At 41.4% G+C, this 119,968-nt stretch overlaps 1 protein-coding gene across 1 annotated transcript; it reads right to left on the bottom strand.

Annotated features, from left to right (window-relative positions):
• Positions 1–12,440: 12,440 nt before the first annotated feature.
• EXT2 (exostosin glycosyltransferase 2) lies at positions 12,441–106,507 on the bottom strand. Its single transcript, XM_038405950.2, is given in 18 exon segments — positions 12,441–16,326; positions 23,456–23,538; positions 24,651–24,725; positions 24,727–24,781; positions 25,166–25,170; positions 26,103–26,188; positions 26,191–26,245; positions 37,310–37,476; positions 52,978–52,995; positions 52,998–53,163; positions 64,464–64,595; positions 84,495–84,588; positions 85,398–85,537; positions 89,214–89,409; positions 93,907–94,023; positions 101,249–101,338; positions 101,518–102,083; positions 106,352–106,507. Coding segments are annotated over 17 exon segments (2,154 nt in total). The 5' UTR covers positions 102,054–102,083; positions 106,352–106,507; the 3' UTR covers positions 12,441–16,187.
• Positions 106,508–119,968: the final 13,461 nt, after the last annotated feature.

The raw sequence follows: 119,968 nt of genomic DNA, 5'->3' as shown, positions 1-119,968 counted from the left end.
TACAGTTCTTCTCCTCTCCCGTTAGCCCAACATGTGCCCTTCCCTTCACCCCCCTCCTCTGAAATGGACTCACATCTGTCACTGAAAGCAAGGTGGTCCTGGGCTAAGTAGGGACAGTTCCCAGGACGTGTCTGCCTTTGCCGATGATTTACTGCTGAAGGCTGCAGAGTGCAACAAGCATGCTCCCTCACTTATACATCAGGCAGAAGCCACCTCTCATAGGGGAAATACAAACAGCCCCAGCTGGAGGCAGCACCTGTGCACTACACAGAGAGTGAGGACCCATGAGGAGAGCTGCTCTTAGCTACATTTCTAGAAAAACAAATATTTTAAAATTTAGTGCTTCCTTTAGCCCAGCTGCAGATTACTCTGCTTTCCTAATTATTGTAATGGCACTGCTGAGTCTTCACACCTCCTCTGTATTGAGGTGCCAGGATGGCACCTTTAGATGCATGTTTATTCTCTTTATGACCCCATCAATACGTCCTTTATTTTGGGCTTTTCTCCGCACTATAATTTGCCATTGTGATGATTTTGCTCTGGCCATGCCTTTAGAAAGGCAAACATACCTGCCATAGTTCACAAGACACAAGGCACCAGCCCACAAGTGAGCTCTTTGGGGAAGGGACTGGCTTTTTGATCTGTGTTTCTCCTCATATTCTAGATCCCGGCCCATGACTGAAATGGCTAGGTGCTACAGTAACAGCACTAACAACAAGAATAGCTGGTGAGGGAATTTTCAAAACAGCTCAACAGCTGTGTATAGTGAGCAGTAGAAGCATCTCCCTCTTGGGGCCTCAGACCAACGCCTGCAATGGGGTTTTGCTGTCCCCTGTGCCTGCTGCTAGTATCTAGAGGCAGTCGATTTACAAAACTTTCCCCTGAACAGCAGCGACTGCGGCCATATGGCTATGCCACCAAGAGCGATGTAAACAGCAGCCACCACCTTGCTCCACCATCATTAGAAACACAAGAGGGGGAAGGACATTGGGGTTTGGAAATGGGAATGGGCAAAACTGAGAGCAACAGCAGCATGGTTTTCAGAGCTGGTTTTACAAGCAGCAGAGTGTAGATCGTGACCCAGGTGCCTGGCAGCACAGCTTTGCTGGGAGTAGAAACACTTCTGTAACAACTTGCAAACATTTACTCATTACCCTTCGTCCCCAGTCCCGTCCCCCCCTGCTTGGCTTTCACACTGCTGTCCTCTGCCAGTCATCAGGAAGGGCTCCCCCTGAGCCACAGACCACACTTCAAGAACCACTGCTCTTTATCCTAATCCCACTCTAGAGGGCATGGAGATGCATTTGCTCCAGCTCTGTCACATGGAATTTGCAGGTCTCTGAAAGGGTATGAAACTCCACTCTGCTGTTGCAGAACAAGCATCTTAAGAGACCACTGGGCTGTGTGCACAGGTGACTGTTGAGGCAAGAGGACTTGCTTCCCTCCATCCAGCAGGTTCCAAAACTCCTCTTGGCCAAGCTCCTCATAGGCCCGTAAGCCAGCTGCTGTGCTTGTGTTGTTTCCTTTAAAAATGTGCTATGAATTCAGAGACTCATCTCTCAGGCACTTGTATTGCTAGTTCCCTGGAACAGCGGGCAGAAATGTCAAGTCAAAGGAGAATTTGCTTGACCTGTTGTCCTAGAGCTAGAGTCTGGCCGGTCGTGTCTAGATAATAAAACACGAGAGAAAAATGTGTGTGTGTGTGTGTGTGTGTGTGCGCGCGCATGTGTGTCCATGTGTAAATATGTCCATATGTTCCAAGACATGTGTGGGAGGGGTGCGTATTGTATACATACTGTATATGTACAGTATAAAATATGAATGCCCTGCACTTATGCATATGCAATGTGTGTTGTGTGTACATGCCACGGTATCTGTATGTGGTCAGTATGTATCTGGATAGTGTGCATTGTACAGATGTGTACATACAGTGCAGAGCGTGTCTGTCTACCGGGTGGGGTTTTTTTTCCCATGTGTTCCTTTTTGACAGCGTACACCTACACATTGCAGTATGTTGTAAAACACTCTAAAAACAAACAAAGGCAAAAAGGTAGTTTCCTGGAAAGGGCTGCAAAAATAATCAAACGGCCGTGCAGGACTGTGTTTATTTTGCTGTTCTGACTGACATAGTGAAAAGCAAACAGATTGAATCAAGGATTAAACCCAAACGGGAACTGGGGCAGAATCAGCCTGAAACTCATTCAGCCAGTTTCAACTCTGCTGATGGTACTGCAGGGCGGTGAAAGACCGACCTTGTACCCTAGTAACCCTTTGCTGGTAACATGATTACCCACCCAATCCCACATAGCTAGATACATAGATAGAGCTAGGACTTTTATACTACTGATTTTGAAGGACAGTTTTCAATGTATAATAATATATCAGTTTAGGTGTGCAGTGTTTGAAAGAGAATGGGAGAGAAGGAGAAAGAAAGAAAACAAACCTCAATCAATATTATTGGTCTTGCTGTAAAATATTGTAACCTTGTATAAACGCAACTTTTTTCTTTAGCTTAACAGCCTGGGGTAGAATATATTAAAAAAATAGAATAAAAAAAATTTCAGGAAAAAAATGACTAAAAAAATCATGAAAAGATATTGCAATGTGAGGTTTGTGCCATAAGTTTTACTGCCTATACAGACATGTATTACGAGTTTGTTACAGTGTAATATTAAAAAAAGAACAAACCGCTTTGCATCTTGGTTCTTTTTGAATTGTTTTGGGAGTAAGTTATTGCACTTAGAACTTTTTTTTTTTTTTTTTGGTGAGGTGGGAGGGATTGAAATATCTAGGTGCCAATTTTTTTTTTAAAGGAGTCAAAATGAACTGAATTACTCACAGCACTGTCTGAGGAGACCCAACTGTTGTTGTTGTTGTTGTTGTTGTTTGCAATAAACTCCTTCTCTTCTCTCCTCCCAACTGGAATCTGTCTATTTTGTTCCTGACTCATGACAGATGAAATGTGATCAGAGGGGGCCTCTGAAATCTCACATTAATTGAAGTTGGCAAAAAATTCTAACAGTGCCCTTTTGAACTGCTGACACAGTGCAGAATGGATTAGCCGGGGCTAGATTAACAACAGGTGGCAGCTCACAGGACTGCTGCCTCTACCCCCCCACAAAGAGATTGTTAGCAGCCAAAACCCAGCCCTGGCAATACCGCACAGGCAAACAAAGCTAGTGAGTGCTTTTCGCACCTACAAAGAGTACACTTTAAAGTGGCTGTTAGTAGGTGAACTGGAGAGTATGATCAGAGGTAAGTGGGTGGTACTATTCCACTACATAGTATCAGGAACTATTTCTGCTGGGAGAGATCAAACCCTCTAATAATAATAATACCTGGTAATAAATAAAATTAATAAATAATAATACCTTGCATTTCTCCAGCTCCTTCACTTTACAGTCTCAGAACACTTCCCAAATAGTAATGAATGAAGCCATCTGATAATACACCCCATTTCACAGATGGGGAAACAGAGGCATGGAAAATCGAAGTGATTGATTTGTCGAAGGTCCCACAAGTCAGCAGCAGCAGTGGGAATAAAATCCAAGAATAAAACTCCTCAGTCCTATACTAACCAGTAGACCACACTGCATTTCAATAGGACGTTGGCTATAATAGCTCAGATATAGTGACTCCGAGTTCCTGAGGGACAAAGGGTGTTGGGTATATTGGGAATTAGCCTCCGAGACACTTTGTCCCATGTGTCAGGTATTCAAAACTCACCAGCCACATCCCCTTTCCCCATGTCACAGTTGGCTAAGAGTCCAGTGGGAGCCTGCTGGGCCTTACCACTCAGGGTCCCTTGCACTCTCAGCCACTGCCAAGTTTCAAAGATGGGCTTGATGATGATCAGACAAGGTTCAGTCTCTCCCTTAGCAATGCCCTTCAACAGCATTAGCTCTTCCCACACCAGAGGGGCTGCTAGTATCAGCTTGAGTGGATCCCCAGTTTGCAGCTTCTCAAGGGCAGGCCGAGGCCGAGACTAGAGGCCATGGTGTAGGTTTTGTTTCCTATTGGTTCCTTTGCTCTGCTTTTTCACACCTTCTCTGCTTCAGCTCCGAGTGAAGGAAATTAGTGCTCTGTGGGGAAATCTTCTGTTGCTTCCCTTTGGGGAAATCACCTCCAGCTGCAGCCATTTTTTTACGCTGAGAATCTACAGACTAATCTTGCAAACTCATCAGGTTCGCTACCAGCAGCCAGTAACTGGGATTAGCCCAAACCTCTGCATTCCCAACTAGCTCCAAACTCTGATAACGCTTGGATCGGGATCTGAACATTGCCCTTTGGGCCCATGCAGAGCTGAGATGCACTCAAACTGTTGTGCCTGCACAGGTGTCTCTTGTTTTGCCTTCAGTGAGCTGCCAAGTTGCACATTAGCTCAGACATAGCATAACTGTCTTCCCTCTCACAAGGCACCGTGTAACTAACAATAAGATTCTGTGTAACCCTTGTCTATTCCTCTCCATGGATTGGATCACTTGTAAGAGAAAAATTCCTCTGGCCCTCAAGCACTAGATGTCAGATTCTCCACATGCTGGCAAAGCCTTGTTTGTTGATGGCTTAACCCCAGTTTCAGTATTTCCTGTTTTCAGGGGTTTACACAACCAACATAAAACTTTGCTCTTCGTTTGAAGGTTGACATGGAAGGCTGGGCCCTTTGCTGAGCCGTCTGAGTAGGGCTAATGTTACCATTTTTAAAATTAAACACACCTACAATAATAGAGCTTATATGTAGCAATATTTAGCCTGGGCTTTCACATATTCAGAGCACTGTACAAACAGATAACAGCACCACATCCATAAGAACTAGGAAGTATTGTTTTACAGCTGGGGATGTTAGATGGCCTGCTCAGCACCTGTCTGAGGCAGTGGTGGAGACGGATTAGACCACAGCACCTCCCCACAACCAACCTTTGTGGCAGAGGCTAGTTTCCAAGTGAAACTCCAAGAGGAATTTAGGGAAGCAGAATGTAATTTCCCGCATGTGAATTTGGGAATTTGGCCAGGACACCACGGGTAACATCCCCTCCCTTTTGGCAAGTGCGATCTCTCTCTCTCTCTCTCTCTCTCTCTCTCTGTGTGTGTTAGTGTACTAAACATCCAAATGAAAAGCAATTTTTTCAAAAATGCTACTAGTCTAAACAGCTTTGGGTTCTTTTCCTCTTTCTTTTTTAAAAGCAGGTGACTAATCTTTAATAATATGGACCAATCACAACCTGCACCTTTGAGGAAAAAGGCAAAATACATGAAAGCTGCATCTGTTTATGGCCATATGGCGCCCATGTGTTAAGGTGTTGCATTTAATCTGAGACAAATATGAGTTTATTACTTGTAAAAGATCTTCCACTTCCCTGTCTCAACTGCATAAACGTTCAGACTATTTGTAACAATGACAAGACAAAGACAGACGCTCACACCTAGTAGTTTACTCTTTTTGCTGCTTTCTTCCTGGACTTCACTTTTCAATTCTTTTACATTTAGATCTTTTTTCTAATCTGTATAAAGTGGCCTGGATACACTCAGCAAGGGTAAAATTATAGGACCAGGTCCTCAGTTGGTGTGAATCAGCACCAACTTCAATGGAGCTACACTGAGGATCTGGCCTATAATTCCAGTAATATATTGTTACAAAACAACTCTCAATAGTTTAAAAAATTACCTAGAAAATAGAGTAAACCAGCTGTGAAATATAAGTATATTCATGAGTAAAACAGCTCAGAGCTATATGAAAGGTGGGTCAAAAATAAACACACACACACGAGGGAACAAAGGGGCCTTTGATCTGAGCAGTTCAGGTTCATTGCCAAGTGGCCACAGGTGTGTACCACATGAGCAGGTAAGAGTGAGATGCTAAGTGATGACAGTTGTGCGGGCATCCATCATGCATGGGTCAAAAGGGGCACCTGCACACTGGTTCCATACTTTGACATTTTATTGATCACATTGAAGCCTGTGACCAAGGGTCTGAACCTCAACAAAAATAAAGTGCAAGTGTGGGTGTGGCAGGAAGCAGATTTTTACCACCCAGCTGAATGCTCCTGGAACCCTTTGCTTCTCATGAAAATGCTTATGCCCCACGCTCCTTGTGTCTCCATTAGAACCAACAGAAAATTCCAATTCCCTCCTCAGTCCAATCCCTCATGAAGCATAACTTCAGTCAAAAATCCATCAAGAAGTGAACTAGCCATTAAGCCAAAAAAATACTTTTGCGCACCAACACAAGTCTTCAGTCACCATCTGATCATGTTTATAGAAGCCTGGCTTTCCCTTCTCCATCCTCCTGTTGTCCTCTCCCTCACTTGTATCTCGTCCAAGTTTCAGGCTCAGCTCCTACCATTAGATCTACTTGGGTGGAGCCTTACATTCATGCTGGAGGCCCATTGACTTCAAGGGGGCTCAGTGGATCAAGGATCCCCCCACATTGATCTGATTTCAGGATAGGGTTTCTGATTGTATGTTTTTTGGGCCACATTCTTGTCTAGCTGTTTTGAGAGTCCCCCTGTCACACCTCTGGGTGCATTACAGTCATCAACAACAACAGAAGTTTGCAGATTTACATCCTCAAAAGCATCATTCTTCACTGAAAATAAAATACAACAAAATGACAAAGTAACCAAACATGCAAAAATTAAAGAGATGCTGTAAGGTTCAAATCTATGTTTTCTGTCTTTAAAAGAAGGATTATTTATTTATTTAATGTATTTACAAGTGTTAAATCATTAAAAATGGGAAGAATTCTAAAGATTGACAGTTTTGCTTACTTTTTGCACTACACTCCGCTTGTGCAATTAAAACCATCTAGTCACGTTCACATTTGTGTACAGTTCTATGCATACTTTAGCAGACTGCTGGACCATTTTGGATGCCACAAACATGCAAGAGAAAATTATTCCTGCAAATGAAAATGTTTCTGTAGTTATACAAGCAGCACTCTGGAAACATTTCCAGTGATGTTTGGTTTTGGAAAAGCTTATTTTTAAACCAAACCTACATTTGGGACTTGAACTGAGCTTTGTCCATATAAAAGCTGAACTATATTAGCCCAGAGGAGAAGAGGTACAAAAGGAGTGGGCAGGACATGCATCACTGCTCTATATTCCAACTAATGCACCAGCCCAGCAAATGACAAAGTGGATTAGAAGATTCCAATTCAAGAAACAGCATTACTGGTCCTTCTGTACCAGTTCATAACAGAATACCTGCCCATAAGTGGCAGTCTGCATACGAGCTGATTCATTCCTTTATGATTGAACTCATTTCAGAGCCATGAGTGCCAGGTTATCATTTCATATATGTACACAGAGAATGACTGGGGAACTGTGTGGCTCAGAAGACTGGGGATGATGTATGAAGCCTTTCATGTTTATGCCTTGTATCACACAGTGACTGATGATGATTGAAAATTATTACCATCCTATAGCTGTTCATTGTGTTATGTGAAATGAGTTGCTGGAGTCTCAGATCAGCTTTTCATGGACAAATGGCCTCCAAAAAACAAACCCACAACGCTTTTTGTCACCAGTTTCAGCAAAGAGGCTAAGTGAATGGGCCACAGGGGCCGAGCTTCCTTGGAGTGACAGGGGACAGTGAAAAAGGAAGCCTGCATCACTGGTGCCTGTTGTGTGGGCAAAACTTTAATCTCCAGTGCTTGACCTTGCACAGATACTGTAGAAGTATAGTAATCCCACGTCGTGGCCATCTCCCAAAGTGGGATAGAAAGGATTGCAGAGCTGTCACTCCAGTCTGGAGAGGAAGGAGTTAACAAAGCATTCTGTCTTTCTCCAAGTTAACAGACAATCAAGGCATTCAGGGATAAAGTCAACATTTGGAGAATTGCTGCAACCATCTCCAAAAAACAAGACAGCGAGCAGGCAGCCTTGCAGTATTGCCAGGATTTCTGCTGGGAATATCCATCAGGGCTTTGCTGTGTTTCCTCAGGTGTGTAATGCCCTGGCCACCATCCCCACCACACCATTTCAGCTAATTGCCTCAATTGTTGCTGTCACCCCTTAACGAAAAACACAAGTTGCCATGGAAGCAGCTACGAGAGCTTGGCAGACACTGGTATCCTGAAGATCAGCAGACACAGGACTGCTCAACAGCAGTTTACCTCAAACTACAATTACACTGAGCGCACTGGGAACGATTTTAAACGGCTTCAAACACGGGCAGGCCAAGTGATGCTCACACTGATAAGAGAGTCCCGCGGCTTTCCAGTGCTCCAGGATGGCCATGTTCCTAAGACACAGGGCTGGGATGCCTGGGTTCTATTCCCAGCTTTGCCTATGAAGACTGTGCAACAACTTGGGTAACTCACAGCTTCCGCTGAAGTGAGTTGTAGCTCACGAAAGCTTGTGCTAAAATAAATTTGTTAATCTCTAAGGTGCCACAAGTCCTCCTGTTCTTTTTCACAGCTTCTCTGCGCCTCAGTTTAGTCAACTGTAACAACAGGAACAATAAATACTGACTGACCTCCCGGAGGGGGTTAAGTGAGCAACTCACAGAGAGGGGAGTAGGATTTCTCTGAATACCTGAAGCATCTTCACTTTATTGTTTGTGAGGTACGTAGACTCGCACACAAGTGTGATGCAAGGCTAAAAGCCCCACTAATATCAAATGTGAATCTGCACTGTCCTAGCTAACCTTGCTCTCAGACAGATATCAATGAAGGGAGGACAGAGTGGGAAGGTGGAATGCACATAAAGATCCTCCTCCTCCCTACCCAGGTATGTTTGCAAATTGGTTTCTGGGAGCTGGATTTTTTTAGTGGTTTAAATGCTCATGTGAAGGGAACTGCAGCTGTTTAGCTCAAGACCATGCATCTTCCAGCGGAGAGATGCAGTTATTGCTGGGCTTGGGGGAAGGTTTTTTGTTTTTTTGCCACAACAACTTTCTTGGGCTCCCATTGTCTGTCAGTACAGTTTGAACTTCTCGATGGTCTTTGCTCTGCTATTCGCAGCTCCTCAGCAAGCAAGACAGAGGAGCCAACTTAGTTTTTCCCAGGTTCCACCTCACATATCATCTGCTATAGGCACTGGACAGTGCAGTTTTCTTTGTTTCTCCCCCCTACCGCTGCTTTTACTGCAAGAAAGAGTCTACATGACAGCAGGAAAATGAAACATCCGTCCTGTAGAAGTGGAAGCTACTGTTTGATTTTGAAAAAAAGTAAGCCCTGCAGCTGTTCCAGTAAATTGAAAATCCGTGAGCTTTTAAAACTAATTCCAAGAAAACTGGAATACTTACATTTGTCCTGCCTCAATTCCAGCTCAGATAATTACAATCTGCCTCCCTGAATCAGCCCACCACTTTTCACCTCTTGACCTACACTGTTGTAGTTTTGCTGTTACAACAGCGGTGATTCTTCACTGCAGACGAGGCTATATTTCATTGGTGGATGAGTAGATTTCTGTGCGGTTGATAAACCACTGTGGCATGCTTCCAAGTAAACGGCATTCTTATAGAGGACTATTACAGCATAACAGACTCTGCTTCCATAGTGCATCCGCACAAGCATCTACAGAGTGACCTCATTTGACAGAATAATCTGTCGTCATAAAGCTCAGGTCAATATTTTCAAACCCAAATGCCTAAAAGTAAGCCTCCTAAATCCATACTTAGGCACCTTAATACAAGTGGCCTGCTTTAACACTCACCCATGTACTGAAAGAAATGGGAGTTGCAGGTCCTGAGAACTTTTGAAAATAAGGCCACTTTTATTTTCATATGGATTTAGGAGACTAATTTAGGCATCCAGTGTTCGAAGAGCTGACTGTTGAGCTTAATATTAAATGCAGTTAGAAAGATAGTTGCTGCAGTAAAGCAAGTTAAAGTAATACTAGTGAAGATGCAACAGGGGGCTCAGTGTAAGTGCTGGAGACATCAGGAAAGCAGTAGTTCAGAACGTTGGGGACTTAATCAGCATGCCTTGTAATCAGATAGCAGAGCTCTGAAGTGGGCAAGAGACTGAGCAGACAAATCATTTACAGGGTTAGTGAGGCTAAAAATGTATCCCTGAGACTTGCACAATTGGCTGGGTAACCACCTCACTTTGTCCTCCTATACAAACAACAAGGTGCCCCCACTATCATTTCGATAATTTTGAAGCATGCAATGTATTTTAAAAAAAAAGAAAAGGAGTACCGGTGGCACCTTAGAGACTAACAAATTTATTAGAGCATAAGCTTTCGTGAGCTACAGCTCACTTCATCAGATGCATTTGGTGGAAAAAACAGAGGAGAGATTTATATACACACACACAGAGAACATGAAACAATGGGTTTATCATACACACTGTAAGGAGAGTGATCACTTAAGATAAGCCATCACCAGCAGCAGGGGGGGGAAAGGAGGAAAACCTTTCATGGTGACAAGCAAGGTAGGCTAATTCCAGCAATTAACAAGAATATCAGAGGAACAGTGGGGGGTGGGGTGGGAGGGAGAAATACCATGGGGAAATAGTTTTACTTTGTGTAATGACTCATCCATTCCCAGTCTCTATTCAAGCCTAAGCTAATTGTATCCAGTTTGCAAATTAATTCCAATTCAGCAGTCTCTCGTTGGAGTCTGTTTTTGAAGCTTTTTTGTTGAAGTATAGCCACTCTAAGATCTGTGATCGAGTGACCAGAGAGATTGAAGTGTTCTCCAACTGGTTTTTGAATGTTATAATTCTTGACGTCTGATTTATGTCCATTCATTCTTTTACGTAGAGACTGTCCAGTTTGGCCAATGTACATGACAGAGGGGCATTGCTGGCACATGATGGCATATATCACATTGGTAGATGCGCCGGTGAACGAGCCTCTGATAGTGTGGCTGATGTGATTAGGCCCTATGATGGTATTCCCTGAATAGATATGTGGACAGAGTTGGCAACGGGCTTTGTTGCAAGGATAGGTTCCTGGGTTAGTGGTTCTGTTGTGTGGTGTGTGGTTGCTGGTGAGTATTTGCTTCAGATTGGGGGGCTGTCTGTAAGCAAGGACTGGTCTGTCTCCCAAGATCTGCGAGAGTGATGGCGCGTCCTTCAGGATAGGTTGTAGATCCTTGATGATGCGTTGGAGAGGTTTTAGTTGGGGGCTGAAGGTGATGGCTAGTGGCGTTCTGTTGTTTTCTTTGTTGGGCCTGTCCTGTAGTAGGTGACTTCTGGGTACTCTTCTGGCTCTGTCAATCTGTTTCTTCACTTCAGCAGGTGGGTATTGTAGTTGTAGGAATGCATGATAGAGATCTTGTAGGTGTTTGTCTCTGTCTGAGGGGTTGGAGCAGATCTTAGAGTGGCTATCCTTCAACAAAAAAGCTTCAAAAACAGACTCCAAGGAGAGACTGCTGAATTGGAATTAATTTGCAAACTGGATACAATTAACTTAGGCTTGAATAGAGACTGGGAATGGATGAGTCATTACACAAAGTAAAACTATTTCCCCATGGTATTTCTCCCTCCCACCCCACCCCCCACTGTTCCTCTGATATTCTTGTTAACTGCTGGAATTAGCCTACCTTGCTTGTCACCATGAAAGGTTTTCCTCCTCCTCCCCCCCCCCCCCCCCCGCTGCTGGTGATGGCTTATCTTAAGTGATCACTCTCCTTACAGTGTGTATGATAAACCCATTGTTTCATGTTCTCTGTGTGTGTGTATATAAATCTCTCCTCTGTTTTTTCCACCAAATGCATCCGATGAAGTGAGCTGTAGCTCACGAAAGCTTATGCTCTAATAAATTTGTTAGTCTCTAAGGTGCCACCGGTACTCCTTTTCTTTTTGCGAATACAGACTAACACGGCTGCTACTCTGAAACAAATGTATTTTAATAAACACATTGCAGTGTCTCTGAACAGAGAGGAAATAAGAAGCTGCCATTGCAAAGAATGCCACTGCCAAGATAGCTTATCCACCTGCTCTTCTCCCAAGATCCAGACCCTTCATGTTTGCAGCCTCCTTGTTTGTAAGGAAGTCCCCTTCTTTTATTCAGGTGGGTCATTTCAAAGGTCTCCCAAATTATCTCCTGAGCACATAACCCTTAATGCTGCAAAGAGTGACCACTCCCAGCAAAGTGGGAAGCAATGAATTCTGACACATCCATAGCATTACAATTAAACCATTGAGTAAAAAGGAAGTTATCCTTCCTCCCCGCCCCCCCAAAACCCCCTCTCCCCAAACCCTCAATAGTACTGTCAAATAATGGCAAATCTACCCTCTCTGGAGGGGTCTATGGAAAGAGTTTGTCCAGAGTAAAACTCCCACTGAAAGACACAAGCACCATTAACAGTTGTGAAGATGTTAAAATAATAATGATTATTTCTGGAGAGCGTTGTGGATATTCATGTTTTAATACAGATTTATTTACCAAAAAGAACCAGTCCCTGCAGTTTTCCTTTCAGAATACTTCCACAGTTCCTTATGGAATGTATACAATCACCTCTTCAGAAGTAAAACAGAACACAATCAATACTTTTGAGCTAATTTTTTTTTTTAATAAAACATACAAGCTGAACAGTTAACAATTCTCTTAATTTAATGACCGACAATAGAATCATCCCAATTCTCTCTCACACACACTTTGCTATTTTACAGTTTTTGAATCATTTTCAGAAACAAACACAACAATTATAAATGGGTTGAGGAAGTGGCCCAGCTTATAGCCTTAGACAGCTGCCCAACTTTATATTCTGGTCACTTTCCATACCACAGAATGGAGACATACCATCATTAAATAGAGCTTGGAATATAAAAAACACCTGTGAAATGATCCAGGACAAAATGTGACTGGCTAATTAACGTAATGGCTCTTGGTCTTATCAAGGAAGATACACGTGCTCAAGCCCAAAAGATCTTGGCCATGAGGGGTTGTTGCCCACTTAGTGTCAAACTTAGAGGTGGATGGGTTTCAGAGAGACAAGGTGGGTGAGGTAAAATCTTTTATTGGACCAATTTCTGCTGGTGAGAGAGACAAGCTTTCGAGCTAAACAGAGCTCTTCTTTGTCAGGCTGCCACCGACCGCTTCTATTTCTAGGCCATAATATTTCCCCCAATCTGAAATCTGCCTTGTGCTATAAGTGTTTGTGCAAAAATTACATGTAACCTTTGCCTATGAACTTGAGAAGGAACTACTAGGTTGCAGCAGTTTCAAGACTGCGTGCAGGGGAGAAGTTCTCTCTCTGGAACACTCCCAAACCTCTGCCATCCTGAGACCCCCACCTCTGGGATCAATTCAGTAGCATATTATGCTGTCATAATTTCCCTTTTAAAAACAAGCTGCTTAATGGAAAGTGAGCTGCCGTCTGTGGGACAAGGACATAATTCAGACATAAACTAACAGACTCAGGAAGTAAATGCATGTGTGGAGGCTGCAGGGAAGAACTGCTTAGCAGCAGAGAAATAGTGTTCCTCACGCAACGGTACCCCCTGTATGCAAAAAGTCATTAGCATTACTATCACCGGGACAGCTATCCCCGCCATTGCCTACTACCATCCCCCACAGCACAGTCAGAATGTAGCAAAGACTGCAAGGTCCTAGAAACAAGTCTTAGAATTTATCGGTAATTAAAACATTCCCAAGAATGAGAGAATTTAATTTACACCAGGGGTGGGCAAACTTTTTGGCCTGAGGGCCACATCGGGTTTCCAAACTTGTATGGAGGGCCAGTTAGGGGAGGCTGTGTCTCCCCAAACAGCCAGGAGTGGCCTGGCCCTCGCCTCCTATCCAACTCGCCCACTTCTCGCCCCGACAGCTCCCCCGGGATTCCTGCCCCCTCTAACCCCCCATTCCCTTTCCCCTGACCACCCCTGGACCTTCCACCCCTGACTGCCCCATGCTGCCCCATCCAACCCCCCCCATTCCTAGCTGTCCCCCCGGGACCCCTGCCCCCCACCCTCTGACCGCCCTGACCCCTATCCACACCCCCAAACTCCCCTGCCCTCTATCCAACCCGTGCTGCCTGGAGCACCAGTGGCTGGTGGTGCTACAGCCACACCACCCAGAGTACCGGGTCAGGCCACGGCTCTGCAACTGCGCTGCCTGGCCGCTCAGAGTGTTGCGCCAGCAGCGCGGGGTGCTGAGGCTGCAGGGGAGGGAGGCAGCAGGGGCTAGCCTCCCAGGCCAGGAGCTCAGGGGCCGGGCAGGAGGGTCCCATGGGTTGGATGTGGCCAGCAGGCCATAGGTTTGCCCACCTCTGGTTTAGAGACACGTCCCTTGGGAGTTCTAAATTGAAGTATCCCCTCACAGCTACTGTTCTAACAGGCTTCTCATTCCCAACACCTCCACAGTGTTGGGCAATGAAGGAAGTTTTACTGGGGTGACAGAAACAGGGAGCAGATGTTTCCTGTTTCTGGCCTGACTTCCATTTGATTTTTGCCATTGCTGCCTGTCACTCTCAAGGCAGAAGGATGAACTAAGAGTGCTAACACTTGCCCTGCTGTTTGGGGTCTGACAGAACTATAAGAATGGTCATACTGTAACAGAAAGATTGTCCATCAAATATGATGCCTCCAACAGTTTGCTAGTAAGGAAAGTGCAAACTGCCCATAATGCATCAAATAGACAAGACACTATACCATTTGGGCAAAGAGGAGACTTCCTCTCTGGTTCCAGCTTGGGATCAGTTTATATGCTGGAGCACAAGGACTGATCATCCTTGAAAATTTTATTGTCTCTAGTGTAGACAGATAATATTCAGATCAACTTTAACCATGGAGAAATAGCTTGACCCTCCATAACAAATGTCTAACCTTTAAAAATTATACTAAGCCATTTGTTCAAGATAGATCCTATGGCAGTGCGTTCTCTAGGTTAATCACAGGCTAACACTTGGCAATTTTTCAAATGAGGGTAGCTTGTATGGGTTTGCTTGCTAAGTACGTGTTAATATATTCCACATACACACACCAGCTGTAAAGTGGAAGTCCTGCAGATGGAGGTGTATGACAACCTATCCTACAGCACATTTTTTTCTGAAGAGGGTTCACATATACAAACATCCATTTTAGCTGTTACCCCAGTACATGGATATGCCAAATGAACAAACTGTTCCATCTTGATAAGGAAGAGCTTTGGGGATAGCAAAAACATAGTAAGGCCAGAAGATACATTTTCCTCTCCATAAAATGTCTTTTATATTGAATGGACTTCGTTTCTATGAGTATAGTAGAATACCTGAGATTTATACACACATATGAGAGGTGTAGTGATGGTAAGGATAGTCTAAGGCCCGGTCTACACTGGGGGAAGGGGGCGGGGGAAAGGGGAATTGACCTAAGATACGCAACTTCAGCTACGAGAATAGCGTAGCTGAAGTTGACGCATCTTAAGACGACTTACCTCGCGTCCTCACTGTGCGGGGTCAACTGCTGCCGCTCTTCCGTCGACTCCACTTCCGCTTCTTGCTGCGGTGGAGTACAGGAGTCGATGGCAGAGCGATCAATTTATCACGTCTACACTAGACGCGATAAATCGATACCTGATAGATCGATCACTACCTGCCAATCTGGCGGGTAGTGTAGACATACCCTAAGTCTTTAAATTAAGGAGACCATCCCATTGGCTGTGATCTGTGTCAATTCCCATTGAAATATTTTTCATTTAATGCAAAAATGTTTAGCTCCCTAAACCCTATGACAAAAGATTGTATTATATATTTTTTATTTTTTTTTAAGAAAAACATTTATCTTGCTAAGCGAAAAAGCCAGGCAGGGATCTTTGTTGCTCAATTACTTAAAGCCAACAACTAACCTCAATGGAGGTAGGCATGCCAGCCTCACAGGGGGAAAAACAGGCTGGATACATATTGTAGCCAGTATTGAAAGCAGTTTGCATTTATACTGGTGATTGAATCAAACTAAAAGAGAGTGTATTTAACAGAACAGGTGAGTCAGGTAAGGCACCCTTACACAGCAAGATTCTGCTCTATTCTTCTGTTAAGCAACCTCCATTTGAAAAAAGCATTTGGCATTTTCAGTAGATTCAAGCATAGAGCCTGTCCTGTATTTGTCTGTAATATAGAAATAGCTGCTGTGCTCCGCATTACTGTTGTGTATTGTGAAGGACGGACTAATATATCAGAACCTAGCATTAATCCCCTTCCCCTCAGTTATAACCCACACGCTGGCATTTTCCTTCAAGGCCTCAGGTTCATCTTAGCACTGGTCATCTTTTTTCTCTCACTGTTTTTTATACTCAAGTTTGCCTCCAAGCTGCCTTTTACAAACTGCCGATGTTGGGGAAGCTCTTCAGTTTCTCAGGGAAGTCATCTTTGTACAGGACAGGATCAGCACGATGCTCCACCACTTTCAGAGGCATGGTCCCAAAGACAGAGGCAAACTTATTGATGCATTCAGACCTGTGTGAAAAAGACAGCAATGTAACTAAGTGACCATGTCAGCTACTTACTCCCACCCCAAAATAACTAGTTTAAAAAGCGGCAGAGAGTCCTGTGCATTTTATAGATTAACAGACGTATTGGAGCATAAGCTTTCAAGCTTTCATGAATACCCACTTTGTCAGATGCAAGTTTAAAAAGACCTCAATAACTTTCTCTCATGTTCCTGGAAAGAATTCTCCACACTGGCTACTAGGAAATAGGAGAGGGAGTCTCACTACACAGAGGGTTTGGAAGAGGGCTAGTGCTCTTTGATTTATCCATTTAATCACAGTGAAGAGCAAGGGGATGCTGCCAGCAACACATGTGCACATGGAGGTCAGAGCTTCCCTTCTCCCTCCCCCTAGAATTCCAGTCATTCTTAAAGCAACACATGCTGTAAAGCAGAACAGATTAGCTGCCAACACATCTCCAAGTGCCACTGGTGGGTCAAATTTAACTCATAATGAAGGTTTTGCAAAAACCAAGCACTTATGAAACTGAAGACCTATGGAAATGTTATTTCTGTTTTTTAGACTCCATCAGAAATGGTTTTTCTTTACTAAATAAACAAACATTCCTCTATGAAATCAGCAGCATTGATTGTGCTTGGGATCCTAAAAGTGAAGCAGAATAAAAAACTACGAAGTGAAACTGACTAGTTTATCTGTCCATATGAAGCAAAATTGAACAGTAAAGCATCAAAATTAGTGAAAAATTAATTAGATTTCTGATCATTCTTTCACTTGTAATAATCTCAGGTGTCAGTAGCAGAGTAACAGGGAGGGTTATTTGTTTTTTTAAAGTGCATGATTTTTAACCTTACAGTCCCCCTTTAATCTCTTCATTGCAAGGCAAGGAATGGTGGAGGCAGAGTAAGGAAAACCTAGCTAATCTTATCTCAGCCAGTGTTTAACTAATTTTAGGTCTGTGTTTAACACAATAGTTTTAAAAAACTTCTGACACAAAGTCACAGCAAGTGAGCCTCCAAGATGCTCAAACGATGGAGAGCCATTCACAAAATAAAGGGTCACTGCTTCTTTTGCTGGTCACAAATTAAAAGAACAGACAAAAGAGCAGCAAGAATATTGGCTAGAGAAAGCAAGCTAGGACTGCTCCAGACAGTGGTGTGGTGCAAACAATCTCAGGGCAAGTCTCTCCTGCTCTCCACCCCCATGCTCATTTTCAACCCTTCTAAGGGTGAAGGGGTCATTCAGTCTCCAGGATAGCTTTCCTGAGCAGACTTGGCCAATCACACCAAGTGTGACAGTTTTGCAATGGGGACTGCTTCAGCACTACCCATCAAACTCTCAAGACTGGATTTCAAAAGTTAATTCCTCATCTTTTAAGCCATCCTCTAGCTCCCTGTTTAACTACAGTAAGAAAAAACAATTGAAAACAGAGTCAGAGTTTTTGAAAGTGCTACATTTCTGCACAGTTGTTTTCAACCTGTAATAGGCACTCTCGTACTAGCTTAAAAATGTGGAAAGGGTTTGAAGCTAAGCAGTGCAGACGATTCATGCTCTGCCCTCACCATCTTTTCCCCCCCAAAGGTGTTCAAATCCTTACAGCAGGAAACAAACAAGAAGGAGTTTGGAGGGTAAGATGGGAGCAACAGGGTGCATCACAGAACACCTGATAAATTGGCACAAATATTCTCTGCTCAGGAAAGGCCCAGGCTTGGAATAGTAACGGAACTGTAGGTCAGAACTGAGGGAGAAAGATAGAACCAGCTGTCCAAAATTTGGACTACTCAGGGCTGTGTAGGGCCTACTTAGGGTCCACTGGCAGAGAGAGGAATGTGGGGACTAGAGGAGTAGGACTAGAACAACATAGAGTGCAGCAGATTAGGATTTAGGGTCAAGATTTTCAAAGTGATTTTTAGTGCCTCAATTTTTGGGTGTCCACTCTGAGTCACCATCAAGGGCCCTGATTTTCAGAAAGTGCCGAACATCCACCCTCTCGCTAGTTACTTTTGAAAATCTTGGCTGGGGTGCGTAATCCAAGTTGTGTGTTGAAGTCCTGCAGATGGAATAGCACAGAGTTCCAGGAGCTAGATGGACTAAAAGAACCATGCGTGAGAAGTTTGCGTGAGAAGTTTGTACAACGGCTGTCCCTCAATGGCTTATGGAATACAGAGCCTTTCACTTCTAGGTTATGGTTTCAACTCCTGCCCAGACTAATAATGACTGAAAGTCATTGTAACAGCAACTGTTTGGTGGCCTGTGTGAAGTCAGTTAGTTGTCTCAGTCTAGTTCCCAATGAGCAGGTATCCACATCATAAAAGCCACTGTCACAACTGGCACTAAATGGCAGCCCAATAGCAAAAACCCAAACTGAATGGATCCTCTTCCCTCCAGAGGTCATCCACCTAGGTCAAAGATTAGGCAGAATGGCAGAAAACAGTGTAGGGAAATCTTATATTGCTGTGGCTCATGCTGTACTTATTCTGGGGATAGACTATTCAGGCTGCCAACATGTCACATGGAACCATCCTGAAAGCGGCTTCATTTTAAAAAGAAATTATAAAAGGAAAAATCCAAATTAAAATCCTTAATGAACTTTTACCTTCACTCACAAAAGTTACTTCTCAGCAAACATCAGAACAAGGCTGAAGAACAGCATTTAAAAAAAAAACGTAAACTAAAAAATGTGTCAGACACAAGCCATACAATGTGTCTATGGGGAGAAGTACCTCCCTAGCAGGGGAGCTTTCATCCCCTGCATGGAGCTGAACAGGTCCAGCTTGCATTCTGCAGGATCTGCCAATTCTGGATAACACAAAACAACACAGACACTAAAGCATTAAATATTTTATGCTAGGAAGCCAAGAAAATATAGTAGGTTATCTCATACAGAGGGGCAGGTGTTTTGGCTGGCAGCTTTCATAGCTCTGCACATTTAAATTAACACATGCATCTTTGCTTCCAAGAATTATTTCATTTTTTCCTTATTTTGCCAACAACACGGAATTGTGCTCAACATGAAATTAAGTTAGTGTGAATTGAAAAACAAGACTTCAGCTGGCTTTGGCAGATTGGATCAGCTTTCTGGCCAATCAAGCCTTTGAATCAGTTCTCTCCCCTGTAACCAGACCTAATTTTAGCATAACCTCTCAGATAAGAGAAAAAGAGTTCAGTTTTCATCATCTAGTCACTCCTTTCTCCCTGCTGAGACTGCCAACAATGGGCCCACAGATGGTTTTGCCGGGTGATCATCTGTCCTCAAGGAATAGGATGAAGATCACCAACTCTTTTCACATATCACTAAACAGCCACCTCCTGGTATCTGTGGGTCACTGTGCTGGTTTTGAAAAAGAAACCCCAAAGCAAAAACTCTGTACTTCCATTAGTAGCCCTGTACACCATCCATTTCACAACAATAGATTGATCCCCGGTCATTTGGCCCTGGTACTAACTCAAATGCTAAGACCAACGTGTGCATTCCAGGGACTCAGTAATCTGGTATGCAAATGGACCTGTTATGGAACACGGTCATATATCCCAGGGCATCATTCTGGGCCCTGGATATTACATAGTTAACTATAAGAATTGTTCTTCAAAGTTTCTTGTTGACATGGGCACCTCTCTCATTTAGATTCTCTCTTAACCTAACAGAAGACAGTTTACATATCTGACCAGTGTCTGCATGAATTATAGGTATGGATGCTAAGCCCTGAAACCAAAGCAGAGTTCTATCCATTGCTAAATTAATGGGCACTTGCACTGAGAATCCTGTAGTTTATCATCACATTAAAACAAATAGGTAGCTTATGGGATTCCATAAAAAACACCTGCAAGTTTTTCAGCTAGCGCCCACTAATTTCAAATTGACAGTAGTAACATGGGACTACATGGACTCTGACAGTTGGTCAGTCGCTCACACCTCTTACAACAAGTAATGGTTTATACTGCTGGAGTCAGGTCAACCTAAACAGTAAGGGCAATCTTTAAAATATAAAAATCAAGTATGACTATATCCCAGTTTCAGAGTAGCAGCCGTGTTAGTCTGTATTCGCAAAAAGAAAAGGAGTACTTGTGGCACCTTAGAGACTAACAAATTTATTAGAGCATAAGCTTTCGTGAGCTACAGCTCACTTCATCGGATCCGATGAAGTGAGCTGTAGCTCACGAAAGCTTATGCTCTAATAAATTTGTTAGTCTCTAAGGTGCCACAAGTACTCCTTTTCTTATATCCCAGTTGTGTATCACTGCAGTTCTTCTCCAAGGCGCAGTTGCTAAATTCCTCTAGATGGATAATCAAGTAGTTTTATAAACAAGTTTGATTTGTTATTACTTTCTGACACTTTCTCCAGCTTAGTTATCTCCACCGGTAGAAACTTAAATGTGGGGAAGAACACAGTTTGAGAGTATACTCACTAAACTGTCAGTAACATTTTACTTTGTGGACACCAATATTGTTACATGATAGACAACATATCCTTTTGATAAAATTATAATGTTATTTGGGACAGAGACTGCATTTTTGCTATGTGGTTTTTAAAGGAACTAGCATAAAACCACAGATATACAAGCCTGGAAGAGACCTGAGAGGACATCTAATCCAGCCACTTGATCTGAGGAAGGACCAAGTGTATCTACATCATCCACAACAGATGTTTGTCCAATCTGTTCTTAAAAACCTCCAATGATGGAGATTCCACTACCTCTTTTGGAAGCCTAGTCCAGTGCTTACCTATCTTTATACTTATAACATTTTTCCTAATATCCAATCTACATCTTCCTTGCTCCAGATTAAACTAGTTATTTGTTGTCATACATTCAGTGGATACAGACAACAATTGATCACGGTCCTCTTCATAACAGCCCTTAATATATTTGAAAAAAAAAACAAAACAAAAAAAACTTAGGTTCCCTCTCAGTCTTCTTTTCTCAAGACTAAACATGCCCAGTTTTTTTTAACCTTTCCTCATTTGTGTTGCTCTCTTCTGGACTCTCCCCAGTTTGTCTACATCTTTCTTAAAGTGTGATGTCCCAAACTGGACACAGTACCCAGCAGAGGCCTCACCAGTGCCAAGTAGAACGAGATAAATACCTACCACATCTTACATATTACATTCCTATTAATACACCCCAGAATGGTATTTGCCTTTTTCACAACTGCATCACATTACTGGATCACAGATTGAATACGAGTCAACATAACCCCTAGATCCTTTTCTGCAGTAGTACTGTCTACCCAGTTATTCCCTATTTTGGAATGGTGCATATGATTTTTCCTTCTTAAGTGTAATAGGGTCCTGGCCCATAACAAACTCCTAGGTGTTACTGCAATACAAACAACTACTAAATCCATGTAGTCCATTCCTCAGACAATACAGGATTGTTCCCTATATTTTCTAGTGCTTCATCTAGTTTACGATTAAATTGCCCAAGGCTTCCATATTCCTTCCTTGAGAAATTATTCTATACAACAACAGATCTCACTGTTAGGAAGTACTTCCTGATTTTCATCTGACTTTTTCCTTTTCTTAATTTAATCCCTTCTAGAGTAATATATCCTTGTAGCACTGTGAATAACTCATCTCTATACTCGGTATTTACACTCTTCAGTACCTGAAGACTGTTATATCTCCATTTAGTCACTATTTAGCAAAGCTGTATATACTTCGCTCTTTTAATCTCGTGTCACAAAATCAATCCTTCCAGCCTACTAACCACTTTTGCAGCTATTCACTGAACTCACTTCAATATGTCAATATATTTCTAGTAATGAAGAGCACACAAATGAATGCAGTGTTCCAGGTGCAGTCTCATCAGAGCAATGTGGAGAGGGTCTGTAGATGTTGTAGTTATAAGTGCACTCAAAATATCTACAGCTAGACAATTTCCTTCCTGTTTCTTGACTTGATGCCCCTGCAGCTAAGACTTCCATTGGCCTATTTTACTGCCCTATCAGCCACAAACACGTCTAATTTGTTGTTTACTATCATCACTAGTATAGGTCTCCAGCAGCATTATTGCTTCCATTGTTTCTTCCTCCCATGAAGGGGAGGCATGTGTGCATTTCAGATTATTTTTCTCCAGATGTGTTTGTGACCAAATGCATTATTCTGTGCACTTGACAAAGTGAGAATGACTGATAAAAAGTAAGCCTGAACATAAAATATGCAGCAGTATAATTGATCTTGGAAGGAAGGAACATATATACTAACCACCCAGCAGACTATAGCCATGAGGCCTGCAGAGGAGACACAACAGACTAAAGAGCTCATAGGACATGCCTGGGAGTCTGGCTAAACTCCAAACAAATAATTAAGAAGTATTATTTTATTCTCAGAGAGCCCTTTATATACAAGCATCTCAAAGCACTTTACAAAAGGTAAGTAAATATTTTCCCTGTTGAGAAGTTGAGGCACAGAGAGCTTTAGTGTCTTTCCCAAAGTTACAAAACTAGTCAACTGCAAAGTGCAGAACAGAACTCAGATGTCTTCTGATTCCCAATATTTTGCTCTAAAACCTTTACAAAACTGTCTCTCCAAATACATATCACCTTTCAGAAATAATTCTCCCCATCATATAATGTTGCAACCACTGTTAAATAGCTGCCATGTTCAACCACACAGGTGACTGCACTTCAGCAGGAGAAGTGGACTTTGGGATCTTTGGAGGAAAGAGACTGTATAAACATCAGTTATTACAGCATCAATAACACTTCCCCTTTATCAGTCATTTTTATCCTTGTTAGCCAATTGCTCTCTGACAGTTTATCGACTTCCTGTGTTTTTAAAAATGTATGAACACTCATTACATTTAAATTTCCATCATAAAATGAAAAATTTGTATAAAAACGATTGTTGGCAACCTAAATTTCGTACAATCTATGTGTTTTACAACTGAGCTGTTGAACTGGGTGCCCTTTCAAAGCTCTTCCTTTAAACAGATTACTTGTCACTACAGATCATGTGCAGTGTGCCCTATTACCCATTGTAGGAATCATCCCATATGTGGGTTGACCAGATTTAGATAGCAATTTCAGAGTTCAGGAATATGGGCAGTGGACACTTTTAGTCCTAATTTCAGGCAGACCTAGAAACTGGCCCTGGGAATCACAGTGAGGCACCCTCAGCAATGAAAGGAGGCCCACTCACCTTTCCACCATGTGTGTCTGGTCCAATGACAATCCATCTATGGCTGTGCACTCTGGACATTTAAACTTCTTTCGTGGGGTCACCTGCACAAAGACACGACAGACATCATTGACAGAAGGGATATTAATCCCCTTGGTTGGAAAGTAGAGCAATGCCTCTGAACATGCCTGCAGTGTAAGTCGAGCCCTCTCAAAAAGTTTAAAAAAGCCATGCCATTCCCTCATTCAGCTCCATCTGGCCCGGCTAACTGCAAAATTCACAGGGGCCCAATAAAAATGGTTTGGAGGGGTTTTGCCTTCTGTAACTGAAAAGTGGTGGCGATGACAAGCTCCTTAATTCCTGTTTAATGACTGTTTTCTCACTGCCAAGGTCCCTGTATAAACACCATTTGTTCTTGCAGCCATAACAGTGATGAAATATAGCTTCCCATACTTCACCGTAACCTTAATCCAACAGACGCTCTTTTGCTCACTTGAGTTAATAGCTGACTGGCAATCTCTGCAAGACTCTCCCAATTGCATTGAGGTGCCAAATTACTCTACAGTGCCCTTGTACAGCTCAAAAACTTTTTCAGAAAAAACACACACTTTATCTTCTAAAGACTTTTCTAGGAAACACAGCCACCAGTCCCGGTAAATGATGATAGACAGGCGAGAAAGCGGACCTTGCTAATTGAAGTAATGCCTGGCAGCCTCTAAATCTCATTCCAAGTTGACACACTTTGAAATGATGATACAGAGTGAATGTCCAGACCCTGAAAACATGTCGAAATATGTCAGGAAATTAATTCAGGGATAAAAAGTTCATTTAAAACTGATCTTGCAATTAACATTCTTGCAATTAACATTCCTATAAATCAGCTGTTGCCAGTCAAGATACACAGGGTGAGGATAGTTGGAGATTTTTTCCTCCCAGCAAACTCAACAAATATTTTTTTATAATTTAAACTTATCCTCTCTGTGTAGGCAGCCACAGTGATCAATAGTCAATCCTGTGTTCCCAATTGGCATGCTAGTCTCAATGAACTGGGCTATTCCTATTGTGGAAGGGAAACACGAATCATTCCAGAGGTAAATGAGAGGAAGAAAAGCAGATAAAGGAGGATATTCAAAACCGACTAAACTGAATTCACATATCAGTTGTGACATTTTTGTATTAGAGAGATACATCACATAGAAGTTGCTGAAAATCAGACCTTAATAACTGCTTTGCCAGTAACATTTGCCACTAGAAAATTCATGGCGATATCTTCACAATTCATGTGGGCGTCCCACCCAGTTCTTGATGTCTCCAGGCATTTTGTAGGTGTAAAGGTAGTTAAAAATACTGCAGGATAGAAAGGTGAGGGAGAAGGGAGAAATGCAACTTTAAATACATTTACAGTGACTGCCTGCAAAATATTCCAGTTATTGGGAACAGTAGACAACTAAGGAATGGAATGTGAGCAAAACCCGATCCTCACAGTCTAGCGGTTGGAGCTGCATTTGTGACATTTCATCTTAAAAGTGAAAGAGTTGTTGCTTCCTTTTAGCCAGTCCCAGCTTTAGCCTGCTAGGCATACAAAGATGGCTCTCTATTTGTGCACAACAACTATGCCTTCTTTGCCACACCCCATGTGTAGAAAAAGGAAATATTTCTGCATTTGTTTTTCTTCTTTTAAAACTTTAATTGCAATCCTATATTCACTGTGCAGTAACACGCCCCACAAACTTATACTATTTAATTGTGTTTTTTCTACAAGTTCCCCAAAACAGTTCTAGACAGAATAGTTGTTTCTATAGCAAGAGCAGGAGAATATAGCTTTAGGAAGGTCTGCAACTGGTTTTTAAATTGCTCTAGAAACTGTAACCATAGCCTCACAAAATGAACTCCAAACAGAGCTACAGATGTGGACAAAAACACACCCCATCCTTTTAAATATTTAATATGGTGTATTGTTGGAGTCTCTTCTGCACCTCCAGGCACCTTACTTGCTCTTAGGGTGCCTGCACCTTCTCACTTTCTAAGACTGCATCAGGTAATATTTTGTGCCTCCACAAAAAGGTGCATAGAGGCCATCACTGACAACAGACAACAAAGAGGGAAAGGGGTCAAACATTAGAGCCAGATTTTCAAATGGGCCCAGTTTATTCTCAGTGGAAGCTGCTGAGCCCTTCTGAAAATCTGGCCACTTTATTTAGATGCCTAAGGAGAGGAGCATCTCTTCTGAAAATATGGTCCTTTATTTACAAACATAATTGCATTGCCATAATTAGGATAAGATTGCAAGGGTGGAGTGGGGGTTGAGAAAGACATTTGAAAGTTCAAGTATAAGTCAGGAGTTTCCCAAAAGTTGTATATTAAATTGCAAGCTCTTCAGGGCAGGGACCACATCTTCCTATACATTAGTACAGTACCTAGCTCAACGTGGGCTCTATCTGATATAAAAAAAAATAATAGGTAAAAAAAAAGAAATATCATGTAACTCCCACACACACAATACCTTTCTGTGCCATCAATAGTATACCCGCTTTAAAAGTTTTGCAATGCCATCTGTAGTAAATGACCAAAAAAAGCAGCACAATAAACAAGACTTGAATTCTCAAATGAAAAATTATCAGAAATGTTAGTCCACAAACTTCCTATTTATCTTGGAAATAAGTGCTACCTTGTGATAAAAAGCTGCTCCAGTAAGCACCATGGAGACTTCATTGGTCCACTCTGATTCATACTTCCATTTGTTCATCTCATGTCCCACAGATGCAGGCGACCTGGATACCCAACCAGCCTGTCAGGAAATTCCCGCCAAACCTGCAGAGAGTACAGAGATGTTAAAACCAGCACTGGCACAAACAATGAGCTAACTAAATTGAAACGATTCAGGGACGCCACTTAGAGAAGTTACAATTATACTGTTCCCTGGACCACTCCAACTCCCACAGGGAAAAAATACTCAAGCAGGTGAGGCAGCCTAGCATTAGATCTTGGCAGAATGCACTGTACGATTAGGGAAATTTGCATTGTGTAAATAGCTGTTCAGACCCCACACTTTGTACAGTTCATTCTTGCTTAGTAAAACAAAAATCTTTTGATGAGTTTTTATAGCTCTCGAACAAGAGTACAGCTATTTAACTTACATTTTCTATACATGTTCCCATCACTGTGCCAATTCTCTGAGTTAGTGTTAAATTCAGAAGCTAAGGATGGGAAAAGCATATTGGGTTCCAATCTATTAGGGTTCTTTTCTCTGGGCCACTGAAGATTGTTTCTTTATTTTCTATTGCTTTCTCCAGTCTAGTTTTAAATGACCTCAAGAGGCTTCTATCAGTTTCCCTTAGAAAATTATAACACAAACAAACAATTTCTCCATTACGAAGCTTTGCTGACTCAACCTATTCTGCCCCTTCATTTCCCCAAGCTCCCACGTCTTCCTTAAATGATCCTAAACAGCTTCATCTTTCAAACTGCTGCTACTCAGTTTCATTCTGTGACACTAAGTGAGCATTTGTGACATTAAAATTCACAGTGCTAGAAGAAGCTTCTATTGAGAAACAAGGGAATTTTGAAATAATGAATGTCTGGGAAGGAAATACATGTAGTACCTGTTTATTTTGATTTTGTTTAAAAAAAACCCAACATTTCCAAGTGTGGATACGGCTCCTTAATTAATTGCAAAGACGACAGAAACAGCAACCAATTTTCTGTTAAAGGGAACACACTGTTCTGCTCAAAAAGAGTTAACATTTGTTTAAGAGCCAAGCATGGAACTTTACACATGGTGGTTAAGGCTACAACCTAATCTGCTTTCAGGAGTGACTTTGGGTCCTAATACGTCCCTTTCCTTTAACAGGGGACATGTCAAAGCTACATGTTATATTTCTTATATTCTTTAATGGGTGCTTTAGTGAAGCTATTGCTACATGACAGGCGTCTTTGCCTTGACTTGTTCCAGGCAGCTGGATACAATCAAGATACCATCCTTGTCACTTCATACATTACTCTGCAGCTGACTACAGGATCAAACACAAGTGGGGCAAGAAACGGGACAGGAGGGGCATCATTAATGCAGCCCCCGTTCTACACGATGCTGGCCACATTAAACACGGACAATTTCCCAGGAGGGGAAACGGATACAGTGTTCAAATTAGTTACTAGGAGCAAATACTAGTGAAATATATGGGATTTTCTATTTGCCATTAACGAAGGTAACATTTATTTTGTGCCACTAATTTAACCTTACAGCATTTTTTATCCCGTGAGCGTCAGACCCACTTGGATATGGTGCCTGACTGTTAAACCTTAAAATATAGCGTAAGGCCACAATATTTCTGATTCAGATTGGTGGGGTGCAAATGCAAACTAAACCATTTGTGTCCCCAGGTTTCACGTCTTGCTACATGTCACAGAATTCCCTTTAACTGCCTCATCTTCATCCATAAGCATTCCATCTTCATTCACCCATAAAGCTGGATTCGCAGCAAAAGGGGTTATCAAGAGTTTCTGTTTTCTGAAAGACACATTGTGCGGTTTATCTGCATTCCTTAGTCAGGCACCTCGTACATTGCCAATGCCTTTTAACTACATGACTATGGACTGTAAAAACTCTACTAAAGTAGGTTTGGAAATGTAAGTAAGATAAAACAGTCAGTACTAAGTCTTGAACGGTCTCTTAGTGGCTTCTACTGTAGGTACATTACTACTATTTTACATTTCTATATCCCTTTCCAGTCAAAGATATCCACACTTTTGCAAATGTCATGATTAGTAGTTTTGGAATTCCCCATAGGAGGAAAATTATCATCCTATTTTACAGATAATAAGACATGCCAAAAATCACATCGAAACCCAGGACGAAAATCAGATCTTCTGACTCTGACCAGTACACCATTAATCATAAGACCACCCTTTCTAGTAAGTTATAGGCATGATCTCAGTAGTATCGTAGGTATTATGTGCAAGAGCTCCTCTATTAGAAAGGCTACTGCAGGCAAAAATGTCATGTGGAAGCTGTATCAGCTCTCCAGAACGAAGAGGCACTCAAGTTTTTGTCATAACTGGTGTCATAGCGATAAGGGAACTATGTGACTGCCAAAGAACCCACAAGGCTAAATTAGTATTTGCGCTTGCTTGCTTTATAACATAGTCTTCAAAATATCAATGCATAGCAGAACAAGTATATAGCTCACACCCCTCCCCCCCCAAATTCTATTGCAACTTTCCTAGGACTTGTATTTTTAATTATTACATTTTAAATTTAAAAAACCCTACTATTAAAATACCAGTTCCCCAACTGTTGAACTGCACCACAACATAAGCTATTGAGGCTCAGCAAAGGATTTGAGAGAACACAGCAGATTTGTAACACACACACACAGAGCTAAGAACTCCTGTACAACAGAATGACAATGCATATTGAAGGCAGCTGAAGGAAGATTAACGCAACTACCTGCTTCCCAAGGGACTACAGTGCCCTTGTAGCACAGGAAAAGGCTGCTTCATATTCCTTTTAGCTTTGCTGCTCCTTCAGTGAGAGATTGCTAAAGTCCCACTTGACAAAGTAAAAACTAGGTTTTATGGATGGTGTCTTACAGTCTTCTAAAAGCACCAATGCAGAACGCACCCACTAGCTTCTGGCCTCTGGAAAACTGGACAGCCTGCAGCAGCTAAAATATATAACCCAGTTGTTTCAAAACAAAGATTGCTTTTAAAACTACTGGCTAGTGAACATCAATGGAAAATGTTGTTTTTTTTCCTAATGTTCATCAGTAGTTCATTCGATGGCTGTTCTTGGAAGGACTCCAGATAGCTACCTTCATTCATAGCCCAAATCAATACAAGTACTTCCACAGTCAAGTTAATACTCCGCTTCTGTTTCTATGGGAGATTTCACAATAGCTTATACTTAACCTTACCTTAATATTCATTTCGTATTACCGTCCTTTTTGGATTTGAGGGTTAGCTGCCATGTATGAATGGGTGCCTAGGATCTTGACACTTTGGCTTGTGATCTTGACTTTCTCTAAAGATAAAGGAAGTTGGGCTGGATGGAGATATTTAAGAAAATCCTTAAATGCTGACAATTCAGTAGGGAGTACTCATCTACACTTGTCAGCACAGTTCCAATGCTCCAGCATGAGTAGAGTATGAATGCTTTTAGACATGCCATCTTTCGTAAAATCATAGAAATGTAGGGCGGTTGGTGTCCTTGAGAGGTCATCAAGCCGACTGAGCTATGGTAGGACCAAGCAATATCTAGACCAATCGTTTTCAAATCTGTGGGTCGGACCCCTAATGGGGTTGCCAAGGGCTGGTGTTAGACTTGCCGGCACCCGGGGCCTGAAGCTGAAGCCCGAGTGCCACCACCTGGGGCTTTAGCCCTTGGGCTTTGGCCCCCCGAGCTTGGGTGGTGGGGCCTGGCTTCAGCTTTGTCCCCCCAGCCCAGCATGGTAGGCTCAGGTGGGCTTAGGCTTCCATCCCCCTCCTGTGGTCATGTAGTTTTTTTTTTGTTGTCAGAAGGAAGTTGCAGCACAATAAAGTTTGAGAACTGCTGACCTAGACCATCCCTGACAGGGATTTATCCAAACTGTTCTTAAAAACCTTCAATGAAGGGATTTCACAACCTCCTTTGGAAGGCTAGTCCACTGCTTAACTAGCCTTATAATTAGAAAGATATTCCTAGTAAACCTAAACCTTCCTTGCTGCAGATTAAGCCAGTTACTTTTTGTCTTACCTTCAGTGGACATGGAGAACAACTGATCACTGTCCTCTTCATAACAGCCCTTAATACATTTGAAAACTTAGGTTCCCTCTCAGTCTCCTTTTCTCAAGACTAAACATGCCCAGGTTTTTTTTTTGGTTTTTTTTTTGGTTTTTTTTTTAAACCATTCCTCGTAGGTCAAGTTTTTGAAACCTTTTATCATTTTTGTTGCTCTCCTCTGGACTCTCTCCAATTTGTCTACATTTTTCCTTAAGAGCGGCATCTGGAACTGGACAAAATATTCCAGCTGAGACCTTGCCAGTACTGAGTAGAGTGGGAAAATTATGTCCCACATCTTACATACAAAATTCCTGTTAAAATACCCCAGAATATTAGCTTTTTTCACAACTGTGTCGCATTACTAACTCATACTTGTGATCCACTGTTACCCCCAGCTCCTTTCCAGCAGTACTACTGCCTACAAGTTATTTCCCACTCTGCGGTGTGCATTTGATTTTTTTTCTTCCTAAGTCTAGTACTTTTCACTTGTCTTTTCTGACTTTTATCTTGTTGACTTAAGACCAAATCTCCAATTTGTCAAGGTCTTTTTGAATTCAGCTCTTGTTCTCCAAAATGTTTGTAACCACTCCCAGCTTGCTGTCATTCACAAATGTGATAAGAATACTCTCTGTACCATTATCCAAGTCATTAAATGAGAATAGTGAATAGCATTGGACCCAAGACTGACCCCAATGAGACACAATAGATACATCCCCCAGTTTGACTTCGAACCATTAATAACTACTCTGAGTATGGTCCTTCAACCAATTGTGCTCCCAGCTGAATTAATTCATCTAGACCACATTTCCATGGTTTGCTTATGAGAATGTTAAGTAGGACTGTATTAAAAGCCTTACAAAATCAAGATACATCACACCTACAGTCTCCCACTCTGCACTAGGCCAGTAACCCTGTCAGAGAAGGAAGCTGGTGTGGCATAATTTGTTCTTGACAAATCCATGTTGGCTATTTCTCATACTCTATTATTCTTTAGGTGCTTACAAAATGATTGTTTAATAATTTGTTCCAGTATTTTGTCCCACGTATTGAAGTTTGTCTGACTGGTCTATAATTCCCTGTGTCCTCTTGGCTCCCCCTTTTTCAAGACAGCTACTAAATTTGCTCTTCTTCAGGCTTCTGGGACCTGAGTTCTCAAAGATCATTGCTAATAGTGCAGAGATTGCTTCAGCTAGTTCCTTAAGTACCGTTTGATGAATTTCATCAGGCCTGGGTAACCCAAATACATTACTTTATCTAAATATTCTTTAATCTGTTCCTTCCCCCTTGTTGTTAATATTAACTGTGTTAAGTCTCTGGTCACCATTAACCTTTTTAGTGATGACTGAAACAAAACAGGCATTAAACACCCCAGCCTTCCAGACATTATGCATTATTAGCTCTTCTTCCCTGCTAAGTAGAAGACTTGCAATATCCATCTTTCTCTTGCTTCTAATGTATTTAGAGAACCTCTTCTTATTGTCTTTTATGTCCCTTGCTAGTTGTAAATCATATTGTGCTTTAGTCTTTCTGATTTTGTCCCCTAGATGCTTGTGCTATTCTTTGGTACTCCTCCTTAGCAATCTGTCCATGTTTCCACTTTTGTAGGATTCCTGTTTGATTTTCAGGTGATTAAAGAGCCCTGATGGAGCCATACAGGCCTCTTACTATTCTTCCCATCTTTCTTTGGCATCAGGATAGTTTGCAGATGAGATTTCAAAACAGAAGTTCTGACAATCTGGGCTTAAAGATCTTAGGGTGTTTTACACAAGAACAGGATATTAATCCAAGTGTCCAAGCCTAATTCCAAAATGAGTGTTTATATTATATCTCGCTAAAGTGCCATCTGTAGTTTCACTTAGATACAGTGTGCTTTACCTCTTGGCCCAAACTATTGTGTAGTGTTGCTGTGCAATACAAAAACAGTTGCCACAGTCCATTCCAGAGGTGGCTTGAGTGATTTCTTCTTGTAGAGCACAATGGATGAAAGCTGCTATAGTAAGAAAGATATGAGTAATGGATGCACCAAATTAAGAGTTTTCTGATCTATTTTAGAACCAGTAGCAGAAAGAATAAAGTAGTTCCAAAAGAAGGAAAGAAAGTGTAGTCCTATAAAAGTGAAATGCTGTGGCTCTCCTATGTGGATTAAGGAAAATGCAATAAATCAGGGCTCTGTATCTTTCTCTCTCACACATGGGCAGTTTTCTCGCTAGTGTTGTTGTTAAACAACATAAATAAGAATCCCAGACCAAGACAATGGATGCTTTCCATGATTCCAATTTGAAGAAAAAAAAATTTACCGCAACAAAATCTCTGTGAATGGTATGGATCCAGCAGAGTTAGTTTAGAGACGTCTCAAGGGTGGCATGTAGGTTCCAAACATAACATAACATACAGATCCTCTTTTAGAAAGCAAATGGTTACATTATTCCTGCTTTGAAGGGGAGAAAGTTTGTGCTAAGAACCAGCCTTTTACTGGGGCTATCCAAAACTTTAATTAAGATCACTTTTTGATTAATACGGATGTAATGGGTGTAATAAATTCATCAATGAGCAGGCCATGATTTTTACTTTTGAAGTATGGCAGAAAAATTGTGACCTTCAAAGTGAACCTTGGGGTAAGGCAAGACAGCCATCTACAGAAGCAGGCAATATGTTTACAATTCCAACCAACTGTGGCCAACTCTTTTCTAGGGTACATACAGAGAACACGCAATCTGAAAGTCTTCAGAGTAAAAATAGCTTGGAAGGAATAAAGTAATTCCATCTTACGTTATTTTTTTCTTATTACTTTAATATTAAATGGTTATACAGTACTTTGAAGTTGGAAAGTACTAAATATGTATTAACAAGTCCTCCCAAAAATCCATGTTTGGAAACTATTATCCCTGTTTTACAGATGGACAAACCAAGGCACAGAAAGATTAAGCAATTTGCCTTGAGACCACACAACAACCCAATTGTATCCTAAAGAGCAGGCTCCAAGTCCCTTGCTCAAAAGTAAAAACCAATGGATTTCCCTCAATTTTTTTTTTTATGATAATCTGAATTATTTAGTTTCTTGACTTTTTAGTAATCTGCCTTGAAATGAAAATAGCAGAGGCTAATGAATGGTTAGAAAAGTTGTCTCGTTCTGTTTAGTACTTTAGTTTGTTAGTACCTCTACTTTGGTGAAGTTTTGTCACAGGTTTCTACAGAGATCCTATTTCAATTTGCAATATTTTAGGTATTCCTATACCTCCTTATAACAGCAGCAGACAGGAACAGCTTGCTCCTATAGTTTTTACATTATGTAATAAATCATTGAACTGTAAAAGTTCACTTTTAACAAGTAAAAAATGTCTGACACTGAGTGTTACTACAATTTTTTATGGCAGAAATTGTATGGAGATCAAAGTTGTAGGGCTTTTGTTTTGAGTTTTATTTATTAATTTATTTTTTAAGATCCTACTCTATACATCCACATAAGTCTGTGTGACAGAGGGGTTTTGCCACATGTTTAAAAACAGAATTTCAAGGATGAGGGGAGAAGCGAAGAAAATAACTAAATGTCACGTTTCCAAATGCTTCTTGTGACTGAAGCAGAAGCAGACGTACTTTTAAAAGAAAACTTTCTTGTAACATTATATGCTGCTACTATTCCCTCTGGATTCCCCTGCAAATGAGTCAAGAACTCAAGAGATACTTTCCTGGTAAAATACATAAACAGATAAATAAATTATCACAGGCTGAGGACAATTTAAACATCTGGTAGCCAGTTCAGGCCTGTCAAGCAAGTCAAAGACACTCAGGGCCAGAGAAGATCAATCTGCAGTCCCTGATTTCTGGGCTGAAGAGCAGGAACTGTATCACCCCGCTACCTTAAGAAGAAAAATTGTATAAGTAAAATAAGTTGCCATACTTTTGTATGATTCAGCATTTTTATAAAAACTAGTAATCTAAAAATATATTGATTCAAACTAGCCTTGGGTTTGCTTCAGTTACATGTTTGATGAGGTATTTTACTATTCTATCTGTATGGCAGCGTATTAAATACTACAATGGTTTTACAGTTAAACTGGGGGACTGCAAAATATGTCTCCCAGACAAAGTAATGCTGTATCGAAACAGCTAAATTCACCCATGCAAGCTGTTACTCAGGCAGTCCTGAAATCCAAGCATCTGGCCCACAGCAGGCAAATAAGGGTTTCTCCACATGGAGAATCACTGTGCAGCAAGCCAAGGTGTAAATCTACAGTACACTAGCCTGCTGAACACTAAGTCACCTATTGTATGCTAGAAGTTCCCTTGTATGCTTTGACATACTGCTGTTTCAAACATGGCAACTCAGCACACAACAGCCTAGTGTGCTATACAGTCACACACTGGCTTGCCATTCACTAAGTCTCCATGCAGACAAGCCCTGGACTGGATAACGTGGTCTAATGGTTAGAGCTGATGGGGCATCATGAGTACTGGATTTAAATTCCTGATACTGAGTAACTGTAAACTTGAAAAAGTCACGTACACTATTTTTTGCCACACTTTTCCCCATGAGGATAATAATCTCCTAACATGGTAACATAAGAGACTTAACACCTGTGGCGTGCTTTGTTATATAAGTATTACTTCTTTGGATGTGCACGCTCCTTATTTTTGATTATTATGATTTCCTGCTGAAATACAATCTAAGATCACCTGCAGTAGTGTCTTTAAACAGAAGCCCTCAGAGCTTTGCACCACCAGTAGTGAAGGCTCATTTTGGAACTTAGGATACATTTTAGGTTTTCTTGAATTTATTTTTGTTTCAGTTTGAGCCAGACTTATGGTGACATAAGAATTAAACTGGTAACGGAGACAGTGTTTACATTGCACACCAGTCAGAAGCTCTGTTAACATTACATTTTTCTCCTCTAATACTTTCCACCATTACTATCACCAGTTCAGCCCCACAGCTGGTAGCAAGAGTAGAAGCACTAATATAGATAGGGCTCTGATGGCTGCCAGTGATGTCACCATTTTGCTATCTAACCCTTTTCAGAACAGTTCTATGCAGTACAGAATTTAAAATGCTCAGGGCAGCAGACTTTCTTATGGTGGAGAGGAACTGTCATTAGCAATGGGGGGGGGGGGACCATCAAGGGGAAAATGTAGTATAGAAAAGACCAACATGGCCATAAAGAATCCTTCCCATAATTGTCTTCTTTTAGTTCTCCTTTCATGTCTCACATACTAACGTGTAACTGTTACACTCCCAAGGGATATATTTCCCTGTGACGATATGTGGTACTCTGTCTCCACTACTTAAAAAAAAATGTTATGTTTAAGTTAATATCTAAGTTTCCACAAATAACTTCTTGAATCCAAAACCTGGTAATTGGCTAAAAGTCTCTCACGTGGGGAGGATTCGCATTTAAGGGATACTAAAGTTATACATCTTGAAAACCCTATGTTAGCAGGTTAGATTAGTAACAGCAAACAGATTGCAACATTTATTTTACTTTCTAGTCTTTTATGCTGTTTGATTTTTGTTATTTCACTCTGGGCAATGAAATTAACTCAGTTTCACAGTCCAGCTCTCACGCATTAAGCCCAGTGTCATTTTATTTGGACTCCTCATTCTCCAGCAAAGTGTAAATAATACATACATACATACATACATACATTTAAAAAAAAACAAAACCCTTTCCTGACCTGGTTTTAAAAGAAAATTTTAATTTACTCAATATTTCTATTAATACTAGATTTTGGAAAAAAGTCTTCTATTTCCACAACACAGAGCATTGTGGTTTGTACACAAGTGTTATAGTAATGTCAGATTCTATATACTGAGTCATATACCAAATATAAAAAAGGAAGGAGAAAATAAATGCCATAAGAGAAATTTCAACCCCCTTCTTTAAAATCTAAATTTCAGAAGCAAGTGAAACTCACTACTTCTGTTTAAATGTGTGGTCATTTTGACAGATGTTTCAGGTACAGATTTGAAAATTTCACCTTCCTTCTAATGCCATGGCTAATTGATTTGGACTCTATTTTTTTATTTGTTGATACTATCACTGTAACAGCAGCCACTGAGTCCTCACTGCTCCACCATGTGTGTTGTGTATCTCCCATTTGACAGACGATATCAATCCCCCTTTTTGTTGTGCCACACCTAGTGCTAAAGCACTTGCCCCTCAGGAGGCCTTTCCTGTTCTTAATACTTAACCTCTAGACCTTGCTTTGTCCACTACTTCATACAGAAAGGAGGTGTAGATAAGGTACTATCCAGTGGAGCAACTGCTGTCTACTGATCTAAGAGACCAGTAAACAGAAAACTTTCAGTCACATTTGATTCCCATTTGTTAGCATAGCTCAGGTGTTATGCTTACTGAGAATCATTTATTTGAAGGTACTTAGCTGCTAAAAATATTCTAGATCAATGTGACAATATTTATTTCTATTGTTCACAGAACAAATTGTCACAGCTGGACCCACCAAATCCAAGATGGGCAGACACATGTGAACTTTATTTACTGTGAAGCTCTCCCATAGACACAGACCTGAGGTATTAACTTTGGCAAAACCTCTGTGACTTGGCATGCCAATAGAAGTTACTGAAATTGAAGAGCCATAAAGAAAAGGAGTACTTGTGGCACCTTAGAGACTAACAAATTTATTAGAGCATAAGCTTTCGTGAGCTACAGATGAAGTGAGCTGTAGCTCACGAAAGCTTATGCTCTAATAAATTTGTTAGTCTCTAAGGTGCCACAAGTACTCCTTTTCTTTTTGCGAATACAGACTAACACGGCTGCTACTTCGAAGAGCCATAGACTCCATTCCCACCTAGCAGGGATTTCATTTGTTTAAAGTATACAGAATTTTCTGGAGACTCATGGCACTGACAGGCCATTTACAAGGTATTTACTGTTGGCTAAGAATTTTACCATAGTTAAAAGGCTTTTCAAAAATTCATGAGCCCCCAACCTTTTTTAGGCCAGATCCTCAGTGGGCGTAAATTGGCACTGATTTACTGACGTCAATGGAGCTATGACGACTTATACCAGCTCATCTGGCCCTTTTCCCCATGTGATTCTCATATATACACACAGTGTTAGGCAGATAGCATAACACGGCGAGGAAAAAAGTAATCCTCTTACCTCATAACCAAACTGCAGTTCATCTGACGTCAACATGATGATATCATCATCAATGGCCAAGACTGCCTCTGTTTCAATCTCATCATAGGGGAAGAAGCGGTTACTAAGCTTGTTTTCTGCAGTCTTCACAACCTTCAGTGGAACCCGAACCTTTGGCCATAGAGAGTCTGAGGAGGAACATTAAGAGAGAAAGAATTCACCATTACATTTTGATTCTTATTAAGACTGTGTCCCATCCTCAACTTCACTTTTCCCTCAGTATTCTAACCCCTCACAAAACGTTGTGGGTGTTTGATTTATATCTTATTTTCAACTAGGCAAAAACAACAACAAGAGAGATAACCTGTTATAGTTCCACAGTGCAATTAAGATGTTTACAAACATATATACACAGGGGTTACTAAGCCTATCACTGAAATGCAGCCATCACTGGCATGGTACGTGGGAACTGCTTAACAGGACATAGCAATACTATGTGACAATTTAAGACATGAAGCAAATAAGAATATTTTATCCAATTGAAACTGTAGGGAGAATTGAGGGAGGCAGAAAGTAATCACCTACATCAGAATCTGTTCAGGCCATAAAAAGTTTGAAAGGGAAGTTTACTCTTTACAGCTCCAAACAAAGCTAAATTCTAAATGCAACAGAGATAGCTAAAAAGTTCATTGCCATTAATGGTTACAAATTGAATTATCACATAGGAGAAAATTAGATTTTTCAGAAGAAAAACCCCCATAAATTAAAGTATCAGGATTAAACCAAGCTAAAAAAGAATTCTAAAAGTACATTTTGAGATTTCCACCACTGAAAGTGGGGTGAAAAGTAAGGCACCCTGTTACACTAACTGACAAATATACACAATGGTTTAACTAGTAATAAAGTATACATGTGCAAATGGAGCATGTCAACTTTATATGAGAATATTACAGTTTGGGTTTCTGTGCTTAAATTTGGTATTTGAAACAACTGTATTAACACTTATTTGCAATTACAATATATTACAACATACAACACTTGCATCTATTGTTGCATAACGTATTCTATTCTATCAGAGACAGCTTGAGTAATTAAAAATATTGTAACAAGCACGAAGTAATAGAACTAAGATTTCAATATTGAGCATCAACTCTTCATTTTCTAAATTTGCATGTTCAGAAACAATCTTTCTAATGCAAAAGGTTAACAATGGTTACTATTGCACAAGTGATGGTTCGCAACAGTATCAAATTATCTAAAGCTTTTTAAAATAAAATAAATATATAGCTAACCTTGCCTACTCCACAACCCAGCAAAGGTTGGCGGGCTAGTCGTTTGCAGTCATAGGCTTTTTTTTAGGACAATTGGAATGAGGAGACAGAGGATAGTGACCGCATGAAGGAGGATGCATAAGAGAGTGTAGAAGATGATACAGACATTTGTGGGAGAACAGACAATTGGACACTGAAGATTGGTATTAATGGTGCAGTGGAGTAGGCAAGGGAGTAACAAGATACAAGACCATGAAAAGTAGGAAGGCACATGTTAAATGGATTAAGAACTGGCTAACTGACAGACCTCATAAGGTCCATGGGGAATCATAATTGAATGCGGATGCATTTAACAGGGTACTGCAGGGACTGGTAGTAGACCTGACATTATTCAACATTTTCAATGACCTCAAAGCAAATATAAAATCTGCAGAGGGCACAAAGATTGGCAGAACGGGGGACTCTGTCTGGGAAAGCAATGACTCTGAAAAGGATTTAGGGATCACAGTTGACAAGCAACTCAACATGAGCTCCCAGTGCAATGCTGTGGCAAAAAAAGCCTAATGTGATCTTTGGATATCTAAAGAGAAGAGAAGTGAGTAAAAGCAGGGAGGTGACTTTACCTTTGTATAGGGCATTCATAGATTCCAAGGACAGAAGGGACCAGTGTGATCATAGTCTGACCTCCTGTATGGCACAGGCCACAGGACTTCCCCAAAATAACTCCTAGAGCAGAGCGTTTAGAAAAAAAATATCCAGTTGATTTCAAAATCGTCAGGGATGGAGAATCCACTACAACCTTTAGTAAATTGTTTCAATGGTTAATTACCCTCACTGTTAAAAATTTATGACTCACTTCCCACCTGAATTTATATAGCTTCAATTTCCAGCAATTGGATTGTGTTATACTTTTGGGGTGAGACTGACTGGAAGTTATAGTGTCCACATTTTAAAAAGGATGTGGAAAATCTGAAGCAGCTGTAGAAAATAGCCACAAAAGTGATTAGAAGGCTGGCAAAAATGCCTTAAATAGTGGCATACTTAAAGAACGCAATCTGTTTAGTTTATCAAAAAGAGAGATGAATTGATCACAGTGTACAAGTGCCTTCAGGCAGAAAAGACTGGGTACTAAAGAGCTCTTCAACTGAGTGAAGAAAACACAAAAAGAACCGATTTTTGGAAGCTGATGCCCGACAAATTTTAAAAAATGCACCTTATTTCTAACAGTGAGAGTGATTAACCACTGGAACAAACTATCAGGAGAAGTGGTGGATTCTCCTTTTGAAGTCTTCAAATCAAGACTGGATGTCGCCAGCAGTGACAATGAACGCAGTGGGGAGGGATGTACAAACTATACATGTACACATTCCCAACTCCATAGTAGTCCAGAATCAGCCCCCAGAGTTGAGTTCCAGCTCTGCTTCTTTTTACTATTTGCAAGTAAACATTTACCCTTTTCCCACAGTTAGGCCATTAAAATGAGTTCAGAACCTAATTAAAAAGAGCAGACACACTGTAAAACTGCTAGTACCACTGGGGAACACATAGCCACTTCATTCCAACACTCACACGAGTGGAGCATGCTACTGTGGGTGAATGTGCATGCTCTCACTATCAGCTAGAGCTCTCAGACTTTATGGCTGATACAATACTCAAAAAACTCCTAGAGCTTTGCACAGTTCATAAGCACTGGCATCCAAACACAAGACTACTTTACTGGGAAAACAAAAAACCCCTTCCAAACCACACTGAAGAATCTTCAGGAGCAGGTTTTTCTTGGTAAGATATTTTGGAAGGAGGGGTTGGCACGTGTGAGTGGCCAAAAGAAAGAAGAAGCAATGCATGATATATACTGGAAATATGATTTCAGATTCCTACCCTGAGACTTGAAACCGTAAAAACAAAAAAAAAAAAAAAAAAAACCCGCACAAACATTTTGGAAAATTCATTTTTTTCTGGGTGGTCTTGTGGGACCCATGCTCTGCCTTTGGCAGACAAGTGGTTTACCTCTGATTCCATTCTCTCTCCCTCCTTGTATTGGAAGGCAGTGAGATTAACACTTGTGGGTGCTCAAATGACTTGCAACATTCAGCTTGTCAGCACCACAACTCAATCTGCAGTCTCCAAAGTAAGTCACAATCAGTCATCAGCTGAAAGGGGGCAGCAAGTGACTTGGGGTCTCAAAGCTATGGAGGATAAAGTAATATGGGGGAAATGAAAAAATCCATGGGGCTCTGAGAATAGGTGAAGAATTCATCCGTATGAACTTTTTATCCCTGAATAGCAATCAAACTGTGTGTTCACACTCATCCAGCACCTACATACTACAGTGCTAAACAAAAGCAACTGGCTCTCAGCCATTCACGTCATCAGTAGTTAAGCAGGTGAAAGCTGCATTGTTCTAACCAAAAACAGTTTTAGGAAATCCTTTGCTATAGTTAGATTCCAGTCAAAGTCCTTGCAGCAAGCAAATTCTAAATTTCACTTTCCATTTGTAAAAACAAAAGAAACAGAGTTGCTATTATTTTATGAATAGAAGACTAATAATTTTTCATGGCAATTATTTGTATTTTAATACAAATTCTCAGAGCAACAGATGATTTCTGCACAGCTTAGAGCAATGTTGTGTCTAAACAAATATGGAATAAAGTTGTATTGATTACTTTCTCTATTTAAGTTAGTTAGAAAGATGGATGTTCTAAAATAACTAGTCTTCCTTGCTCTCCATGATAGTTGATGATCCAACTGATTTGAGTAGAGTGCTGGGTCTCTAATCCTAACCATTACCACCATGACTTAAAACATAGTGCAAGAGAGCTCCCTCCATTCAGTGGTTGCTAATCACAGATTCTTTTATAAGGAAAAAGTCATTGAAACTCAATGTCTGATTCAGCATTGAGAACATTTTTTCCCTAGTACTGTTCAAAAAAACTCCAATACATTTTTCATTTTACTAGTCATCTAACATCAGGAGATACCAAGCTTTAATAGTTAGAACCATTTATTAGGAGCAAGGACTCTAATGTTCTATTCACAGCTCTGCTACTGTTACTCTATAATGTGCAAGTCACTTACACCTCTCTGTTTCCTTTTATCTATAATCATATGCATCTACTTCACAAAGGTGGTGTAAGGTTTAATGTTTGTAAGACACTTTGAGATCTTTTAGAGGAAAACACTTGTGTATATGAATGGGGTAATACCAATTTAAATAGTTTGTGAGCCCTCTAAAGGCCCCTGTCTTCTATGTTTCGAAAGCCACCAGAACCCTGCTAGAACAGCAGTGTGTATTTGTAACTAGGCCTTCCACATTCCATACACTTAGGAAACGTGGTTATTTGTATCTCCCTGTGTGGTTCCTTCATATTACATATGTTGTGTAAAAACTAAAAGACACAACACTGTAGAAGGGCAAGTATTAACAACTTTGTCCTGTCTACCCCATCCACGCTTTTAGTCCAAGGTATCCACCAAACAAACAATAGTGGAGGTGATATTAATGTCTAAATAAGCCAATCTCAACACTTAATTAAAAAAATATAGTTTAGAGCAGCACTTTGGGTTGATGGCACTATGTAATACCATGAATATATGAAATTGCAGCACAAGAAATGGCCACAGCAATCCAAAGTAAACACCTCCAAAGTCATAGGCTTGAGAACAAACATGGGGGATGCTGGAGGGGAGAGGCTCTTCTTCTGCCTAAAACTAACATGATGAAAACTTGTTGGAAACTTCTATCACATGCTGTATGTATTTTCTTAAACTTCAAAACCAATAATTTAGACTTGTATGCGAGCAAAAAGGGAGGAGGGAAGTATTTGATAGGATGGAGAGACTTTAAAGAAAACATTTCTGCCTACACAAATATTCCAGCAGCAGACACTTAGACCACAATATTTATTTTAGTAAATGCAGAGTGAGTGAAAAACATTACTTTCTCCTATAATATTTCAAAGCTTTAAACCATTTTTTATTAATACCGTACATGTAAAGTCATGTTTGTCTGCTGGCACTACAGCTGGGCTGACAACCCATTTACATATGGGTTCATATCGCATGCAGTCAAGAGTGACAGCAGGACCAGAGAGATGTATTTAAAGGGGCACTGAAAAGGGGGTTACATTCAAAATTAGACATGTTTTTAAATGGTTATCAGCCAGGGAATTTCTTCTCAATTTTGTTTCAAAACAAAAATCCACCACTCTTACCAAGAAATTAAATACAAATGCCACAAAATTTCATGGGGTCTTCAAAAGTTGTTTTTTTTTTTTTTTTTTTTTGCTGTTAGTGCATTCTTCTACAGCTGCAATTACATTCTATTCCTAGAACATTGCTCATGACATGGGTTCAAAGGCAAGGGACCGGGATCTTGTTTTCCCGAGTCATCTAAAGCATGTAATCTAATGCTACACTGGGGCACAGGCTTAGCAATGAAGAGGGGGAGGGATAGCTCAGTGGTTTGAGCATTGGCCTGGTAAACCCAGGGTTGTGAGATCAATCCTTGAAGGGGCCATTTAGGGATCTGGGGCAGATATTGGGGATGGTCCTGCTTTGAGCAGGGGGTTGGACTAGATGATCTCCTGAGGTCCCTTCCACCTGATATTCTATGATCACTGCCACTATTCGTAAGCACTTTGGTTTTCGGAGGGGAGGAAAGTGGCTGGGGGGATGCGTCTTCCATTCAAGCACTGGTCAAGCCCAACCTAAGGTTACTTTACAGAATCTAATAAAATCACAGCTCAAGATTACACATCTTAAAATTCAAATCCAAATAAATTATTATTAATAGGGCTGTCAAGCAATTAAAAAAATTAATCACGCTTAACTGCCCTGTTAATAACAGAATACCATTTAAATATTTTTTAATATTTTCAACATTTTCAAATATATTGATTTTAATTACAACACAGAATACAAAGTGTATAGTGCTCACTTGATTTTTTATTAAATATTTTCACTGTAAAAACAAAATAGTATTTTCAATTCACCTAATACAAGTACTGTACTGCAATCTTTATTATGAAAGTTGAACTTACAAATGTAGAAAAATGTACAAAAAACTGCATTCAAAAATGAAACAAAGTAAAACTTTAGAGCCTACAAGTCCACTCAGTCCTATTTCTTGTTCAGCCAATTGCTCAAACACTTTTTTTACATTTGCAGGAGATAATGCTGCCTGCTTCATGTTCACAATGTCACCTGAAAGTGAGAACGGGCGTTCACATGGCACTGTTGCAGCCAGCATCACAAGATATTTACAGGCCAGGTGTACTAAAGATTCATATGTCCCTTCATGTTTCATCCACCATTCCAGAGGACATGTGTCCATGCTGATGACAGGTTCTGCTTGATAACAATCCAAAGCAGTATGGATTGATGCATGTTTATTTTCATAATCTGAGTCAGATGCCACGAGCAGAAGGTTGACTTTCTTTTTTGGTGGTTCAGGTTCTGTAGTTTCTGCATCAGAGTGTTGCTCCTTTAAGACTTCTGAAAGCTTGCTCCACACCTCATCCCTCTCAGATTTTGGAAGGCACTTCAGATTTACCTTGGGTTAGGTATTGTAGCTATCTTTAGAAATCTCACATTGGTACCTTCTTTGCATTTTTGTCAAATCTGCAGCGAAAGTTTTCTTAAAATGAACAACATGTACTAAGACATCATCCAAGACTGCGATAACATGAAATATATGGCAAAATGCAGATAAAACAGAGTCGGAGACCTACAAATTCTCCCCCAAGGAGTTCAGTCACAAATTTAATTAACCCTTCTTTTTTGAACGAGCATCATCAGCATGGAAGCATGTCCTCTGGAATGGTGGCCAAAGCATGAAGGGGCATACGAATGTTTAGCGTATCTGGCAAGTAAATACCTTGCAATGCCGGCTACAAAAATCCCATGCGAACGCCCGTTCTCACTTTCTGGTGACATTGTAAATATGAAGTGGGCAGCATTTTCTCCCGTAAATATAAACAAACTTGTCTGCTTAGCAAACAAGAAGTAGGACTGAGTGGACTTGTTGGCTCTAAGGTTTTACATTGTTTTGTTTCTGAGTGCAGTTATGTAACAAAAAAACCCCTATATTTGTAAGTTGCATTTTCAAGATAAAGAGATTGCATACAGTACTTGTATGAGGTCAAGTGAAAAATACTTTCTTTTATCATTTTACAGTGCAAATATTTGTAATGAAAAATAATATAAAGTGAGCAGTGTACACTTTGTATTCTGTGTTATAACTGAAATCAGTATATGTAGAAAAACATCCACAAATATTTAATAAATTTCAATTGGTATTCTAATGTTTAACAGGGCAATTAAAACTGTGATTAATTTTTTTCATCTCGATTAATTTTTTGAGTTAATCATGTGAGTTAACTGTGATGAATCAACAGCCCTATTTATTATTATTATTCCAAACAAAAAATGCCACAAGGGAGATGTTCTATTACAGATAGAACACAAATCTAGAAATAAGGGCTCCTGGTTCCTATCCCTTGCTCTGATTCACTGACATGGTTTTCATCATGTTAGAACAGGCGGAAGACGAATGATTCACTGTATGACCTTGCACACCAAACTTAACCTCTCTCACCTCACTATCTAAAACGGTAAAATGGGAATATAGCTCAGTGTGTTTTGCCAAGTGCTTTGAGATGCTCAGATGAAAAATGTTAAGTAAATGAAGTATGCAAAGTATTATAATTAAAGAACTTTGCTCTTTTTGTACATTTCATTTAAGAGTTGTTTAAATACTTTTAATTTCTTATTTTAAGGAAGACATGCCATCTTTCCAGTATTCACAGGGGTGTTGGAACAATTTTTATAATGGAGATACTGAGAGCCATTGAACCAAACTGTAAACCCTGTACATAATGAAAACCACTTCAACCCAGGGACTGTGGCAGCATCCTCAGTACCTTTAGTTCCAGCACCTATGATATTCAGACTAGAAATTCTCTATATCAACACTGTTTTTCCAAGTGCTACATCCAGTTTTGCCTATTTCACATGAACAAGTCTGAGGGCTACAACTCCCTTACAGAAGTCTCAGAGTATGAATATGGCAGTTACTAAGGTATGTTTAGTCATGCAACAACACTGAGTAGACAGGTTTCAGAGTAGCAGCCGTATTAGTCTGTATTCGCAAAAAGAAAAGGAGTACTTGTGGCACCTTAGAGACTAACAAATTTATTAGAGCATAAGCTTTTGTGAGCTACAGCTCACTTCATCGGACACTGGTTTTCTTAGCCTCTGAAAATTGGCCTCCATAATTGCATGTGTTAAAGTAAGGAGCACAAATGTATTCAAACACACCGAAAAGTGATGCAAGTTCCCTACCCATCCCAGAGCTCCTGACCATCTTGGCTAATAGCCATTGATGGACTTATCCTCTGTGGACTTATCTAATTATTTTTTGAGCCCAATTATACTTTGGACTTCACAGCATCCCCGACAATGAGTTCCATAGGTTAACTGTGCATTGTGTGAAGAACTACTTCCTTTTGTTTGTTTTAAACCTGCTGTCTTATTAATTTCATTGGGTGACCCCTGGTTTGTGTGTTATGTGAAATAGTAAACACTTGTTTCTTCACTTTTTCCACACCATTCATGATTTTAAAGTCCTCAATCATACTGTCCCTTAGCCATCTCTTCCATGCTGAAAAGTCCCAGAGTTTTTAATCTCTCCTCATATGGAAGCTGTTCTAACGGGGGAATACAAAGGGGAGAACACACAAAAAATGAGGAAGTTAGTTAAACAGAAATTAAAAGGTACAGTGACAAAAGTGAAATTCCTGAAAGCTTAGGGGAAACTTTTTAAAGACACCATAATAGAGGCTCAACTTAAATGTATGCCCCAAACTAAAAAACATAATGAGAACCAAAAAAAAGTGCCAACATGGCTAACCAACGAAGTAAGAGAATCAGTGAGAGTCAAAAAGGCATCCTTTAAAAAGTGGAAGTTAAATCCTAGTGAGGAAAATAGAAAGGTGCATAAACTCTGGCAAATGAAGTGTAAAAATATAATTAGGAAGGCCAAAAAAGAATTTGAAGAACAGCTAGCCAAAGACTCAAAAAGTATTAGCAAAACAAAATAATTAAAAAAAAAAATAAAAAAATTTTTTTTAAGTACATCAGAAACAAGAAGCCTGCTAAATAACCAGTGGGGCCACTGGACGATCGAGATGCTAAATGAGCACTTGAGGACGATAAGGCCATTGTGGAGAAACTAAATGAATTCTATGCATCAGTCTTTACAGCTGAGGATGTGAGGGAAATTCCCAAACCTGAGCCATTCTTTTTAGGTGACAAATCTCAGGAACTGTCCCGACTGAGCTGTCAATAGAGGAGATTTTGGAACTAACTGATAAATTAAACAGTAATAAGTCACCAGGACCAGATGGTATCCACCCAAGAGTTCTGAAGGAACTCAAATGTGAAATTGCAGAACTACTAACTGTAGTTTGTAACCTATCATTTAAATCAGCTTCTGTATGACTGGAGGATAGCTAATATGACACCAATTTTTAAAAAGGGATCAGGTGGACCCGGCAATTACAGGCTGGTAAGCTGACTTCAGTACCAGGCAAACTGGTTGAAACTATACTAAAGAACAAAATTGTCAGACACATAGATGAACATAATTTGCTGGGGAAGAGTCAAATGGTTTTTGTAAAGGGAAATCATGCCTCACCAATCTTCTAGAATTCTTTGAGGGGATCAACAAGCATGTGGACAAGGGGATCCAGTGGATACAGTGTATTTAGATTTCAGAAAGCCTTTGAAAAGGTCCTCACCAAAGACTCTTAAGCAAAGTAAACAGTCATGGGATAAGAGGGAAGATCCTCATGGACTGGTAACTGGTTTAAAAGATAGGAAACAAAGGTAGCAATAAATGGTCAGTTTCAGAATGGAGAGAGGTAAACAGTGTCGTCCCCCAGGGTCTGTATTGGGACCAGTCCTATTTAACATATTTATAAATGACCTGGAAAAAGGGGTAAACAGCATGGTGGCAAAATTTGCAGATGATACAAAACTACTCAAACTACTCAAAATAGTTAAGTTCCAAAGACTGTGAAGAGTTAGAAAAGATTCTCTCAAAACTGGGTGACTGGGCAACAAAATGGCAGATGAAATTCAATGTTGATAAATGCTAGTAATGCAAACTGAAAAACATAATCCTCTATACATATAAAAATAATGGGATCTAAATTAGCTGTTACCACTCAAGAAAGATCTTGGATAGTTCTCTGAAAACATCCACTCAAGTGCAGCGGTAGTCAAAAGTGAACAGAATGTTGGGATCATTAGGAAAGGGATAGATAATAAGACAGAAAATATCATATTGCCTCTATATAAATCAATGGTACGCCCGAATCTTGAATACTGCGCGCAGTTCTGGTCGCCCCATCTCAAAAAGATATATTGGAATTGGAAAAGGCTCAGAAAAGGGCAACAAAATTATTAGGGGTATAGAAGGCGGCTGTGTTTGAGGAGAGATTAATAAGGACTGGTATTTTTCAGCTTGGAAAAGAGATGACTAAGGGGGGGATATAATAGAGGTCAATAAAATGACTGGTATGGAGAAAGTAAAGTATTATGTACTCCTTCTCATAACACAAGAATAGGGGTCACCAAATGAAATTAATAGGGCAGCAGGTTTAAAACAAAACAAAACAAAACAAAAAAAGGAAGTATTTTTCACACAACGCACCGTCAACCTGTGGAACTCCTTGTCGGGAGATGTTGTGAAGGCCAGACTATAACAGAGTTCAAAAAAGAACTAGATAAATTCATGGATGATTGGTCCATGAATAGCTATTTTCCAGGATAGGAAGGATGGTGTCCCTAGCCTCTGTTTGCCAGAAGCTGGGATGGGAAAGGGATGAATCACTGGATGATTACCTGTTCTGTTCATTCCCTCTGGGGCATCTGGCATTGGCCACTGTCAGAAGACCGATACTGGGCTAGATGGACCTTTGGTCTGACCCAGTATGGCCATTCTTATGTTCCATATCCTTATTCAGTTTTGTTGCTCTTCTCTGTACCTTTTCCATTCCAATATCTTTTTTGAGATGCGGCGACCAGAACTGCATGCAGTATGCAAGATTTGAGCGTACCATGTATTATATAGTGAGTGGCATTATAATATTTTCTGTATTATCTATCCCTTTCTAATGGTTCCTAACATCATTAGCTTTTTTGACTGCGCTGAATGTTGAGTTGATGTTTTCTGAGAATTATCCATAAGACTCAAGATCTCTTTCTTGAGTGGTAACCAGCTAATTTAGACTCCCAGAGAAAAAAAAAAAAAAAAAAAAAAAAAACAAAAAATCATTTGAATTTATAATTGGGATTGTGTTTTTTTCAATGCGCATTACTTTGCATTTATCAACACTGAATTTCATCTTCCATTTTGATACCCAGTCACTCCGTTTTGTTAGATCCCTTTGCAACTCTTCAGTAGGTTTTGCACTTAACTTTCTTGAGTAGTTTTGTATCATCTGCAAATATTGCCACCTCACTGTTTCCACCCCTTTTTTCAGATCATTTAGGAATATGTTGAACAGCACTTGTCTCAGTAAAGATCTTTGGGGGACACAACTACTCACCTCTCTCCATTCTGAAAACTGACTATTTATTCCTACTCTTTGATTCCTGTGTTTTAACCAGGAGAGGACCTTCCCTCTTATCCCATGACTGCTACTTTGCTTAATTAAGAGCCTTTGTTTGGTGAGGGACCTTCTCAAAGGCCTTCTGAAAGTCCACCTACACAATACAATAAAAGAAAAGGAGTACTTGTGGCACCTTAGAGACTAACAATTTATTTGAGCATAAGCTTTCGTGAGCTACAGCTCACTTCATCGGATGCATTCAGTGGAAAATACAGTGAGGAGATTTATATACATAGAGAACATGAAACAATGGGTGTTACCATACCACTGTAACAAGAGTGATCTGGAAAGGCGAGTTATTACCAGCAGGAGAGCGGGGGAGAGGAACGACACCTTTTGTAGTGATAATCAAGGTGGGCCATTTCCAGCAGTTGACAAGTACTCCTTTTCTTTTTGCAAATACAGACTAACCCGGCTGCTACTCTGAAACCTGACAATATACACTGGATCACCATTGTCCACATATCTGTTGACTCCCTCAAGAATTCTAATCGATTGGTGAGACATAATTTTCCTTTACAAAAGCCGTGTTTACTCTTCCCAAACAAATTGTGTCCATCTATGTGTCTGATAATTCTGTTCTCACTATAGTTTCAACCAATTTGCCTGGTACTCAAGTTAAGCTTACCAGCTGGTAACTGTCGGGATTGCCTCAGAAGTCTTTTTTAAAAATTGGTGTCATGTTAGCTATCCTCCAGTCATGGTAAAGAAGCTAATTTAATGATAGGTTACATACTATAGTTAGTAGTGCTGCACTTTCATGTCTGATTCCTTCAAACTCTTGGGAATGTGATCTAGTCCTGCTGACTTATTACTGTTTACCAGTTAGTTCTAAAATCTCCTCTATTGACATCTCAATCTGGGACAGTTCCTCAGAAGCATCATCAACTGCAACTTCACTATATCTTTCTAACTAGACCGATGAAAGAGTTTGGGTCCCACATATCTGAGATGCCATCTGTCCTGTATCACATAGCAGCAATTAAGATCAGCTTCAAATTCTTATATCAGGGGCCAAAAAGCAGGACATTCTTGATAGAGGACCTTTGATTGGAATTTACTTTCAATCCTTGGTCTGACAGAGTCTGTAGTTGTTGACTTTTAGGATCCATTGCAAAGTTTATCTTTCTACTTAGGCTATTAATAATTTGGGGGCTGACTGGGAATATTCTAGTCATAAAACCCTTGATTATACAACCCAGTCTCAAAGTGACTGATAATTTTAAGCAGGAAAATCATTTGGTATAGTTTTAATTTATAAAATTACTTTGGAACGGACGTGGGAAAGTTAGTGACATGCTTGTGTAGCACCACACTAGCCTTGCCTCTGGAGACCTGGGTTCAAATCTGGATTATTGCAGGTCATCCCAAGGGAAAATTACTTTCATGTTTTCATCCCAGCCACCATATATGCATATCGAAAAATCCACTGGCTCCAACAGCAGAAGCCCTGATTTGCCTTTGTACAGTAGACCCAGAAATACGTCCCCTATATGGCAATGACCAGGAAATCCTGCGTTTGATGCACTAGTATGTTAACTGTCCCAGCTTTACAATAATCAATTAAAACAGAATAGCCATAAAGTGCTGATACTACCGTAGATAATACTAGACCTTCAGTGACAGTGGTGCACATTACAAACTTCAAACTCATTCCTTGCCCTAATCCATCAGAAACTTCCTGGCTTTAATAGGCTATAAATGGCAAAAGCTTTGAAGTCCAAGGATTAGAATTGCTAATAGACAAACTGAACGAGTGACTAAGTGCAGCCAAGGCCTGCTACCCCCTGAAGAGCCAGGTGGAACGCACTGCATGGATCTGTATTAAAACAAATTAAATTAACTTACTCAAACTGCCCTCTCCTCAGCTGCAGTCCAGGAGATTACATCAAAGTGTTAAAAATAAATGGACAAAGGGGGGAGAAAGAGCCACACGAGGAAACATAATTTATTAAAACATGTATTTACTACCATGCAAGACCAGTTTGAACATAACAGCCCAATAACCAAAGCTCTCAACTGGGACCTATGATCATTAGTTTCACAGGCAAATTCACTCTTTTTGGAGATAATGATTATGATTTAATAATACCTGAGCAAACATAAGGAAGACAGAAAATGTATATGCCTATAAAAAGAATTTATATCACTAAGGTTATAAAATGATTATTAATATGAAATTTTTCAAATCAGTAATTTGTTTTAATTCTCCCTTGCCTGCCTTACAGGAAGAATATATGGAAACAATACATTTGGGGCAGAAATCAATATTTTTTGTTATATTCACGGTATATGCAGTGTTTACTCTACTGGAGTAATAGCTCAACTACATGTTATGAATATGTTTTCAATAAAAACTTCAGAGTACACAAAAATAACACCTTCCATTTATATGCAACACTTTTAATCTCAAATGATTACCAGCCACAACTAGATGTAATAACTTCATTTATCAGTGATGGGCAATCACATCTAGTGCGTTTTACACAGCAGTGCTAAACAACCATTTGAGACAAGAAATGAATACTGTGTCCAATTTAAACTGGAACAAGAATATAAAGAGGCAGAATGCAATGCACCAAAACTGGAAATGGGCCAGGACAATGGGTTAATAGCCTGACTCCTGCAAAAGTGCCATGGAATCTTAAATGAGAGGTAAGATTATTTTCTTAAATTCAAAGTCACTCAAACATTGTGGGCTGGAAAGTTTAATTTGCACGCTAACATCATAGAGTTCACATTCAGGTTAGGAAAGACTGAAAAAAGGGAACAGAGATCAGAGGAAATAATTCAATGGAGGAAGAGAACAGAAAACAAATAGAGTGAAAAATACGAGAGCTTGCAAGATAAAGAAGGGGAGGAAGAAAAATTCTAAACAGACACTCTATAGGGCACCTACTTGTGTTCTGATTTTTGGAGCAGGTAGCTCCTTATTCCAATACAGAGCAAAACTTCTCTTTGTATGTTTTTTGAAACCAAATCTGCCTTGAAAATAATATGGATTTATATGACATGAAAAAAGGTTCATGAGCATCAAATAATTTATAAACCCATGAACTCAAAATAAGACTGCAAGGGTCAAAAGTCTCCAAACTCCATGAGGTTTGCTCGTCACTGATATAAAGAGACATCTGTGTTTTAAACAAATATTTAAATAAAAGAGACCATTCACCTCACTTTTATCAGGACAGTCTTAGAGTTTTTACATGAAACCGATGTCCCAGAAACTTCTTTCTGGACACACGAATGTCTCAGGTTTTTATTCCATCAGTCAAAATGTTTGTTATTTTATAACCACAAATGTCCAAACTGCATTCTTGAATCAAGTCAATTTGTTCTGTGTTACAGAGAACAGTTTAGTGGAACAAGTGTTCACTGTGATTAATAGTGTCTGTAGAAAAAAATCAAATTAGTGTAGACAAATTAAGGCTTCCCATCCCGCCCCACTCAAAGCAAAAAAAATCCTCCACCGAGAAATTTGCATGGCTCTTGTTGAATCATCAGCTGGCAAAGGCAACACCAGCACAGATCTTTAAAAGCGTAATGTGGCCTTTTGTATTTTGCAACTTTAAAAAAAGTGTCATGAAAACGTACTTTTTTAATTGAGAAGTATTACAAAATGGTTTAAAATAGTTTATGTTTAAAAGTACATAAAAAGAGAGGTTGCATTGTACTAGATGTACAGTAGGTGTTCTGCCACTACTCTAACACGTACCACCTCCCTCCAACATGCATACCTTACCTTCTGGTGGATTCTTTTCTGATTGTTCCAGACGACTAACAGCTTGGATAGACTGGGCACCTTGGACACCTCAGTGATGACCCGGAAGAGGCTTTCCACCCTGTCGTATGTCAGGACTATAGCAGTGAAGCCTTGAGACTGGGGGATTAATGGAAGGAAGAGTGGGTTGCTCACACTGCTCCATTTCTGTAAAAGCAGAGAGGATGTTGGATCAGATCAGGGTCAATTAAAACTATAAAAGGGGAATGAAGGCAGTCAGAATGTAAGTACCAGAGCTGAAATTTAGTTAAGGTAGGTCTTTGGTCAACACCCTAACTCTTGGGAAAAGTAACCTTTCAAAAAGTCCGATTTTCTTTTTCATAATTCACAGTTCTGTAAAACCTTCATGCCAAACTCCATTTCCTAATGTCAATTTCTATCATTGCCTGACAATGACTTTGTACGAAGTGATGGGCTTCAAAAAAAAAAAAAAATGGAGCAGAAGGGATTGAAAGACTTTTGGGGAAAAGGAAGTAGGACACATTTTAAACCCAGCTAGCATGGCACAGTTCTCATTTGCTACTCTCTGCTTGGAAGTATTTTGCTTTTTATAGTCAGTCGTTGGCCAACAAGCAGAGAGCCAGCTCTGAGCCACCATTTCAGAGTGGAAATAGAATTAAAAACAGCAAATGCATAATCCTGACACAAAATGGGCACACAAATAAAAAAGACAAATGCTGACATTACAATAAAGAGCAATAAAATATTAATTTCAACAAGACTAGGTTTATTCTGTGTGAAAGAAAAGCTATTACACCGTTAAGTAGAAAACCCTATAAGAAACGCAAAGATCGATTTCAGAGAGTTATTTACTCCATCTGAATTTTAACTAGGGGGTCCCTTTTAAGACTTTAAAGCTCTTATTTCAATGCACTGCAAGCATAAGGAAGTCAGCTCAGTTGGCAAGAGACAAGACAGACAACTCTGTTCTTGCTGAGTGTGCCAACTCCATTTGGAGCCGAAGATGTGGGGGGAGGCTGCTGCAAAGGAACCATTAGATGGGAATGAAACTGCAGGCATTTTGACTCTCAATTTTTCATTCCAGCTTGCTATTCAGATGCTGACATCCAGGCTAGGACAGAGAAGCAGAGGAGAAAATAAGACCTATTTGGAGGTGGGGAAAAGAAAGGATTTGGGAGTTGGGAAAGGAGAAGCTGACACTCTTTGCAGGGAAGCCTTTGAATCTCAGCCGACAAAGAACTAGGAACACTTCTAATAGTCTAGAAACACTGCCCAATAACTGCCAACACTTTCCTGCAATACTGTAAGAAACCCCAGTTAAATACATACTGCTAGTATTGGGAGAAAAATAAACTTTACGTACCCAAAGTTATCAGCTCATATTTGCTGGGAGGAGGTATGGAGCTTCACCATTTCCTTAGAAATTTGGGGTTTTCCCCCCCCCCTCACACCTCCAAGGTGGCTGCCTTATCCACCTTTACCTGATGCCATTACACTACTAAAATAGTCTGCATGTCTATTGGTCTGTCTTGGAGATACTAGCAGTTGACATATGCAGGAACAGATTTCAGATGTTCACATTTTCTGAAATGCCAGTTTTTAGGCTTATTTTCTTTAATGTTTATTGGGACCTGAAGTGCAGGGGTAGAACTTTTTGATTATGGAGCAGTCCCAAGAATTTCTAGGGTGAATCACAATCTAAACTTGAATAGAGCACGGCCAACCTCATTAGATCTTTAATGAACGACTTCAAAAACTGCATTTTTTCTCTCAAAGATCCTGAATATCAAGTTTTCCCCAACTTCCCACCTTCTCCAAATGATCCTTTTAATATTGAGAATCTTTTTTGTGCATCCTTCACAAGCCTGCTTGTATTAATACTTGCAGCAGGGGTTTAGCTGCATAGTCAATACAGTGCCAAGAAAATCCTGCATTTCTGCCCAACAACAAGAAATAACTGATGAAGTAATCTTATAGACAATATCCTTTTTATTATTTAATGGTGACCCCCACCATCCAAATTAAGAGCTCCCATATGAAGTTTCCTCTATTGTGCAAGTTCTTTTCTGGCTGCAGTATATCTTAATAGAATGTGTTAGCACCAAGCACAATGAGGCCCTGGTCCTTGACTTCAGGCTCTTAGGCTCTATGGTAATAGAAATAGTAAATAATTAATTTGCAAGGATTACTCCGATTATCATCATCTTCTGACACTACTTAAAAAAAAAACATTTAAAACTGCTAGGTATTTCACAATATATATACAGACAACCCCTGCGAAAAGAGCATGAACATAAGCAACAATCAAGGGTTTTAAACATGACATGTCAGTTCCAACTGATCCTACTCTCTGTCCAAAGTACAATACTGCCTCACTACAGGATCTTCTTAGGGAAAGAAAGGTAATCTCTCAAAAGTAGTATGTTTATTTCATCTTATGCTCCTGGTAAGTGGTGTCCAAGTAAAGGAAAAGCTTGAACTCTGCTCCTTAGAACCTAATGGGGAAAGAAAACCAAGGCCCCTTGTTTGAGAGAAACATTTCAAAAAGGCATTTAGGCATCTCTGAAGTGCCATTAAGAGCCAACCCCCTGCTGCCTGCCTGAAGGTGTGTCTACAGTCTCAGACCTCTTGACCCCACTTTCTGCAGGAAATTGGGCAAATTCAAACCTCCATAATTTACTTGAGTCTTCCAGTCTTCTGCTGGGAAAGGGCAAACAATGCAGGCAATTAACTCAACAGAAACCTAATTAAATCTCTATTATGGCAGCAGGGCATGAAATGCATCATGGCATCAATATGACTACTCCCAACCACTGGCAACTGGAGAAGTAGACACGGTGAGGGAACATTTGTTTTAGTCCCATCATTATTATGGGTGCCCATCTGAACTTTCACTGTCAGAAAGAAGAGCAAGAGGTAGTGTGGAGAGATCATTTATCACTTTCCATGACAAAGTGTTGACACTCAGCTATGGATATGGCAATCCTTTCCCCTCTTCATCCCTCCCATGTAATATTCATTACAAGAGCCATGGTAATTAACCCAAGATTGACAGTTTGTTTATTGTGAATCACTTTTATGGGCAAGCAGTATCAGGTTGCAAATGGCAGCTTCCTAACAGCGATCTCACATCACTCTGTCTGAGTTGTTACGCAAGCCTCTCCACAGACAACATGGAAAGCCCAAGGACTGGAACCCACAATGTGAGAGAGGGCTGGGGAGATTGGCCTGAAGTTGGTGAGGTATGAGAATTCTTTAAAGGGATGAGTCCATGAGAAGGGATTCAAGCTATTGCAGCTGGCTTGTGCGTGACTGCCACAAGCAAAAAAAAAAAAAAAAAGGTTCCATTTGCTAGTAAGGCATTTTCCCTTGTTACAGGAACACGCTGGAACATTATTCTGCTCCTTCCTTATTGAATGCAACATGATTTTATTTTAAGAGCAGTTAAAGCAATGCAGGCAATGGGACAAGGAAAACCCCACCATTAAAGATATCTAAGACTGCACTTGATACCAATCTCATCTGCGAGGGAGCAAAGGTGTGTTAAGTATAACAAAATCAATCTTGCTAGGATGCAGGAGAGAGAGATTTGACATCTGAGAAATCATATCCAACCCCAATTATTCTATAACTAGCTAATCACTGTACACATTATAACATCTGTATAGCACCAATAACATGCTACACACAGCTAATACAATGCCTCTACCCCAAAATGCTCACAATCTAAGTATAAGCAAAGGAAGGAGATTAAAGGGAATAAGCAAGCAGTGAAGCTACAACATATTTTAGGAGTTCCATGATTTTTTGAAAAAATTGTTTATGTTTGTTGAGCAACATTACTTTATCAGGTGGTAAAGGGACAATGGAAAGAGGTGCATATTAAAGAAAGACTTGAAGGGAGAGAAGGTGGACACATGACAGACAGGGTCAGGGAGGAGGCTCTAGGAACTTGAGGCTGTGTGGAAGAAGGTCCATATCCTGGCAGAAGGGTTAACAATTCCAAGATACTATTTAGTAGGAAAAACTGGCAACAATATAGCACATATTTCAGAGTAGCAGCCGTGTTAGTCTGTATTCGCAAAAAGAAAAGGAGTACTTGTGGCACCTTAGAGACTAACAAATTTATTAGAGCATAAGCTTTCATGAGCTACAGCTCACTTCATCGGATGCACATCCGATGTAGCTCACGAAAGCTTATGCTCTAATAAATTTGTTAGTCTCTAAGGTGCCACAAGTACTCCTTTTCTTTTTGCGAATATAGCACATAGATTCCCTTGCTCTCATGAACAAGAACTGTGGCTTTTTCCTCCCTATACATTTTATTTTCAACAACCATCAGACTTAATACTTGTTAACCACACTTTTTAGTAAAACCATATTCAATTTGAACAAGGACAACCCGCTGTCATTAAAAAGCCAAGAGGCAAGGACTGAGGAGTATGAGGTGCTGAATGGTACAGTAACTAAACAGTTATTCCGTGTACCCAGCAAAGCAGAGATGTACTTATCCCCTACCTCTGCATGGAGGGGTTTTTTGGTTGGATTGTTTTAAATATCAATCTTAACCTCAATGTGGTTTCAATTATAAATTAGTAGACCAAAAAAGCCTTGATTTATTCTATTTTGCTCCAATTATGCATGATGTGTTTCCTCTGAATACTTTGAGAAAGTATTTCATCATGCTTCCCATCCTCAAGTGGTCAAAGGGCAAAACCAGAGGAGTTAACCCTCTCCACTTCTCCACAGTCAATCAAAGTGATTACATTGTGGATTCAGAGGATTCAGAAACAGGACTTTTTGCCAGACTGGACAAGATCATTGGTCTGTGGAGTTTAGTACACTCCCATCGGTAGCATGTATTATACTTTGTTACAATATACATGGGGGTTCCACAAGTGCACACAGGGGTTACTCATGTGAATTTCTTGTGAACTCCTGTGGCTGCTCCCCTGAAGCATGATCTTTGATTACCAAATTTTAGCTCATAACTACAAATACGGAATTATGCAGTATCTTTTTAAAGTCTAGCTAAATCTACTTTACTCTCTCTGGCCTCCTACAACTGTGAATTCTATAGTCTGACTACATTCTGTGATTATTTGCAATGTTTTTGTAGCTGCGTTGGTCCCGGATATTAGAGAGAGAAGGTGGGTGAGGTTATATCTTTTATTGGACCAACTTCTGTTGGTGAAAGAAAAAAAAGCTTTCAAGCTATTCAGAGTGCTTCTTCAGGTTGGTGTAGCTTGAAAGCTTGTCTCTTTCACCAACAGAAGTTGATCCAATAAAAGATGTTATCTCACTCACTTCATCTCCCTGCATTCTGTGAAGTATTAATTTCAGTTTTAAGTTTTTTCCTTCTTTCCATTAATTTCAATAATATGCCAATGGAGTGGATTTGAGGAAGGGGGACTGTGAGCGCCGTTTAGAACAGAGTGCATATTTACAAATGTCATAGTGACTGGGATCTTTAGGATCTCTCCATCTATCAAGGTATTCATGTTCTATTCATGCTCACCACCAGGAATGGGATTCATGTTTTCTTTAAAATAAAACTCTACAGTGCAGTCTTCTGACAGAGCAGACAGTGTAACATACTCTAAATTGGGAAAACGAAACTTGAAATCAATTGTAGGGTTGCAAGGCCCCACCCCTAGGGCCAGAAAAGGTTGAGTGCATTATGAAGGGGAAGCTTGGGATAAAAAGAAGCTGACTAAATTCTACTACTGTACATTTTATTGAGCCATTAATGAAGACCAAGCCTCCTACTTTCCAGGCCACAAGGAGAGCAACGGAGACCAGCTGGTGAAATAAGAAGGGCTGTTATAAGGAAAGGAGCAGATAATAGAGTCATTTCAGAATAAGACGGCAGACAAAAATCCTATAGTTTCTTCAGGCTAGCCTATATGAAACAACTGCCATGAGAAGAAGAAACACAACCCTACATATACATTTGTGTATGTACTTCTCTCTTCAGTCTCTCCCATATTAAAGATGAAGCAAAAAGCTCTCTAAAAACCTAACAGTATTAGACACAGACAGATTGCGTGTGGACTTAAAATTACAACTGACATTAAAGTGAAACATCTGAACCTCCACTGCATGCCAAGAACCAAGTCCAGGAGTCTGTTTCTCATGCCACAGAGGATATCACAAGCAGATGAAGTTAAACTCTCTCTACATTAGGTACCAGCCACACTGCATTAGATAAGTATTATGTCATCTTTTACCATATAAGCAGAGAATCCTGAACCCTACTCCTGGCAGGTAAGGCAAGGAGAAATTGACTGTCAAATTTTGCTTCAGCAAGAAAATATTTTTAAGTCTGAATCATCACATATTTGGTACACATGACCTATCATAATACAAACACTGCAGAAGTGTATTAGTAACTACATCTTCTATCAAGACATGGCAAGAAATCCAACATGGCAAATAAGACAAAAATCCCACTCTACCGATCCAACACATCTCACAAGTAAAATTTAAGGTGGCTGGAAGTAGATTGGATGTTATGAAATCTAATAATTTCAGAAAAATGTGGCAATGAAAAATTAAGTGAGTTATACCACGTGTGTCAGCCAGTAAGACTGCTGGAGGATTTCCTCTCATACACACAAATGTTTATTCAATGTTTTGAAGGTGAAGAGTGTTATTGGGGCACTAGCAGAAAATACAATACAATGGAATCATCTGTTTAACACTTGTTATTTAAAGTTGGATGAGTGATGTTTTTGATTGGCAACCCTCAGGATCTAGATTATTCACAGGAACAGCGAGATGTAAAATGCCAGCCAAACAGCCCAGAAATTGTTTTAAGTGTTTTTAGAGGCTCAGTTGGTTGCCAGTTAGCTGAAACACACATCCATTCTCTAAATGAACATCTGACTTAGGTTTTGTTAAGTGAATAGCAACTATGCTACTGTTACTCAGAGAAAAGTCATTTTTTGCATTAAATTAACCTATTACTTTAGTTTAAATAGGGTGGAGATCCTCTTTTCTGCCTTACTGAAACTACAATGTCTGGCAGTCACTCAACAGGAGAATGGAAATCTGCTAGAGAAGTGCATTTATTTTTTGGAACATAGCAATTCTCTCAACAATTATTAAACTAAAAACTATTAAACTACAGTTTATAACATTCAAGTTCAAAACTCTAAGGCAGACACAATAATGGGGCCAAACCTTTTACAGGTCTGTGCTATAAGCAGGCCTGAAAGAATTCCACAAACACCAGCGGAAAAAAACCTGGGAAACAACAACATTATTGTCATTCTCAATCATCTGCATATGTTGGGAAGGTACAGGGACACACAGAGAGAGACTTTAAATAGTCTCCAAAATCTAGAGTTGCAATGACTAATTTATCTCTGTATTAGATAATTAAAAAGCATCTAATTCAGGGAGACTAATTGTAGGATAAGGAGTCTTTCAACTCAAGGTTATTTGTTCTAATCCAGTTTGGCACAGACCAAAAATCATGACTACCACCTGATAGATGGTTAGTGATTTATGTGAAGTCAGTAATCTCAGTCCAGTTTATAATGGATAATGGCTGCATCAGTAAACAAATGGCAATAACTGGCACATTTGTATATTCTCAGCAAAGGTGCCAGAGCTGTCAATTTGGCACCTTTCACTAGCACTATATTAATTTATTAAAAGAAGGAAACATCTAGGTGTGGATGGGTGTGTACACACACACACACACACACACACACACACACACACAGAGAATTGTATCATAATATATAAAACAAAGCAAATGTTTAGGTATTTGTTACTATTTTTCCCTTCTCCCTCAGCCCCAATGAAAAGATCTATTAACACAGATGTTGCTCCACTTCACATGGAAACCTTTATTTTTAAAAAGGGCTAAAAACTTTCAGTCAGCCAACTAATTTGAATAGGTGAAATTGCTTTGATCACTTCCTTAATGTATAACATACTCAACATGTGATGGATTACAAATGCATTCATGTCTCATGTAACTTACATTCCCTTGTGCTCAAAGAACACTCAAGTACTGCTGCTGCACATGAATTGTGGCGGCAACACTCAGCATATAAGGGGTCTAATGAAGGAAATAGAAATAAAGCTGAGCTACACGCTGACCTAGCTGTGAACCTCCTCACTATGAACTTTAGTGTATAAACACCATTTCCGTCCTCTTTGTCAAAGACAATAGCCAACACCTCAAATACCAGAATTGTTGAAATTCTGCTCAAAGGAGTATCTAACCATCTGATATTTCCTAGACTGAAGATATGTCCCTGCTCCCACATTTCAAGGTGATGGTGTGGTCAAGGTAACCTTAAAATGAAAAAGCTTAGAAAATTAGTCTGCATTTCGCAACAATCCCAACATGTTGTTGCCAATTTGGTAGAGACAGCATTGTGAAAGCAGCAGATTCCTCCTCAGAGATGAGGTTGTTAGAAACTGTCTAAGGAAACATTCAGATCCCTGGCAAACTCCTGTGTGTAGCACTTTTACAAGTTATCATCCCATTTTAAAAACAATATATTAATTCAGAACTAATTCAAATTAATGTTAAAGTCCTGCAGCATTGCATCAAATCTTGGGAAATAAGGGACTGAAATGAAAAGGTGACTCAAAGCAAGGTAGCCTCATGAGGTCACAGAGAAGAATTTTACATGTGGGGGAGTTACAGGAATTGAACAAGTTACGTGGACTGTTAAGCTGGAAAACAATCACTTATTGTTCTATTGTATATCTCTGAACTGCACATAATTTGTCCAGTGACATAATTTGTAACATGGTAAGGCACGTAACTGAACACTTATTTCTGATGTTTGCAGTGACTGTAAGAGAGTCAGATTATTATGTGGGGCACTAATCACATTTAATGTCTACAGATAAGAACACTACACAAATGATGTAGGAGCGCTAGAAGCCCAGTAAGAATTATCACTAGTTCCTCCTTTGTGCGATGAACTTTACGGACACAGTAGGCTCTTATTCTGTTACCTTAAGTAGTAAGGAAGGTTTCCCTTTTCCAGCTACCCAAACTCATATCACTTGCTCCAATAAAAGCAGGTCTTTCCTGCACAACTGCATAACTGCCTGTAAGCAAATCTGACAAGTTTCAGAGTAGCAGCCATGTTAGTCTGTATCCACAAAAAGAAAAGGAGTACTTGTGGCACCTTAGAGACTAACAAATTTATTTGAGCATAAGCTTTCGTGAGCTACAGCTTATGCTCAAATACATTTGTTAGTCTCTAAGGTGCCACAAGTACTCCTTTTCTTTTTTTAGAATCATAATTTCCCACCAGGACTAATCAGAAATTAACAGTGTCATTATAAATGCATGTTATCTAGGAACAAACCAAGATAAGAAACATGCTTATGGCTCAAGTGGGACATTATTCCTTTTGATAAGCACAGACCATCTATGGAATTCTGACAACTGGATAGTGCAACTACTTAAAAAAATAACTCAACGATTTATTATGTTGCCTGGAAGATACTATATAAACACTCGCAGCCCAAAGTGTCTGAAATTATAAATTAGCTGGACCCTGCGGAGGAGGCTGCCTAGAAGACTGCAATGATAATAACCTTACCTCCAAGAGACAAAATATCTCTACAGCAAAAAATGTTTACAATGAATAAAATCATAGCTACCGAAGGCTCCAGTTATTTGCTTCCACTATTAGAGCAAGGGTCAAAATATACAAGCTACAGACTTTTTAGCCAGTTAAATAAGAAGTGATTGAATCAATTATACTTTTATATGCATTCATACTGGAATGATAAATACTTACCAAAAATCGATGGTCATTAATGTCACAGAACGGCGTGGATCTGTTAAGGAGCAATTAAATACAAAGAACAATTCCTGATCTGAACTGTATTTTCTTTTACTGATCCTGTGAGAGAGGGTCACAAGAGACTCTATACATAGCTGGCTGACAGAACTTACACAGCTCATAAAGGACGTTTTTATGACTTTTTTTCTTCTATACTGAAGCAAGAAAAGTATTCATCCATGTATTGAGACTCTTTCAGCTGAAATACAAATCCAAGAAACTGACCATTAGTGGACATGAAAAAGTATCAGTATGGCATGTGGCTGGACAAATTCCAGTTTGGCTAATTACTAGAGTCTCCTTAAGTTTTCTCTGCAATTTTACACGGATAGAGTATTCCTCTTTACTACCTGTATTATGCTATGTGTACTGTTGCTGTGTATTGCTGACCAGTTTCAGTGTTATACTCAAGAGATTGCTGTGTTTGTTTGGTGACGATCTCTTGTAAAGTGCTTTAGGATCTTTTATCCCACAGGATCTCAAGAAATACAGAGTTTCCTTTAAATATAAGTTATAAACAAAAAAACAGGGACTTATCTGTCCCCCATAGTAGAAGGAACTGTCATTGAAGTCAGTGAGTATCCTACTAGAAGGAGAGTGGAGAAGAAGCAGCCCGAGAGGTGGCTTTTAATGCTGGGTGTTTCCAAATCCCTATTTTTCTTTTACCATGGAACTCAGGCCAGGTGTCAGGGCATTCTTGCTGTGCTAAGGCATGGTCTAAATAGTCTACTAAGGTGTTCTGATCTCCTCATTCTTGAGTAACTGCTTCCCTCTTTCATACCTCAATCTTCACACTAGACATCTGTCAGTGCCATGCTCGCCTCTCACTCAGCGATGCTAATGGGTCAGTATCCTAGGCTAGGCCTGTTGAAAACGCTATCGTTCTCCAATAATTTAGGGAGTTTAATATCAAAAAGCTACTCCTGAGCTCTCTTCTCTTGTACAGTTGAAAACTGTCCTGCTACCAACCCTTTGACTGAGCTTTTGCAGGATAGTTTACAAAAGGAAACGCAGGTATTAATTTTTCTGTGTAAAATATAAACTAAGGGAGAAATTAGTTTTCAAAATTCTGCAATGTAAGAAAATAGAATAGGGTTGAATGGTGCAGCAGGTTAATTAATACACTAGCACGTCCTCCTCAGAGAGCTGGGTTCAAATCCTGGCCAAGTAAAGAGTTAAATGAGTTTGTCCCAAGAGTAGATCACTAAGGAAGATTATCAGTTTCTGTACAAGCGAGTTCTAGGACTAGAATACCAAGGGTGTCTTCTCCACACAGCCCTGTGAATATACAACAGCCGGGAGAAGAAAACTGGAGGTAGGGGAGATATTCCTGACATAGCTTTGACAGAAGCTCACATAGAATCTATTTATACCATGTGACTTTTGCTATCACTTCAGTTATTCCCTTTCAAAGGTATCAAATTCACACAAAATTTAACAAAAACACACACACACACACACACACACACACATACATACACACACCCCCACACACGCACACCAGAATATCATAAAAATATTCATTTTGTGCAACTTACAAATACAACAAACCTTTAAATAGTAATGTTACCAAGATGCATAGTACATACCTCATCAATGACCTGAGAAAAAAAAATCTTATTTTATGACAAAGCCAGAGAAGTACATTCTACTTACAACAGCTGGTGGATCATTCCATTCTTCATAAGACATGGCAGCATATGGGTATATCCTGTCATTGATAATCTGAAGGGTGGCCAGAGCAATAGCTTTCATTGACCAAAAATACGCTTCCCAGAACCACCTTGCCTGTAAGGAAAGGATGAAATGCACTTTCAGACCCTGCTAACTCCACAGAACTGATGCCTAATAATCAGTTTTTGTTTGTCATATGCAATCTGCTCAATGCTGCTGAGAAATCAGATGGAAATTAAATTAGGAGGCAAATTCACTGGAATGAGGGATGTTTCCACAGAGGCTGGAGACCTCAAATTGAAAAAGTTATTGGGAAAAAAAAATGTACTGAAGTTGTAGAACAATCAATCAAGGAGGACATGTAGAGGAAACCATTTCAATGCATTCATGAGTGGGCTAGCGGAATAAAACTCCATGCAAATATATGAAGGAGCCAGTTTCTTTATTTTTATCAGTTTTTCCCCTCAAAATGTCAAAAGTGATTTAACCACAGCAGAGAATAATTTACTTTATATTGGTTTTTCTAATTTGGGGGGACCCAAAGTGCAGCCCAATAGCCAACTGAAGCAGTGGAGCCTAAAATACAGCTGCCTTGTAATTGCAGCATGTGGAAAAGCTGATCTGCTGCAGGTTTTTGCTACTGGTAAACTCTACCAAACAAGCAATTTCTATTCTTCTATGAAGAATAAAGATAGGGCCCTACCAAATTCATGGCCATGAAAAAAGGTGTCACTGTCCGTGAAATCTGGTCTCCCTCCATGAAATCTGGTCTTTTATGTGCTTTTACATTATACTATACTGATTTCATCAGGGAGACCAGCATTCTCAAATTTGGGGGTCCTGACCCAAAAGGGAGTTGCGGGGGGGTCGCAAAGTTATTTTAGGGGGGTTGCAGTATTGCCACCCTTACTTTTGCATTGCCTTCAGAGCTGGATGGCCGGAGAGTGAAGGCTGTTGGCCGGGTAGCAGGCTCTGAAGGCAGTTTCCCACTAGCAGCAGTGTAGAAGTAAGGGTGGCAATGTCATACCATGCCACCCTTACTTCTGCCTTGCTGCCTTCAGAGCTGGGCGGCCAGAGAGTGGTGGCCGCTGACTGAGGGCCCAGCTCTGCAGCAGCTGCACAGAAGCAAGGGTGGCGATACCATACCATGCCATCCTCCTCAACCCCCTCGCTCTACAATAACCTTGTGACCCCTTCCCACAATTCCTTTTTGGGTCAGAACCCCTACAAGTACAACAGCGTGAAAGTTCAGATTTAAATAGCTGAAATCATGAAATTTACGATTTTAAAAATCCTATGACTATGAAATGGACTAAAATGGACCATGAATTTGGTAAGGCCCTACATACAGAAATGCAAGCAAATATTAGCATTTCTTTTATATAAAAATGTACGTGTTTGCAAATTTGTTGTAGTCCTTGATCCTGGCAAGTTTTTGACACAGCCATGGGTGTTGTAAAATTTCCATGCCTTTGGTCTAAACTGAGGCTCTTTTTAAAAAAAATAAATGTGATATTCAAACCGGTAAGTATACAGAATTTCAAAGATGAATCAATTCTAGGCTGAGACTCTATATGAAAAGTTTCAATCCAGATTCAGTTTCTACCCAAGACAAACCCTTGGTGCTGGAGGAAAAACAGGATTTGGTGATGAATATGCTGACTGATACAATTCTGTAGCAGAGACACAAACAGACTTTTTAAAAGCCTGGAATCAAATGATACCAAAGAACCACATCCAACCCAAAAAGGAAATGTGCTTTGCCAATGATCATAGCTCAAGTGCCTTGGCCTAATAAAAGTGAATTTCCTGAGCTTAGTTGTTTCTGCAGGAATTTCCAGCACCTTGAAGTGTCCAGGAGGCATTCTTTTTAGGATCTCCCCAAGCCTGCAGGAGTGTGCACGTGTGTCTAGGTGGGAGAGCAAGTGATAGGAAAGACATTTCCAGATGCACTGGCAGCATACGAAGCTTGTGGAGCCAGAAGACAAACAGAAAGGATAATATACATCTCTGGCCAAGTGCTATTTAACTATGCCAAGGGGACTTTTCAAACAATGCAAAAAGGCCAGGTCTAGTGATATGCTAGCAAAGTATCAAATCTTCCTCAGTTTTTGGGGGGAATCCCCTTGTCTTGGCAGAACAGGCTTTTGGATAGAAAATTTAACTGTTTTGTGTAGCTGTGCAATGCTAAACAGCAGCTGCATTCCATCCTACAGGTAGCTGCTCCTCAGTAAAGCGCAAAGTGATTCCTGTATGTACAATTTGTAAAGCTCTTTGGGATTCTTCAGGTTGGACAGCAGCATATACAAGTGCAATAAATCCAAAATTTTACTTCTAAAAGTGTTGAGGATGCACGTTCACAAGCAGACTCAATTATGTTCCTGAGCAATGGCACCATCCTATGTGTTGTTTTGAATACTAGTAATATAACTGAGAAGAAAACAGGGGTCTGTTTCCAAGTCCTCACCCCCATCACTCACTCTGGAGGCAGTTTTTAAGTCAGGTTCTTCAGAATGTTTTGGTTTTATACTTCAGAAGGGAAAAGCCACTCAAATGGTACAAAAAGCAACAAACCCTTAACTCAATAGGAAGAGCGATCATAGAGAAAGACAATGGGTAGCGTCACCTAGAATACTTTTTACCCTACTATGGGGAAAGAACAATAATCACAGGGCTCAACACCTAAGCATATTCAAAGGATATTCCAGGAGGCAGGTGAGTTTTCAAAGGATATTCCAGGAGGCAGGTGAGTTTATCCAACAATTAGTTACATTTGTACAGGGCCTTTCACCCAGAGTGAACCCAAATCATTTTACAAACCATATATAGACCGAATCTACAAAAATACACCCACTACAGAAATACATTTTCTCTCTGAAACCAAATAGGAACCACTCACGAATTTAGGCCAAAAATGAACACTGTACCCAACTGGAAGTACAGGAGACACATCAAAAGGTAATTTACCAATTATAAAAATAAATATTTAGAACTCTAAAATACTTTACTAACATTAAATAATCCTCCAAGTGTCCCCAGAAACCAGGACAAAAAGTGAAGAATCAGTTACCAAGGGTATGTCTACACTACAGTTAAAAACCCACGGCTGACCTGGGCCAGCTGACTCAGGCTCACGGGGATCGGGCTAACAGGCTGTTTAACCGCAATGTAGACATTCGGGCCCAGTCTGGAGCCTGGGCTCTAGAACTTTGCAAGGTGGGAGAGTCCCGGAGCTCATGCTGCAGCCTGAGCCCGAACATCAACACCACAGTTAAACAGCCCCTTAGCCTGAGCCCCATGAGTCCGAGTCAGCTGGCATGGGCAGTGTAGACATACCCATAGACAGGGGTAAGTTACAAGTCTCTTACACAAGATCCTAAAGAAAACCAAGGACAGAGCAAGGATAAAATTTGACCAGGACAGTCCATTTAACAGCACTTCTCTTCCAAAATCTGTAATGACCACAAGAAGATACAACTAGAGCTCCGCAAATCCATGGATATCCACTTTACATCCGCATCCACACACCATTTTTGCGGATCCGATGCGAATACAAATTTTGTATCCTCACAGGGCTCTAGATAGAACACAGATTTTACATTACATCTGTATGTTAACTTATTAATTGATAAGTAGTTTTAGAGAACTATCATTTGTAAGAGAGAAATTAATTGCTAGAGAAATAAATTTTACATGATCTACCTAGGTACAGTAGCAGCACAATTTATATACAAATCAACTGCAGAACCCAGCATGCTACTTTAGCAAGTAAGTGTTGCACTTCATTTCGCCTCATCTGGTAAATCTGTACTGGCAATGCTAGATTGGTGATTATTCTCTGATAACCAACTCCTCCTGACAAACGGTTATATGCAGCACCTATTTAGATACTCTCTCCCTCCTGTTGACTACTGCAGAAATTAATCTGAACCCACTTCTTTTTGCTGCAAGAAGGTTTGCAGTGTCAGACAGAATTATATTTTCACACTAGGAACAGGACAGGAGAAGGGGGTGAAGGGAATTTACTCTTTACAAACTAATTTATGTAAATTATTAATTTTGGGTGAAGAGCTAGCAACTGTTTCAACATTTGGTTGCAATTTTTCAGAACTGAGTTTCTTTAAGGCAAAACCCAAAACCTTCTAAGGGGATTGCAAGTCTCCAGACAGATGTTTTGAGGGCTCATTACTTCCTTCCCACCTTGTTTGCTTTTATAAAATAGAAGTGATTAACATGGCTAGCTATTCTTGGTTGTCCAACATGGTAAGTTACTGAGCATTATTGGAAAGTTACTCTCCTAGGGAAATTGTTGCATTTCCCGGTTTCATCCAAAATAATTTTAATTTTCTATTTTACAGTGTATGTGATTGAAAAGCTTTTATCAGAGGGTAACAAAGATGTAGTAGGAATTGGGTGGGGAGTCAATGATACACATCAGTATTAGCATAGTCCAAGCATAGGACACGGACTAGAGAAAACGTGAGTTCTACTCCTGGCTTTGACACCGACACCCTCTGTGTCCTGGGGAAAATCACAAACTCTCTCCGTCAATGGCTCGTACATGAGCTTTCTCTTTACAAGCCATCTATTATTGAAGTGTGAAGGAAGGACGCTAGGGGAAAAGCAACAGAAACTTCATTCAGAGTTCAACAAATTTTTTATGCCACCAAGTGATGTTTTATGCCATGTCTGTGACAAAATGTTCTTGCTTCCTTTGACAAGGCATCTGCAGAGGGTTGATCAGTGGACTTCCTTCAGTGTGTATATTCTGCTGAATCTGGGTATCTGGCCTCACTCAGAAAACCCTTGAGTGTTCCTTACTGTGAGAAGTTCTCCAGTGTCACAGACAAAGTTGATCGCACATGATGGATAAGATCAGCTGGAAAGCTCTCAATGACAAGCCCTTATATTCTAGATAGGCTCTTGTACCATGCTCATTGCTATAGTAGCTGAGTACCTTTCAGCAGTGCATTAAGCAATGAGACCACACATCTGTCACATGCCATTTGTTCGCTCATCCTCTCCCCAAGGTTTTGGTAGGGTGTACAATCTTTTTTGTTTATTTGTGTTTTGTTTTGTTTTGATATAAATGCTGTTCTGTATTTATGTTGAGGGCAGCTCAAAGAAATGTGCCTTGCCTTTGGAGTGGAAGGTGCTCACATTTGCAATGGTCCTTAGCTCCTCGGGAGTTCATTCCATAGTCTTGGTCTGGCACCCAAGAAAGTTCCATTTCCCACACAAATGAAGTAGTACCTTATTGCATCCTAAATTTTCATACTAGCTGCTATGATACTGGCCTTACTATCTAAAGGTACACAGGACACAAACTGGAAAGCCCCTCCTGAGTCATCAAACCCAAGCCACTGCTATTGCATGCTGCACAGATTACTTTCACAAGGTGACTATGCAGAGCTGCATTTCTTCCATGTTTTGAAGACAGTTTTCAAGTTTCAAGTGCCATTCTAAGTATTAATCTATGTTATTTGATAGATTTGGTGGAAATGGACACTTTATAAAATAAAATAAAAACTATGCCCAAATATTAGCAGGGATACAGTTCTAAACCAAGAGGACACAGACATCTAGTAGGATAGCAGCACAAACCATAACAACAATGGTTATTCCCAAGCCCAGATACCCACAATCTTCAAAATGTGCCATGATCCCAGCTATGAAAGGGAACTTATTCATATATGGATGAAAGCAGGAGCACTTCAAGGATTCTCTAAAGCGTTCTCCATTTAACCCTGTTCTAGTCTTTCCCACCTAAATGCTGGTGCCTAGATAATCACCAACTACATAAATTAGGCTCAAATAGACATTTAAAACCACTGTTAAAAGTACAATGGAGAACTGACACTAGTCCAGGAGTTCTCAGCCTAGAGAGTTGCAACCTGCAGGGGATCACGAACAGGTGACCAGGAGTTGCAACCACCCTGACTTTCCCACATTGCTAAATGGGCAAGAGATCCTGGACAGATCCAGTGTGGAAAAACCAGAGAACCTCTGCCAGAGAATCTAGCTCCACCAATCAGCAGAACATTCAAATTTAAGAGACTGGATGGCCCAGTGAATGGAGAATGACCTAGAGAGCCTTTAGGTTGCCAGCTAAGCTGCTACCACTAAATGGCTGTTCAGTAACCTATATGAAATGGTCTCAGTCCAATTGCTACAATCCATTTTACAAACACACCACTGCAGCTAATACCATTTCCCATCCTTGTTCATAGTCCCAGAAAAGTAACCAAAGACTGAACGAACGACGGGGACTGAACTCTCTTCTCTCTCTCCCCTCCCCGCAAGTTGTGATCTCTGTAAGCCAAAAGTTGTTCCCTCGTCAGTGTAGAGGAAGCTTTCACCATCATTGTTTCAGGGTAGCAACCGTGTTAGTCTGTATCCGCAAAAAGAAAAGGAGTACTTGTGGCACCTTAGAGACTAACAAATTTATTAGAGCATAAGCTTTCGTGAGCTACAGCTCACTTCATCGGATGAAGTGAGCTGTAGCTCACGAAAGCTTATGCTCTAATAAATTTGTTAGTCTCTAAGGTGCCACAAGTACTCCTTTTCTTTTTACCATCGTTGTTGACATTCTGCTAAGCTGTCAGTTCCAGCATTTCCCACCTAAAGTTGCTTAAAATATATATTAAAAAAAAAAGACTGAAGTGATCTCTTTATGAAAAGGACCCCACATCCAATTTGTACAGAATTATTTGGGGGGTGGGGGAGGGTTGAGAAAGCAATTTTTGTAGTATATCTAGTAGCTGTAGCAATATTTGTAAGATGGAGAATAAATCAAGCCCCTAGTAAATTCAAGAAAAAAAACAGTTACAAAGCAAAAAAGAAAGGCACCACTCCAATGTACTGCTCATAAATACTTATTCTCGGAATCTCTTTAATAAGAAGATGACACAAAGCATCCAAACCCATGATTTCCTTCTACTTGGCTGCAGCCGCACAACTTTGGTCAAGTGGACTGCAGAGACACTAAGGTGTTCCAGGTACCAATACACACATCACTTTAATAGATGAGGAGCATGGGACAGAAGCATTTACAGCTAATTTCACAGGAAGCAAGAGAAAGCAGCTTGCAACAAGAAGGTAGCCCTCTCACTGAAAGTAACACTTATTTAAGCAAGGTGTTATTTTTCTTAGAATAAACACACTTGGGGGCCTAGCATCTCTTTACAAGCTCTTTACAAGCCAGCATAGTATCAGGTTACACAGTCCATTCATATAATGTTTACAAGACCTAGTGTTAATGCCACTAATGGTGCTCTGACAGAGTACAAGACAGATCAACACAAACCTTCTTTACATTGATAAAAGAAAAACACTGGGCATCAGGAAAGGAGCACTGTATGGTACAACTCAAGGGGGTGTGTATGTCGGCAGGGAGAACTATGCTCCTTGAAAGGAAGCTTCTAGGTTTCTATCAGTTACCCACCCAGTTTGGTGAGAATGGGGAAAGTCAACAGAAAAGAGATTTGGAAGAAAGCAATAAAAGTTAACTGCCCATAAAGTACCACTTCTCCCAACCTCTAGGTCAGGCGCCATGCTATTGTAAGATTTTATTCCATTGCAGGAGCCAAGTGCTCCCAAAGTGCCACACTTGAAAAGGTTTATGAGGCCTTGAAGTGTTACCATTTTCACACTGGCTGAGGTTACTCTACTTTAACCGCTTTCCTTTTGTATGGTATAGGTTCAGATACCCACTTCCATCCCACAGTGTTTTTCAAATAAACTTTTTACTCCGTGACCAGGTAGGCTAGGGAAGCTCTGGTAAAAGGAAGGCCCGTAACCTAGAGGCTACACTGGGAGCCAGGTATCTTCAGTTTTATTCCTGGCTCTGCCATTTATTCACTGTTTAACTTTATACAATTCACTTAAACTCTGTGCTTCTGTTTTCCCATCTGTGCAACATGTGCAATCCCCATCTCATAGAAGTGTTGTGAGGCTTAGTTGTTTGTAAAGCACGTTGAAATCCTTGGATGGATGGTCTTATAGAAGAAGAACAGTATTACTCAATTGCCAGTCCCTGAGATCTCCCTGACACAGTTTAGGAAGGCAACAAGCCTGTCCCTGGTATCAAAAAGATTGAGAAACACTGCTATAAAAGGACAAAACATTTTCCCTCCTGATATTTGTAAAATTCCAAAACTTCTAAACCTATAATTTAGCTAACCAGTATTACTACCGTAATTGATAACTGCAACTCTCTGGTCCTTTGCTAAATACTTTTTCATAAAACGCACAGTAAGCCTGTGGAACTCCTTGTCAGAGGATGTTGTGAAGGCCAAGACTATAACAGTGTTCAAAAAAGAACTAGATAAGTTCATTGAGGATAGGTCCATCAGTGACTATTAGCTAGGATGGACAGGGATGGTGTCCCTAGCCTCTGTTTGTCAGAAACTGGGAATGGACAACAGGGGATAGATCACTTGATGAGTACCTGTTCTGCTCATTCAGTCTGAAGCACCTGGCATTGGCCACTGTTGGAAGACAGGATACTGGGCTAAACGGACCTTTGGTCTGACCCAGTATGGCCATTCTTATGGTACCATGAGCAGACAGACTCTTTCAGGGTGGCACAAAGTAACATGCAAAATTTCGCCCAGCTGAAGGTTCATTTGGAAGCTTGCCCAGAGAGGCCTTTCAGACTCAAAATTTACATAAACTAATTGAAGCCACACATCTTCAATAACGAAGCAGAGACTTCAGGGACTACAAATCCTAGCATGCGATGCTCTATCTGGTTCCAAGCTGCCCCAACCATACAATATGGACCCACAGAACATTCCCACATTCAAGTGTTTAAGCTGCCATTTCTCAATCCCCCGTACTGGATGTCCCTCTCTATCTATGACTAGCTTGCTGTGCTGATGAATTCCTTACTGCCAGCATGTGAATCAGTTTCTCTGTATTCAGCTCCATGGGAAAAACTTCCAAATGCTTCAGTTACGATCAGCATCATTTTTGCTTCCTCTGCTAGGCAGGGCTTGAGAGAAATTTACTGGAGACTGCACAATTTTGGGTCATTCAACAATATGTAGTTTACAGTGGGGGATAAAGATCTAGGGTAAAATTTTCAAAAGCACTTAAGTGTCTTAGGAGCCTACATCCTATTTTCAGAAATGACTTAGACACTTTGGAATTTACATCCCATTGATTTTCCCAATGGGACAAACAGAAACAGAAAGAAAGTAGGCTAAATGTTCAAAAGTGATTAGCCAATTTTGGCTGACTTAGCAGGTAGCTCAACACTTCCTGAAAAATCAGGCCCCTTTAAGGTGTCTTAATTTGGTTGCCCAAAAATTGAGGCATCCAAAATTAAGTCCCTTTTGAAAATTTGGGCTGAAAGTAAACAATTAAAGCCTCTTCCCATGTATAGGAGTGTTAATATTAGACCTATTAAATCAATGGAGTATTGGTAAACTCATGCTGTATTTTCTGACCGAAAAGAGCTTCTAAAATATTTATATTCATCTCCTATAAAATATGAACAAGTGTCTTTCAAAGTTGAGCGAAGCAGGTTGTATTGTGGCTAGTTTCCAAGGGGGATCTATTTCTCAGGGCTATTATACAGGCACTGTACAGACAAGATTTCTAAAGTGAGTGAGTGTGTAAAATTGGGGAGTTGTACTTTGATTTAAAAAAAAAAAAAGTCATTTGGTTCCACATCACCTGAAATAAAGGCCGAACCATAATTTAACCTGGTTTGAGTTTCTGATAAACCAGTGAAGAGTGAACAGAGGAGAAGAGTGACGTGTAGAAATATATACCTAGTACATTTTCTTATAGGTTTAACATAATATTTTAACGTTATTTCTATTCACTCATCTTCTACTCCTCCCATTTCCCAATTGTGCTGAACTGCATAAGTCCCAGGACCTCACAAAGCCAGAAGTAGATTGCATTTATTTAACTTTACCTAACCACATGAGAGGCCTATGGAGGTAAAAATCCTTTAGCCTGTGTAGGCTGAACAGGACACAAATATACATCAATATTGTCCTACCTCTCAACTGTCCTTCATTAGTCACAAATGTACTTGTTTGGTTTCTTGCCATAGGCATCAGAAATGCTGGTTATGACAATGTATATCAAAGGGTAAGAGCAGATGTAAAATAATCCATGGCCCCTCTTGCCACCCCTACAACCTAAATCCATGTTAAACACTTGCTAGACACATCATAAGCATTGAGCAGATTTAAGTGAGAACCAGGGACATCTAACCCAGATAGTTTTATAGGTGACTCAATACGGGGGGAATTGATGCTAATATTAGGTACAGTTTCATTTTAATTTGACCTGATAAAATTCTCTCAATGTATTTAATAATCTAATCCAATCTCTGCTTTCAATCTACACTGCAGTCATTTTAATCATGGATTAAACAAGTATATTTGGCCTCTTGAGAAACAGAATGAAGAGAGGAACCCAAATCTTTACCACTGCCACTTTTTTTTTTTTTTTGGTAGTTGTCAATGCTGAGAGATGGAGAGGTCAGGGTTCAAATGCAAGTCTGACCCTCAAGATACTAGTCGCCTGGGAGCAGACTTCTAGGAGTTCTCAGTTTTATTGCTGTAACTTCTGACATCACAAATGCTGACTCCTGGAGCTGAGGTTAAAGGGAAATGTTAGTGCTAGCAAGATATTAATTCCACATCACTAAGTTTCTTGCACTATGATTTTTCTTGAGTCCTTGCCTCACATTTTGGCTGTGGTAGTTCACAAGGCGTAATTACAGCAATGCATGCATTTGACACTCAGATACCAAAATGATGCACTACATCAAGCATAGATCTCTGTTAAAGATTAGCTTTACCAAGTCTTTCCTCTATTACGTTTGTTTTGTTCTTAAGTTTTAATCCTCAATTCTCATCTCACTTTTGCTAGTTCACAATAGCATCACTTTGCTCAAAATCCAGCTGCAACTACGCTACACACAAAACTACTATTTGACAGGAAGAAGGGTTTCCATGTTGTCCCATGAGACAGCTGCACATTTGGGGTCTTTAAATCCAAGAGCATCTTGATCCCTAATATACTGCCAACATACTAGGATTGAAGGCAGTGTTTCCCATCCTGGGGATGTCAGACTTGTTTGGGAATGAGGGCATGGAGGACAGAAGAGAAGAACAGAATGTGGGGGGAATCCTGCATAAGTTGGATCTACTGTGACACCCCCATTGCAAACATTATGCTGTGAATAATGCATGGAATAGCACTTTGAAACCCAACTCATCCTCTCTGCTCCTGCAAGAGGTAGATACAGCAGTCTCAGACTCAGAGATTGACTGACACAAACTTAGCATCTCCGTCCCAGATGAGCAGCATAAATGTGTTCCAGTCACAGAGCCAGTAAAGGACCCCAAAATATAGAGCCTTCTGGTTGAGGGAGAATGGGGCCAAAACATGCAGAAGGAACCCCTGGGAAGAAGAACAAAACTAAATGGTATAAAGGGAAAAAAACGGTTAAAGTGCACTTATACTCTGAAGAGTATGTATGCAGAAACAGACCCTAATTTTCTGACATCTTAGCTCCTGTTGGGTTTTCACTTTATATAGTCCTAATTTACGCAAACAGGGTTTACTTTTGTAGACACCAAAGAGAATACAACTACAGAACAGCAAGCTGGACTCTAGTCTGCCTTATGGATAATCATATTTGTCAGATACATTGGTGAAGGTGTAAGAGGCAGAAGTGAACACAGCTTGATTTTTTAGATCGCAGATGAGGTTGCAATGTTGACTGATCCTTTTAATCGAATAGACAGTCATTGAGAAAGGACAGATATAAACCTATATAATGCCATTTTAAACAGTCATTTTGACTATAACTACACGATAAGATTAGTCTCTGCTTTGAAAATTTGAAAATTCCCTCTCCATTAACCACACACAACCAAAATTATGACAATCTAGATTTCTGCTATAACTGTTACAAAGGCAGGAATAGTCAAGAGAAGAACAAAAATCAGTCATGGGTATACAATTGCAGGAACATTCAAATGTTATATGACTGCCCAGTGAAAGGAGAGGGAAAGGGAAGGGGAGGTTCAGCCACATTTCTTGAAAGTGATGGACATCTCCTGAAACACAAAGCAATAGGTTTCAAGTCTCGGGGTATCGCCTTCAAATAGGTCTATGTTCTAAGGGTAGATCAGTTTTCTCTGCTGTAGACATCCTGCTGAGAGTGAGGTCCCAGCAAAACACAGGAATCTGACTGCAAGCCTTTGAGGTGGCAGGAGCCAAGAGTGGTTCAAAGGCAAGGCCGGCGGGTGGGCAGCACCTCTGAGTATTGTAAAGGTTAGAGGTTAGTAAAGCAGGAGCCACTGGCCAATAAAACAGTGTTTGCAGAGCCCACTCTGCAGCTAATTAGGTGATCTGTTTACACCTTTCCAGCTTTCTGAGTTACCACACCGATGCTTCCCACTGTGATCTTGTCCAGTGTCCGCTAGCATCTCCCCTGGTCAGCAGCTGCCCAGCTCTCTACTGGCTAGTTTTATAACATGGCTAAAAGATGCTTGGAAACTTTTAATCAGTATCCAACATCAAAAAATAAATAAATAAAAGCACAACTTGTGTCAACTGCTGCAATAAGATCCATCTTGTTTGAGATTTCTCATGACTGCTATACTAATGCTGGGAGAATGGAAGTTTTAATTCCCTGATAGAAGAGGTTAAACACAAAACAAGCCCAGTGCCAATCACACACATGAAAGACCAGCATTTTGCAGTAACGAAAAAAATGTGTCAGGTTACTGCAATGTTCTAACTTGCAAAAAAACAGCACACTCCTATTTCAGAGCACAAGCCATATTCCATAAGGCATGTTTATCCCCTTTGCTTATGTTCTTTAACTGTGAAATATGGATTTTTATATATGTATAAACATACACAATGGAAGCTGTTAAACAGTCATAGGCGTTGCTTCCAGCTCTGCCTACAACACACATTTTAGTAACATCCATTGTGGTGAAAGCCACTGGAGTGACAACCTTGGAGTCTGAAATTCTTTACCCAGCTTCCCCCATACCTTAAGCAAATGAAACCATCTCTCAGGGTGCAAAAAGTACTTCACCCTTCATGGCCCAATCAGTTTTTGCCCCTCTGCTGAGGCTGAGAACCAGGGGATCAATTACTGCCAAATGTGATGGTGCCATGTGATGTACAAACTTGTCGAGCAAGAAAGTAGTTGGAGATAAATTAATTTTTATCTAGACCACAAAACAGCTGTTAGGTATTTACTGAAAGCATTTATTTCAGCCTGGACCATATTCAAAACTCCATCCTAGAAGCAAATGGAACATGTAGCTCTCCTGTTAACTACTATTTCTGAACATCTCTAAAATGAGTCACTTAAATAAAACATTTTTAATGACACATCCAAGTTCTGTTCCAATGTCTAAGGATGTTCAAAATTAGCAGCTAAAAAAGGTAAAACTAGAAAAAGAACTTCATGGCCGTTTCAGAATCTAAGGGCACTACAATGCATTCCTAACACTGACTGACAGCTGGGGGGTGCACATAAACTCTTACAGTGACATCAGGCAGGAGACAGGTTCCAAAAGAGTTGTGTCAACACTAGGAGTTAGTTCACAACAGCTGCACTATTCCACTTGCTCTGTAATTTATGCTATGGTAGCTGCTCAACTGCTGGCTATTCCAACCCTGAAAGAGCCATGTGGCATTCAAGAAAATGTATCCAAAAGGTTGATTTGCACAACTGCTATCCAACAAGTCAAAAAGGTAACAAACATATATGAAAACTATCCAGCAGCAGACTGAGTGCCACTATAGGGCACCTAAAAACTTGTAATTTAAAACCAAACATTCTTACTGTATAAGGAAACATGATCTAGTGGTTAAAGCAGAAGGACTCAGTCAGGAATCCCAGGTTCCATTAGACTACCAGTCTGACCTTGTGTAAGTAAATTTGCGTATGCCTTACACATTTATACAATTATATACATACCCATAGCAGCTCTGAAGGATTTAATTACTGCCTTTACGAACCTTAAACAGAAAGTGCTATAAAAATGCAATGTTTTTATTGTATAGGTAAACTCTAATTTTACAATGATCTCAATTAGTAGGCAGGCTGTGGATTTGGGAAAGAGAATTTTGGTACAGTCCAAATAACAGAAGAGGGGAAGCAGAGTGGAAACTGGTTGAGCACCAGGACCAGATGATCATAAACACTGTTAGTCTGCAACCAGCTGCTTCAGTCAAACAGTGCAAAATATTCTCAATTGGAAGAAATCCTGAGCTTTCAGATTTGGATAATCTGCATTTAACTGTTATATGCCCAAGATATCCCTTGACTAGGAACTGGCATGCAGCAACCTTCCAAGCTTTGGTAGTAAGATATCCAAATTCACAGCAGCATTTTCACTAGTTTAAAGTGGAATGGTTGACTTAAGTTAGCGTAATTATTCTCTTAAAGTTCATGTCTAACCCTGGGCTAGGAGTTATAGGATAGTACCCACACTCTCTTTGTGAATCTACCTCCTCCCAAGCACCCAAAAAAAGTTTCACGCTGAACTATTCATTTAATTCATATCAAGTTCACAAATAGTTCTGAGTTAACCAAAACTGCATTTTTCAACTAATAACCTATTCATCCAAAAAAAATTGCCTAGCTCCAATTCTAATAAAACATAGCTCTGATCCATAAAATCATTCAGTGGTGTGCTTCCTGCTCTCAGGGACTTCTCAACTATCCCATATGTTGTAGCATGGAGATTGTTCCGCTCCATAAGTAATATGAAGACAATTTGCTTCTTTCTGGAAGGCAAAGATGGGGGTAGGAATAGGAAGAATCTAGGTTAAGGGTGCTCTTTTCAAGTGACTCAAAAAAATTCTGATCAGTGAATGCCAAGGATTCTGCAACTCCCTTAGTGCTCCTGGCAATAAGCCAGGTAATCGTTTTTTCTTTCCCCTGCTGTCTGCTGCAACAGACCAAGAGGGAGTGGGGGCTGGAGCTACTCCAGTGCAGCTGATAAGATGGCAAACTGTCCATGCCTGACATTATGGAGGACCCAGGGTTCCATGGAAGCACTCTCGGAGGATTAAAGTGGGGTAGCCTCTCTAATCACACTCCCTAAAATTCTACAAATGTCAGATGGATGAAAGTTTTTATATTCAATAACGATGATTCTAAAGAGCCCTGAGACAGAAGTTGCTCTCCATCAAGGAAAGATATAAAGCTGGGAAAAAAAAAAAAAAAGCTTGGAAGACCAAACCATGCACCCTAAGAGCTGCCTTGCTGCTCTCTACAAATGGCAGAGCCAATATATCCTGGAACTACATTTCAAATGACAAGATAAAAACAGCCCTTGGAAGTTCACCTCTTCCGCATTGCTCCCTCTACGAGTGTCCAAATATTGAAATTAAGTTTGGCTGGAAATAGACACTTCTCTCAGTATCGACCAATTACAACTAACAATCCTACTTCCTATATATGCTTCATCCTGAAAAGAAAAAAAAAAAAGAAAAAAAAAATCCATACAATCCTTTTGGTTAAACTTTGTCCAGGACCATTTCAGTGTAAGAATGAGAAGTTTCACACGCCTGCACTCACTGCCTGAGCCAGCAGAAGGCTCATAGCTGTCAGCAAACTGATAAGGGTTGAAATTATTTCACAAAGTCCTCTTTAAAGAGAAGAGTCAAAGAAGCACATTAAATAGGAGGGGGAAGGGGTCAGAGACACTAGCCACTCATGTTTTAATGTGACAGTAAAATAAGTCACTGATTTATGCATATGCTAGGTCTTCAGTTCCGTTTGACCTGAAGAGCTTGAAGTATGGGGGATATGAGCTAGAAAAAATATAGTGGTATTGCTCATACATTATTTGTTCTGGGAATTGCACTTCCCAAGCCAACATTGAAATTTTCACTCTAAAATGACTCGCAATTTCTTAAAAAAAAGCCCAATTTTTTTTTTTTTTAAACAGAGCATAAAGGAGGCCTGAAAAGGTGTGGGGTTGTTTATTTAACTTTTTCTGACTATTTTTGCCTCAGGGCAAAAACACAAATCTCATGTCTGGTCTTCTCTAGCTCTCCAAGTGGACCTCTTACAGAATTTTGAAAGGGGTGCAGCATAAGCTCATATATTAGCTGAACGGGTCAGGGGGTATCTTTAACAAGACATTCTCTTTCTAAGTGTTAGAACACATTAAAAAGTTTTAATAGGTTTGACTAAAATAAATGCCCTTCCTCAGTTTGCATCACCTTTTAGCTTCTTCACTCTTACCATCACAAGTGATCATCATCAGATAGACAATGCCTTAATTTCTAATGTAAAAAACAAAGCAGGGGAATGAAAAAAAGCAACTCCCCACACCCTCTGGCATTCCCCTCTCCCCCCCACCTTGAAGGTTATCCTTAAATTCCAGTCCTAGGTAGTAATGAGTTATCTGTGTTTGCTGGATTTGGGGCAATGAGTTGGGATTTATGATATCAGTAGCACATAAATTTTCAAGACATACAATACTCTGCTAAACGAATATGCAGACAAAAAAAACACACAGAAGGACTCTAGAAGTCTGTTTACCCTACAAATTACAAAGTGAAAAACAGATTTGTACTGAGGAAGGAGGTTTCATAAGGGATGGTTTTAGCGATAGCGATGGAGGTGTTGTGTTTTCCTTTCCTTTTTCCTCACTCTGCTCCTCTCCTTCCCCTTACTTCAATCTATCTCCCACCCTCCACTCCTCCTCTCTGCCATACTCCTATCACATCCACTCCCTGTCCTTCCCCCTCTTCCCTCCTCAATATTCTGCCACAATATTGTTGTTGACCTGTGGCACAGGGGAAGTGAAAGTAGAACAATGGATGCTGTCCACAGTACAGCTCAGCAACTGTGAAGAAGAATCAAAGTATATGAAGTTTGGCATGAATGAGGAATAAGAAGCTCTAAAATGGTTAGTGATACTCTGGAACAGCGGTCCCCGCATGCGGTGCCGGTGGGTGCAATGGCGCCCACCGGCGCATTTTTGTGCGCCAGCAGGACACCCCGCCGCCGAAATGCCACCGAGAAGCGTTGCCGTTTCTCGGCAGCATGTCAGCGGCAACGCTTCTTGCCGCTGCCGCTTCTCGTCGGCAGCATTTCAGCAGCGGGGTGTCAGGTGCCCACCACAGTCTTCTGGGAATAGCAAGATGCTATTCCCAGAAGAAAGGTTGGGGACCACTGCTCCGCAGCTTACAACAATGGCTAGTGCAGACCATTTATATGCCAGAAAACTCCACATCAAACGCCACTGATCCTCTCCAACCAAACCCTAACTTGACTTGGTGGGGAAGGATAAAATTGGAAATAGCACACAAGTGCTGGGTACTAAAATGCATAAGGGTTGTGGTGAATATGGAGTATTTTACATTGGCAGCTCAGATATTCTAAGGACCTTATTTTAAAATATGTTTTAACTCAAAGCAGCTGGCAAAGACTTCGTAAGTATATACGGGCATGTGTACATATTAACAACTCTAATAGGTGCTGTTTTTAGCACCTATTAGAGTTGTGAATATGTACACATCTCTGGCAGTTGACCTAAAGATAACACAGCCATAGTAGTTAACTGGAGTGGGGTGAAAAAAGGGAATGGAAACTTCTGCTGGCTGCTGTGATACTTGCAAAGGCTTCTGTTCTGCATACAAGGAAAGTTAAACTAGTCATAGAAATTAGACATGAAGGAAATGGACGATGAAGTTGTCTAGTCTATTCTTTCCACCAGGACATGCAGAATGGATTCATATAGTTAGGGCCCTATCAAATTCATGGTCCATTCTGGTCAATTTCATGGCCATAGGATTTAAAAATTAGTCAATTTCACATTTTCAGATGCTTACATTTGAAATTTCGGTGTTGTAATCATGGGGGTCCTGACTTAAAAGAGGGTTGTGGGGGTGGGGGCAAATAGCTGTTGTAGAGGGGGTCATGGGATTGCCACTCTCACTTCTGTGAGCCCAGCTGTGGAGCTTCCTGCAGCAGGGGGAGGTACCCAGAAATGGCTCTCATCCTCCCCTCCCCCCAACCCCGAGAGCAACTGTGCAGGGGAAGAGTAAGTCCTGTGCCTCCCCAGCCCGGAGGCTAGCAGATGGAGCCTGGGGAACAGCAGGAGCCCCCGGCTTGGCTGCCCCCAGTCCTACCCCCCCCCACCGTCCAATAGCTAGATTTCACAGGGGAGTGCTTATTTCACGGTCCATGACACGTTTTTCACAGCCGTGAATTTAGTAAGGCCCTACATATAGTATAGCTTCCAGCACTGTGTAGTTACAAGTGACTTGAACAATGGGACTTCTATTACTTGGAGAGACTATTCCACATATTAAAAATCTCACCATAAGGAATATTTTCTGATATTTATCTTAAATTTCCTATTTCTGAATTTCATCTCTTTACTCCTACTTATACCTCTTGGACCACAAACATTTTCTCCTCTCCTTGATATTTACAAGTATCATGAGGGAGGAAGGATGGCCTTGTGGCTAAGGTTATAACTTGGGACTACAGAGGCCTGGGTTCAATTCCTGCTCTATAGAAATCCTATACGATTTTAAACAAGTCCCTTAGTTCTCCATCTGTGAAAGAGGGATAACAGTACTTCTCTACCCACAGTGGTGGTGTAAGACTAAATATATCAATAACTGTGAGGCACTCAATGACAAGGGTAACAGAAATACCTTACATAAAAGTATTTATGAAATGCAAATATCCTTCTTTCCCAATGCCTCCAAAATGTAATTCTACTTTACATATTCAAAACACCATGCAAACAATGTTATGTTTGAACCCTACTGTACCTGTTAATTTTATAGCCAAAGTCCTCTCCAAGATGTTCAGCCACTTTACCACAATCTGCCTACAGCCAACAATTGTATTGATCTGCTCAGCTGAGTCACTGACACACACACCTGCATGAGAATGCTCAGGTCAGAGTAAGTATCTGGTATTATGGACACTTACAATCTGTGCCAAACAGGCAATATCATCTACTGGACTGAACTGAGAACTGAGTTGATTATATTCCTGGCTCCGCTCAATTCATTCCATGACCTTATATAAATCACAACCTCTCTATGCCTCCGTTTTCCCCTGGTAAAACGGGTATAATATCTATCTTACAGAGATGAGCTTGTGTAATTAACGTACATAAAGCATTTTGCATTTAACTACCACCTTTCATCCAAAGATTTCAAAGTATATTTATAGATCTGAACATATGTAGGGTCAGCAGAATTCATGAATCACTCACTTCAATGAATTTTGCTATGGTTGAGCAGGAAGCTACAAATTTGCACTGTGGTTTTATCAGAAATTTGTCTTTACTTGCAAGAGAAGAGGAATAAAACTGAACTCTGCAAGAATTTGATCATCACTGTGTACTGAGAAAGCAGGGAGAACACAGAATAAAATGAAATTACTTACAGTGGAATTTGGCCAGCTACTGGGGTAAGCACCCCAGCTCTTGTGGAAAGTACCATGGGATCTTTAATGAACAGGTGGTCTGGACCTCAGTTTTACTTTTCACAGTATTTAAGCAGGCCATGTTCGGGAGACCCTGACCATTGTGGGCACTGAAGATCCCATAACATCTTTCACAAGAGTATGGATGTTAACATAGCATGCCGAAGAAATTCCAATGTGGGTAACTGAATTCTGCCTACTCAAGCGTTCTTCTACAATTGCAATCATATGCAGTGTTCTTAAATTCCTGACCTAAACTACACTGTAGTACTGTTAAACAGCTGCTCTTCAGCAGATTTATTTATGCCAGAGATGGATAAAATTATCTTTGCTTATTCAGTATTTAAGTATTCTGGGCATTATATAAATGTTGGTTATTGTATTTTTAGTGCAAAAAATCAGCGAGCTGAATGAACTGAACTTTAATAATATAAGAGTATGCAGAATGCTTCTACTCCCAACCACACTTCACACACATACACAAGCAGTGGACACATATGAACTCATGTATAGATTTAAATGCTATATTCAGGCAATTTTACCTGTCTCTGCATCTCCTCAATCTGCCGCTGGGGAATGCTTTGCAGAATGCTGTACATTTCAGGCATCTTTTCTTCAGGTATCACAACCGAGGCTCTAAACGCAAAAAAGCGAAGGGAAAAAGTATAAAAATGCCACATGAGACTACACCAATAGTCCACGTAAACTGGTATCATAACGTGCTAAGCTCTAGAGGTTTCAGAGGAAAGCATAAGCCCCTGTAATGCAATTAATTATTCAATACTAGACCATTGGGGAATTTCTTCATGACTCCAGCTGCTCAGCCTAAGGGAAATGCCCAAAAACTCTGTGGGGTGCATTTGCAGAAGAGCAGCTGCAAGTGGCTACATAGAGGAGTGTGGTCTAATGAATTAAGTATGGACTGGGAGCCAAGAATTCCTGTGTTCTAATTCCAGCTCTGTCAATGACTTGGTGTAATTCTGAATAAATCATTTAGGGGAAAAGAGCGTTAAGTGCGTACACTTGTATGTATACAAAATCTCTGCCGTGACTCAGTTACTCACACCTGTAAAATGGGGATACTTCTTTCCCTCACAGGGGTTTGGGAGGTGTAAACTGCTAGAAGTGAATTTAAACAGCTTGAGTGCAAATACAAGTGAAAAGGCCAATAATTTTTGTTCTGTAGATGAATATCGTGAGCTGTAAGAAACAGGAAATCCAATACCAAGAACTGGATAGTCTGTGCTGCTCACCACCCTCCTTTTGTCCCCTCATTTTCCTGCTCCATTACTTCCTATGCTTGAATGCATCCATAGGGTGGACTTCAACTGCCCCGTTTTCAGCATTCTCAATGCAGCCCCCTGCATATTCTGTTCCTTCACTTCTAGGTTGTGAGGTTTCAAGTGGTTTGAATTTATGGAGGGTGCAAAGCAATAAGTACAAACCTCTTCCAGTCCAGAACTTCAGAGAAAGGCAAAATATAGGAGTCAGCAATAACAATAGGGACACAGCCAGCCTGAAGTACATCACTTAGCACAGCTTGTCCCAAACGAGCACCACGCAGAACAATGCAGAATGTGGCTTCCTGTCAGTGAATAGCAACCAGAAAACGAAGATGAAAAAAAAGGAACAAATATTACATCCCTATAATTTATACATTCATTCCCCTCTGAACATACAGGTTTAATGAAATCACCACTCAAGTTTGCTCTCTGCCACCATCTTTGCTATCATCAGACTCAAAATAAATGTGCAACTTTATTCTCCACTGGCCACTGGGTGTAAGGTGAAAAATGAGGACTGGATGAACTAATAGGACTTTTCCATCTTGTGTTTTAGTGATCCCATGTCAGAAGTCTAATCCATCAGGAAAGACAAAAGAATGCCAAACCCTTTACAAATCTAACATCTTAATGGCTGACTATGATCATGATTACAGGTCCAATTATGTCACGGAGGTTGCAGACATCACAGAATCCGTGACTTCCAGAAACCTCCATGATATTGGGGCACCTCAGCAGCCCAGCAACCACCGGCAGCAGGAGACCCTCCCGCAGCAGCCCAGCTGCCACAGGCAGCGGGGGGCCCCCCCACAGCTCTCAGCCCTTCAGGGCAGTGGGGGATCCCCCCCACAGCTCCCAGCAACTGGGTCGGGGCAGGGAGCCACAATTCCCAGCCACTTCATGCAGCGGGGCAGGGTACTGGACCCTCCTCCCTCTCCATTTTGTCAGGGATGTTTTTACTAAAAGTCAGGGACAGGTCACGGCTTCGGTAAATTTTTGTTTATTGCCCATGACCTGTCCATGACTTTTACTAAAAATACCCATGACAAAATTGAAGCCTTAATCATGGTTATTCAGCTGATACAATATATAAATGCTCTGGAATGTCAGTGGAGACACTCTGAGAAACAATTTTCCCTGTGTTGATATATGCACTAGAAAAAAAGAGTACTATATAACGCTGTTCAAAAATAACTGATGTTTGTTTAACGCTGGGGAACTGGTTCAGGGACGGAGTGAGTCAAAGATTTTTCACCTCTGGGTCACTGGTTCAAAGCTTGCTCAGGATATTAGTAAGTTTTCTGTTTACAATCCAGCTTCCAAAAGACAGTATCCACAGAAACCACCATTCCCATTGGCATTAATTGACAAGTTGGTGGGCAACAAAAGCAGAGAAACTGAGAACCAAGTAGGACATGAAGGCTGAAATATTCTTTCACCTTATAAGTGGCCTTTGCAGGGCAGGGGTGAGGTACATTGGCTAGCCAGCATTGGCGAAGCTTGAGCTGCTGCTATGATATTAATACTGCACTAACAGGACTTTGTTCCCCGGGGCTGTCACTCTGGAAGCTTTCTCTAGCTCCAAAAAAAGTCACTCAAAAATGGTTTATAGATTTATTTATTTATTAAGAAAGGATCTAGTGCATCTATTATCCAAGAGCCCAAGAAAACAGAAAGAACACAGTATGTGAAAAGGCATATAGACTTTAAGGCCAGAAGAAACCATCATGATCATCTAGTCAGCCCTCTTGCACCTCACAGGACACAGAACCGCACTCAGCCACTCCTGTAATAGGCCCATAACGTTGGGCTGAGCTACTGAAGTCATCAAATCTTGATTAAAGGCTTCAAGTTACAGAGAATCCACCACTTACTCTAATTCAAAGTAGCAAGTGACCTGTGCCCCACGCTGCAGAGGAAGGCAAAAAACCTAGGGTCTCTGCCAATCTGACCTGGGGGAAAATTCTTTTCCAACACCAAATATGCCAGTCAGTTAGACCATGAGCATGTGGGCAAGACCACCCACCAGACACATAGGAAAGAATTCTCTATATTAATTCAAAGCCTTCTCCATCTAGTTTCACATCTCACCTATTGGAGATATTTGCTAATAGTAGTCATGGATGGGCCATGAGCCATTGTAGGCAACTTCATCATACCATCCCCTCCATAAATTTATCAAGCTCAGTCTTGAAACAAGCTAGGTTTTTTGCTCCCACAACTTGCCTTGGAAGGCTGGTACAGAACTTCACTCTTCTGATAGTTAGAAACCGGTGTCTAATTTCGAGCCTGAACTTGTTGGTGGCCAGCTTGTATCCACTTGTTCTTGTGTCAACATTGACCCTTAACCTGAGTAACTCCTCTCCCTCCCTGGTATTTATCCCTCTCTTGTATTTATAGAGGGCAATCAGATCTCCCTTCAGCCTTCATTTTGTTAGGCTGAATGAACCAAGCTCCTTAAGACTCTTCTTGTAAGGTAGGTTCTCCATTCCTCTGTCATCCTAATAGCCCTTCTCTGCACCTGTTCCAGTTTGAAGTCTTCTTTCTTGAACACGGGTGACCAGAAATGCACAGTATTTCAGATGAGGTCTTACCAGTGCCTTGTACAATGGTACAATATTCATATGAGTCTATTCATGGCATCCAATTTGCTTTCTGTAGGGGGGCAGTTAAATATGAGAACTTTGAATTAGAAGTCTTTCCTGTCCCCTCACTTGCTTCCCAACAAAGCTGTGAAACCTACGTTCATATCAGGACACTGCTGAGCAGTCCTAAAATCTCAGCCAAGAGAAGATTGCAAAACAGGATGCATTAACAACCCAGCAGTCCAGGAGTCTGTTTAATAAGATGACAGTAAAGAGAGTGCAGGAAAGGATGTGCTGGGATCAAATCTCAGACTGCTTTGGGGATGGTGGAGGAAAAAGGAGCAAAACACATTTTAAAACACCTACTCGATAGATCACAAGGCAGCAGGTGGAAGACTCTGGAGCCCCAGATGTGGACACACATGCCCATCTGCCCTGATAACCATTTTTCCTGTCTAGACAAAAGTTACTATAAATATATCTCCTCGTATCATTGCTGTTATCAGCCAGACATTCCAAAGGGAGATGCAGGGCTCTGCAAGGGAAAGTATTTTAACAATCTCTGCATGTGTCAGCTCTCAAGTTAAAAATATTATATCCCTCACCTGCTATCCTTGAATGATACAGTCTACATTAAAGAAGCAAAGTGAAAAGAAATCATTTTTTCTTCTGGATAAAGTTTTACAAATCAGAACAACTCTTCCCTTCCTCTCACCCTCCTCCACTTGGAATTTTAAACATTTTTCCTACAAAACATAAAACTGAAGGAAAATTTGTTTTTCTACTGTGCATGTGTTGTTTTATCGTAATTTGTTGAAGTTCAACGATGGATTACATGCTGGGGGCCAGAGTTGGAGTACAGTGGAATATTCCCCAATTGGCCAAAGGTATAGCTGGCTTTACCACACTGTATGCTAAAGTACTTCTACTCTGTTTTCAGGGCTTGCCAGAAGACAAGAGTCTGAGAAAGCTTATCTGGTTTTATCTTCATTGACACATCAAAAGCCCTCTGGAAGTTGGGCCAAGGCCATCAAACACATTTCTCCTAGATGTTTCCATAGCTACATGCTGTCAAATCTTCTCACTTTGTCATGGGTACACAGGGTATTGTGTGGTATTGTTTTTCAAACATTAAACTGCCTACCCCTTTAATCCCTTCAAGTTCATAACACATTTTTGGTCCTTCAAGTTCAATGAGTATTTAACTGTAAATTAGAATATAATTTACTTTTAGGATACAACACTCAGTCTAATTAAATGGACTTTTCATTTTCAAATTCTTCCAGTAATTTCACTGAAAATTAAGGAAGCGTGCTATCTAAACTAAACAAAAACTCATTGCTAAGTTAAGCATCATTGGGTCTGTGGGGCTATGCAGGTTAAGCAGCCTTACCTGAAGCACCTGCGGGTAATCAAAGACCTGGTTCTTGTGACAACGTTTACGAACAGAAGGAACTCCCTCTGACAGATTTGTGCACTTGTCCAGGATCAGCACAGACTCTCCGTTCTCAGTCTGAAGAGCCTCTAAGTCAGAACGGTATTCTGGGTGAAGAGCCATTTGGGATGACAGGATGAAGTACCTACGAGGACTGAAAAGTGGAACCAAGGTGACCTGACATTTCCAGGAGTTTGCTCTAAAAATTCTGGAACGCATTTCCTTCTATCTTGGCCCAACGGAGTCCAGATTTACTTACCTGTTGGACACACCACAAAACTCAGCTTTTCCCCTCCAACATTTGGGGAGAATAGGATGAGAGTTGGAAGGAGTTATTAACTGATATAGCATAATTAAGATTTGGCCAGATCTAATTATAATTGCACGGACAACAGGAAGTAAGAGATAAGCAGCTCAGAGTGATGTACAGATTATTGTAAATTTTAAGTTTTGAAAAGTGTACTAGTCATCTGTTCCATGAACTGAAACAAAAATAACTTTGCAACATACTGAGAAAGCCTCTGATGCAAGACTATTGTACTATGTGTTCACTTGGTTATACTTTTACATGATGTTAGTGTTTTATTGTACAGAACCTAGAACACTTTGGATGACTGATGCTAGGTTCTTCTGCTTGTAGACATTTTAGTTAATTTTGTATGGGTGAAAGGTGTAGACAGCCCTGGCACCCTATGTTGATCCACAGAATAGATCTAGTAAGGGCAGTAGTTAGACAAGTTCTCCTCACTGACTCAGTCTTGTGCCTTTGTGTTATCCTGGTAGGACCACTTATAGGACAGAAGTCAAGAGTTTAGCATCATGGGCCCATTCAGCCATTGACCTCTGCTGAGACTAACAAATTTATATTTATAATGTAAATTGCTAACATGCTAAATAACTTATTTTAATACCAACATATTCAAAAATGTTCTTTAACAGCTGAGGTCAAAAATGCAGGGATATAGTCCCAATTTAGCTGTTCATGGCTTTAAGCTGTGCAGCTCATTCATGTAGGAGTACAGCACACTGCACCAAAAACACAGTGCTAAAATTTATTCTGAGCCTTCATTTAAAAAATCAGCTAACACGGACTACTCCACTATGTCTGATGCAAGGAAATACACAGTATGTGCCTCCCCCCATGCTGCCAAGAAAACTCAGGAAATATGAGGCCTCTATTTAGGGTTCCAATTTCCCTCCACTTGATGGCTGGCCTTTTTTTTTTTTTTTTTTTTAAATATACGGCTCTGAAGCGCACACCGTTATAAAGCTGAACTCTGCCCTACCCACCCACCTTACCATCTCCACACCAGAAGTTTTGGCTGCTCCAATTAGACAGTTGAGTTACATGGACTTTTTTCTTTGTAATGCTATTTTTGTAACTTGCAGAGGCTTGCTGGAATATTTACTCCTGGCATCACTGAATGTATAAATCTGTTTTACGCAACTAAACTATAAAGAAACAAACAATCAAACTCTCAATTCAGCTCAAGGAAACAAAAATAAAATTTACCTTACAAGCCAGCACAGCTGTTGGTAAGTCCTAATAATGGCAATGGCCAGCGAGAAGTTGCATAAGGTTGATCATTTTTATGCTTTAATGATTTAAGACCAAAATTCTGGCATAACACCGTTAACATCCCATGACACTAAAACTCTGTGATCCAAGTCTTGCTATAAATGGATGTAAAATCCTAATATATACCAAGCCTGATAGTTTAGAATAATGGTATATAATTGTATCTACCAACCTATGATTGAATTTTGACTGGCTTTCTTTTGTCATTTTTTTCACCACTGCAACCACAAAAGAAAAATAAAACTCATGGTGACCAATTGTTTTTAAACTTACATTAATGATGATTGGCCACCAGATGGCACTCTACCCAAGCTGTAGCCAACCACCTCTGCCAATAAGTATCAGTGTGCAATGATACATAGTGATTCCAAAATATTCACTAAATCAGTGACTGAGGCACTTGCTCCCAGATACACATCTGTTGTCTGGTGTACTGCAACCAGCCACGCCACCTGGATGATCATGTGGACATGAACTATGAAGAAGTCGGTACTAAAGAGAGAAACCATAGATGATGAGGTCTACCAGATACATTTTGTTTCCAATATGGGAACATGATGTTCTCTCCCTCTGGTGCTTAAGGTAACAATTTATCAAATGCCAACTTAGATTCACTTAAGTGCCACTGCATTGTTCATATACAAGAATATTTGAAGCCAGCACGTTAAGAGAAAAACACATACATGAATGATTGCAGGACAGGCCTGAGCAGTGGTCATTTACCTTAGTGTTTGAGGTGACCTGAAATTCAGAATAATTCAGGTTTACAGCCCTCAAAAGACAAAACAGTAAAAACACCGACATTAGCAGCAGAAAAGTATGCATAGAGTACTGCCACGCAAGGTAAATTTCTGATCTGAAGTTGACAGCATCCCTTTAACCACTTGGATGCTGCCTCAAATACCCAGGATACGCACGTTAAAATGCATTATTGTTAGCATTGCCCGATGTAGCAGATATTTCATATGTGAAGGGAGTGATCATCACACAAAGGACTGAAAGTTTCTGGGTTATATTCATGGCTCTGTATCTGTTTTGCTATGACATGTGAACAAGTCACTTAAGTTTACTGCCTCGGTTTACTCATCTGTTAAACAGGAATAGCGGCAGGTAAGTAAGGCTTCATAGTCGAGTGCTTTCGGTAGCTCAGATAAAAGGTATTATGAACACAATATTAAAAAAAAAATCATAGATTAATAGATTTTAAGGCCAAAAAGGACAGTTAAATCATCTAGTCTGACCTTTTGTATATTACAGGCCAAAGGATTTCACCCAGTTACTCCTGTAATGAGACCAATAATTTTATTTGACTAAAACAGATATTCCAAAAAGGCAATCAGTCTTAATGTGGAGACATCAAGAGATGAAGAATCCACCACTTTCCTTGGTTGTCTGTTCCAACGGGTTAATACCATCACTTAAAAATGTGTGTTTTATTTTTAATTTGAAATTGTCTGGCTTTAACTTCCAACCATTGGTTCTTGTTATGCCTTTCTCCAATAAATTAAGGAGCCATTAGTATCCAGTATTTTCTCCTCATCAGAGTACCCAAATACTAATCAACTCTCTTGCTGATCTACTAAACAGAATGAGCTCTTTAAGTACGTCACTTTTTCTAGCCTTCTAATTATTTGTGTCTTATGCATCCTCACCAAGTTTAACGTCTTTTTAAAATGTGGACCACCAGAATTGGACACAGTAGTCTAATTATCAGTCTCAATGCCATATACAGAGGTAAAATCCCTCCCTACTCCTACTCACTATTCCCCTTTTACAACCCAAGGCTGCATTTCCCGTCCTTTTTTGCCACAGCATTGCAATGGAAGCTTATGTTGAATTGTTTGTCCACTAAATCCTGTTCAGAGTCACTGCTTTCCAAGATATAGTCTCCCATCCTGTATGTATGGCATACATTCTTTGTTCCTAGATGTATAATCTTGCATTTGGCTGTATGAAAACATTTTGTTTGAATAGGCCCAGCTTACCAGGCAATCCATATTTCTCTGAATAACTGCTCTACCCTCATTATTTACCATTTCTCCAGTCTTTATGTCGCCTGAAAATTTTATCAACAGTGATTATATATTTTGAATCCCAGCACAACTCCACTAGAAACACGCCCATTTGAAGATGACCACCACTGCAATCTCTGGAGTGGGGCCAGCCAAAAGGAATTATGCTTCATTCCATGTAAGTATCACCTACATAGGTCTCAGACAGCCACTGGTGAGGGAACATGCCTATATTCTAACAGCAATCCCTCCCACCATTCCCCAACACATAAGAATGGCCATACTGGATCAGACCAAAGGTCCATTTGCCCAGTATCCTGTCTTTCAACAGTGGCCAATGCCAGGTGCCCCAGAGGGAATGAACAGAACAAGTAATCATCAAGTGATCCATCCCCGTTGCCCATTCCCAGCTTCCGGCAAACAGAGGCTAGGGACACCATTCCTGCCCACCCTGGCCAATAGCCATTGATGAACCTATCTTCCATGAATTTATCTAGTTCTTTTTTGAACCCTGTTATAGTCTTGGCCTTCACAACATCCTCTGGCAAAGAGTTCCACAGGTTGAGTATGCACTGTGTGAAAAAATACGTTCTTTTGCTTGTTTGAAACCTGCTGCCTATTAATTTAATTTGGTGACCCCTAGTTCTTGTGTTAAGAGACGGAGTAAATAACACTTCCTTATTTACTTTCTCCACACCAGTCATGATTTTATAGACCTCTATCATATCCCTCCTTAGTCATCTCTTTTCCAAACTGAAAAGTCCCAGTCTGATTAATCTCTCCTCATACAGCAGCCGTTCCATACCCCTAATAATTTTTGTTGCCCTTTTCTGAACCTTTTCCAATTCCAATACATCTTTCAACCACATCTGCACACAGTATTCAAGATGTGGGTGTACCATGATTTATACACACAAACTTATAACACTTCCGTTATCACCATTTCTTACAAACCTGCCCAGTGACATAAGCAAATCTGAAATTATATCTAGATGCTAACACCACACATATTTAACAAGTTAGTGAATGCAAGCAGTTCAATTCACCAGGATCAGCTTACCCTGGTCCCCTTTCTGGCAGCTCCACCTCTGCAGACAGAGGGCTGTAAACAGGAATACTGACATCGTAGCCTTGTCGATAGGTCCATGTGGAGAATCCTCCTCCAGCCAACAGGACTCTGAAAGCGTAAGGAAATGAAAAGACTGTGAATGGAGCATATCGGATATTACGTTTAAATTCCAGGTCATGGTACTTTGTCATCATTCCTAGCATATCAGCTGGCTTTTCTGCTTTGAGGTGTCAGTGTCTGTAGCACTTTAATCAGTGGCTTTCCCATGAAAGGTTATTTTAACTTTCCCCAGCTGCAGTACAAAACAAAAGGGAACTGCGAACATTTCTTTAATATGCAGGTTTCAGAGTAGCAGCCGTGTTAGTCTGTATTCGCAAAAAGAAAAGGAGTACTTGTGGCACCTTAGAGACTAACAAATTTATTTGAGCATAAGCTTTCGTGAGCTACAGCTCACTTCATCGGATGCATTCAGTGGAAAATACAGTGGGGAGATTTATATACATAGAGAACATGAAACAATGGGTGTTACCATACACACTATACGCATACACATACTACCATACGCACCAGAGTGATCAGTTACGGTGAGCTATTACCAGCAGGAGATTGGGGGGGAGGGGGAAACCTTTTGTAGTGATAATTAAGGTGGGCCATTTCCAGCAGTTGACAAGAATGTCTGAGGAACAGTGGGGGGTGGTATACACATGGGGAAATATACTTTTCCTCAGACGGTCTTGTCAACTGCTGGAAATGGCCCACCTTGATCATCAACTACAAAAGGTTTCCCCTCCCCCCACTCGTAATAGCTCACCTTAAGTGATTACTCTGGTTACAGTGTGTATGGTAACACCTATTGTTTCATGTTCTCTATGCATCTAAATCTCCCCACTGTATTTTCCACTGAATGCATCCGATGAAGTGAGCTGTAGCTCACGAAAGCTTATGCTCAAATAAATAGTCTCTGAAGGTGCCACAAGTACTCCTTTTCTTTTTGGTAGAGGTGGTGTATTTTGGATGAGATGGTCCTGATCACTTGTAGTCATTAATGATCCCTTTGTCATAGCTAAATTTCAATTTGAGGAACTGCATCCTAAATGCCTTCTATCAGTTGAGCTCAACACCAAATTCTTCAGTTCCTGCCTTACTTTTTGTCTGATGTTGCTCTGAACCATTAGAGGCAAGCTGAGTTTCAGATATAGGTGTAGTGATTTTGTATTTCTTAAAACACAAAGATTCTTCAGGACCGAAGGTACTATAGAATTGTTAACTATTGTATTTCAGATTACACCACATAAAATAGTCAGTTTACTTAGATTTTACATTAAGGAAAATGATATGACAAACACAATGACAAAAGATAAACCATATGCTCTGAAACAAACCTCAGAGCAGATGAAACTTGTAGTACTGTCTACTGAGAAAGAGAAGAGTAAAAAAAGATGGTTATCATAGAACAATAGAAATGTATGGCTGGAATGGATCTCAAGAGGTCATCTAGTCCAGCCCCCTGTGTTGAGAGAGGACCAAGTATGCCTAGATCATTCCTGACAAGTTTCTGTAGAATCCCCATCATTGAAGATTTTTAAAAATAGGTTAGGAAACTTCCCTACATGTAGAGCCCTGAAAGTCTGCAGATATCTGCTTTATAGCCATGGATATCCGCAGACCATGTTTGCGGATGGATGCAGATCCAAATTTTATATCTAGAGCCCTGTGGATACCTGCGGATCACATACAGATACAAATTTTGTATCTGTGCAGGGCTCTACCTATATGAAGATACAATGTATCCGCCCAATGGGAATGCCTTGACTGTCATGCAGATAGTCCATCTGTGGCTTTTCCTGTATAGGGCAACCTTTGCCAGACAGAAGGGAAGAGATTTAAGGACTGGAAAAGAACATGTAGGAGAGAAAATAATCAATCTTTCATATTGCCAGCAGAAATTTGAATTCTAGTGTATTACACATTTGCTATTCCTGACTGAGCTTCTTTGAAATATGTTAGTAGAGCGAGACCACTTTTCAGTCCCCACTTCACCCCCAATGGCCAGGTGGCACAATGAATGCATTGCCCTAATTTAGGAAATCCTGGATTCAACTTTTCAGTCAGCCTTCCTGAACAGTTCATTACACCCAGTCATTCATTACAGAACGCTTGAAACTGTCGTAGGGATACTGAGTCTGCTCAAATTACCATATAAAGTAATTTACATTGTGGAAAAATATGTATTTTTCCAATTCCAGTTCCACCCATTTTCTGGAGAAAAGGAGTAGACTATGACATACCACTGTAGTAGGCAATACTGAAAGAATACTGAGGAGCAGCATTCATTGTCTGGAACAATTAAGATGATTATGGATAGTAGCCATATTGCTTCAACCTGGGGTACTGTCAGAGTTCACTAGCTAAGCAGGGATATGTCTTGTCAGTACTTGAGACATCCAAAAAATGGCAGGGTGCAATAGGAAGCAATACTGATGATTCATTAGGTGGCTCTTGTCATAAATATAAAGGGAAGGGTCACCACCTTTCTGTGCACAGTGCTATAAAATCCCTCCTGGCCAGAGGCAACATCCTGTTACCTGTAAAGGGTTAAGAAGTTCAGCTAACCTGGCTGGCACCTGACCCAAAGGACCAATAAGGGGACAAGATACTTTCAAATCTGGGGGGGGGGGGGGGGGGAGAGGCTTTTTTCTGAGCTCTTTGTTTAGGTGTTTGTTCTCTCTTGAGACTGGGAGAGGCCAGACAGAAATCCATCTTCTCCAACTCATCCTAATCCAAGTCTCCAATATTGCAACCAGTATAGGTAAGCCAGGCAAGGTGGACTAGTTTATCTTTTGCTTCATGTGAATTTTCCCTGTGTTAAGAGGGAGGTTTATTCCTGTTTTCTGTAACTTTAAGGTTTTGCCCAGAGGGGGATCCTCTGTGTTTTGATTCTGAATACCCTGTAAAGTATTTTCCATCCTGATTTTTCAGAGATGATTTTTACCTTTTTTTTTTTCCCAAAAAAACCTGACTGATTTTTCCATTGTTCCAAGATCCAGGGGTTTGCGTCTTTGATGATTTTGTAACCAATTGGTTAGGATATTATTCTCAAGCCTCCCTAGGAAAGGGGGTGTATAGGGCTTGGGGGAAAGACATCTCCAAGTGGTCTCTTTCCCTGTTTTGTTTAAAACACTTGGTGGTGGCAGCATACTGTTCAAGGACAAGGCAAAGTTTGTACCCTGGGGAAGTTTTTAACCTAAGCTGGTTAGAATAAGCTTATGGGGTCTTTCATGCGGGTCCCCACATCTGTACCCTAGAGTTCAGAGTGGGGAAGGAACCCTGACAGCTCTCTTGCTCGGAATTAGCACCAACCAATTCCCTAGCATGGTGTTTGGAGATGCTGTCTTTCATGTTTGATGTAAAACTAAGCTTGCAGATTACTCTCAAAGACTATTATTTTTCATCAGAGCAAGGTTCCTGGTCAGATCCAATAAATAACTGCTTTAATGACCTTGAAGTTTCAAAAGGATGCTTCATTGCCTATCCTAAACAGTAGCGTGGAGTTGTTCTGTGCTATTAAAAAGCTACCACCCTTTACTCCAGATATGGCTGCACTGCAGTGGTGATGAAAGCAAAATATATTTAGTTTGTGAAGTGCTTTGAGAGTTCTGAGTTCAAGATGAAAGGCGCTACAGAAATACAAGAGATTTTGAACTTGCAGTTCTGTATAGGTAATCAAACCCAAACATACCAGCACTGGCTAATTAGACATTACAGAGAAAGAGGTTATTTGAGCACAGGATGAAAAATTAAAAAGGTGCTGAGTGAGAATTCAGGTTCCAAAGCCAGAGTGTTTATTTTGGATTGCAATGCCTCACCTTTAATCACTGTGAATCTCTGTGTGTCGAATGTTGCTGTGACTATTTCCCACCCTTCAAATTTCATGTTCCTGGTCTCATTCACATTAATTCAATTGCAAGGCAAGGAATGAAAAATTGGATTTGGCTCATGTCTTGCTCCTCTCGTGTTTTTACACCCAGGTTATTTTTATCCCTTAATGAGAAAACTACAGCCAGATTGCTTTAATTGGATCCGGTGCATGACATGATGGCACCTCATCAGCCTTGAGAAAGCAGGTGTGCATCACACAGCATTTTACCAAAATAAACCCACAGGAACCAATACCAGTTAAATAACTCCACTCAGATTTTCATCATGCAGTGCAGTAAGAGAATCAAGATATTAATCTCTAGAATACTGAAGACTAGTCGTCTTTAAATTGCATTGAACTAAAGATGAGTGAACATGTTCTCAGTTCCTTTTTCCTCCCTTCCACCCCACCTTAACCTCTTCCCAGTCATTGATAGCTTTTTCCCTTCAATAAGTACAAAAAACTGTCTGTACTCCCGTCTGCTGTAAGTTTTCTTGTTCATGACCCATACTTACTCTGGAGCATCACCAGTTCTCTCCCCAGTCTTGTAAACCCACCCTCCTAAACATCAGTGTTGGGATGTAAATAGCAGTTAAAAAAAGTCACTGTGTAATCGATTAAACATTTAACTGGGGAACTAGGAGTGCGGGAGGTGCGGTGGCACCCCCACGTTTTAAACAGCCCCCTGCTGCCAGAATCCCTCCCGACTGCCAGGCCCCAGGACAGCACTGGAGTCCTGGGCTCCTGCCAGCCGTAGAGTTTAATCGTTAACCGAAACCAATAAGACTGATGCTTACCGGTTAAACTTTTACATCCCTAATCACTGCCAAACTCAACACTTAATTCAAGAACCAACAGCAAGGAGGCAGGCTACCTGGGGACTTGTTAGGTAGGGTTTCCTTCTATAGACTAGGTTTAAGTTTACCCCAAGAAAAAGTTCTGAATTGCCTTCTCTCCCAGCTAACGGAAAACTCTCTTCATCCCTATGATAGCAACCACTATATTACCTGATAAAAAATTCTCAGAGAGTCTGTTTTCCAGACATTAAGGCTAGAAGACTCCATATTCTACAACACTGTCAGCAAAGCAGTTTCTGCACCAATTAAACACAGTACTTAGTACTGACTACCCATGTTTCCATCTTCAAGGTCATGAAATCAAAAGCTTTTAAGCTGTCTTCTGGAAATCCTGATATTGGTTTTAAAGCTCTAACAAAAACAAAAAAAACAACAACACACAACTAGTGAGGTAACCTAGCTAAAAATTTTCCAGCTACAGGAATACCATAAAAGACATCACTACTCTCTTCTGTGCAAAAGGTCTTATTTTACCCAGATTAATGTTCAGCACTGAATCAACACAACATATTTGTCATATTTCATGAACCTTACAATGCACTGTTTCGGGGCCACATACCATATTTGGTACATGCCAAAGAAATAAAGTAGACTCTCTGTGCAAGCTTCCCAGACAGCACCAATGTATACTTTAATGTTGACCTGCTGCACTCCTAGGAAGTCTAGTCCTAGAGCCTTACAGAGACTACTAATGCACTTCATTCTTGACCTTCAACTTCGTACAGCTGATCTTAGATCTGAACTGAGGTCTTCAAAAGTGAAAGCCTTGTGTAATAATGCCTACCATTCAGGCTCTCTGAAGATATTCTGACTATAAACAAATGTGTCACTAATGGCAAGTTTTACCAAAATGGAGAGTCATGATTTGTTACATAGGACTCATGACTTTCTGTTGCAACAAAGCAATTTCTTTCACTCGTCTGATCCTGTTCCCCCTGTAATTAATAGATCTCAAAGGATTCAGAACTACCTGACTTCTCCCAGTAGTATGGCATATGCTTAAAACAAACACCGACTGAAATAATATATTTCCTGTGTATGAAGTCCAAGACACAAGGTTAATTTTAAATGGATGCCTGATACAAAAGAGGTAAATAAAACAAAGTTGTGAAGCACATAGTAAATCTATTGCATTAATTCAACAGATCTATTCCTTTCATAGGTACCGTTGCTATCATATATTCTGTACCAAAACAGAGCATTCCATTAAACAGCATACAAATGAAATGAAAACCTCTCAAAATGACAGAACTTAAGAGAACACGAGTGTGAGAGTGAGAGAGAAGTTACACGTTTAACAAGTTTTGACTGTAAAAGAATTATACTTGACTGCCCTCTTCAGGTCAAGTTTGTGTCAAATGCACCTAACATTTTGTTTTTTCCTTTTCCGACTGCAACTACAGTTTAAGGTCAGTCAAGTCACTCCAAGAAGTATACTGAACGCTGCAGAGAAAAATCTACTCTGTTTTGGAATAAAAAGATAATCTGTTGCCTATGTTGCAAACAAACCAAGATCTAAAAATCCAGCCACATTCTGCCTCATATGCTATCATCCAAGTAGTAAAGATCCTGCAATCATATTTTAGCCAGAATTTTGCTGATCATGTGGCAGAAGAGATCCATCTTGCTCTCTAATTGCTGTATTGGTTTTATAAGGCCTACTGCATGTGGGTGAGTGAAGTAAAAAGATTTACTTTTTTATGCTTAATATAGTTGGAAATTTCTTCCCTTTCCCTTCTTTATTATACCTATGTTCTTCATACCCTTGTTCCCTCTTTTCCCCTTCCTAGAATGCCTATAGAGAAACCCACCCTACAACTAACAATTAAGATAAGAGTTCAAAACTACTAATTTCCTGGCAGTAATTTTAAAAATGCACAAACCAGAGGATAGAGAAAACCAACAGTATTATAGTCAGTGACAAATTCCTGGATCAGTGTAATTCCTGAAATCTCTCTCTCTCTCTCACACACTCACACACACACACCCCCATCCACCCCCAAATCAAGCTCTGGTGTCAAAATCATCACATTCAATGTTGAGTCAGCTAGAATAGCAATATTGTTTCTTTTGAATACAAAGCAGAAGCAGCCAAACTTTGCCCAGCAGAGGCAGCTAGAGAGAAGCCCAAGGAAGGCTCTTAATTTGAATTAAATGGAACACAGTTGGTCATTCTTCATCTTCACTAAGATGCACCCTGTGGAGGCTACAGGTCTAAGCACAGAATGCTTCACCTTGATCAGAGGAGCCTAGCAGCTCAGATCAAGATGGAGCATTGATAGCTGCAATATTACCATGGGCCACACTCCCTGTGAATTTAAGGATGAGCAACATTGTAGAATGCCATGGGCAAACAGTTGTCTTCTCAACTTAAAGAAGCTAGACAGTCCATCTCCTATCAAAACAGGGTAAGACGTACTCCACCTATGTAAGACTTAGGAACTGTAGCATTTGCATTGGGACTACCAAGAGTTCTGAGCCCCACTTCCTCTTTAAAGACATTTTATCCTACACACGCTGTCCTCCAATGCACTCAAAGAAGCAGCATGACGCCTACCTATCTCTGGGAACATCCAGTGCTGTGTTGTAGTCAGGTGGCCCCCCAGGTAGCATGTTGAACAGCAGATGGTTTGTGCCTCGATCCCACCTAAAGAGAAGAAATCATTAAAGCCAGTTAAAGAGCTGTTCCCTGAGACATGGATGCCAGACTCTCCCAAATTCTGATCTCAGCTCTGACCAGGGATCACTGCAGAACTTTTCCCATCACTAACCTTATCCTTTCCAGCTCTAACTTTATGATTCACACAGTAAGGTTTCTGTAGGTACCTGGATAACTGTGCCAAGGCTTGAGCAGTTTCCTTGATGCGGAGCGTGTTCTGGTTCAGCACATCTATGGACGGCACAAAGAGGCAGGCCCGGTTGACATCATCTGTGTAGAAGTCACTGTCAGAGATAGCAGTCAGCAGCTCGTTGTACTCCCGAGAGATAGTGTTGCTAACCAGCATCCCATACTCATCCACATATTTCTTCAGTGAATAGATATAGACCTTGATCTTGTTTTTGGGGTTGAAGCCACAGCGATAGACATCAAAGCAGGTGTGCATCCTACAGCTGAGGTCTCCCCGTTCTGGGATGGGGCTGTCAGCAGGAAGCTTGACTACAGGCACATCATGGACACTGCGCTTCTCCACTGTCCAATCACTGGATGACTCAATGGAGTGTGGCCAGAACTGGAACATACCTGTGGCAATAAGGCCAAGCAGGACAATGGAAAAAAGAGTGATGTAGTAGATGCGGTGCTTGGTCTTCATTCTTGGGATGAGGGCTGGACCCCGGGTGTTATATTTGGCTGAGGCACACATATTGAAACTAGCCACTTCTACCTAGTGCGTCTAAAGGATGGGGAGACAAATGCACAAGGTAAGAACAGAGACAATTTTAAGTGTGATAGAAGAGACAGGTAACACAAAGAACAGGAATGGCAGAGCAGAAATATATTCAGCTCCCTTTTGGGAAGGCTCCTTTGCCTCAGAGGACTGTACTGACGTTTTTCAGATATTCATGTCTTCCATTGGAATGTCAGGTGCTTGCTACCCTCGGTTTCAGGGATGACACTTGGAAGCACCAACACGAAACAGGTACTTGCTGGGACCAACAAAAGCCTACTGGGACCACAGACCAACATCCTTATAAAATAGTTCAACCAAACTTAAATAGTTAGCAACCACCATGTCAGAATAACAAACGGGCCTGAGCTTTAAAAAAAAAATAAAATCAGATAGATAGGAAAAGTCATTATATAGGTCCCACCCAGTCCATCTCCCAGAGTGTTCCCAATGTACGTTTCCTAGTATTGTGTGCTCAAGGATTGAGGAAAGGCAGTTAAATCTACATTAAGTATATAAACTGAAGGAGCAGGGGAATGTCCAATGCCAAACACAACCTTATTCAGCTCTGATTAATGGGTACGTGTCACTGATACTCTTTGTTTGCCCAAAGCTGGGTATCATATAGGACTCGCAATCAAGGTGCAGTCACTAATCTAGGGTGGGTTGTTTAAAAAAAGTATACAGTAACCCTGTATAAAGATCACCTGTCCACCCTGTGTGGACTAGAAAGATACTAAAATACTTTTTGTAAGAGTAGGCGATTGCCCTGGTGTTCTTGGCAAATGTGCTCTTCTACCCAAGTGCAGCATCAGCTTGTGTTCTCCCATCACTGAAAAGGCACTTCAGTAGTGCTATGTGTACATCCTTGTGAAATACTTTGGGATGAAAAGCACAATATCAATATAAAAAACATTAACTGTAGCTGGGGACTGATATTTTCCAGGACTGATCACATAGGTTAGTTTTTGTGCTTTTAAAATTGTGGTTACTAAACAAAGCCAACTTGTAAACTTCAGGGTGAAGGAACAGCAACTTGAGAAGAGACATAACCAAACTATGTTTGTTACATATATAGGGTATTTTGGTTTTTGGGTTCCAACATAGCTAGAACTCAAAACTTCTCACAATAAGGAAACTGCTCATGGCTCCAATTTGTAAACTGTTCAGCAGCAAATTTTTGCAACATGTTATCAGTGCTTTGCTCCACTAGAACATGGCTGATATAATCATATATTCTTCCTTTTGTGGAAAAGTGTAGAGGGCCATTTTTGAGAACTAAAAGAGAATTTAATGGGCAAATAAATGTTAGCCAGACAGAAATTATACAAACAACAACAAACCACCACCACCAAACATGTGGAAATAGAAGAGTATGTCAAAAACAACAGTTTTTACCAGAGAACGCTGGAACAGAGGTTGTTTACAACTTGAAGTGATATCTTGCTCTGCTGCGTAAGTGCTGTTTTATACATCACTTAAGAAGTTTTCAACTTTTAATGCTTCAGGTCAAATTAGGCTCACATTCTGATTTCAATTAAATAGTTTTGCCAGCCTGCTGCTGAACACTCAGAAAAAAGACTGAAGTCATAGTGTAGCCAGGAAAAGAATAGGAATTTCACAGTATTACTGTCAGTATTATAGCCCAAGATCTTCTATGTTTCTTCTGCCTTCTAATCAACTTATTCCTTCACTCCCCCCATATATTACTGGAATCATCTGATTTATCACAGATCTCTTACATTTGTGACAGGCTCTTGAGTCACTGAGAAAGACTGTTTTTTCCCTCCGTCTCAGACAAGGAACTATTTATTCATTTTTACACACTGCATAATTAATCTCTAGAACTCACTGCCATCAGATAAAGGCAAAGTACTTAGAGTATTCAAAAAGGAATTAGACATGTATAGGATAATAAGAATTAACACAGTTACATTAGAAACCATTGAAAAAAATTAAGAAAAAATATTAGCCTTTCTGCTTCAGGGCATCAAGGATTAAATATCAATGATTAGGAAGAAGCTTTCCCTATCAACAGGCTATCCCATAACCATCCATGAACAGACCCTTTAATTGAATTTCCCCTAACTCTAGACTTCCTAGGCATTACAGGGTTGCTTCCATCTTCCTCTGAAGCAAGCAGTACTCGTTTCTACTAGATGGATACTAGTTTAGACAGACCTCTGGTCTGATTCAGCTTCGTATCTCCCTCCCATGTTCCTAAAAACTATGAACCTTGAGTTGAGTGTGGGAACGAGTTTCTGGAGAATTCTCAGATTACAATTTTAGAAAATTGTTAGGTTAGAACCTCTTATCACTCTCAAATTGTCAAAGAACAGGCCTAGCACTAGCCTGGTTAGCCCAGAAAGCCTTGGTTAAAATCAAACTTCTCCACAAAAGCATTTCACACTTCAAGACTTCACACAGAGATGTATCCATATAAGAAAAGTTGAGGGAGCGGAATGACACTTCAGCAGTACTGAGAAACACTAACAGGAGAATTGTGGGTGATAGGTTCTCCCCCTCAGTGATTTCACATGCACCTCCCAACACAAAATTTAAAATCAGTTTCAACCCATATTAACAACAGAGGGTAAAAGAGATGTGGTTTATGGCCCGCCCACATGTTATAAGAAAAAAGAAAAAAGTCTTTAAAATAATAGGAATTATGGCTAGACAAGTGCCTTACTTCAGTACAAGTTTTCAGAGGAGCACAGCACCTGAACAGTGAATCCTCCCCTTATGTGATTCCCAGTTTCTCCCCACATTTTGGCAGTCACAGATACAGCACACCACACGATCCATTGTCTACGGCCAAGCTTTAAGATACAACCGCATTTGCTCCAATCCCTCAGACAGAGACAAACACCTACAAGATCTCTATCAAGCATTCTTACTACAATACTCACCTGCTGAAGCGAAAAAACAAATTGGCAGAGCCAGAAGAGTATCCGAAAGTCACCTACTACAGGACAGGCCCAACAAAGAAAATAACAGAACGCCACTAGCTGTCACCTTCAGCCCCCAACTTAAACCTCTCCAACACATCATCAAAGATTTACAACCTAACCTGAAAAATGATCCCTCACTCTCACAGATCTTGGGAAGATAGACCACTCCTTGCTTACAGACAGCCCCCCAACCTGAAGCAAATACCCACCAGCAACCACACAACAAAAACACTAACCCAGGAACCTATCCTTGCAACAAAGCCCAATGCCAACTCTGTCCACATATTTATTCAAGTGACACCATCATAGGACCTAATCACATTAGCCACGCCATCAGGGGCTCATTCACCTGCACATCTACCAATGTGATATGTGCCATCATGTGCCAGCAATGCCCCTCTGCCATGTACACTGGCCAAACCAGACAGTCTCTAAGCAAAAGAATAAATGGACACAAATCAGACATCAGGAATCATAACATTCAAAAACCGGTAGGAGAACATTTCAACCTCTCTGGCCACTTGGTAACAGACGTAAAGGTGGCAATTTTGCAACAGAAAAGCTTCAAAAACAGACTCCAACAAGAAACTGCAGAGCTTGAATTAATATGCAAACTCGATGCCATTAACTTGGGTTTGAATAGAGACTGGGAGTGGCTGGGTCATTACACATATTTAATCTATTTCCCTAAGTTAAGTATCCTTACACCTTCTTGTCAACTGTCTAAATGGGCCTTTTTGATGATCACTACAAAAGTTCTTTTCTCCTGCTGATAATAGCTCATTTTAACTAATTAGCCTCTCACAGTTTGTATGGTAACTTCCAACGTGTGTGTGTGTGTGTGTGCGCGCGTAATCCTACTATTTGTTCCATTCTATGCACCCGATGAAGTGAGCTGTAGCCCACAAAAGCTTAGTCTCTAAGGTGCCACAAGTCCTCCTTTTCTTTTGGCGGATACAGGCTAACACAGCTGCTACTCTGAAACCTGTCAGCAACGTTGTACGGGAGCAAGGGGCTGAACGCCTCCAGCTAGCGATGCGCACCCTGAACGTGTTCTCCCGCCTGTCCTGCCAGGCCGCTGGACACATCAGTCCCCCCCGGTGACAGGCCTCCCCCCTGCCTGGCTTGGAGCGGGCTGCCTCCCCGAGCAGCTCGGCCAGCCCGCCCGTACCCCCTGGTCCCTCCCGGCGGCAGAGGCGCAGGCCCCCCGAGCTGGGGCTGCGCGGCCGCGAGGCTCATCGCTCCCCCCCGGCCAGGAACGCCCGGGCCCGACCCCCAGCCAGCAGCCCGGCTCCCCGCCCCCAGCTCGCTCCCCGGCCTCACCTCAGCCAGCAGCGGCGCAGGCTCACGGCCTCATGTCAGACCGAGCGGCCCCGTCCAGCAGCGGCGCTGGGCCGGCGCTCGGAGCAGCTGCCGGCCCAGGGCTCAGAGCGCATGCGCGGGAGGAAAGGTTCCCACCCCCGCGCATGGCAGCTACTGGCACAGCGACCTGTGTCTGCAACCCGGCGAGGGTCGCTGCGCACGCGCAGTACGAGTAGCTCGCTGGCCCCGGGGAGAAGCCGCGCGTGGCTCTGCGTCTGCTCGCGCCTGCTCCAGGACCGGCAGGCGGCCCCGACGCACCGCGAAGCGGCGGCGGTTGGGTTGGACGTCGCCGGGTGTCGCTGTCTGGAGCAAGAGCTGGGGGACAGGGCTGGGGCCGGCGGAGATCAGAGGGGCGGGATAGCTCCGTGGTGTGAGCGTTGGCCTGCTAAGCCCAGGCTTGTGAGTTCAATCCTTGAGGGGGCCGTTGAGGGATCGGGGGCAAAAATTGGGGATTGGTCCTGCTTTGAGCAGGGGGTTGGACTAGCTCTCCTGAGGTCCCTTCCAACCCTGATACTCTATGATAGGGATACAGGGTTGCCGAGTCCCTGGAAATTAAAGATTATGTCATGTGATTAAATCTCCAGGAATACATCCAACCGAAAGTCTGACTTTCAACCAGAACACCCAGCTGAAAATGGACCGTGGCGGCTCCGGTCAGCACCAAGGACCGGGCTGTTGAAAGTCCCTACTAGCAGGTCCAGCACCTAGGCAACGGGGGGGGCATGGGGCTCTGCACGCTGGCCCGCCCCAACCACCGACTCCGCACTCCCACTGGTTGGGTGAGAGCAGTGCGCCGTGGAGCCTCCTGCTCGCCTAGGAGCCAGACACGCTGGCTGCTTCTGGGGTGGAGCATGGTGCCCCAGGACAGGCAGCCAGCCTGCCTTAGCCCCACTGACTGGGAGCTGCCTGACCTCAACCACAACCCCCAGCCCTGAGCCCCCCCAAACCCAGAGCCCTATCCTGCACCCCAAACCCCTCATCCCCAGCCACATCCCAGAGCCCACACCTCCAGCCGGAGCCCTCACCCTCTCCTGCACCTCAATTCCTTGCCCCAGCCCAGAGCCCTGTCCCGCACCCTGAAGCCCTCATCTCTAGCCCCACCCCAGAGCCTACACCCCCATTTAGAGCCCTCACCCCCTCCCAGTGAAAGTGAGTGAGGTTGGGGGAGAGTGAGTCACCGAGGGAGGGGGAATGTAGTGAGCAGGTGGAGGGGGTGCCTTGGGGAAGGGGTGGGGCTAAGGTGTTCAATTTTGTGCCAATAGAAAGTTGGCAATCTACAACCCTAGGCATGGCTGGTGGTGGTGGCAGCAGGGATGGGGACATGGCTGGTGGTAGGGATTTGGGGTGGTCGGTGGTGGTGGCAGGAATGGTGATGGGGCTGGGAATCAAGGGCACGGTTGGTGGTGGAGGCAGGGATCGGGGGCAATGGCTGGTGGTGGGGATCAGGGGGCAATGGCTGGTGGTGGGATTGGGGGGCATGACTGGTGGTGGTGGGGATCAGGAGCATGGCTGGTGGTAGTGGGGCTCGGGAGCATGGCTGGGGAGGACTCAGGGGCATGGCTGGTGGGGGATTGGGGCATGGCTGGTGGGGATGGGGGATCGATTGGGGGCATGGCTGGTGGGGGTGGTGGAGTTCAGGGGGCACTGCTGGTCCTAGCTGTGGAGAGGATGGTGTGGTTGGTGTTGCCCAAGTTAAGGGTTAGGGAGACAACATTGGTGCCACTTGCCCTCATAGCTCCAGCTCCACAGGGGACCCTACAGCTACAGAATCATTTCCAAGTTCTGTGGTACATTATCAAGTTAAGGCTCACCATTAGGAGGATCACGTCCTGACATGATGACATCATATTACATCAGGGGGTGATGACATCGCAATGCAATGACATCTTTGACATGAGGTCACAAGCCTGTGGCATGCAGATGTTCTGATAAGATGTAACTGAGTTGTGTAACCAGGTGATAACATTGCAATGTATTATGATAACATTCTGGCTCAATGTTGTGTTCCATCACTTTGTTATTTATTTTCCACGAGGTACCAGTGTTATAAATATGGCCACGTTCATTCATATGGTTTCTGGGGCTCAGATTGGGTGATGTTCATCATTAAAAGCTCACGCCCCTCTCACGATAGCAAAAGGAGTAACTCCTTCAGCTGTAAGTAAGAAACAGACTGTAATACACACTAGAGAGTCTGGTGCATATGATCCCACACACTAAGCTGGTGCACCTCACTACGCATTGTGCGCAAACAGAAAAAGATACTATGATACCTACAAAAAACTTGACAGTGGTTAGGCCACTGGTGTGCTGAGACCACAGCCTATCATGCTGATCAATATTGTCTCATTATTTCCTTGTACACCCTCATCTGTCTTTCGGTATCCATCTGTTAGTCTCTTGTTTTATACTTAGATCGGGGTGGGCAAACTTTTTGGCCCAAGGGCCACATCTGGGTGGGGAAAATGCATGTAGGGCCATGAACATAGGGCTGGGGCAGGGGATTGGGGTGCGAGAGGGAGTGTGGGGTGTGGGAGGGGGTGCGGTGTGCAGGAAGGGGCTCAGGGCAAGGGGTTGGGGCAGAGGAGGGGTGCAGGGTGTACGAGGGGGCTCAGGGCAGGGGGTTGGTGTGCAGGAGGGGGTTGGGGTGCAGGAGGGGTGTGGGGTGTGGCAGGGGGCTCAAGGCAGGGGGATGGGGTGCAGGATGTGGCAGGGGGTTGGGGTGCAGGCAGGGGACTCAGGGCAGGGAGTTGGGGGGCAGGGTGCAGGAGGGGTTCAGGCCCACGGGATTGCCCCCCCCGTGGTACCGCAGGCCCCGCTCCGCTCCAGGAAGCGGCTGGCACCACGTCCCTGCAGCCCTTGGGGTGGGGAGGGGGCAGAGAGCTCCGCACGCTGCCCTTGCCTGTGGGTTCCACACCCGAAGCTCCCATTGGCCGCGGTTCCCCGTTCCCAGCCAATGGGAGCTTCAGGGGAGATACCCGCAGTGCACGGAGCCCTCTGCCCCCATTCTCCCAGGGGCCGCAGGGACGTGGTGTCAGCCGCTTCCTGGAGCAGAGCGGGGCCCTTGGCGCCACAGGGGGCAATCCCGCGGGCCAGATCCAAAGCCCTGAGGGGCCAGATGCAGCCCGCAGTTTGCCCACCCCTGACTTAGATTGTAAACCCGTCAGGGCAGGTTGTTCTGTATTTCTACATCACCTAGCACAAGGGAGTCCTGGTCCATGTCTGGGGTACTACAATAATATAAAATAATAACTGTCCCACTCCAAAAAACTCACATGGAGCGTGCAAAAACAGCATTGCCACATAATACGCAGATCACAACAGCCATGCTTGTGTCATATACAGAACTCAGAAAAGTGGAAAACCCCAGAAATGGGAGAAGTTAATCCTATTATAAGTATCACCTGCACTTTTGTGCTTCCAGTGCAGCTGCAAGCCTATTCATGTGCCACCAGAGATGGTATGAAAGGAATTTCCTATCTTCAAGCTGCAACAATTCAAAATCCCATTTCCTCTCTTCCCCCTGGGCACCTTTCCCTTCACTTGCAGTGCAAAAACTGGAGGCAGGAAAGCTACATTTTCTTAAGAAGGGGATTTATTTCTTCAGCAGCACTTGCATCCTGCAATCATTTCTTCATCTGCCACTGAGGTAGGGAGCAAGAAACCAAGGGAACTGAGAATAGTGCAGAAGCTCTAAGTAGTTTGTTTTCATTTCTAGCTTCTTTGGAAGCTTCCACCAAGTCTCCTTAAGCACTTCAATTTATAGTGCAAAGAGCCAACACCCAGAAGTGACAAATACCAAGATCTACTTTGAATGTTGGGGTATTCCTTAGCTCTAAGTGACCTTTGTGCTGCTGTGCCAGATTATTAAGAACCCTGAGGGCTGAGGTTTTCTGCACAAAATAAATCCAGCACAGGCAGCAACCATGCAAGCCTTTCCCATACAAACCACTCCCTTCTCATTGTCATTTAACCCTGGCCTAGAGGGACTAGCCCTGAGAGGGGAGTTCAGTGATTTGTTTTTTAAACTGAACGTACAATTTGCTTCATTTTCCCAGCTGCTGCCTCCCTGTCTCTTTTGTACATTTTCATTTGGTTTCATTCATCGCTCATATTCATTGCTAACTAGTAAGAAGGGAGAAAGAAGGATTTTCTCAATTTCTTACTGTAACAACCACTCTCAGCACCTCTGAACTACTGCAGTGCCAAAGCATCCTGTATTTGATGCACAATCCTGCACAGCTGGCAATGTTGCCATTTTTCAGAGCTAGTGAAGGGCTTCCAAATGGGCCACAATGTTGACCATATAGCCAACAAGCAGAGTGAGGATGGCTGAAACAGCTGTCTATGTTTACTAACTGGGGAGGGCTTCACCAGATACTGGGTCACTTCTGCAAAATTGTATAATCTCGCCAACCCCCACCAACTAAAGCCAGGGTCGGCTCCAGCTTTTTTGCCGCCCCAAGTGGTGAAGGGGAAATTAAACAACAAGTCTGGTTGAGCTGCCGCCGAAGTGCCGCCAAAGAGGAAGAGAGGGACTGCAGGGCCTGCTGCCGAATTGCCACCGAAGACCCAGACGTGCCGTCCCAATGATGGACGGAGTGCCGTCCCTTTCTACTGGCCGCCCCAGGCACCTGCTTCCTTTGCTGGTGCCTGGAGCTAGCCCTGACTAAAGCTCAAGCAACCATTCCTGCTGGGCACTCTCCCTTCTGTCTCCCCCAGCTCCATCCACCCTCACTTCCTGGCTTTCTGTCCCATGTATTGGTCTTTCCAGCCTCTCTCTTTCCCCTCCAGCATTGTTGGATGCCAAACAGGTCTTTGTCATTGTTGCCTTTGTGATGACTGGGGCAGCTTCTACATCCATCTGATCATCATGTGCTGCTGCTCTCCTCTCCCAAGCCTGGCCCAAGCCAACCACTCCAGTTTAGGGTTTTGCTGCGGGCTGCGCTGCTTCCTTCAGGTGGTATAGTGCAGGGAAGCTGCTTTCCCTAGGAGTTGAGACTGGGTCTTTGACTGTAGTACTGCTGTATTCAGCTACTCCACCTACACTGGAGAGGGAAATGACATCATGAGGCAGCTGGATGTTGGATTCATGGGAGTGGAGATGGTTGTGCGAAGATGTATCATGTACATTGTTTATTTCCGTCAGGTCGGAAGTCCTGGTGTCTGTCTTAGTGGGAGCAGTCAGACTTAAGGCAAGAATGAAAAGTCTGGATTGGGCCAAAAACAATTAAATTAAATCTCATTGTGAATTTAAAACTGAAACATCAATGGGAGTGTGTTAAGGGTGAGACAGAGCAATGAGCACTCCTGGTGAAGTAAGAGATTGATTGTGGCCGATGGGTCCCTTCCTGGATTCTCAGCCAGGTGCACTACCATTTAACATCATCATTCTACTTAACCCGCCTGCCTAGCTGCTCAGAAACCATAGCAATAGGCAATGCCTAGACTGGAGAGATTAGAAAGCTATCCATTACCATGATATCCACATGTCATTTCTAAACATTTCAACAGCACAGTGATGGGTTTCATATGAAAACTCAGATGGACAGATCCTTCCTCCCTCCACCACAAATAAGATCAGGAGACAATGTGACATAATTAAAAGCTAACTGAAATTTCAAAAGAGGGTTTTACATTTTACAAAAATTGTTTTAAATGGATAAAACCAAATGGATAGGTATGCGAGCAACAGGGGATTTGACACACAAAGGAGGAAAAGGGATTGTGGGTAAGGGGGCCAGTAATAAATCTGAGGTCACAAGAGGTCATAATAGAAAACATAAATTTTTTTTAAAAGTTTGAGAGCTCTTTCAACAGTGGAGTGAGATGCAGACCTGGATTGAGGGTGGAACAAGCTCTGAATCATAGGGCAAAGGGCTCCTCTCCTAACATCCTAAAGTGGGGGGGAGGGGATTGCTAAAAGTTAGCAGGTGTCAGAGCACAGATATCTGTTGGGATGAGGCTCAAAGGATGAGGATTTTGAAAGAATGATTATTGTTATTTATTTACTATTAACCACGTGCTGGATACCACAGACATATGACAGGAAGCTGCCCCAAGAAGCTTTAAAATCTCCATGAACATGGGATGCTACAAAACGCAAGTAAACAGTCAGTGATGTTTAGCCCATGTCTGAATAGTTTGCTATTCTAAATTATTGCATTAATGCTTCCTTGATGGGAGGACTTGAGCAGGTGTGGGGCACAAGAGTTTATCTTTTATCAAATGTGCAGACCAGAATTGCCTTAGTCGGTTCCTTGGAAATAAGAAAAAGTACTAGCCTAAGGATGCTCTGACAATTTTCCAGAAGCCTAATGGCAGCTTTAGTTTACAGAAAACATTGCAGACTGCAGGCATCCTCTTCTTTAATCCAGAGTGATATGCCACAGGGGCTCCGGTACCAGCATGCAATGCATCCGTTTGTTCAGAAGCAGAAGACCAAAACACACAAGGCTGAATTCAGCCTTGGCATAAGTGGCCACATCTCTACTGAAGTCAATGGAAATTGCATGCACTTACACCACTAATGACGCTGGTCCCCTCTGTCCCCTCTGGTTAAAGCAGAGGGCAGACGCTTGCCCCCGCCCTCCCCCAACCCCACTCTAGTTCTTTGCCCCACTCCCTCCGTTAACCCCACTACAGCAGGGTGCTGTCAGAAACACTCTTCTGAAATGCATGGACTGGATTCAGTTCACCTCACCTGCTTTGCGCTTTTCTATGCTGTTGCTGGCTGGATTGATTGGTTGGTTTTCACAGTGCCGCACGGGATCGCATTCAGGGGGATAGCAGGGAAATCCCAGCTCGGTCCTCGTTATGGTTTGCTTGGCTCATGCCCTTGGGGCTTGTGCCGCTTGCCGACGCCAGCCTGTTGCATGACAGCACTTCGGGGGACCGGCAGGCAGCAGCACCTCGTGGCAGCTGAATTCCAGCCCCGGCCGCAGCGTTACGCCAAACCATGCTGGGGCCTGTGCTCCGGGAGACCGGCCCACGGCGAGCGCCACCCGCGCGACCCAGGGGCCGGGACTTGGCGAGAACCGCCCTGTCGGCCAAGGCAGGTACTACAGTTTGTGCTGCGGCGTGGGAGGAGGTGGCAGACTTCCCTCCTGGTGCAGGAGCGATGAGCTGGGGAGGAAGCCTGCGGGGGGTCAATGCGCCACCACGAGAGTCAGGCTAGTACCTGGTGTGATCTGTGAGGTGCTCTGCGGGAGCCTGGGCGGTTTGTGTCTGTCCTACAAGAGATCCAGTGTTTTCCTGAGCAGCACCCCGCTTAGCTGCTGCTGGCCCCGCTTCTGGATAAGAAAGAAAGCACCAGACCTGGCACCCCCACCTGTTTTGATTTTTTCGCTCTTTGTTTGTCCTTTCTTCTTTCTCTTGGCACGATGTGGCATGGCCATGACCACTCAGTGTGTGGGGGGAGGCTCCCTCTTTTCTTATTTTTTCAAGATTTGGGTTTTCTTTTCCATTATCTTTAATGTTCCTCTGTTGTCGCCTTCTGGCTGGACAATACATGGATACAAGTTATTTTGTGTAAATATCAGGTTTGGGAATAGCCCCTCCCTGCTGTAAGCAAGACTTTAAAACGTAGTACAGGTCATGAGCCTACTAGTTGCTAAACATTCATAACCCCAGTCTGTATATCTATCTTATAATGACTGTGGAGTTCAGAACATTACAAGAGTTCACTTGACATTTTATACACAAAAACATTGCATAAACCCAGTTGTTCCAGCTGCTTACTTTGCGTGGGGGGGGGGTCAGAATCCCTGTTCTCCCCTGGGGGTGTGGCAAGGTGTTCCCCCTCCCCCAATTTTTTTTTCTGTTACAATTTTCTGTTTCAATTTTGTTACAATTCTTGTACTTTCAGATTTAGGACTACACCACTACTAACTGTGGGCTGGGACGATGAAGGCAGGAGACGATACAGAACCCTTGCATACAACTGTGTTTTCTGTTGTTCTCCAGGCTGAGCTCACCAAGTAGCCAAGCTGCACTCAGTGCAGCTGAGGAGAAAACAAAAATGATTTTATATCACCTTGATGGGTCCCCCTCCCACAAACCTCGGGGCACCTTAGGGGCCAGTTCAGGACCCGGAGAAACTTAGCCCAGTCTCTAAGTTTTGGCATCTGATGGTAACACCTCAAGGAGCAATTCCATCATTCCTACAGAGCTCAATGGTGCTCTGGCCATGCCCTCTTCCCCTGACATCATCCCTTCAATAGTTCTGCACTAACTAGGAACTTCCTCTGTGCCAAAGGCATCCCAACTCTGCTAATAAAAGAGGCATTTATTCCACCAGCTTTGTGTTGCCAGAGTGGGGCAAAGCAGGCAGATTGTGGGAGGGACACGAAATGGCCCTCTTGCTACCTAACCCTATAGCTAAGATACCCAAGTGTTTAAAAGTGTCAGTCTCCTTCCTTAAAAGCACATTTCTCCCCTCTGCTATTTTATTGTATCCGTCTTCATCCATTGTTACCTCATGTGCGGTTGCAGTCCTGTGGCACTGCCATGTGAGTGAGGGAGACATTGTGTGGTGCCGGACCCAGTTTTGTAGAGAGTGGCTGTTGCACATGTTGTGTAAAGCCTTTTGGAGCAATCTTAACCCTTATTGTCAAAGGGTTAACCCCGTTCACCTCAGCTTCTCCAAAAACAAAAATGTCCAAAGCCCACCTTTATGCACGCGCACCCTTCCCCCCCCCCATCCCACACCCCAGTGCTTCCATGTGGAAAAAGCATCCGAGAAATGCTCTCTGCAGTCAGCCCTGTTCTCTGCTATAGGCGCCTCTATGCATTAGAAAAGGAGTACTTGTGGCACCTTAGAGACTAACAAATTTATTTGAGCATAAGCTTTCATGAGCTACAGCTCACTTCATCGGATGCATTCGGTGGACTTACAGTGTGTATGATAAAACCCATTGTTTCATGTTCTGTGTGTGTGTGTGTGTGTGTGTATAAATCTGCCCACTGTATTTTCCACCGAATGCATCCGATGAAGTCAGCTGTAGCTCACGAAAGCTTATGCTGAAATAAATTTGTTAGTCTCTAAGGTGCCACAAGTACTCCTTTTCTTTTTGCGAATACAGACTAACATGGCTGCTACTCTGAAACCTGTCTCTATGCATTAGGTAACGGATGACATAACTTCCCCACTTTTATTTACATAATCTGTATCTTTACAATATTATCATGTTCTTCAGTGTAGGAAACATACACATCAAGCAATCAGGCCACAGTGTCCCCATTGACTTTGATGTATTTGTGACTAGGGTTTCCCCTGTCATTAATTCAGATTTTATTTATGACACAAGATGCTTTTGTTTTTAAACCTTCTGTTAAAACGTACTGTGAGGTTTCTTGTGCATTGATCAAAAGCAATAATTTTCCTTGATCTTAGTTCCATTAATAAATTGAAACAAACGGTACATCCTGAATTGACCATTGCCACTTTTATGAATCGAGCATGACCCCATTCATGTGCTCGGGCTCCGTGCTGACATGAATGTGGTGATCCCTGTGAGCAACAGGACTCATCTGTGTGAATGGTGATTGGATGTGACTGAGCCATAGAAGGGTGAGCTGCGTCTGTGACAAGAACATTGGCTAGCCCATGTGCTGCTGAGGGAAGGGAGGGGAAGGGGACAGGGGGCTGCTGAACGCAGCATGCTGATGGAGGCCCATACAATGCGCACAGGCACTTCCTCTCTCTCTGTGCTCTTCCGGGGAGAATAAAATGCATCTAATCAATCGTAGCTGAAAGATTTAAGGAGGCTTTAATGGTAGTTTTTTTCCTATAGGAAAATTTGGGAAGTTTTCCACCGAGAAAGAGTTTTGCAAATTATTAATGGCTGAGTGAAGTAAATGCAAGGAGCGCTTGCTGTTCTGTTTAGCAACCGCAAGAAAGACACTCTATATCTTTTGACAGAGATTTCCCTGGAACTTCAGAAACACTAGCTTTACTAGTTTGTATTCCAGTGGTGTAGCTGAACCAGACAAGTCTGCAGCACGCTGTATTATTTTTAGACTCTTCTAGGTTGCCATTTTTTATCCTGTAAAAATACTCATCAGCTTCTGGGTGACTGACTGGCCATCAGTTTTTATAAATGTGTCAGAGTCCAGATTTTTTTTTTTCACCCTGCTCTCTCTCCTCCTTTTAAAGCCTGTTAGATACAAGTCTTTTGAGATGGTGGGTTGTGCATAATTTCAATTCGTGCATCAGATTCTTCCATTCACAGATCTTTAGCATCACAAGATGCATTCCTCTGCTGCACACAGCTCTGTTTATCGTCTATTATGGGTGAACTGCCCAAGTACCTAGAATTGAAGGCACGGGCAGGCAGAATCACCATAGTGCCTGGTTATGACTCTTCAGTCAGCTCAGCATTCCTTTGCAATAATTTATCTCTTCCATGTACAATGGTGCAATTGGTGTGTCAGATTCAGGGATATCACTACTCAGTGCTGTGACAGCACATTCTCAGAAGCCACTTTAATATAAAGGGGGAGCATTGCAAAAGTGAATGACCAGTTAATGTATGGGGGCCATTCCTTCCACTTTTCTTCAGCCCTATGAGGCAGCATAACCACCCAATAAAGGTTCATATTTTGCTTTGAAGCATCAGGTATGGACAACAGTCAGAGATGTAGACTAGATAAAACACAGTTCTGTTCCGCTGCAGGAATCAGGATATCATAATAGACTGACCATTGGTCTGATCCAGTATTTTAGTTTTCTGTATTCCAACAAAATGGCAACCTCATTGAAATGAGCCTTTTCACTTCCTTAGTCAATGCAATTTTAATCAGTGGCCAAAAAGTTATGCTACTGAGCAGGGTGCATCATAGACTATATCAAGCAGTATAGACTATATCCCTGTGCCCCCCACGTGCTGGGGGAGAAGAAATGTATTGTATAGCCATGACATAGCCTATACTGCTTGATTTCTACATCCCAATGCCCCTCCCCCCCACCTCTGCACTTGCTGGAGGGGTGGGGGAGAAGAAAGGTATTGTACTTTATTGCCCTTCTTCTCATAGCACCAGTTTAAGAGCAGGAAATGCTAGGGGGACCTTGCAGTCAAGCTTTCCACAGAAATGCTCATGTAATAGAAATACTGATTGCAAGTTGTCTGTCATTCTATATTCTTCTCCTTCCCAAAAGCACTCAGACGAAAGGCAGCTATCACGCTTTGCAGTGGTATTAATCTTTAATCAGTCGAGTGTTTTCCGCATTCAGATGTTCAGGGAAAAAGGGTCACAAGGAGGATCTGCCTAGAATAACTAAGCACGTGTGCGTGGGCTGTGCAGTCAGAATCTGGTGGGTAACTGCAGGGAACAGACAGAACAGCTAAAAATAGTATTTGCTTCCAGGGTTTCTCCAGTCTATTTCTGATGCTAGATTTTAATAAGGTTGGTTGAGTTCTTACTAAAAATGCAAGTTAAGGACAAAAAGTAGAATATTTTTAACCAACACAGACTAAAGTACTTTTGTTGACTACAGCTAAATTGAGAACAAGGCAATAGTCAGTTGCCAGTGATTTATATAATCAGTAATAAATAAGACACTGCTTACTACTCGATTAATTTTGGTGAAATTTGGAAAACTGGAAGGAAAAAATGGGGGGCACACAGAGCCCCTAGCATCTGGTTAGCCAACCCAGCACTTCAATCAGGTCACAACTGTCTACAAATCAAAGAACTGGTTGATGGCAGCCATTAACATGCTCGAACATAATAACCCCCCGTCTCAGTCCTGGGTCATCCTCCCAATAGAGTTTAACATGTTGATAAATCATCCAAGGTATCTCCCAGACCCAAAGAAAATAAGTAATAATTGTGGGGGGAAAGGACTGAGGGGAGCACAAAGAACCCCTGTTAAGGGGAGAATAGGAGACACTGGTGGGGAAAAGGGGGAAATGGAGGGGAATACAAAGTCTCTACTGTGGAGGGGTATAATGGGGGACAATGGGGACACAGAGCCCTGTTGGGAAGGGGGAGACACACAAAACTCCTGCTGGGCAGGGGACTGGAGGACCCTGCTGTGGGGAGAGGATAGAGGGAATGGAGGGACACAGCATGCCAGGCTTATGGCAGAGGTTGGAACAGAGATTCTCCCCTGTGTATGGGGGACAATGGTATTGGGAAGGTGAAATTGGGGGGAGTTTTAGGGAGTTCCTGAAATGGAGCAGAATGGAAGGGTGGAACATAAGGAGATTGTGGTGGGAGGGGAAACGGAAGAATGCAAGGAGCCCCTGTGGTAGGCAATGAGCTCAGCCTACAGAAAGTACGGAGTGTGCATGTTGTTCTGTCAGGACCTTTTCACATCAACATCACAATCTTACTCCCATCCAAATGATAAAATACATCCTAGAATATCTAAGGAGCTGACTGAGGAGATATCTGAGCCATTAGCCATTATCTTTGAAAAGTCACAGAAGACTGGTGAGATTCCAGAGGACTGGAAAAGGGCAAATATAGTGCCAGTCTATACCAAGGGGAATAAAGACAACCTGAGAAACTACAAACCAGTGAGCTTCGCTTCAGTACCCAAAAAGTTAATGGAGCAAATAAATTAAGCAATCAATTTGCAAATATCTAGAAGATAATAAATTGGTAAGTAACAGTCAGCATAGATTTGTCAAGAACAAATCATGTCAAACTAACCTAATGACTTTCTTTGACAAAGTAACAAGCGCTGTGGATGGGGGAAAGCAGTAGATGTGATATATCTTGACTTTAGTAAGATTTTTGATACTGTCTCTCATGACCTTCTCATTAACAAACTAGGGAAATACAACCTAGATGGAGCTACTATAAGGTGGGTGTATAACTGGTTGGAAAACCGTTCCCTGAGAATAGTTATCAGTGGTTCACAATGAAGCTGGAAGGACATACTGAGTGAGGTCCCATAGGGATCAGTTCTGGGTCTGGTTTTGTTCAATATCTTCATCAATGATTTAGATAATGGCATGGAGAGTACACTTATAAAGTTTGCAGACAGTACCAAGCTGGGAGGGGTTTCAAGTACTTTGGAGGATAGGATTAAAATTCAAAATGATCTGGACAAACCGGAGAAATGGTCTGAAGTAAACAGGATGAAATTCACAAAAAGAAAAGGAGTACTTGTGGCACCTTAGAGACTAACAAATTTATTAGAGCATAAGCTTTCGTGAGCTACAGCTCACTTCATCGGATGCATTTGGTGGAAAAAACAGGAGAGATTTATACACACACACACAGTGTGTGTATAAATCTCTCCTCTGTTTTTTCCACCAAATGCATCCGATGAAGTGAGCTGTAGCTCACGAAAGCTTATGCTCTAATAAATTTGTTAGTCTCTAAGGTGCCACAAGTACTCCTTTTCTTTTTGCGAATACAGACTAACACGGCTGCTACTCTGAAACCTGTCAGGATGAAATTCAATAAAGGATAAATGCAAAGTACTCCATTTAGGAAGGAACAATCAGTTGCACACATACAAAATGGCAAATAACTGCCTAGGAAGGAGTATAGTGGAAAAGGATCTGGGGGTCATAGTGGATCAAAAGCTAAAATACGAATCAACAGTGTAACACTGTTGCA

This window comes from Dermochelys coriacea, chromosome 6 (genome assembly GCF_009764565.3).
Source record: "Dermochelys coriacea isolate rDerCor1 chromosome 6, rDerCor1.pri.v4, whole genome shotgun sequence".
Taxonomy (NCBI): Eukaryota; Metazoa; Chordata; order Testudines; family Dermochelyidae; genus Dermochelys; species Dermochelys coriacea.
The sequence above is the reverse complement of the archived record's forward strand: the minus strand, read 5'-3'. Positions and strand labels throughout refer to the sequence as shown.